At 41.9% G+C, this 128,712-nt stretch overlaps 3 protein-coding genes across 5 annotated transcripts; 1 reads left to right on the top strand and 2 right to left on the bottom strand.

Annotated features, from left to right (window-relative positions):
* Window positions 1-24,050: 24,050 nt before the first annotated feature.
* LOC129323480 (inner centromere protein-like) lies at window positions 24,051-59,252 on the bottom strand. Its single transcript, XM_054970020.1, has 18 exons — window positions 59,213-59,252; window positions 58,331-58,475; window positions 57,769-57,882; window positions 54,089-54,771; window positions 51,771-51,819; window positions 48,860-48,893; window positions 45,922-46,039; window positions 45,276-45,357; window positions 41,990-42,125; window positions 41,772-41,909; window positions 39,934-40,043; window positions 39,571-39,691; window positions 38,626-38,724; window positions 37,669-37,766; window positions 37,350-37,431; window positions 35,629-35,736; window positions 24,953-25,112; window positions 24,051-24,273 (listed from the first exon to the last, which is right to left on the bottom strand). The coding sequence occupies exons 2-18, from the start codon at window positions 58,465-58,467 to the stop codon at window positions 24,059-24,061; spliced, it is 2,484 nt and encodes an 827-aa protein (XP_054825995.1). The 5' UTR covers window positions 58,468-58,475; window positions 59,213-59,252; the 3' UTR covers window positions 24,051-24,058.
* A 97-nt stretch (window positions 59,253-59,349) lies between these two features.
* On the top strand, window positions 59,350-92,331 carry INCENP (inner centromere protein). 3 transcript variants are annotated; one of them, XM_054971815.1, is made up of 18 exons: window positions 59,350-59,511; window positions 63,669-63,809; window positions 65,647-65,754; window positions 66,544-67,280; window positions 68,897-68,945; window positions 69,164-69,197; window positions 71,347-71,428; window positions 82,806-82,857; window positions 83,322-83,436; window positions 83,522-83,659; window positions 86,889-86,998; window positions 87,090-87,201; window positions 87,581-87,679; window positions 88,210-88,358; window positions 88,479-88,590; window positions 88,803-88,883; window positions 91,099-91,249; window positions 92,007-92,331. In XM_054971815.1, exons 2-18 carry the CDS (start codon window positions 63,682-63,684, stop codon window positions 92,222-92,224), a joined length of 2,475 nt encoding a protein of 824 aa, XP_054827790.1. In that variant the 5' UTR covers window positions 59,350-59,511; window positions 63,669-63,681; the 3' UTR covers window positions 92,225-92,331. The 3 variants fall into 3 exon arrangements, with proteins under 3 accessions (XP_054827790.1, XP_054827791.1, XP_054827792.1); XM_054971816.1 differs by lacking the exon at window positions 59,350-59,511 and adding an exon at window positions 60,058-60,172; XM_054971817.1 differs by lacking the exon at window positions 59,350-59,511 and adding an exon at window positions 60,306-60,329.
* Window positions 92,332-94,897: 2,566 nt separating this feature from the next.
* Window positions 94,898-115,671, bottom strand: NLRP6 (NLR family pyrin domain containing 6). The gene is made up of 6 exons (XM_054970019.1): window positions 115,389-115,671; window positions 106,739-108,389; window positions 103,336-103,506; window positions 101,559-101,729; window positions 97,311-97,484; window positions 94,898-95,084 (listed from the first exon to the last, which is right to left on the bottom strand). Exons 1-6 carry the CDS (start codon window positions 115,669-115,671, stop codon window positions 94,898-94,900), a joined length of 2,637 nt encoding a protein of 878 aa, XP_054825994.1.
* Between the last annotated feature and the right edge of the window lie 13,041 nt (window positions 115,672-128,712).

Below are 128,712 nucleotides of genomic sequence, written 5' to 3'. Positions count from 1 at the left end.
ATTTGAGGACAAACTGCTGCCCAGAGAGAGGGTAGGAAAAGTGGCATATGAAGCTGTATTTTCATTTCATCTAGACGAACCAGTGTGTGCTGTTGGTGATGCAGCCTATGCACGCTTACCTGGAAGTAAACCTTATTAATAATAATTGCATATGATTAAACATAGTATTAGGAGATTGAGTTACAAAAGTTCCTGCCATAAATTTACATGGTAGCCTTAGGCAAGCCACTTAGTGCAATCCTATATAGAGTTACTTCAGCTAGGCAGCCCAGTCTTGAGGGCTGCAGTGGTGACTGGCTGCAAGTGTAATAACAGCACCATTGGCTAGTTTCCTCTGGACATTGGGGGGGGGCGTGTACAACACAGGACTTTTTCTGCCAGGTATAGATCTATGGTGAGCATGTGAGAGTCTCAGGCATCCCTAGCAATACCCAGCAATCACGGAATGGCAGCTCTATGGCACAGTGACAGGATCCACACCGGTCACTCCAGCCAGCCCATATTGCACTGGGAATGTCATCCTCCCAGGTCTCCTCCCTGTTGAATCGCAGACACAGATGCCAAACCGAGACATATGCAGTGATAATGGACACTTAGTGGGCATGGCCACTACAGCCATGCCTGTGGGACAGCAGCACAGCCCGCAGTTCCCCCACCAGTAAGGAGGAGAGTCTCCATTTGCTAGGCAACCTCTTCAGGGCACCTATGGCACTGATACTTATGCTTCCTCTGCTTGATGTTGCACTTTGACTGTTTCTGCTCCATCAGCGGGTGCTGCTGCATAGTGCTGCTGTCCTGCAGGGTATCTTCATTAGGTATCCAGGCACCAACTGTGGTCAGTTCTCCATCTAGAGGTAAGTGTCCTGGTGAGGGACTAATATGGGGCTTCCAGCATCCCTGCCAGGCACTCCCCCCATCATCATAGGCAACACCCCCAGGGAGATTTTCCTAGATGTATGCTCCATGGCATTTCATGGAGTGTAAGGTTGGTGGTCTGCCTCAGGTTGCCCCATATGCACCCACCACCAGTCTCAGTAGCAGAAGCCCACTTTGGCAGTGTGGCACAGAGTGGGTGTGAGGGGGAAGGCAATGGTTGGTGCAGACTCCTGGTCCAAGGCTGCTGGATCTAGGCCCCTGCTTACCTGTCATGGGTGCAGTGCTTGGTCCCCACTTGAACATGTGGGCTCAGCAAACAGATGTGTTAGTCAAACAGCAACAGTGTTTGCTCCCCCTCCCCCTAGGTGTTAGTATTTTCTGCTTTTCCTACAAACAAGATGCAACACTGCACCCCTAAATGACATGTCTGGGACCTGAGATACAGACCCCCATGCTTCACACCCTAACATTTAAGCTCTGAGCATCTTGGCTAGGGTTTATGTAGGAGGGGATGTGATTGGGTGCAAGAAGGTGTGCCCAACTGCTGGTGTGCGTGTGATTGGCTGCACTATAGTTGGCATCCTAAGCTATAATAGGACTTGTGGGCAGGACCACACCTGTGATGGCACCTATGGGCTGCACCAGTTTTTCAGATGTTTCTTTAAGCTGCATGGCATTGCCATGCTGGGGTGGTTTAGGGAGCCAGCTTACTCCTGCCACATCCCTGGCCATTCCCCACCAGCACAGCGGGGGTCTATGACATAGTTGAGGCAACATTCAGCCACAGCACAGCAGCTGCAGGGTGTTACACTGGTGTTTATTGGAGATACAGCAGTGTACCTTTGAGCTATGCCAGCATAACCGCTAGCTGTCTCCTTGAGGGCTTGCAGCCTCCTCTGTTTAGGATTGTGCTGACAGCCCGTTTATTTCATAGAAATAAAAGGATTTAGACAGTAGAGTTGCACTATCAGTCTCAGCAAAACTCCAGCCATGCTTGACCCACCTTCCAGGGTTATTTGGTAGCTAGCCTCATGCAGGACTTGAACCAGAGAACTCCAGTCTGTTAAGCCTGTGCTATTCCTCAGCACTATATATTTCCTGTAGTCTGGTAGCTATAGCTGGTTTTGATATCTACCACCAAAGGATTTCAACTGTCACAAAATATGTCTTTTATTCTTTGTGTGCCCATTTGGGAGTGTGCTTAGAATACTCTGCCATGTGAAAGGTGTGTGGTTTCTAGTCCTTCCTCTTCATTTTGTTTTATTGTTCTAAGAATGATGGCCTTAATCCCAGCTTCTCTATAGGTGGGATTTACTGTTTCATGACTGCTTTTCTCCAATGAGCTATGACAGGGGTCCCCAGTGTGCCACCCCCCAAGTGTTTCTAGAAAGTGGGTGAAGCTAGGCAGGACTCTTGCCCAGTAGGGCTTGTGATGGACCATTGGAGAGTTGATTGGTTGTGCAGATTAAAATAAAGTTGTTACAGTGATGGCTGCCACCACAGTGTTGGTTTTATTCTCTCTCAAGAATCAGAATGTTTATTGCATATGGCCATAAGCCAACACAATTAAGCAAATAAAACACAAGTAAACATGAACAATAAATGATAAAACTTTGATATTAAAAACACATACAAATACATTAAAACACATTGTCACCTTCATTATACAGAGGTGAAGTCTCAACCAATAAGCACAGCTTGATCCTGAATTTTTAGCTGCTACTCTATAAGAGATGTATGGATCCAAATGGGAAAATAGGAGGGTTAGTTTTTCCATCACAGGAGGAACATCAATTTTTAAAAAAGATTTCACCAAATTTATTTCTGGGCTCTGTATACAAAAGACAAAACAAAATATAGTGTGGAAAGTCTTCAGGGACTGAAGCTCCACAAATACAAAAACTGGCAACATTTGGTATAACTGTCTAGTCTCTCTCTTGCTCCTCTTTCCTAATGTATTTTTTAATTATCCCTCTTCTTGAGTTATAGTTACCAGGTCATCCTATTATTGTCCTGGTGGGAAGTAGGGGACCCAGGGCTTATCTTATCGGCGTCGTGCATGCCCCTGCATGATGATGTCACTTCCCAGAAGTGACATCATTGAGGGGTACGTACTTCACTGCAGGACAATTTTGGCCTCAATTGGGCCAAAACGGGTCTGTTTGGGGCCAAGATTGGCCTGCGGGGAAGCGCAGGTGCACTCTTGGGGCAGCCTGTTCCCACACCTTTCCTCCCCGCCCCCCCCCCCACTGGCCAAGTGAGTGGTAGGGGATAGAGGGCAAAAGCAGGGGATCCCCTGCCCCCATCGGGGAATGGGATCCCTATCTCCATTGCACTTGGCCTTGCTCTATATGTAAGGCTCCACCTCCTTTGGCAAAATCAAAAAGAGTCTAGTAGCACCTTTAAGATTAACCAACTTTATTGTCCTTTGGCTGCTATTTTGTGGTTGCATTCACCAACTTTATTATCCTTTGGCAGCCAATTTTGTGATTGCATTCACCACCCTGTGTCAGAATTCCAAAGGTATTTTACAGGCTCAAAAAGATTGGGGAACACTAGTGCTCTCTGTGTATGAGAGAGAGAATGAATAACAGGAAGGCCTTTGTGAATCTTCTGTAGTATGTTCTCTTACTGTTGTCCTAGTGGCCGTGTCCCTCTTTGCCTTGCAAAAAGCAGCTTTTCAGGGCATAATAGCCCCCACCCAGGACCTGAGCTCTGCATGATCTGGTTAGAGTAGTCATGCTTTCTTTCCTGTGCGTCCGATTATTAAAAGGTTATGTATTTACAAGAAATTTAACTCCCCCCTCCCCACCTGCTGGGTTCCTAATGGGCATGCCACAGTCTGTCAAATAGGAGAAGTTTCAGTGGCTCCTTTGTTCTTTCCCTATTTTGTTCGTGGGTGAGGACACCCACTGCTAAGAGAACATCTTGCCAGCAGCACACCAGCACTGGCAATGTGCTAGGATCAGAACTGAGTTGTTAGTTAACATTGCAATGTGGTGATGTTTTGTGATAACCTAATTGGTTGCTTAATACATTCTAGACTAATTGATGATAAAATAAGAACAGAAGAAGAACCCTGCCTGATGAGATCAAAGGTCCATTTCAGCATCCGGTTTCCTACCATGGCTGAACAAATACATTTACGAAACTCACAAGCCAGGCCTAGTATTAATTGTCCTCCTTGGAAGGCAACAAAAAGGACCACGGTGTTAAATGTAAGACTAACAACAATTACAACCGTATAGTTGGAAAATTACAAACAATGCATAGGGTAAGTAGTCATCATATAAGTATCTAGTAATAATCCTATGAATGACTCATAAAGGCATATGTAATCCACTATTCACACAATCAATGCAGCTGGTCATATGCAATACAAAATAAATACCATTTACTGACAAAATTCGCATCAAATATAAATTCTTATATCCAATCCAATCCACAAGAACACAATCAGTCTTGGTAATATCCACCTTAAGTTTCTCAATTTCTGAATGGGATTGTTCTACAATAAGAAGCATGAGGTCCATGGAGCATTTGTTTAAAATAGAAATCAATTTCATGTGGATCTTCTTACAATCTAAATACAAGGTAGGTGCCTTTTGTATCCTCAAAACTCCTAGGGATTCTGTTAACCTTAATGTAATCTGTAAGGGAGACTGCATGTAAATGTAGTCTCAATTGTTTTTTATAATTATTGGCTCCACTCTGAATCCTCTTTACCTTCCTCTGTATTGAACATATTTGACATATTGGCCAAAAACGAGTGTTATCAGTTTCTGAATAAGCAAATTGATTGCTCCATTGAGCCATATCCACACTCTAGAGATATCTACAACAAAAAGGATCACAGTGTTTAATGTAAGACTAACAATTATTCCGGAGGGCCTTCCTACACAGATCATCATAACGCTGTGCCAGAAGAAAATGGCTGAGAGACATGTATTGTAGACTATACTACTGTGTACTGTCTGTTGCTGTAAATTGCTCCTTCTGGATATTTCTGCACTGTTTTATGTTTTGCTTCAGCATTGTTTTTGTTTTCTTCAGCTCTGTATTGGATTTCTGCATGTTTTCAATTTTCTATCCTTTCCTTATCGTATTGTTTATTGAATGTCCCCATCAATGTTCATATTGATTTATAATATGTAATTCACACTGAATATCAGTAAGAAAGATGGATTATAAATAACATAAATATATAATATAGTGGCCATTGTGGTGAAACTGGATACCACATTAGATGGACCTTTGATCTGATCCTGCAGGGTTATTCTGGTGTTTATTTATTTAAAACTTTTATTACCCACCTTTCTACCTTACCCCACTTAAAGTGGCTTACAATATAAATAAAACAAGCATAAAATACATTTTAAAACCACTGTTTAATATCATAATTTAGGACTGCCAATAAACAGAAGAAAACTAAATTAGTCAAATGCCATCTGATGGGGTCTCACTGCTTGGCCTCTCCTTTCTCATCTCTAATCTTTAAGGTCTCATTGTTGGCAGAAAGAGAGAAGCAAAAATGCTTTGAAGACTAGGAGATAGTGAACAAGACAGTTCAAAGCAAAAGCCTGAGGTAAGAGGCAGAATTTCATGATTTCAATGAATCGGCCAAATCTTTGGCTGCAGTTCCATAGCATAAGTAAGAGTGTTTTCACTAACAGTGAATGGCTCTGAGCAGAACATTTTGTGACTCTAAGCTCATCATGTGTTTTGGATGGAGAGTGGCTTTTCATATTGTAAATAATTGCTGTTTTTCTCAAGCAGCTTGTTCTAAAGCTGATGTCACTCATGAGCATTAAAAGCTCCAGTGGGGAGTTGCTTCCTTCAAAAATAAGCCTGCAATGAGCAGTGGTTTAATGAAACTGATGTGAGGTACTGTAAAAGTAACACTGGAAACAATGAGGAAATACAAATTGAAAAATGCCACAGTGGGATCCGCCTCTAGAGACTTAGGACAGCATAAGCTGGGATTTGTTATTAAGACAAAGAAATCACAGTCATATGTGTATGTGTTAGGCAGTTAGAGGTCAATTGGAAGCAGAACCCTGTTGTTGGCTACTTTATGTGGTCAGTGATTCAACTTGCATGATGCAGGAGTTTGTGTCGTAAGAATTCGTAACATTTTCCTGTCTCTAGTTTATTGACACATCAGGGTTAGGAAAGGTAAGACTTGCTACAGTCCTCTATGGGGAATGGGGAAGCTGTTGTTGCTGATTAATACTGTTAAAAGGAGAGGTCAAGATACAGATCCGGGCCTTTCAAAGGTGAGAAAGAAACTGTGCCATTTGTTGGACATAGGTCCATAATTTCCAAAACCCCTATTAACTTGATGAAGTGGGCCATTTCTGCTTCTCAGAAGCGGGGATGCTGTTAGGAAGGCTAGCCTTTTATCCAAGTAAGGGACAAATTAGCTGTGGCTGAAAGGTACGTGTTTATTCATATATCTCATATCTATTCTCTTGCAAATTGTCTTCTTTTCAGAAAATGGAACAGGCAGGTAAGAGGAAGTAAATCCTGCCCCCTCTCCCATTGTTTTAAGCCATTAGTTCTTAAACTCACAGATTGGTTGAAGGGACACGTGCCTCAAGCACCCGAGCCAGTCTTCTAACACCACTCTATGTTTTCTTTGGCTCCAATTCTCCAAATACACACTCTGGTGCTATTCCCACATTTCCTGCTTTTCCCAACATAACCTGGATGAAACTATATATCAGTTTTAGTTTTCTGCTTGAGAACCCTTCCTAACACCAGAAAAAATAATAAACATTGAAAGTTGCCACAATGTCTCTGATACAAACTTTGCACAATTCTCATTTCTATTTTACTCTTTTCAGGGTATGTGAACCCTCTCAGATCCTGAACCAAATCTCTAAACGTAACCATTTTGCTGATGCCTTCAACTTGGTGTACCTCAGTCCTTTACACAGTGCATGAAATGGTGATCCAGATCAAGTACTGTAAATGGAGGGGAGCTAACTTTATATAGCAAATGGCTAGAGGAGGGTGAGGCAGGCTATTGAGAAGTTCTTATATCTCCCTAGAATTCAGCAGTTGGGGAGCGTAATGTCTCATCCTTTGTGGGGAGCAGCTCTGGAGTGTCTTCTACGGTTTCTGCTATAAAGGTTTGTTTCAGTCCTAAGTCGTTTACAGGCTAGATTTAGGAATATACTGTTAATTTTGAAGTTGTATGTAAGAACTATCAATAGATATTATCTGTAATTCAGTTGTTTTCTGGATTTCTGTTTTTGTCATCTCATACTGTTCTACGATATTAGTACTTTTTATTTTATATTCTAGATTAAAAACAGAATATTTGAAATTATGTTGCTTAAAGATATTATGCAAGCAAAACTTAAGACTTTCGAAGCGGTTTTGCATTCCTGACTCAAAACACTGTGCCATTATCCTTACTGCCCACGGTAGGTCCACAGGCAAACATGAGATTTCTTTGCCTATGCATTCTTTGGACAGTTAAAGGCAATGCCACAGTCTTTGCTAACCACCCACTAAGCAACATCAGAAACAACCAGCTCCTTTATTCTTTTAAAATCAGCCATTCCATCTGCTTAAAAGATTGTCAGATCTTCTCTCTGAGGCAGTGTCTGACACCTTTTAAGTTCTAAAAGAGGATAGGGAGGGGCCATGGCTCAGCAGTAGAGCATCTGCTTGGTATGCAGACTGTCCCAGGTTCAAGCCCCAGCATTTAAAAAGATCAGGTAATATGAAAGACCTCTGCATGAGACCCTGGAGAGCCACTGCCAGTCTGACTAGACAATACTGTGATGGACCAGTGGTTTGATTTAGGGTAAGGCAGCTTCATATGGTCAACTGTATTATCTCCTGTTCTGTTGGTCCCTTATTCCATCCCCACCTACTCTATGGAGGGCTTTGGCTTGCCATTTAGCAGTGAGAGAAGAAGGTGAGCAAAGAAACAGTACGGCTCCATTGCGGAAGGTGCAGTGACTTCAAGTCAACAGCTATTTTTGTGAATTTGTGGTATAACACAAGCGATCATGATTGCCATGCAGTGTGAAGTGGCAATGTGTGTCACTAAACATTTTTAAGCATGTTGTGGACACAGTCCAGGGATCTGCAATTGGCCATTGCTTTGTGATGTATGTTAACTGCATGTTTACAAACACAAATAATAACTGTACTTATATACCACTGTTCTAGACAGATTAGTGTCCTACACAGAGCAGTGAACTAAGTCAGTGCCGTTATTATCCCCACAATACGGTGGGGAAGCTGGGGCTGAGAGGAGTGACTTACCAAAGGCTACCTACTGAGCTCATGGCAGCAGTGGGATCTGAATAAGATGAGTGCTACAGCAGCTCATCATACTTTACAAACAGCCAACAGTCTAACTTGTTAAAATGGACTTAGCCCTACATGTATCTTAAAATTGGCTCTCAACAGTTTCTCATCATCCCTAATCACATAACCTAGACTTCCTAGCTGTCCTTGAGACCAGTTGTGAGAACACCCCATTTATCTGCATACTCTAATTGAATTCCAATAATTTATTATTTTTTTTTAAAGGTAAAGGTAAAGGTAGTCCCCTGTGCAAGCACTGAGTCATTACTGACCCATGGGGGATGTCGCGACGTTTTTTTGGCAGACTTTTTACAGGGTGGTTTGCCATTGCCTTCCCCAGTCATCTACACTTTACCCCCAGGAAACTGGATACTCATTTTACCGACCTCGGAAGGATGAAGGCTGAGTCAACCTTGAGCCGGCTATCTGAACCCGGCTTCCGCCAGGATCTAACTCAGGTTGTGAGCAGAGCTTGGGCTGCAGTACTGCAGCTTACCACTCTGCGTCGCATGGCTGCTTTATTATTATTTAACAACTCTTTAATGTCAGCAGCATATTATACACAGAGCCCAACAGAACAGAGAAATAATACAGTGGTAGTCCATCTAATCAAAGCAGGGCAGAGATGAAGGGCAATGACTCAGAAGGTGTCACATGGATAGGAGAGGTGAATCCTCTTACGTGTTTTTCAGACTTCCGATACGTTGGTAAACCGTATGTTCCAGAAAGCATAACTTCAGAATGACACATTGAAATACATTGTTCCTTTTAAAAAAAAATAACTGGTCTAAGATTTTCTTCAGCAAATCCATCCAGTTCTTAGAAATATGTTTGAAATTGCCCATCCCTCGAAAAAGTAGTAACCAAACAAAACACAGAATAGTGTTATGAACACACAGTTTTATTGCTGTATTATAATTTGCAAAGCAGTTGTTGAACTGCAGGCAAGCCAACCAACCACCTGAGTACAAAACCCTCATCTATGTGAGATGGATGACACAAGTTGGCTTGGAGGTTCTCCAACCTGGAGGATTCACCCTAGAAAGCAGTTGGTTACTTGATACAGTTTGGGAACGCTATACAAGGGGGCAGAGCTTCTTTTTGCCCTTCCACACCATTTTCTGGAGTGGAAATGTCTGCATGGTTCCATTTGCCCTTATCTTGAGCTCCAGATGTCCTCAATCACATGATCCCAGGACACACTGACCCTGCGATACGGGCAAACAGCCCCTCTCCATGATTTTTTTCATTCTGAAAAATGGCACAGGAGGGAAAGCAGAAGCCTCCATCCTCCTAAGCAGCACTCCTGACCCACATCAAGTGACAGAGTACTTTCTGTGTACTCCAGCGGTAAATGTAACTGAGTCCCCTTACTGACATCACACACCATGTGTAGACTAGCCACAGAGATGTTGAGCTTGGGCACAGCCTATAACTTGAAATGCTATCTTCTGAATGGTCAGCGTCATATAACTTCAGCTAGCTGTATAAAGGAGAGAGCACATTTATTTTAAAATTTCTAGATCACTTTTCCAGTAATTCAAAACAGTTGGCAGTGATAATTAATTATAATCTGCAATTTTTAATTTTTGTGCCATTTCCCCAAGGAACTCAAGGGTGATTTAATCCTTACAGCAACTCTGATAGAGGAGGTTGAAAGCGAGTATCCAACCAACTGTTGGGGATATTGAGGAATCTTGCATGTCAAATTATAGGGCTTGTATATAATTCTGTAAGGGCTAAAACAGACATAATCAGGAGCAGACTGGGATGTTAAAACAGCCCAAGAGCAAGCTGAAACAAATGGCCAGTACTACAGGGTCCACATGGCTTGTCCCCAGGCCATGGTAACAAGGGTCATTCACCCACTTTGCTGCCAGTGGCCTTTCAGAGCAGCAGTCCAATAGAACCTTTTCAGGTAAATAAAAGGTCCAGCACTGGGAATTTCATGTCCTGAGTTCCCAAGCAGTTTTTTTCTTGAAGTAGAAGATTGCAGGACTCTGATTCAGTTTGGCGCTATGGGAAAGTTTAGGCCTCCCTCCAAGCCCACACTATTTTCCAACTTTGCAATGATCCCATGAGCTGCAATGTGCTCAGAAGGGGCAATATTACAGGCACCCACAGAGTGCCTGAGTATAGTTACAGTCAGAGCAAATAGCATCTCTGTAGGACTCAGGTCAGGGAAAAGGCACAAGGGGAAAGGCTTAACCTCTCCCTCCCCCAGTCCTACGGTCCTGTTCCAAACTGGGGTCCCCATGTGCCTGCTTCTTAATAAAAAAGATTGGGCACTCCAGCCACAAAATTCCAGCATCACATCATTGCCTGCATTTAAACAGGCCGAATTGCCTCCAGTAGCAAGGAGCAAGATTGCATGCATATACTGAAAGTTCATATGTAGATTAAGCCCAGAGATGCCCTGACAAGCCCACATTTGTCCTGCCCTATGCCCCCTAAGCCTTGCTAAAGCCAGTTCTGTCATGTCAATTTCACTTCTAAGTTCTTATAGTCAAGCATTTTAATAAGTGCCTGGATTCCTCACTGCATCTTCTGCCAAAGTACAGAGAGACTCTGATTTCTGATTTAAACTGCTACCTTTTGCAAGAATTTTATGCAGCTACATAATTTAATTTAATTTATTACATTTATATTCCGCCCTCCCTGCTTTTGCAGGCTCAGGGTGGATAACAGAAATACAAATATCAAATGCCATTAAAAATTTAAAAAATATTACATCTAACACACTACATCTAATCAATTAAAATGCCGTATTAAGTGTGGACAGAATTAAGCGTGGACAGCAGCATCTATGTTCACATAGGGGCATGGTTTAATTCCCCCCTTCCACGGGGGAGGGCACCACCTGGCGTCAGCCATATGCCCGGCGAAATGCAAGCAAATCTTGCCGGGCCCTAGTCTCATAAGACAGAGCATTCCACCAGGCGGGGGCCAGGACCGAAAAGGCCCTGGCCCTGGTCGATGCCAGGCGGGCCTCCCTAGGGCCAGGGACCCTTAAAGATATGACTTACCTACCTATTGCCTTAGGTCAGTGGCTTTCAACATTGGGGTTCAGAGCACCTTTCACTGCATTGTCAGCCTGTATATGATGGACATTTTTTCTGCTCTTCTTTGGAAGAATTTGCTAGTGCACATGTATGATGCCCCCTGCCTCTCGTCACATCTACACTGAGAGGAGCAGCAAGATGACCAGGCAAGGTCATGACCCAGGGGAGAGGATTGCTTTCTAGCAGGTAAGGGTATGTATATATGGGCTTATTCCCATAAAAAATAAGCATGGGATTGTAGTCCTTTGTCCCAGATACTTACATAGATAACATGGGAGCTGGGGATCAGAAGAGGGAAGTTGCCAAGATGCCAACAGCAGTCTTGTAAGGCTTCTCTAGCTGGCCCCATGGAAGAACTTGAGGAGAGCAGGTTGTTTTTACTTTTGGATCAATGATGCAGTACACACATCTAATACACATAAATGATGACTCACAGCCTAGAAAAAATGTCACTTCTGTGTACTTAGAAGTCTGCTTCTCTCTCATTTCTCCTTAGCCCTATTTTTCACTCTGCCTCACACAAGGTTATTTTATATGGGAGCTCATACCGCTATAACTTTTTTTTTGCTTGTTCACTGGTAAGGTATTCTGGTGTTTATTGGGAGGTAGTGTGTGTATAATTCAATGCTCTGTGCTCAGTGGTCACAACTGACTCTTGGCAACCCCATCCACAGGGTGTCCCAGACAGGAACTGAACAGAAATGGTTTGCTGTTGCTTTTATCTGCATCACCATCCTTTCTTCCTTGGAGGTCTCCCATCCAAGTACTAGCTGTGGCCAATCCTGCTTAGCTTTCAAGCTTTGATGAGCTCTGGCTAAGCTGGGCTATTCTATATCATCCTTTTGCTTTATTCTTCCACTGGTTCCTTCAACTTCCTTTCTCTGTCCCCCTTCTCATGTGGCTCATACAGGCAAAGAAAGATATAGGATTGCAGGAGAAAGTAGCTTGTCTTGGAGCAGTTAAAGAGAGAGGGACCAACCTTGCCATGGACCAAACAATTCTTTACCAGAGAATATTGGCCAGTGTTGAGTCAGAAGCAAAGAAAGAACCACATGCCCCCAGGATACAATGATGAGGCACCACCTAGAAAAAATACCAGAATAATCCAAGAACTCAGCATATTAAGGGGAAAGGTACTTTTGCTTAACCACTATTACAGGGAATTTCCACTCTTTATAGCCAGTGATTCAGATACTATGCAAACACCAAAAGTAAACAGTGAGGATCACATGCTGGAAAACTGGACTTGCTCTTCAGTAGAACACTTGTATCTGGGGCTTCTTTTGGTTTATAGGTTAGTTTATAGGTTTATGTGTATAGGCCAATAGCAGAAAGGAAAAGAAAAACAGCAGAGAGAACCTTCTGGTAAAGCTTATTTTAAATCTGTACATGCCTCTCCTCTACTTGTGTTTACAAAAGATACCCCTCACACCTAGTTTTGCCCCCAGTATTTTTCACAACAACCTAAAAATCTATTCACAGTGTGGGGGCACTGAATATTTCCACTTCCCAGTGCACAGCTCTTGTAATACAAAGAAGGAAAGCCATTCGGTTGACTTTAAGTAACATGGGGATTTTTATGGAGCCACAAGCCACCAAATGGATCAAATAGGTTCACAAAATGCAGGAACACTGCAACAAGGAAGGAAGGAAGGAAGGAAGGAAGGAAGGAAGGAAGGAAGGAAGGAAGGAAGGAAGGAAGGAAGGAAGGAAGGAAGGAAGGAAGGAAGGAAGGAAGAGCTTAGATAAAGCAAGCATTAAGGGGTGCTGCCTTTTTCCTGCACTAATAATCTTGAATTTTTATGAAGTCCAGTGAAAGACACAAGGTAAATACCTCCCCCCGCCCCACCCCTCCAGGCCTCCCAATATGGACCAGGCCTTGCTTGCGTTTTGTAGCATAAATGTTTCACTGGAAAATGTTTCACCTCTCTGAATTCCACAAGCTGCAGACATTAATGCAAAAATAACTGCAATTATTTACATTTATCTGTGTGAGTTTGTGGGTTCAAGACTACTTTGCCAGATATAGGTTTTCCACAGGGCTTTTTTTACTGGGAAAAGAGGTGGTGTGATGATGTGTGATGATGTCCCTTCCAGAAGTGACACTCCCAGAAGTGATGTCACTTCCTGGAAGTGACGCCACTTCCTGGAACCCAGGATCATACGTGTTATATATAGGAAAATAAATTTTGAAGACATTGGTGAGTACGCGGGTAATATTTCTGTTCTTGCGCTGATACTTCCCGGAACCCAGCACAATGCATTATGATGAGATACATGTTAGTAAGCTTGGAAAATTACACTATTATGAGAAAGGGTTTGTTTCCTTTTTGTATCCTCTACAAAAAGTGAAATCTTCCATTCCCTTTCCCAAACATTTCATTTCTTTGGAATCATATTTAAAATATGCAAGAAGTCATATGGCAAAGTAAAAGACCAAGAATAAGATTCAAAGTCCTACAGAACTCTAAAGAGAAAGCAGGCTGCGATTTACCAGACTATACTATAGGCTATACTATAAGGCCTGTACGTTGGTATGGATAAAGGAATGAATCCTACTGCGCAACTCAAGACTCCTAAAGTAGAAGGGCATGATCTTAAGTTGAGATGGCATGCCTTCCTCTGGTACAGAAAAACAGACACACAAATATTTTAAGGATCATATAATAAGAAAATCCCTGATGAATGTTTGGGAGAAAATAAAACCCCAAATATACACAAAAATGCCAAGATGGATATCACCAGTAGAAGCATTTACCCAACCAAACTTACTAAAATGGGAGAATGTGCACACTTATGAACAGCTACAAAGAGAGGATGGAAAGCTAAAGTCAACAGAAGAGCTAAAAAAGCAGAACATAGAGATAGGATGGTGGCTAAGAGCGCAAATGGAATCCAGATTTACCAAAGATAAAACTCAAGGATTCTACATGGAACGATGCCCTTTTGATAAGATGCTGCTAGAAACAAATGAAAAACTAATTAGAAAACCATACGCCTTCATAAAACAATTGAAGATAGAAGAGGAGGCACTAAAGATTATATGGCAAAGTGGGAACAAAACCTAGGGTATGAAATAGATTTGGAGCAATGGATACAGATATGGAGAATAAATATCAAAATAACAAAATCAGCCACCTTCAAAGGAAACCTATATAAAAATGTTTTATAGGTGGTATGCGACACCAGAAAAATTAGCAAAGATGTATCCCAAAGTACCCAATAAATGCTGGAAGTGTGAAGAGAAAACAGGCACCTTTTTCCATATATGGTGGCTATGCAAAAAAGCGAAGAAATGTTGGAAAGGGATACATGAATTGTTGTAAGAGGTGCTAGAAATGAATATACCTTTCAAACCGGAAATGCTCCTACTAAATATAATGCCGGATGAGATAAACAGGGAAAATAGACATTTGATCATTCATATAACAGCAGCAAGAATAGTATATGCCAGATACAGGAAAAATACAGATATACCGACAAAAGAATTGATACAGAAAAATTTAGAGACGGCAGAACTGGACACACTGACAGAATTAATAAAAGAAAAAAATAGACATAATGGGAAACAAAAATGGACCCCGCTCTATAGATGGATTGAATGAAAATATAAAGTAGGGACTTAGCTGCACGTTAGCAGAACACAATTAAATGCATGGAAAAAGAAAAGAAGTATTAGAACTAAAAGAAGGTAGACTTACAGTGATAATAGCTTAGTGAAAGGTAATATAACTATGATGGAATTGTAGAGATGGAATGAAGTGCATGGTATATAACATGTAACGAAAAAAATGTAAGATCTCAATTAATTCTGTTATCAGAGTGAACTGGAACTAAACCCAATAAAATATATATTTTTTTAAAAAATGCAAGGAGGAGGGGACCTCTAAAAATCCAAAACCTCACAAATCTAAATTCCCTCTGCCAGCGTAGAAAAAAAATCCAAAATTCTTTCTCAAAATTCCATAGAGTCTGAAATTCCTAATCTAATGAATATTGAATTTTCAAATTTTCAGGGAGGGTTTTGCTTTACTGGAGCAAATCAAAATTAGATACTCAATTTTAACTGCATTAGATCTATACTTAGTTTAAAATGGCTTTTTTTTGGTTGCCTGCCAACTCTACCTTACCAATGGCTAAGCTGTTGTGACATTGTGAAATGCTCATAAATATTCCAATGTCCCAGACAAACAATATTCATAAAAACTTCCTTTACACTCATATGTCCATTGTAATTTCAGTGATGTTAATCAGCTGAGGGCGGGGAGAGCCATTTGAGTTACAGCTATTAAGACATAAGAACACCTATATGCTGATGAATATATTGATGAAAGCCTTCTGTGACTTGGACACAGCTATCCATTCCTAGCATAAAACTGGAATAACCATAACTGATACTTTAACTAACACAGAACCAATCTGCATTCAAAAGCATAACCATGTCAACTTCAGTCAACAAAAGAATGAAAGCAACACACACACACTCACACGCACAGCCCTAGCCACCCCCTGAAAAGAAAGCAAAATGAACTTAAAACAGCATACACACAGCCCCCCTCACAGCCCCCACAGCTCCATGAAAAGAACGCAGAATGAACTCAAAGCAGCACACATACACACACAGCTACACCCACCCACTCCTCCAGTGAAAATAAAACAGAATGAACTCAAAGCAGCACACACATACACAGAAACCCTTGAATGAAAGCAGAATGAACTCAAAGCAGCTTAGCCCTCCTCTGCAGAGCCCACACCAGCCCCAGCTCTCTCTTTCTCTCTCTCTCTCTCTCTCTCTCACACACACACACACAGAAGAATGAAAAGCAGAATGAACTCAAAGCACTTAACCTCCTCTGCAGAGCCCGCGGGGCCGAAGGAGGAATCACATGGGCAGATTGTCGTGCTGCCAGAACGCCGTTCCAGAGCGTTCCCACTCAAAAAAAGCCCTGGTTTTACACACTAACCATTCACTCTGGATCAGGGATCCCCCCCCCCCCTGCCAGACCAGTTTTGTTTTAACATATAGGATTATCACTAGTGCTTTGGCAATGGGAGAAACAAGGTGAGGGGGAGAGAAGGTATATCATTATTTAGGTATATGTGAACATAAAAAGGCCGAAATCCACTAAATTCAAGTTCTGTTGTTCAGAATGTATAGAAACCATTTACATTTTGCTACTCATTTCAATGCCAGGCAGGGTGAGGACTGCTTGTTATGCAGCACTGATCATGGGCGAGTGGTTTAGTCACCAAAAGCACTCATCAATAACCCTGCCTTCTCCTCCCTCCATTCCCATCCCCCACACCTTTCAAAAAGTTTGTGGGGTTAGGGCTCTCTTATCAGGTTTCTTAAATTGTATTATCATCTAATACCACCTTTGCCACAAATTGATTCACATGAGCCACAAATGGATCTTAGCTCACACTTTGGGGGGGGGGGGATGCTCCACCTACTGTACGGCACCATATAAAACCATTTAAAACTAAAGCAACTATCATCTGCTTCATTGACTTTCAGACTATTCGTACTCAGGAAACTTCCCTCATTTATTTTTCTGCCAAAAGAATCCTGTGAATCTTCCCCTAGAATCTTAGTATGTTGCGGAGGACTTGGAAGTATGTTACAATGTATACAGGCCCCACTGCAAACAAGTTGCCCAACAGGCTTATCAAGGCTCACTACTGCCCCATTCCACTAGGTGCACATGCTATATGCCAGGGGTGGCCAAACTGCGGCCTGGGAGCCACGTGGCTCTTCTAGACATATTGTGCGGCTCCTGGAGGTCTCCGAGTATCACCATGGCCACACATTTTACTTTAGTCTAGTTTCTTTCCCTCCCTTTTTCTTCCTTCTTTCGTTCCATGTCTTTCATATTTTCAATAAAAATGTCGGGGTTGCCAAGTCTGACTCAGAAAATATCTGGGGACTTTGGAGGTGAAGCCTAGCAAGGATGTCACTTTTGTGATGTCACTTCCAAGTCAAAGGTCAGGTGATGGCTCTTCCCAAGCTCCATCCTTTCTGTTGATGTCACTTTCAGGACACCCCCCCCCCCAAACTCACCTCCTCATCTGAAGTCACTTCAATGCATCAGTTCCTGCCATAACCACACCTACCCCTCAAAAATGGGTCGACTACTATTTCAGAACATTTAATGACTCAGGTAGCCCACTAGAGCAAGAAGAAGAACTCACCCTCTTAACCATTCCTGACTGGACTCCTGTAAGCCCTGATGAGATAACTGATTTAATCTCTGAACTGAAGTCTGGTAAGGCACCTGGCTTAGATGGGATTCCAGCTGAACTTTTAAAAAAGCATAAGGACTGGTGGGCTGTTCCATTGGCCAATTTGTTTACCCTAATTGACCATAAGGGGGTTATCCCTGAGTCGTGGTTAAAATCATTGATATGTCCAATATATAAAAAAGGTAACCCAATTCTTCCAGAGAACTACCAGCCTATCAGCTTGCTCTCTATTATATGTAAGCTGTACTCTAAACACCTGGAGCGTTCCCTTCTAAATTGGATAGCCGAAGGGAAAATAATTGGACCAGAACAAATTGGCTCCCTTAAAGGGAGATCCACAATCAATCATTGCACCACCCTTGCCTTTTTGGCAGATAAATGTGAAGCCTAAAGGAGGGAAACTGTATGCAGCTTTTATTGATTTAAAGGGTGCATTTGATTCAATCCCTAGGGACCTGCTGTGGAAGAAACTCAGAACTCTGGGGATGGAACCCCGCTTACTTTATTTAATTAAGAAATTACACGAAGCTACTTCGGGTGTCGTTAAGATATCCCCCGATGGCCAACTTTCATCTAACTTCCCAATTACGAAGGGAGTTAAACAAGGCTGTGTCCTTGCCCCACACCTTTTAAATTTATTTTTGAACGATCTGAAGCAACATATGTCTGTTGTAAATGGCCATCCGCCCTTTCTGGAGCAATTAGCAATACCTATATTGCTGTATGCTGATGACACAGTTATTATTTCCCACACTAGAATTGGCCTTATAAGATATCTAGAAGCCTTCTATCAATATTGTAAATTGAATCGGCTGATAATCAACTATGAAAAATCCAAAATTCTAATTTTTTCTAAGAGCTGGCACCTATTCAGGTGGTGCATCGGCGCTAAGGAAATTGAACAAGTGAAGGCCTTTAAATATCTTGGAATTACTTTCAACAACAACCTTAGCTGGCCAACGCATCAGAACAGAACTATAAACTTAGTGTGATGCTCACTGGCGCAAATCAAAAAGTTCTTCTTTTTAGGAGGCAACCAGTTTGTCCCAGCAGCTCTGAAAATTTATAATGCAAAAATCCTTCCCCAGCTGCTATATGGAATCCCACTGTGGATCAAAGCCTTTAAGCCCTGTGTAGAGGGTGTACAATCAACTTTCTTCCAACAGATTTTGGGTGTCTCTAATTGTGTCCCTTATGTATCTATATGTGCAGAGTTGGGTCTTCACCTCTTGGAAACTAAGGCCTGGATCATGGCTTTCAAGAACTGGATAAAAATTCACTTTAGATCTGAACATGATAGCTTGCTATCTCATTTGATGAGAGATAGGCATAGTACCATATGGTTTTCTATGTTTACTCTCTAACTGCAAAAGCTTGGCATTGCATTGGACTCCCTACTCCTATGTGATGAATTACATATCTTAAGAACAATTAAACTAAGACTTATGGAACATGAACTCCAAGAGATGTTCCCCCTGCATCCCCCTGTATGTTCTGCAGCCAACTTAGGCATATACCAAAGGCAAGGAATGATGCCACACTATCTCTCAGCTCTGGACATCCCATCTCAGCGCTGAATATTTACCTTAGCACATTTAAACGCCTTTCCATCAATGGTGCTCTCTGGCAGGTTCAGGCAAGTCACTTCAATGCATCATGTCTTGTGGCTCTCAGACATCTGACATTTATTCTATGCAGCTCTTACATTAAGCAAGTTTGGCCACCCCTGCTATATGCCAAACGCTTCCTTGTAATTGTGCATTATAGAGAAAATCATTAATGATTTCTTTCAGATATGCTTGCCTGCTACTACAGATTTTCTTATTAAGGAATATAAATTTCATAGGAGTAAGAAGGTGCCTAATAACAGAGTTTGGAACTATCCTATTGCTGTTTGAGATCCAACTACCCTATTTTTAAATGTATCCTAAAGAAGGATTTGTCACACTGGCTTTTGCAGAAGTGATATGATAGGCATTCAGATCAGCATACTAGAGACACATACATTCACCTGAGTAAGCTTTGATTTAACTTTACAGTAGAGGTGCCAGGGTTCACTATATGTGGATCTTCATATGCATCACTTAACATGTCCATATGTTTCATGGACTTCAGTTAGGCATCGAGGCACTTCATACTGATCAGATATATTAGTTATTCTTTGCATTATTGAGCTGGCATATGCAATTACCATTTTGTTCAGTCTCTAATGCTGGTAAGCATTAGTGTTCTGGGGCACCGCCTCAGAAACATGTGCATAGAAGCAATACTAAACCTATGTAATTATCACTAGAAGACTGAATCCTAGCAGACCAGTGCTTTTTAGCAAGCCACCACATCCCATTCTCAGTTGAATTAGGGAAAACAAGCAGCTGCTCCGTAAATGGATCAGTCCCAGCCACCTTCCATACTGTATCCTGTTGTGTCAGATCCCCTTTTGAATACATTGTAGAAATCATTAGAAAGACCTTTGATCATGACAATTATGTTCCAGAGAAAATGCTATAGGACATGGGGCCCCTAATCTTGTTGAGCCCTTGGGCACTTCTGGAATTTTGGGAATGGGTACTTGGCACCACCATTAAATGGCTGCCACAGGGTACTTGGGCCAGTTTTGAAATGCATCTTCCTACAAAGCAAGCAACTAGTTCTGGAAGCATGCTCCCTACAGATACGAAAGCATTGCATCCTGGGCTGATCCAATGAAGTTGAGAAAAAGACTGGCTCTTTCACTTTGGGGAAGAGATGTTTTGTTGTACTCCATTGTCAAAAAGAAACAGCGGGAATCATTGTGGGGACCACTGCTACAGGGGATGCTTTGTCTATCTTCTCACATCAGTTTCAAGAGAGGGAACAAAAACTGTTTTAACGCATTTGTTGCCACAACTGCCTTAGACACAGCCAGCATGGTAGAGTGGATACAATAGTGGATAGACAAATTAAATAGGACCTAGAACAAGTCCTCTGGGCACCAATGGGCCTGATCCTTGAGAAAAAGACACAGATAGGCTAAAGGATATGTACGCAGGGATTTTCATTTTGGGGGAGCTTAGTATTTTTTTAATTCTCAGTTGCGCAGGGGTCTGATTCAGTTTAGGTTTGTGTAGCTTAGGAATGAAGGCAAATTTCATTCATGTTTGGGTAATGTCTGTGGGTGAAACCAGAGGTGCACTGAGAGTTCCAAGAGTTCAGATTGGGATTGCAGCATGCTAGGAAAGAGCACTTAAGCCTTCCCCCTTCCCGATGGCATTTTTCTAACCTGAAGCAGCCCCAGGGAATGGCTGGTACAATTTAGGCTAATGGGAAAAAGCAGCTTCTCAGGGATGTTTCAGGTTGGGAAAATGGGAGGGGGAAGGCTGAAGGCCCCTCTCTCAGCAAGCTACAGTCCCATTTGAACTCTTATCACACATCTAGTGTGATCCACAGAATTATTTAAATATACATGAAACGGCTTTTGCAGACTTGTGAGGCAATTCAGGCATTACATGGCAGTCATAAGCAGGATATGCTTCCCATTCACATGACAAAGTTGACTTATTAAAAAAACTTCCTTCCAGTATGAGTGAATTGATTTTGCCTTCCTTCTTGCTTCATCATTAATCATATTCAAATTTGAGCTGACAGTGTAAAATACTTGACATACTCAAAAAAACAAGTGTTGTGAAAGGAGACAGAAACAGAAACATCTGGGGAGGATGACATTTGACATACATGACGACAAAAGAATGGATTGAGGACACTATATCTGCATGAAGCCTGAGAACTAGGAATCAAGGCTTTCTCTGTGGGAATTTACAGCCCAGTATTAGATCATATCCATTTCTTTGATGCAGTTCTACCTTCCTATTGGATGAAGGGAGGTCCTGTTAGCAGTCTGACCTCTCCTCCTGCTAAGGGGCAGTTAATAGATATGAAATCATAAACACTCCCCCCCTTAAATATTATAAGCACAAGGCACTGCCTGATGCCAGCCGAGCTAAAACCTAGAAAAATATTTCACAAGGGGAGTCAGAGCGGCTGAGTGACTAATGGCCCCCTCCACACCCCGGAGAGACACATAATTTTGGACAACGAGGTCTCCCAAGAAACTCCTGATGAATTTCATCTACACCGTTTCATTTCCTCTCACCCATTTACCCTGATTAAGCACCACCTAACACTATTCACCAAACTTGGTAGCTTTTCCCATTCGGTACTCTCAGGGTCATCAAGCCTCTCTCCACCCATTATCCACCTCCAGAAAACCCATCAAGTTATTGTTTTGGGGGCAAGAACATCAACTCACCTCAAGGAGCATTTTGCCCTAGCCTAGCCACCAGTATGTGTACATGTGTGTTCTTAGATCCATGCACACACCTCCAAATCCATCTGGGCCACCTCATCATCTCTCCTATTTCGCTGCTGTCTGTGCAGACCTCCATCTTTGAAACTGTTAACTATTGCCTTCCCCGAAATTGCTTTCTCCCCCTTTCCTCTTACCTAGCCTCTTGTGTGTGCTCTGTATGTTTGCCGTTTTATTTCTCTTTTAATAAAAACCTTTCCAGTTGAACATCTGGCTAATTTATTCTGAAAGTTCTCTTGAGGGAAAAATCCCTGTAAACATGGGTGAAGAATTCCAGTTACCCTCTGCTGCCTTGTCTCCTTTAAGTTAATTCCCGCCAACTAATTAGGAGACTGTCTATTTGGGTAACAGGCCAGGCTTGTGTGATCCAAATTCCCAGCTTCAGATTGGTTATTAGAAACACGGAGCTGGAAGGGATACCCAGGGTAATCTAGTCCACCCCCTGCCCAATGCAGGAAATTCACAGCAATCCCCACCCCACCCCACCCCCATTTTCCATAATGGCCCCTGCTCTGTGCCCAGAGGAAGGCAAAACACCTCCAATATCCCTGGCCAATCTGACCTGGAGAAAAATTCTTTCCTGACCTCAAAGTGGCAATCGGACTTTGGGAGCACATGAGACAGGTGTCTCTAAAGGGATGCCCTTCCTTTATCTGTGGGTGGGTGGGTGGGTGATAGGTCATCTGCCAGGACTGACAGGTGACTGCTGCCCATTGGAAGTTAATGTCAAGATGCTCTAAATTCCCTTTAGTTAACAACGCTTTTATTTCCTTAGTCTGCATTCTAATCCCTGTTTTACCTATTTCATCTAGAGTTGTTCCTTACAGTAACAAAGTTATCTTTGATTACTAAGCATTGCAATGATTTCTCTTGCATGCTGTGCTGCTGGCCAAGCACTACCTGTTCTCCTTGCAGCAGCTGTATCCCTGTGGCAGCTGCATGGGACAAGGAGATAGTCTGCTGGCATGTGGGACTCAGAGCTGTGGCAAGCCCAACCAAGTGAAGTTCTAGTGCTGACCCTGCAGAGCAGCTGCTGGAGGAAAAGAGCACAGCTCCTTCCAAACACCAGCCCTACAGGAAACTGAACCAGTATCATTCACAGCAGCCAGTGGAGAAACACTACAGAACACAACCAAGCAGTACCCAACCACAAGCACTAGGCATTCCATTGCTTCAGTCTGCTTCTGCAGGGTCATTAGAGGACAATCAAGAGTAGGTCCCCTGAAAATTTGGTGGAATTTGCAGGAAAAACACCACCCCCAGCCTTCCAGATAGCTCCCAGATATTTTTCCCCATAGGGAATAATGGAGAATGGATGAGGACATCTTCTTTAGGGAGCCATAAAATTGGCCCCCGGTGTCCAATCTTCATGAACCTTGGGTGATCTTTAGACAACAGGCAGGAGTAGGTTCCTTCCAAATTTGGTGAAGTTTGGTTGAAAAAGGACCCCTTCAGTCACTGGATAGCAACCAGAGTGATAGAAAACAATGGCTGAAATATTCAGAAATAGCTAAACCAAATTAGAGAATCAAGTAGGAATCAAGCAAAGCAATCAAGTAAAGCAAGAATTAGAGAATCAAGTAGGAATCAAGAAAAGCAACAAACTCTTTATGGATTTAAAATCTGAAATGTGGAGTAGAATATTTTTCTAAACATTTCTAGAACATGGATTTTATTGTCTACAGTAAAATACTTCATTTGAAATGAGTATGAAGTTATGAAGAAAAATCTAGAATTTTAGAAACTTTTGACAGTGCAAAATATGCCTTGTAACACACCAATCTGAAGGAAGCAAGGCAAATTCATAGCATTCATTCTAATTTGTTTACTTGCTCAGTTATGCCACCTATTGACCATTTATATTATCTCCACTGCTTTTTCTTTCTCTGCAAAAGTAAGTAAACTTCCACATGTAGCAAAAATACTCCAGTTAGGCCCATCTGTTCACACCACATGTCAACAAGAGGTGAGATGCATCAAGAAATACTGCAGCTAAAACATTTTTTTCGGGTCACATGAAATATTCCAAGTTCTAGAAGATTCAGTACACACATGACCTCATTCTTTATTTAAAAAAAAACTAACAATTATTTCAGAATTTAAAACTTTATTACACAGTATAGAAAAGATAGAAAATATTAAAATGTTTACAGATGTCTTACCTAGACAAAATACAGTTGACAGTAATATGAAGTCCTTCTCAGACTCAGTATTTTTTCACGCTACTGGATGCACACAAGACTGTTTTGGTACCCGGTAAAGGTGGTGACTGCCAGACAGCAGAACTAGTGCGCTTGAAATATCTTGGTTTGCTCTTGTAGAAGATATTTTCTAGTTTAGGGCTCAAGATTTGTCCAAAAAATGTATCAATGTCTGGAGGGTTGTAGTATTGATATGTGACAGCTTCATTAAGCTGAAGACCTGAGGAAGCAATTGTATTATGCTGAACAACAGCCTTTCACTCAAATTAAAGCATTTATATGGAGGAAAGAATGTGCAATCTCTGCTTACAATACCTGCTCACTGTAGCCCATTTAACAAGTCAAGGTATGCCTTTGCTCATTCTATCCTAGTTATAGTTATCAAACAGCCTCTAGCTGTAACCATCAAATTAAAGAAAGTTTGCCAGATAGCAAGGAAAAAGAAGGAGGATCGCTTGTATGTAGGAAAGAATGTAGTTTAAATAGATTCCTGAAGTTGGAAAGGTTTTATTTCCACATTAACTTAACCTTTACTAAAGTATCCTACTAGCTCTAGTTTTGCTTGATCTTACACTAAAGGACTTCATCTTACACCAAAAGACTATAAAAATATAAGAACCTGAACTCCAAGATGAGCAATTTAATTCACTTTTAACAAGAAGTATGAGACACACATTGATTCTATAGGCCACAGCACAACAACTCACAGTTAGTTCATATGGTACAATGCAATACTAGAGTCACCACAGGAACTACAGTATTATAGGAAGTTGAAGGCATAAGTTCAAGCAAATCCCTCAAAAGCAATGCAACTCAAATGAAAATCTCCAGAAACATGAGTAGAACTCTCTTTAAATTTCAGCGTTATCATTTTGCAACCATGAAAGATTTACACATACCAGTGGCCCATGAAGGGATTGGTCTGCGGGGCTGGCTTTCATCATCAGTGGAGTCATCACTATTCAAATCCATTCCATAGTCATTTGGGTTGACTTTGAGGGACTTGGAATCTTTCAGGCCCTGGGGATTTACATGGTTGCAGGCACTGATAGGAGATTTCTGTATTAAATTAAGAAAAAGCTTAATGTTTCAAATGCAGCACACATTTAATGAGAATTCTTTTAGCAAAGCAGTGTGCATCAAAGCACTGGTCTGATCCTGCAGAGCTGCTCTTACATTCTTAGCTCCAAAATATGAACATTGGTCTTTCTAGTTTTCTATAAAAAGCGCCTCACATCTTTGATGTTATGTACCCCAATAATCACTGGAGCCTATGACAGACACACAAGCAAGTTTGAAGTTCCTTAAAAGTAACATACAACACAACAAAGTGTACACTATGAAAAGTAAGTAAGTAGGGAGAGGAAAAGGTGAGTGTGAGCCACTGATCACAAAAGAATCAGTTGTAGAAGATAAATTGTTGCACTTAACAATGGAGCTGGCAAAATCAGCCCATTTACTTGCGTAACCAGTGCCAGAAGGTACTACAACATAGAGGAAAAAGTGACTACATAATATGGAAGTAGCCAATTACACCCTGTACTTGTTTTGACCAGTTGGCTCTTACCACTAAAAACTGCAGAACTTCAGAGAAGCATGGGAATACTTACAATATTCCTCTTCAAGATGAAACAAATGACTTCTAACCAAGGAGGAGGGCCAGCAACAGTTACTGGAGTTATACCAAACAAAATTTAAAAGTTTTCAACCTCTGGTGGAAGACAACCCAAATCTGTCTGGGGAGGAATTTCCAAAGTTTTGGCACCATGACTGAGAAGGCTCTTTCTTAGGTTGCCAATTGTCTAGCCTCAGGTGATGGGGATGCGCAAAGCAGGGCCAAGATGATTGGAGAGGACGGGCAGGTTCACATGGGAGAAGGCAGTCCTTAAGCTATGCTGGCCCCAATCAGTATAAGGCTTTAAATCACCTTGAATGAAGCCTGGAAGCAAATTGGGAGCCAGTGTAGATGGAACAAGACTGGTCTAATATGGTCCCCATGACCCACTCCACTCAATATTCTAGCTGCAGCATTCTGTACCAACTGCAGCTTCTTGACAGTCTTCAAGGGCAGCCCCACAAACAGCACATTGCAGTAATCTAGGTTTTACTAGGATATGCACTACAGTAGCAAAAAATTTCCCTCACAGGAATGGCCACATCAGGCTTAGCAGCTGAAGCTGGTAAAAGGCATCCCTAGCAACCGCTGCCACCTGTTTATCCACCAGGAGGTCTGAGTCCAGCACCTCCCTCCATCTGCTCTTTAAGGCAAGTGGAGTCCCTTCCAGAATAGGAGATTTCTCATTTCCTGGGTCAAATCTTCCCCCCACTGAAAGTACAACTGTTTTCTCATGATTTTCAATTTGTTAGCCTTCAGTCTTTTCAAAACTACCTCCAGGCACCTGATCACAGTCTCAACATCATCCCTGGGATCTGTTGGAAGTGCAAGAAAGAGCTGAGTGTCATCTGCATATTGGCTGCAACTCAACCCATACCCCTAGATGTCCTCTCCTGGTGACTTTACATAGATGTTGAAAAGCATGAGAGACAAGATAGAACTTTATGGGACACTGTAGGTCAGCAGCCAGTTCCCCAGCACCATACTCTGAAACCTACCTTTAAGATATGACTAAAACCACCTCAGAACAGTACCTCTGAGTTCCAACCTGAAAGGCAGTCCAGGATACCATGATCAATGGTATCAAAAACTGTCAAGAGGTACTGGAGAGTTAACAGGGCCACACACCTCCATCCATCTCCCAGTGCAAGTCACCCCTACTGGGGTGAAAAAGACCATTTCAGACCCACAACCAGGCCTGAAACAAATGCAAACAATCCAGTTAATTCAAGAATTCCCGAAGGTGGCCAGCCAACACTTGTTCAGCCACCATGCTGAGACATCTGAGACTGGATGGTAGATATTCAACTCTCCTGGATCCAGAGCAGATTTATTTCAGAGTGGATGCACCACTATCTGCTTCAAGACACGGTCATTCACTGCATCTCTCAGGGAGGCATTATATGTCTCCTGAACCCAGTCCACCAGTCCTCCCCCAGTAGATTTAAGCAGCCAGGAGGGACAAGGGTCATATAAACAGGTGGCATGTCTCAAACTCAATAATTCTGTCCACATGCTCAGACTGGACAAGCTGAAATGAATCGTATATAACTGGACAAATCACCACCTCAAAACAATCCAATCCTGTTACTGCTAATGTAGAGCAAGTCAGAATAGATGCAAGAGATTTTATCCACAAGTGCTTAGCAAAATGATTGTAGTGGTCCATTGAGCAGTCCACCTTCTCCTGTACGCCACAGCCTAATAGGCCCCTGACCATCCTGAAGAGTTCCACAGGTCTACACTGTGTTAATACAATGGTAGCAGAGAAATATTGTTTCTTTACTGCCATCACTGCATGGGATAGGCTTTAGAAAGAGCTCTAGCCTGTGCCTTTTTATTGCCCACAGGCTGTTGGTAAACCAAAGGGCTATCTGATACCAAAAAACTAAAGATCCCTAAGTTTCAAGATGATTGGACCCCAGGATCCAATTCTATAGGCTCCTGAACAAGCTACCCTCAGCAACTCCCCATTGTTTCCAATAGAGGAAACATTTCCAGACAAAGGGAAACCTTAAGCAAAGGCAACTCCTGGCCCAAAGCCAGTCCCAAACACAAGTCTCACTCCCATGTAAGCTGAACCAACAAAGCTCAAAAGAACCAAAGTGAAAGAGGGGAAACCAATATCCAGAGAACCCCAATATAAAAGTAGAGAAACCTTCCTATTCCGAGCTGAAGCAAGATTGGGCGGGTGTGTGTGTGTGAGGCTCATCAGACCTGCGGTGTTTAAAAGGCGACTGGAAGAAGCTTGAAGGGCTCTTTTGAAGCTTAGGCAGGGGTGGAAGGATGGGATGGGAATTTGCCTGCTGTCCTCCACCAGCTTCATGCCTCTCCTGCTGTGGTGCAAAACTTGCCTCCACTTGGTCCTGCTGCTCTTTTGCTCTCAGCTGAGGCTGAGACTGAGACTGCCTGCAGCTGAATAATCTGGTCCAGGAGATTTTGGTCCCCCAAATCCAATCTGGGATTCTCTTATGTGATCTGGCATAGTTGGATTATACCTGATTGGCATAAATCCAGCTATAAAGCCAGATTACAAATCCCAGATTGTGCACCCCTATCTTAGACCTCCGAGAGATTGCCAGTGGGTGACTGTGTCAATTGCTAGGGTCATTTCCTCATTCCAGAGGTCAACCAGGATACTGACAGCAGCACCAAACATACCAATGGGAAAAACCCCTACTGCCATCTGAAAACCAGTTGGATCCATCAACCTATGGAGGTGGATCACCTTAATCAATTTCCCCACCCCTATGAAATCTTAGTAGCCCTCTAGCAAATAGTGATCTGTCCATGACAAGAGGACTGTCTGTAATCCCCTCATCTCCAGATCGCCGCCTTCCTGCCTGAAGGAGAAGAGTGTTTCTTCCTGCATGGTGTGTGGGCATGTTATTACTTGAGACAGAGACTATTAAATCCTGAGCTGCTCTTAACAAGGTAGCTTCAGCATCAATGAAAACTGCATAAAGTATTTTTGGCCTTTTCACGCTTGCTAAGAGTCAGAAGAAATAAGCTGATGTGGGATGTGCAATGGGATGTACATTTCTGATAAATGTTGCAAACAATTAAAACCTCATTAGTTTCAGTGAACAGTCCATACATTGCCTTACATAGAGCTCATATTCATAGTCGCATCATATCTGCATTTCCATAACATATATTGATGATCAAGTCTAGATAGAAGGTAAGCCTATGCACATATGCACAATCAACCTGAATAGGCCATTCCTGTACCTTCCACCCCCTTCTCTCCTTTGCTGCTGGATTCAGCCTCAAAAGAGAAAGAAAAGTAGAAGAGCATTGTCTTGCCTGGTTAGTGTCAACTGATAAGATCTTGAGCTGACACTAGGGTGCCAGAACTAGTGAAGCACAATTGCTGGATCCAAAGCCACATGGGCAGCTCAATCCTAAGGGGGGGGAGTGCATAGGGAGAGAACTGAGGCTTGCACGGGCATAAATGGCTCTTACGTCGACGTAAACCCCTCTCTGCCAGCGCCCGCCCAAGGCACATTACTGCAGACAGGTTGCTGCCAGCGGGCATGCCGCGCGGCCAGGCAGAGGCACAAGTATGGTACAAGTCCCCACGCTGGCATGGAAGGGGGCAGGGTGGGGGGCAGGGTGTGAGTTAGTCCACTTCCAAAGTCACTCCAGGCCTAGGGACCCCCCCTGCAGCGGGGGAAAGTTACACCATGAAAAAGGAGGCGTGGCCCACAGATGCCCATTGAACGGGGAAAACACACGCCCCTCTCCTGGTGCCCCGCCCCCGCAGCCCGAATGCACATAGGATGGGAACTATCACGGGGGCCAATCCGCGTGCGCTGCCGGGGTGGGCAAGCCCCCCTCCCCGTACCCAATCACCTGCTCACACACCCTACAAAACGTCCGGCTGCGCTGCTCATGACCTCTGGTAGGTGAGCACATGGCCGAAGGCTATGCCCGTCTGCCTTCTGCCGTGGGGACTTTGTGCACAGGGCGGGAGAGTGCACTAGAGGGGACTTAACGGGAAAACTGGGAGAACTTTGCACTCACTCAAGGGAAGAAGGGCAAAGTCCAGAATGTCTGGCTAACTAACAATAACCACTCAAGTCTCCTTGCACTTCCAGCTCAGTAAGGAGTGAGGTAGCACTTACAGGTAAGGAGGAGATGGGGCGGCAGCTAACCCGGCTTGCTGATTTGTGCCGGCTGCCCCATCACCTGAACTCGCCTGACCACTAGCCTCTTCAGGTGAGGCTCAGCGAGGAGGGGACGGTGGCGGCAGCCTCTGCCTGCCCCAGAGGCAGTTGCTCAGAAAACTACTCTTGACCGGGTGTTTGTAACTACCTGCTGACTTTCTCCCTTAAAGGTAAAATCACCCCAAGGCAGAGTGCTTCCTCGCCAGAGGATTATGCATCATCTGGTCACTAGCTGCACCTGTGGGGCTGCTGCTGTTGCTCTCTACTATGTGCATCTTCCCAGATGTTGGGAATGTGGGCTTGGCCTTGGCCATGGACTGGGCTGGGTAACTTGCAGCACACATCTCTTTCCCTCGCAGGCACGTCGTGACTCATCTGGGAGATGACAGAGCATGTCTTCTTCAGCCCCTCACCCTGTAATCCTCCACGAGTGCCATTCAGATTCAGCCCAGGGAGCAGTTTCCCAAGGCAATCCGCATCTCAGCCTCGCCCCTGGGAGCGCAGAACAAGGGCTGCGCAAACTGCCTTGGCTCGCTTTCCAGCCGAGGGACATTGGCACTTTTCCAGTTCAATAAAACGTGTTGAAAAACAACAAACTGCTGTTTGTATGCTTGCCTGACACTGCCAGTAGCCAGCCCCTCAATTCCCTGTCACATATCCCTGCAAATGTTTCAAGTGGCGCCCGTCCATCCTCCCTACCCCCTTCCTCTCCTCAATGTAACTTCAGGCAGTGAGGTGAGAATTGAAGTGTGGCCCATGAATGTCTGCCGGGGCAGGGGCCACTGAGGACTTTCATTCTCTGATAGTCTGAGCTGCTGGCATCTGATAAGCCAGGAAGATGGTCACTGCATGTGGGAAGTTGCTGCCACGGGGTGGTGTGTGTATATTTACTGGGCATCTCCTTTTTGCCGTTTGTGGAAGCAGGGATGGACTTTGGAAATCTAGCATGGGGAGGGGCTGTCAGTCCACGCTGGGGGAGGGCATCACCCCAGGACTGGGGCATGGAGATGCAGTGATGTGTTCAAGTGGCACCGCCGCAAGTTTGTTGCCGCTTTTCATTCCCCTTGCTTCCATTTGGCCTTCTGGACTCCCATGCGGTTTCCAATGGGCATTCCTGTCACTCATTGAAGAACACGCCTTCCCCCCACCTGCTTCTCCAGAACCTGGGGACTAATTATGGTTGCCAATCTCCAGGTGGTAGCTGGAGATCTTGTTACCGGAACTGCTCTTTTGAATGGGGAATTAGCTTAGCAGTCCAGAACTAAATTTAGCGCGGATCTAACCATCTATACCAAGGTCCCTTCTCCAGACGCTCACGTAATAAAGAGGCAGACTACAAATATTCAATCAATAACGTGTATTTACTAATAGTGTGGCGTAAGCCTGAACTTGCTCATACACACAAGATAGCATACACGGACTAGGAAACATAGAGTAGGAAATATAGAGATGGTCGCATGAGCAGGTACCCACGATGATAAGGGATATACTTACAATCCTGAAGCGGAGTAGAGACACAGCAGCGAGGTGGTCCAATGCCAGCACTGGATCCACAGAGAGACAGCAAGGGGTCTGGACAGGGAAGGCGTATGCACCATGTGGCCGGGGCGGCCAGCTTAAATACCCCAAAACGTACCCTGGGGCTGGTGCTGTACCTTGTGGTTCTCATGGGTCGAAACAAAGGTCTTGATGGTTTTCTGAATGTCTTAGATGGGCCACTTTAGTAGTCTGATTGTGTTATAGTGACACCTTAGGAAGAGGGGACAAAGGAGGGAGGGGGAGATCCGGGCGTGTTGAACGGGTGTTCCAGCGGATGGGGCTTGTCCTGATGTCATCAGCTCTGGAATGTGGAGGCTTCTTTGAGATGCATTCTCTAAGTGCTTGGGATGGTCGGCACTCAGCTTCCATTCCGGGCGGCTATTGAGATACACAGAGCAGGGCGAGGTTCTCTCGCTGTGGACGTGATCTGCTCGCTTCTCCAAAATGGCTTCCCAAAGCAAGCTTCTTCTCTAGGTCTTCTGGCTGCCTAAGAACATGGCTGCCGGCTGGGCATGGCTGGGGCTGGCTAGCAGGCTGCCCGGTAGCGAGGGCAAGCTGGGTGACCGGCCTGCGGGAGTCTCCAGATGGGAACTGGCCAGGGAGTGGCTGGTCAGGCTCACTGGAGGTCTTCCCCGGCTGGCACCTGGCTGCTAATAGCGCAGCTGGGGCCCAGGTGAGGCAGGCTTCCATGGAGGCAGGGAACAGCACGTGAAACACAGTCCATAGCAGGGAACAGGCACAGCCCGTGGTGGATGGCAAGGCAGGCACGGAGCACACATGTAATAAAGTCCAAACACACACAGGGAGGTCCAGATATAGGCTTGGGCAAGGCTGCCCAGAAAGAGAGTCCTTAGTGTAGTTGTCCAGACATGGATTCAGGAAACTGACAGAGTCTACTGCAACAGCAAAATAACTAGCGAGCGGCAGGAAACTGACACGTGTATTAAAGTGCACACGTGCAGGGCAGTTTTTGGTGTAGCGGTAAATCAGCAACGCGGGAAACTCCAACACAGTTCATGGCAGGCCTTAAAGCAGGAGAGAGGGCCTACTTGGCAACAATCTCCCAGAATTACAACTGATCTCCAGGCAACAGAGATCAGTTCCCTACTATCTGGCCCTACTTTTCAGGAAAGGGGCACCTGTTTCTTGTGGTGGTGGCAGTGGCGGCAATGAGGGGATTTGCTGGTGTGCCGAGCTGCAGCCACTGGCCAGGCCCTCATCAGAAATGGGGGCTGGATGGGCAAGAGGGTGGGTGTCCAATCCACACCTTCAGTGTTACCTTTGCCCCCTCTCCCCAGCAGGGACGTCTTCTCCCAGATGAGGGGGTGTTGGTGAGCAGTGGGGATCGCACCCACCCCATTGGCTGCTCCTCTGCTTTCCCCTCGCCCACCTGTCACGGGAGCAGTGGAGCCATTGGCTGGTGTGGGCAGGGTTGTCAGGGGAACAGCGGGTGAGTGCTCTTGGCTCAAGCTGTGCCTCACCGAGCTCAGCCACCGGCAGGACTCTCCAGCAAAAGTCCATAGGGAGAAGTGGGCGACACCGCATTTATGTCCATGCACGAGTGATGGCGCTGTCTCATGGCTTAGGATTGAGCTGTTAATTAAGGCCAACCTGTTAAATGAGAGGCACCCTCAGAACCCAGGAAGAAAAGACGTAACTTTTGCATTTGAAAGATGGCCGAGAGAAAGATTCCCATTAAGATAAAAATAGATCCAGAGGAGTTAGCCTTGTTAGTCTGTAGTAGCAAAATCAAGAAGAGTCCAGTAGCACCTTTAAGACTAACCAATTTTATTGTAGCATGCTACAATAAAATTGGTTAGTCTTAAAGGTGCTACTGGACTCTTTTTCATTAAGATAAAAGACATTTGTTTTGAGAACAAACACCTCTGGCCTTGGTGCGAAGAGATCTGCCAGGAAGAGAGTAACACTGTGCAGGGTCAAACCTCTCTATTCACAGATCAGACTAGTGAAATTATTGCTGCAATTGACAGGAGGGGGGCAATTTACAGTCTACTCATGTTATGTTAACTCCTGGACTTAGATAAACAATTTACTCACTGCCCTTGAATAATTGCTGTATATCCACTGGGAAAGAACATTATTGATGCCCAGGTGCCAAGGATAACAAGTGTTTGTTCTTTAAAATTCTAAACATTGGAAATGTGGGAATGGACAACCCCAAAAGTTTTTGACCAATAGAACGTCACTAGGTCATTCTTTGCATCTCCTCTGTTGATCAATAATAAAGACTTCATTATAATGTTTGCTAATTGATCCAAAGGTATAAAATCTTACATAATTACCCTAGAGTTCTGAAGAACTGGTAAGTTCAAGGGGCTTTTCATCCTCGGTAACTGTATCATTCTTCCTTGCTTATAAGCATATAAAGGCCTGTAGTTATCCCCTTCATTGGACTTCGGTTTGTGTGTTCATTATTGATTGGATTGAGAACACATAGGGTGCTGCTTGTGTACATCACTGACTTTTCTGACCTGCTCTTGCATTGCCTTGCCCATGTACCAACTTGGACTGCCTGACCTGTTCTTGGACTACCTTGCTCATGCACTGACTCAGACTGCCTGACTTGCTCTTGGACCGCCTTGAGTAAATACCAACCCAGACTGTGCTACAGACCTACCACATGCCTTGCTTACCAGTCGCCCCAAGCCCCTCAGTAGCACGACTTAGCCCCTGAGCTCAACGAAGTGCTTAATGCAGCATTTTAGGCACAGTACTCACTCAATAGCATATAATACTGATTTTGAAATTGTGTATCAGAGTATGTTAATATACTGTGAAGAGCTGAAAGGTGCCTTGAAAAAAACCTTATGTTGAACACACCCAATATTCAAGACAACAACCCCAAGGAGTATGGAAATAGAATGCAGGATTAACATCCAATGTCAGGTAACAAAGATGGCTATATTGCTCAAATTATCACCCCTGCATCATCCCATCCCAGGATGCCATGAAATGTCTCCCCTATTGCTCTGGCAATCTTAATACTTATGGCCAAGTGGCCCTGATCTGAGGATACTTTAATTCAGAGACTGGAGCCACGAACAGACAAGACAAATCTTCCTATACACCCATTTGCCAAAAAACCTGAAATCTAAAAAAAAGTCCATTGGGGGTTTTAAAGATATCAAAAAATAAAAGGGTCACCTGTAGCTTTAACCAGATGCCCTCAGTGGCTGTTGCTAGGCAACCAGAACAGTTCAGCCAGTATTCCAAGCTTGATTTCTTTCAGTAAACGGCAGGGGGAGGGGGCAGGGCCCTTTCAGGGCTGTTTTGGCCTTTGAGGGGACTCATTGAGGCCAGGCCCAGAAGCAACCACCAAATTATTTGATACCACGACTTGCACGGCCCACCCAGGCCTGGCTGCTTGCTGCTGTTCAACAGCAGCCACCCCTCCATAAAACCCAACGTACTGTAGTGGTTAGAGTTTCAGAGTGGAATGGAGAAGACCCGGGTTAGAATCACCACTCTCCTGCAGAAGCTCACTGATAACTTTGAACCAGTCACACATTCCTAACCGAACTTACCTCTCAGGGTTGTTGTGAGCATAACATGGAAGCAAGGAGACTGATGTAAGCTGCTTTGAGTCCCCTTTGTGGTGAAAGGCACCATATAAATTAAGTAAATTATTAAATATAGATGAAGATGGGGGCAACTAAGTTGTTTAGTGGGTTTGAAGAAGAGAAGGATATAGGGAAAGGTGAGCATATGGAGGCTGCCAGGAGGAGTGAATGAAATAGTGTGGGGAAGGGGATACAAAGACAAGTGAAGTAACCCCTGCAACTCCTTGCAGGTTCCCCACCATACGACTGGGCCCAGCTCAGCCAGCACGATGCAACTGAACAATGGAGAGCGGATGTCGAGGGGGGTAGGGGGAAAAGTGAAGACGGGGGACAGACAAAGGTGAGTGGGAAGGAGGGAAGGAAGTAGGAAAAAGGGTAGAGGCTAAGGGGTAGGGAGGAGAAACAGGACATGGTGGGGGAGGGGAAAATGAGATGCCCCCCACAAGTCCTTGCAGATCCCCACTTGTTGACTAAGAAAACTATCCAAGAACAGAGTGAGTCTCTAATTTTTAATAGAAGAAAAAAAATTGTCACAGGTATCAAATGGTTTGGAAACGTCAGCTCCAAAACTGGAACCACTTTTCTATTCACTGCCTGAACATCTGAATACAAACCTCAATTGTGTGGCTAAGGTTTCACCCCACTGGAGAAGGCGGCAAAACAGCACTCACCTGAGCGGTTATATTCAGCCATTTACTGGCAGCAGGAACTGCTTCAACATGCTTGGCTTTCTTCTCCTGAGGCAGCAGCTCTAGATTGGCAGGACTCTTTTCCTCCTGCTATAGCAACATCAGAATTTTAAATGCTAAGATATTAATTGCCATTCTTGCTAACAGACTTCAGAAGATGATTAGAGCTTTGGTACATGTAGACCAGGTAGGATATCTACAAAGTAGGAAAGGATCTGATAATCTTAGATTAGTTGCTGATCTGACTGCATTAAATAGAAAGAGATCCAATCAAGTTGCTATTCTTTTACTTGATGCTGAAAAAGTGTTTGACAAAATACACTGGAAATTCATTTTATCTACATTAACTAAATTTGGCTTCCCTCATGAATTTTTGAAATGTATTAGAACATTGTATTCATCCTCTAGATCTAGAGTACAGACCCTTTCTTCTTGAAAGAGGTACTAGGCAAGGTGGTCCTCTTTCTCCTCTCACTTTTGATTTATGTTTGGAACCTCTGGCTTGTGCTATTAAACCAATTAAAAATACAGATGGCTTTATACATAAGTCTTTAGAATTATTTTATGTGCAGATGATCTTTTATTTATTTCAGAACCTCAGTCTTCCACTCCTGAATTAATGAGTTTGATTAATAATTTTGATGATCTGTCTGGGTATTCAGTTAATTGGACAAAATCAGAATTGATGCCATTGGGAGACAATATATCACAGAGTATAATTACGGAGGGGCATTTTTAATGATGCCCACATGCTATTACTTATCTTGGAATATTAATACCAAGGAATATTAAGGACACGATTTCACTGAATTTTAATAAACTTTTCTTGGGTATATCCTTTGATTTGGCTAGATGGGCAATACTAAACCTGTCATTATGGGGCAAAGTAAACACGCTCAAAATATTATCATACCTCAAATTATATATGTTGTGTGCAATCCTTTTTTATACCTTGTAGATATATTCATATAATTAATACTGTGTTTAGGAAATGTATGTAGGATTCAACACCACTCAAGATTTCTTTAAAGAGGACGCAACTTTCAATTAATAAAGGAGGATTTGGTCTTTTGGATCTTAGTGCCAACTTTGAGAGGCTGGTATATGTTCAAGGCAGTAGTCCTATGCAGTGATACAAAGGATAGGTCTTACTTCTGAGTAAATTTGCATATGATTACATTGGTCCTACCCTCCACTTTGGCCCTTGGTGCCTGTGAAACAAACCCCAGCAGGGAAAGGTGAGTGCTTTCCCAAATCATCCATCACAATAAAGTTCTAAAACTGCCAGTCACCAGGAGCCAACTTGCAGTCACCACTGTGACCTTGCACTTGGGGTTTGTCGTTTGTCGAAGTCTGCTCTAATTGGTTAATTTTTAAGGCTCAGATCCAGAATGGAGGGGAGATGCCTTTAATCCAGGACATTGTTTAGCAAAGCCACCTCACTAAAAAGTCAGAGACTAATTAAATCTCACTTCCCCTAAATCTTCCTTAGCCTTTCTAAAGCAAAAAAAGCATTCTCTTTCAGAAGTCAGTGTTCTTTGTTGGGGAAATTCTCATAATTTTGATTAGACAGATCCTAAATTGCACTTTCAGCCACTGAGCCTCCTAATTCACTGACATGGTGGGGTGGGGAAGCACAGCACCCCCAAACCCAGAGCCAGGCCAGGTCTACCTGACTTTTTGGCTTCTGTTCCTTACCACACCTTATGATTTTCTTCCTCTTCTGTAACCACTGCCAGTTCCAGCTGTTTTACCCATTTCTCTTTGTCTTGCTGCCCATGCTGCCTAAAAAAGGAAAGTGAAGTCCAAAGAACATGTGTAAGCAACATCAAATATCAAAAAAAGTGTTTTTAAAGAGAACAACTATATAAAGCAATTCTAATCTTATGATTTTGGGGTCCATCTCAATGTGGAGTTTTAGCAGCTGAAAATGAAATGAACTCCCATATTTTAGTCTCCTCTCAGTACACTCAACTGTTTCAGGCTCACCCACCTTTTTAAGATAGGGAGTAATGGCATTACCTTTCTTTTGTCTGTTTTGCATTATTATGCTCTAGCATTTTCTTAATTTCCCCAACTGTCTTCCATTTTTCTGGCTCTTGAAGCTTTTGCTCCTCTTCCTGAAACAGGAAAGGCAGGGGGAGGAATCAGCTTGCTCCATATACGTGATGGAAACTTTTGACTGCAAAGCCCTCAGCATCTTCCTCTGAGGACATGTCTATTCTCCTATACCTGACTGCATATATGAGGAGGAGCCATTCCCAGTTTTCATACATATATACATGTATCTGGTGTTGTAACAACAGTATTTTTGAAGCTACCCTAAATGGCTCATTCCACATTCAAGATGATCATTGCATGCAAGAAATTGCTAGAAATTGCTAGCTGTATTAAGATTTTATGCAATTTTTCTTAAATGTTTAAAGACAATTTGGTTGTAACTATGAACCTTACTGTAAAAGTGCATCAACTCAGAGAAGTTCAACAACTCAGAGAAGAGTTGTTAACTCCATTCTTTTACACCCTTATCAATATGTGCAGTGAGATTAGGATTGGTTCCTGGACACAACACAGAGGAAGTAATACCCATACTAGGAGAGGCCACATTATGCCTGAGAAGATACTACCTATTTGTGAGAAAAACCATAGCACCTTTTGCCACACATATACCAGAAAATAAGGTTTAAGTATATTGAGTGCTTTAAGAGGAATATTTATTACATATCTCAGCCCTTTTCAATATTCTTTGTTGTCTTGTTAATCAGATGAAGGAGAATGAAGTCAAAAGGCATTCCAATGGAACTCCTTATTTATAAGCACTCCTGTTGACTTCCACAGTCTTTTCCAAATGTGATTTTCCAAAAGTGATTTCAGGTTTACCATTCAAATCACTCGGAAGTCTGACACTCCCTTGGTATGTGGAACTCCTGGCAATTCCATTTTATTCCGCATCTATATGAAACTGAATAAAGTGCTTACCATCGGCAGTGTTTTCTGTTTTCGGGCTTCTGTATCCCACATTTTCTTCATAGACACTTTTTTCTTTGTCTTTTCTTCTGCCATTTTTTCTTCTCGCACCTGTGAGAAAAGCCCTTTAGAGTTCCATAGCTTGCCTCTTTCCAGAAAGCCATTCTTCTTCATAACAAACAGCTCGGCAGCAAGATGATCTTACTCCGTGCATACCAATGATTCTTATTTCTCCATTTCAGCACTGAGAGGATTTTGAAGATGTATGTCCCAAGGTACTCAAATGAACAATAACATTTCTGGTAAGAAAGTATTGGACATAGACAGAAGTACCAGCAGAAAATATTTTTAAAAGATTTGACAAACTTGGGTGCTGAATCTGGCCAAGTTCAAGAACTCAAGTCAGTATGGGAAACTGGTTAGACTAAATCTTATTCTTTCTAGACATGCCACTCCCCCACTCCCAGTTTTGATGTCCTTTTGGGAAATATAGAGGAAAAGAGAAATGAGCACACAAGAAAGGAGAAAATGCTCCTCTTGTGACATGTTTTTCTAACACATTTTAATCTTTTCTTGCTCTTCCACTCTTCCTTCCATTTCAGATGGCATGAATGGGGTAGGGGGGTGTAGAGAATGACAGCTAGGTTTACTGGAAAACCACAAAGTGGGAGTGGGAAATGAGAGACTATACTCCTAAAATAGCCTATTGGACTAAAAAGCTGCTGATTAGGGCCTGAGGGGAAGACATTAATAGGGTTTGTGTCTTACAATTACACAAAGAAGCCATATTTTGGGGGGGGGGGGGTAATGTGAAACCTCTGTAGAATCATGGATGTGCCACATGTTCTAGAGTGATCATCTACATTCTATATCCCTAAGAATATAGAGTTACATGTTCTGTCTATTGTCATGAAGAGTTTTGCTGCTGAGCTAAAAAACCATGGGACCATATCCTACTTTCTCACTCCTTTCCTCATGTTGAGAGAATTTCTGTTCCATTCGTTTCCTTTTTTCCTCTTCCATCTGCTCCACTCGTTCTCGAGCTTGCAATGCCTTTCTTAACCGTTCTTCACGCTTTCTGTGGGATGCAGAGAAACCTCAGCTAATATAGATGGAACAATCTTTCACTACTGCTATAACACAAGCTTACACTTGTAAGTCCTGCTGTATCTGCAGAACGCTGTATCTTTATCACTAAGAATGGCTGCTGCAGCATGCAGTGTAGTTGTAGAGGTGTAATAAGCATTAGAGCTAAAAGCTATAAGGCAGGCACATTTTTGTCACAATCCAAATCTGGATAAGGGCAAAACATCTACTTACAATTTCATCTCTTCCAACCTTCGTTTCTTTTCTTCCTCCACTTTCTGTTTTCTCTGTTGCTCGGCTTCTTGTTTTTTCCGCAGACTCTCCAGTCGTTGTCGTTCCCTTTCCTAGAATGTATAAGAAGTTTAAATTAGCTCCAGTTGTTCCAACTATCTACTGACTCAATGGAAATTATGTTCTACTCTTCTGCAAAGTCTTGTAGGAACTAAAAAAAGTTGGGGAAATTTCTTGTGTACATGAGACAGTAGCCTCAGCACTGAAAATACAGGAAAAGGTGAGTTCAGAGTAGTTATGTGTTTCTAAACAATTAACTGTACCCAGTTCCACAGCCCCAGAAATAAGATAATTAGTTACTTACAACAAATTCTCCCTTTTCAGGTTGAGCATGAAAGGAAACAAAATATTCAGTTACTGGATGCTAAGTCTAAATTCTTGTTGATTAACTACTTGCTGAGAAGGATTAAAAACAGCAATTATTGCTAGCTCAGTGAGCCTAAATATGATAGGAGGGTCTAGTTGAGTAATTTCCTCCCTGTCCACATCAGTGGAAATAAATGTGAGACGCAGGTTAAACAAGCCCAGCTGGATGCTTTTATGCTTTTTAAGGAAGGCACAGACATGTAACATTAAGCTTTTCTAACTCTCTCCAGTTTTAACGTCAAGATAATCTTGAACTGCATTTCAGATAAAATAGCAGTATAACTGAACAAAAACCACTTTCTCAGCGGCACACCCAAAAGTAAACTAGAATTACATGGGAGACCTATGAATCTCTTGGCATTAAAATGAACTCAGGGGTAGGGGATGACAGAAATTTAGAATGGGCTACTATGCTGGGGGATAAGGGGGACTGACAGTTGCATCCAATTTCTATTAGCCTTGAGAGGTGGTGGTGAAACAGTATGGGTGTCTACTCCTCCCCACTTCCCAAGATGAACAGCATGTCTAGAAAGCAATTTCTATCTGGGCAATAGCAAGAACCATGCGTGCACACGCCCCCCACCCCCACCCCTAGTGCTGCTATGGCACCAATCCAAATTGGGACATTTTCCCACTTTCTCCCCCTATGAATGTTTTAATGTTGAAGAAAATATTGGGAGATCCAGTCACAGATCTCCAATGCAATGTTAAGTTGATTCCCAAGTCTCTAACTTTGCCTTCTCCAGCAAACAGAACAGTCTATACATGCTAGAGGACGGTCTTTCTTTCATTGGTGTGCTCAGAGTCTCTCTCCACCACTGTTTTGTTAAGCGATATAAAATCAGCAAGCCAAGCCTTGTTTGCCTTGAAAATCTGCCATAAGCCGGCTGAGACTTCACAGTACTTTACATACATTATGCATCTTACTTTGGTTGTAGCTCTCTTTTGCCCTGACCTGGATAGCCTAGGCTAGCCTGATCTTGTCAGATCTCTGAAGTTAAGCAGAGCCATCCCAAGTTAGTACTTAGATGGGAAGACACCAAAAAAGTCCAGGGTTGCTATGCAGAGGTAGGCAATGGCAAACCACCTCTGACAGTCTCTTGCCTTGAAAATCCTACAGGATTGCCATAAACTGACTGCGACTTGTCAGCATTTTCCATCACCAATCCTTGTACTGAGACCTTATTCATTATTGAATTGTTATTCAGGGATCTATAACAGTGCTTTATACTGAGGTATTGGTCCATCAAGAAGGGCTTCCTCTTGCTTACTCTGAGTAGCCGAAACTCTCCTTCTGAGCCCTGCACAACTGGAAACAACAGGGAGAGAACATCTGCCCCACTCTCTTATATCTCTATCAGAATTTCAGAAATTTCACTTTAACAGTGTGCAATAAATGCCAGAATGTACCTTACCTTGGTATCAGGTTTAGTGGCAGAAGTGGTGTGTTTGACAAAACTTTTCATAATGCTGCTGGGCCCTGGAGATCCAGGGGGTTTGAGCAAGTGGCTTTTTTGCATTGTCTGAAAGAAGTTTTTGAAAGGTCGTGCAATCTGTCAAGAGAAAATGGATGTTCTTAGTGTCTGATAGGGACACAAATGAGAAGATGAAGATGCCCTTGATGTTTACATACCCTGGCTGGACCAGAAGGGGGCAGTGCTTTGTTTGCAGGATTAGGGAAGGTTTTAGGACTAGAAGATGAAGGGTCTTCAGCTTTTGTAGGCTGGGCAGAAGGCAGCTCATCCAGTGCTTGTTTGTAACTTTGTCTCCTGGAGAAAGCATACAGTGCACACTAAAATAAAACTCCCACCATCAAAATGATGTGAAAGCCCAAAAACAAAGATGGAAAATCATAGGGCAGGGGATGGGAGACAAGGGAAGCAGATCAAACAAAACAAACAAAAAAATGGATCATTGAGACACTATGAATTTAAGAATATTTTGCCAAATATTTTAAAATATTTATTTTTGTTATTTCTAGTTTGCCTTTCTCACTGAGACTCAAGGCAGCCTCCATATTCTAAGTCAATACAATAAAGAGACATCTAACAATGTAATAGAACTAGGATTGTAGAAATCTGAAACAAGTCATGAGTATTAAACATGACATATTAAACAATGCAAGAAATGGTATTCTATAAGTAGAAATATTTTAAAATTATGCTGAATCAGGAAGGCTAATTTTGTTTAAGACACCTTATATTACATATGCTGACACTAATGCTAGAGTTCATTGTAGTACAATTTAGCTAACTAGCAAAGTCTACTGTTAGCCCATCATCTTATTACATACTAGGCTATAAGAGATATAGCTGGATATTCTTAAAGTAATGAACTCAACTTAAGAGATGTATTCAATACATTTCAATTTAGGAAAAGCTTTAGTGTCTACCTATGGGTAAAAGTGTATTAGGCTTTGGAAATGTCTAATTATGCTTATGAACAAAGATGTGTGCTTGGATATGTCTGGTCCAAATATACCTGAAAAATACCTTATCAGTATTATGGGGGTATATTTGGATATCTCAGTGACATTTAGGATTCTTGGTAATACCAGTATCACTAAAAATGGCTGCTGCAGCATGCAGTGTAGTTGTAGAGGTGTAATAAGCATTAGAGCTAAAATCTATGATGCAGGCACATTTTTGTTGTATCTGAGTTCCAAACATTTTTGGAAATATTTGGGAATATCCAGAGTTGGCATTTTAAGGATCCCAGGCCTGTTTTCTCCCCATTTCCCCTTGAGGCAAATGCTTGAGTAAAATGGCCTCCTTTCTGGACACAGGTGCAGGACGTGCAGACACTGTTTCAGCAATATGTACACTGGTGCAGAGGCTGCAAGAAGGCATCGTGTCCCACCTGGAACCACTCACTCAGCAGAATGTCTACATGCTGGCAACCATGTGTAACCTGTGCCTCAAGGGAAGCCTCGCTGAGCAAGCTGGCCAGCTCTTTTACTAGAGAGACAAGCTCTCTTGGTCAGTAGACCTTTGCAGACCAAGCAGGGCATGCTACGTCCAACAGAGGAGGAGAAGGGGAAAAGCAGGTCTGCTGCTGCTTCCCCCTGCCTCCTGTTCTGGGAAGGGCTCCCCCACAGCCACCCCTGAGATGTCCATAGAGATAGAGGTCATCAAGAAGGCAGCTGCCCCCTCTGTGCACAAGCCAGGCTTCAACAGCTACAATGGGCCTACCTGCCTAAGCCCTACAAGTCGCATTCCACCAATCTGCTGAGCTACTGGGCCAGGAAATAGATTGTCTGGCCTCCTTCATAGGGCTCAGAGGCTCTTCTCATGCCTTCCAATAAGCGTGCAGAGTGAATGTGTTTTTCTCCCAGATGAGCAACATTGTCAGCTCACACCACTTATGTCTGCTGCCCTAGAGTGTTGAGCAATTGATCTTCCCTAATGTCAACTTGCCATTCAATGACCCAGCCCTGGCGTTTGACTCAGTGAAGAGAGCATGTGCTTGTACTTCCATCCTCTCAGTCTGTGTTAGAGAATCGGGGTGCGGGGGAGTGCTCTTCCCAAAACTTAAACCTCTGAAGTAGAAAGAAACAGCAGGGAAGTTATCCAATTTGATTGGCACTATATAAAATCCACATTCCAAATTGTGTTCTTTTAGAACTAACTGAATCCTAGCACCTCCTGGTACAGTTCTGTGCAGAAAATAAATATGGTGCTAAAAAGTTGTTCCTGCCATTCTCCAAATCCCCAAAAACATATTGCTGGAATAAGAGGAGATGTTAGGAAACTAGATGCACAGAACCCACAGAACATGCATAACCCACAGAAGAACCTAAAATGAAGCTGATACACACTGTATTGCTGTTGTGTTTCTTTGCAAAGCTGAGAGAGGACAGGAGTGTCAGTGATGGAGGGCAGTTCCAGCTCTGTCTCTAGGCTCCTATGACCCAGTTACAGAATATAGGCTGTAGAATGCAGAGAGAGGAGAACTTGATGGCCCAACCCACCCTCTTGCTTTCTGAGGTTTTCCTTGGGGAAGGGACATTAGTGTATGTGTCAGTGTCTTACCAGGTCTGACTGACTGCCTTGGTACTGACTTGCCAGACTGGACTCTCCGGTTTGACATTGGTTGTGCTGGGCTTGCTGCCACATTGGCCCTGGGTTTTGCCTAGCTTCTGTGATTTTACACTGGTTCTGTTGGGCTTGCAACAATGTCCCTTGCTTCAGTTGGTTCTGCTTTCTCTGGTTTGATGTTGGTTCTGTTGGGCTTGTAGGTTCTGTTTGCATTGGGAGGCTTTTAGCCAGTGGTTGCTTGCTCTCATGTGTTTGGCTATTGGCATTGCCTTTCTTTCCCCCATAGGAAACAATGGATACAAGTCAGATGGCTAGAGACACCTTGTTCAGGAGCCCATAAAATTAACCCCTTTGTACAATTCACTGGAAATTTGGGGGGGGGGTCTTTAGTGGAAAGGCAGTACTAGGTTCCCTGAAATTTTTGTATAATTTGATTTGAAAATGGCCATTTCAGCCCCACTCCACCCCCAAGGGAACACTGAAACTCAAATAATTCCCAAATCCCAGAGAAAACCTAAATCCTGAAATGGTATAATGGGACCCAAATGCTGTTATTTATGCCCTTCTCAAAATCTGCATCTAAATAATACCTTTGTTCAGGTGCACATCCTTACTTATGAGCCACCTTTCAGATTCTTATAGGCTAGGAGGGCAGGTAGAAATGTTTCAACAAATAAATCAAAATATATCAGTGAGCATCCTACAAGATAAGCGTAGAAATCTCATTGTGCTACAAATTCTTACTACTAAGCAATCATCTAATTTTCGAAGCTTTTGGTAGCTGCATTAGATACAAATATGGATCAAGCCTAACAGAAAAAAGGAAGTCATTCTTGATCACTAAACCATCCATTCTCTTCCCTCAAGGAGTAAGAGACATACCTTATATCCTGTTCACGTGGCTGGCTGCTCTGGATTTCAGACCCACCATCCTGGGATCCAGTCATCTTAACAGCAGAGCTTTCTGGAGAGAAGGCACAGTAAGTTCCACAAAGGGCATTTCCTGTAATGGAGGTATTCTGACAAATGTATGCATTATTTTAACTCAAGTGATGAAAGCTAAGCCTAAGCATGCATGCATGCATGCACGCACATATATATATATATATAGAGAGAGAGAGAGAGAGAGAGAGAGAGAGAGAGAGAGAGAGAGAGAGAGAGAGAGAGAGAGAGAGAGAGAGAGAGAGAGAGAGAGATCTGGGAAATGACAGAGAAATGATAAATATGATTTAGGATTCTTTGGCAAGGTTCTTGCCTTTGGAGTTAAAAGGCACTGAGTTGTAGCATATCTAGTACAAGCAGTTTAACTGTTATGAACCATAACCTAAAAACACCCAACTCTCCTTTATTCAAAATTATTAATGAGACAAAAAATTCAGAACAAAAAAACAGACTTAAGTTTTAACTAAAAAATATTTCTAACAGTACTGAACTGGATTGGTGGGGATTCCCAACTTTTTAAGAACTCATTTTTTTTAATAAAAAAAAATTCTATATTGCACTGCAGTAACTGCACAGATGTGTTTACCTTCACTGCATACTTTCCCCTTCTCCATCTCAGAGTGATCTGAATTTTCTGCAGCACAAATACCAACCAGAACAGGTACATCCAGAGTGCAGGGTGTTTTTTGTAGCATCTTCATTTCCTAAAGAATAAGAAATAATTTAGCATAAATACAATGGCAGGCCTTCCAATAGCTTCTAGGTCAGATGACATGCCTATTAAATTATCTGCTGATGCCTAACGTATCTGCAACGAGAGATGCCAGCTCCTTCCAACAGCTTACTAAGAAACTTCAACAATTAATATATTTCAATATTTCGCTTACTTAGGAGCTTTTAGATAACCACAAGCCTCTAGTTTCAACCGCAATACAAGAAGCAAGCCTCCTCAGTAAATCAGATATAGTTGAAGCATCACCATACCGAAACAGAGGAACAGATACAAAGAGCATAGTGAGGCAACATCACGTTTTTAGCAAGCAACAATGAAGCAGATACATTTCATTTCAAATAGTAGCAATTTTCAAATACCAATCACTTAAATTATCTGCATCATTATATCTGCAGCCTTTGATACAGTAAACCATGCCATCCTGTTCAGGTATTTGGAGGCAGAAGTAGGTATCAGAGGATGTGCCTTTGACTGGTTTAAATTGTTCCTCATGGAAAGGACTCAAAGGGGTTGCTGTTGGTGACCAGCTATCTTCAATGTGGGAATTATCTTGTGGCAAAGGCAAAATCTTATTCTCCATATTATTCAACCTCTATGTAAAGCCTTTAGGGAAAATCGTTCATAGCTACGGAATTGGATGTCATCAATATGCATGTGATACCCAGATCTATATCTCGCTATCCAAATCCCCTAGGGATGCAGTAGAAGTCCTCAGTTGCTGCCTGACAGCAGTGGTCAAATGGCTGAAAGCAAACAAACAAACTGATCCTAGACAAGATGGAAGTGGTGATGGTTGGGAAGATGGAGATATTGAAGGACACTGTACTCCCCACTTTTGATGGGGTTCAGTTGACCCTTGCTAATGCAGTTAATAACCTGAGGGTTATACTAGATCCAGCACTACTGTCAGGGTTGTGGCCTCTGCCATACTCTGGGGTTTATTGTCAGGCTGCGGGCCTGATCTTCTGTGACATACTCTGGAAGTGCTATTAGGGCCCTGTGCTGGAGAAGTGGCTTGAGAAGCTGTGAGATGCTGAGAAGGATCAGCATCTCAGTGTTATCAGTGTTGCCAGGAAGACGTGGCCAGACGGCTTGAGAAGGACTGGTTTCCTAGCCATAACAATGTTACTTGCTTTCATTTTACTTCCTTGCTGCATAGACAGGAACCTAGCTAAAAGGGGAGGGGGGGTAGAGTAGAGTGGGTTGTGCTTGAAGGATTTAATATGCCTAGTAGGGGGTGGGAAAAGTTATTCCTGACAAAAAATGTCTGCAGTGCTGTACTATTAGAATATCAATAAAACTTTAACTCATGTCTCCATGGACTCATGCAGTGAAGTTACTGAGATCTAAATTGGCAGTCCCTGACAACTACTGCTTGCAATTAAGGCCTTCTCCCTGGAAGATGGCCACTGATCTTGAGACGGCCAACCTGGCCACCTGAATTCAAGTCACAGTAACATCAAAGCTGGACTACTGTGATGCACTACACAGGTCTCCCGTCAAAGTCAACTCAGAGACTCCAGATGATATAGAACACCACAGTTCAACTGTTACCAGGAGCTAGGTGGAACATGCATATTACTCCCATTCTGCAGTCACTCCATTGGCTACTCGTCAGTTACCAGGCTCAATTCAGGTTTTGACTATCACTTAAAAAGCCCTCCATAGCCTTGGCTCTTCATATCCGCAGGACCATCCCTCTCCCCATGCTCCACCATGACAGCTTCGTTCATCTGAACAGGACCATCTGAAAATTCCTCCCTGCAACTGGGCAAAATTTGTCGCTGCCTATAAATGTGCATTCTCTGAGGTGGCCCCCACCATATGGAATGGCCTGCCTAAAGAAGTCAGGACAGCTCCCAATTTCCTGGCTTTCTGCTAACTTTGCAAAACTGAGTTATTCAAGAGGCACCTTTCACTCAGATAACAGAGCTATGCTGTGAGAAATGGCTGAGAGAGATCCTTTGGTAAAGGGTCAGGAACTGTAGGCTATACTACTGGATACTGTTTTGCTAATGTAGATATGCTTCTACTGGCTAGTTTCTACAAGTTTAATATGTCGTGTCAAATCACTTTGTTTTCTTTCAGCAATAATTCTTCAATGTATTCAGAATTACATGTTTTCAGATTTCTGCCATCCACAGCCTATTTAATTGTTTATTGAATGCCACAGCCATTGATCATAGTGATTTACACTGTGTAATCCACCTTGAGTCTCAGTGAGAAAAAAGGACTATAAATAACATAAATAAAATTAAATAAGATGAAAATCACCAGTTCTACTGCACAAGGCCTACATATTCAGCTCAAACTTCAATCCTAATGCCCCTGCAATGAATTACTTTTACAAGTTTCATCTGACAAAAAGGTAACCAAAAGATGCAGAGAAGTAGAAACAAATGTTAGAGAAAAAGCAACTTCCCAAGATCACACCTGGAGTTAAGAGACAGAATTAAAATCAACCCCCATGAGGCCCTTATCTAATGTCTCCCTCCCCATCAGACTGATTCCATGCAGAGTTAGATGCATCTAAACGTATTGATTTCAATAGATTTAGGAATGCCCAGGTCTGAACAGGAGCCAAAGAAAACCTTTCCAAATTTAACTTGAGGCATATACATGTCACCAGCAACCTTGAACTACTGAAATAGAAGTAGACCCATCTCCTGACCCAAGTAAAAGAGATTTTTACAAGACTGAGATAGTGCTCTGAATTCAAATAAGTAGCAGGGAAGATAACAGACAATTCACCACCATGTGTAATACACCAGGCACATAACCAAGGCCTTACCTCATCAGACTGAGCATTCTGTAGCAAGGAAGGCCTAAAAGAAGGCATTTTGATAAAGTGTTACTCATGCCAATTAATACCAAAACTATGACTTTATGACCTTTCAAATTAAAGGCTGTAAGGCACTTAAAAAGAGCATGTTATGGTCCACTCAAAAACTGTGATATCTAATGTAATATAGACAATATCCACAATTCATAACCATGTTTAGCCATCTATCCGTTTAAGCTCCTCAGACTGCTACTTTTCCAGCCAGGTACAAAGACTAAGCTGACATTTTGAGCTGATAATCAAAACCAGGCCCTTACCTCGCAGGGCAACTTATTTTAAAGTAGCACAGCTGTTATGTAGAAGAGATTATAAATTAATTTATAGGAAGCCAGGCCTGACCACTGCACTGCCCAGGCCAACAGATGTCAGCCTTCTGAACAGCTATGTCTAAAGTTAAACCTGAAGTATGATACAGAGCTATGCTAATATAAACTGCAATGCACCAATTCCAATACATTTCTGGCGTGCTTTGGAAAGGTTTAAGCTATCATCTGCTGAACCAAGGATGAGGCAATTAGAAAGACATGCAGGAGCATAATTCTGTTGTCCCAAAACCATAGTTAGTATCATAATGCCATCAACTTCCTTTGATGTTGCCAGGTAGATAAATAAGCTATACCAAAGCCTCAAAACTACTACAACAATTCATTTCTTATGACTACAAAGTACTGAAAAATTCCTGTCAGCATTGATATCTGAAAGGCAACTCGATGCATCAACTATTCAGATTCAGGCAGTAGAAATATGAGAGACTGTCCGGTTTCTCCCATGGACATTCCCACCTTGCTGAAGTGTCATATTGCACGTTAAGGATACTTATCCACAAGTGGATACGTAATTATTGCAAGGACAAGATTTTCTCTGTTAACCCAAAAGAAAATCCTAATTCCTACCTCAAGATATGCACCTGACTGAGCAATGGAACTGATATTTCAACACCAAATACTGGAAAAGGACCAGAAATACCCTTCAAAAATTACTATTCTACCTTACTGAAAAAGTACCATTCTGCTCACTCAAAGATGCGTTGTAACGTCTGTTAGATTATAAAGCATGCTGAAGCACAGCATATATTATGCAAAATAAACCAGTATCAATGAGCACCATTTAGACCATACCAAGTGCTACTGTATTCTGCCTTTCATTATGGATCCCTTATTTGCTTAAACTTGGGATGCTTAAATACAGGGACATGAAAAGACACCACTGTCATAGGGAACAGAGATGAATGTGCAGAAATATAGTTCAGAGGGCTCACATATGAATAAGCAGAGGCAAGCGCTCCTTTAAAAAAAACTGTGCTGCTTTTGGAGGAGCCTTCTACCAAAGGATGGATATTTTTTGCTTTACTTAAATTCTGTTTTTCAAAACAAAATGCTACATATCAACTGAGAGATATGGGCACAGTTCTCAGGCTTAGCAACTAAAAAAACACAGCACAGAAGGCAAGGGGAGGAAACTCAATATGACAGTGTCAGAACAAAACTAGAATTCATATCCAATTTGCAGCCAAGCTGCTCTTTCCTTATTGGCATTCTTGCTTGGACTGAGGTGGCACAAGTACTATGAGTCACGCAGCTCTCCATCCAGTGCATGAGTCTAATGTGTTTTCCCAGGTTCCTGGCATCTCAGAGCTAGCAACAGTTAAGGCAAAGCTCTTCTGGAACTCAGAAAGCTTTTGTAAATGGGATCAAAGATACAGATGGCAGGAAGAATCCAGACTGAGGCCTTCCTAACAGAATTAAAGTCCAGCACTCAGCATGCAGGATATGCTATCGGCAACTGCTTCAGATAGTTGTCGGAGATTAGAACTTCTCCCAGTCCCCTTGCCACCCCTGGGCTCACCTGGGCCACCATGAGCAAACACACCACCAGCTCCCATTTTTAGGCTGACTACTGTTCCAATGGCTGCCCAGGTTCCCCATGGGCTGCTACTGACCAACTGGATAAAGCAGGCCCCATAACATTACCAAGCAATCCCTTTAAGGGGCTGTCATTGGCAGCTGTGGTCAGGCCAGGCCATCAAGCAAAACAAAGGTACAAGAGAGTAGAGTGGGCTGTTGGGCTTGCACACAATTAAATATGGCTCATATAAGGGGTCAAATGGCAGGCAGGAGAAGAAGTTCCAGGTTCTCTGCAGAGGAGAGGCTTGAGAAGAGAGGAGGAACACAATGAAGTCAACCCTCTTTCCACTCAGCATGTAAGGCCTTTTGCCAGCCTAAGGGGCCTGGCCTAGACCACAGAGATGGTGATGGAGTACAAAGCAGGTGCTGATCTACTGGATCTCCACAATACTACTCATATCCTTTTATTTGTTTCATTTTACATCATTTAAACTCTGCCTTTCTCCCCAATGGGGACCCAAAGCAGCTTACATCCTTATCTTATCTTCTATTTTATCCTCACATTAACCCTTTGAGGTAGTTTAGGCTGAGAGTGTTTGACTAGCCCATGGTCAAGCTTCTGTAGCAGAATGGAGATTCAAAACTTCATCTCCAGATCTTTGTTCAGCCCTCTAATTACTACACAACACTGGCTCTCGCCTACTTCTTAAAACAGTGGCTTCTGCAATATATGCAGTGTAAGGCTGGACTGAAGTCACTTCTTTGAGGTGCAGAGGCAGCAAGAACAAGTGGGGAGAAATTATTCCACAGAACAGGTCAGAAGTAGCATATCAAATGACAATACGTTTTTTTTTTACTCTGTACCACCCCATCCCTAAGTCTCAGCTTTACTAAATTAGTTTAGCAAAATGACTTCACATTTTAAAAACACTTTGCTTAAATTACAGATTCAAAAATCTTTGGAGAATTTTTTGAAGTAAGATTTTTAAAATTTCTGTCTGGCAAAAGTAACTCACCCATTTTTACTGGTTTCACCATCCATAAACATTTCAATGGAACTACGGCCTGGAGGAGTAAGATAAAACAAACCATCACTTAATCAAATGCTTTAAGTGCATGGCTTCACTTACAAATCACACAGACCTGCTACCAAAGTGGCATCTCCATGTCAAGTTCACCTCATTGCCATCTTTAATGTGTCATTCCATTGTTATATGGCACATTTTACCACTCCATCAGATGATACTAGCAGGAGGGGAAATGGCTCTTCATAACATGAATACTCCAAGATGCTGCATGGAGTAATAACATGATACTCCAAGATGCTGCAAGAGATCAACCACTAAGATGCTGGTTTTAGCACCAGAGCCCATCATGTGAAATGCCACTTTAAGACTCTACAAAGGAAGAGCAGCAATTTCTACAGGGTTGACCCAAGAATTTGGTACTTTTAACAGTTATGAATACAGTGTGCCCATGATTTCCAAGCCAGTTCAAAGGACCATCTTGGCTATCTATTACAGTTTAGCATATTTAAATGTAAACCTGAGTAATGCCACATGTAAGACCAAGGACTTCAAAAGTGTGTGGCTAAGGTCAGAGCTAATGCAATTTAGCTTTCAGGCAGCAGCCCATCAACATTAAGCTGATAATAACTGGACCTCTGTATGAGTTGCATTGCTTGTTCATTGTATGGTAGTATTTTTAGTGGTTGTAATAAAAAAAGATATTGTACTACTCTCATTTTTGGAATTTTTCTATGAACCAACAAGAGAGACTTCTATTTTTGTCTATTTTGAGAAACAGCAAATTTACCAGGGGAGAGGGCCCTCTCCAACAGGAGAAAGATGAACTTCAGTTTTGTTACTTACCCTTCAGTCACTAGGCAATGTTTCCCAATTTGGCTTCTATTGGCACCCTACTAACTTAATGACCTCCTAAAGTAGTCTGTAGGCCAGACCAGATGTCAGTATCAAGTAAGGTGGCAAAACTTCTTTGTTTTTCTGAAAGGTGTGTTTATGTATTATGTTTGATGCGATAGTGTGTTCTGATTGGTAGTTTAAGCTGTTTATGATATTATCAAGATGGTCAAAGCCAATTTTTCTTACTCTTTCTAAGTTCCACCAAAGAGTCACGCAAGATTTATTGTTATGAGCCAACAGAAGTTTCCTTGGACTTAATGTGTCTGTTGCCTTGACTGGACTATGTGCCATCACTGGCTGTGACACTGTGAGAGCTTTTGCAGGTCAAGTTAACACCCTTGAAACTACTGGGACAAGTCAAGAACTTACAGGACACATTCAGTCAACTAGGGAAGATACGAGGTATTGCTACAGAGTCCCAAATACCTGCACTACTTCTGCATCTGAGGAAGAGAACTGTGTTTCTTGAAAGTTTAAGTTACAGTAAAGTTGGTTAGTCTTAAAGGTGCTACTGGACTCTTTACTGTTTTGCTACTACAGACTAACACGGCTAACTCCTCTGGACTTCTGTAAATGAAATACGCTATGAACTTTTTAGTGTCAAGCATGGAGAGGTGGAGTCCAGCCAGCTTTCCTCAAGCAAAGACTGCCTATTCGTATACAAACTTGGGGCCACTTCCAGGAAGGAATTTAAAGATGCAGTTTGCAGCTAGCCAAATGTATCTAGCCCAAAAGATAAGAGGTGGATTACAGACAGAGATGGCAATACTGTCATTGACCACGTGCATGAACCACTCGCACAAATTGCAGTTTTGGAGCTGTTATCATACAAGTGTGTGCATTCTTGTCAACTGCCAAACTGCTCATGTCTGTCCTATAGACTTATTTGCACTGTTATGTATAAACTACAGGCATGTAGCAACCATAAAAACAGGTGTGGACTTTGCAGTTTTATCAGTTTAAAGAGTACAATCCTAAATATACTTACAAGTTTGGCAGAAATAAAGGGCACACTTGCATTTAATACTTATAGGACATGAAATGTATCAGATCTAGTATGGGTTACTTAGAAGCTATTTTGTCCTCAAATGACCTTCTTCATGAATGGTAAAGAGCAACATATGCAATAGGTTAGATATCTGACAACTGGGCAAGTTGGCTGTTATACAAGATCATATAGCATTCTCTTCTGTACAGTTTTTAGACCCTTGAAGGAAGCTAAAGGCACCACATACAGTGGAGATGGCTGTCAGTTCCTAAGATACTATAACTGAACAGTGACACAGTACTTTTCATGCAAACAACATATTAGTGGTACCTATTTCTTCCACAAATGTCACCACCTAAGGCAATGTAATGAGGACTTGAGAAGGACTAGAATCTGCCTCCAAGACTTAAATGCCTTTACTTACAGCTTACTCGACTAGAGGCAGATGAAGAGTTCCGAGCTGCTTTCTTCTTGGCAATTGATTTGCTGATGGATTTTCGAATCATGCTTTTCCTTTTGCTGGTTAGCGAGTATTTCTCTACAAGTGACACCCTCTTTTTCTTGTGGGGTCTATTAGAAGAGCGGTGGCCTGGTTGAGAGCCCCCAGAGGTGCCACTGCTGTCCTTTACATCTTGAGACAAAGCTCCCTCTTGCACCACATTATAATCTACTTGTTGGACTAAGAACCTCTCTTCTCCACCTGCAGGCTTCCTACTTAAAGATAGTTTGGGAGTAGATGTACTCAGTCTGAATGCGTCCCAATCTTTTCCAGTCCTTGTTGGATCAAGGGGATTTGGCAGCACCACTGCAGAGACATCTGATACACCTGCAACTTCAGAAGCTCCAACCCTGTCAAGAAAATGGCCATCTGGGCACACGTTGCTGTTGCTTACTTCTTCATCCATTTCTCCTTCAATATTTTTGTTAGAGTCAACACCAAGTTCTCTTTCTTCCACTGGATGCATAACTGTCTTGTCACACTGTGTGTCTGAAGTTTCTTTTGTAACAAAGTGTGTTTGACAGAATGCTGCTATCTCCAAATCTTCTTTGCTCAGGGAAAGCTCAATAAAGGATGCCGGCTTAACACCACTTCGTCTTTTTGACAGTCTTAAGAAAAAACAAGACATTTGAAAACCATAAGATTATTCAATTTCAAGCCACAAGATGGCAATGAGAACTGCAAATCAAGTCCCATATTTTCCTGCTAGAGGTATACCAGTTTTCATGACTACTTGTCTCCTACAACTGAGTATGAACATACCAAATTCCTACATATTTTCTCTAGATATCACTCATTTGCACACTTACAGATGTAAAAGATTAAACAATTTGGACTTGTTTACTCATTACATATAATTGGTGTAAATGTTTAAACCTGGCTTGGAAAACTGGCAAAAAATTATCTGTGCTTTCCAGAATAGTCTGTATCTGAGGAATTTCTGTACACAGGACTGACACCAGAGCATCTTAACATATATATTTTTCTTAACAAAAATCTGCAGAGCAGATAATATGAGCTAGATAAATGGTGAATTTCTTAATGTTTAAGAAAAATTTTAATAGTTTAAACAACTGCTGTGTTAAATGTGATTTACATCCACATTGCTCAGAATCACAGAGTTGGAAGCGGCCATATAGACCTTCTAGTCCAACCCCCTGCCCAATGCAAGATGAGCCTAAAGCATCCCTGACAAAACAGAATCACAGAGTAGGAAATAGATCCAGAGTTAGCCATGTTAGTCTGTAGTCTGACAAAGAGAACTGTCAAAAAGAGTCCAGTAGCACCTTTAAGACTAACCAATTTTATTATAGCATAAGCTTTCGAGAATCAAGTTCTCTTCATCAGATGCCTGATCAAAACTGGGCAGATACAGAAGAGGAGGGGGAAAGAGAGAGAAAAGGGAGGGGGCATAAATCACAAGAAGGCAGAATGCAATTAGCATAGAGGCAATCAAAACATTCCTTTGCTTGGAAAAGTAAACATTTCCTTTTGGTGTGCAGTCAGTTTGTAGCAGTGAAGGTATCCAATTCCTATGTAGTATAAGCCTTCGGTAACCACAGCTCTCCCTGCCAGTTGCATCTGACAAAGAGAACTGTGGTCCCCGAAAGCCCACACTAGGCGTCACTGGGCTCCCCCAGATCACGCCTCTGTAAAGAGAATCTGTTACCTGTGGTAATGTGATAACCATTCATAGTCTCTATTCAGTCCCCGCTTGACAGAGTCAAATTTGCATATGAATTCCAATTCAGCAGCCTCCCGTTGGATTTTGTTTTTGAAAGGTTTCTGTTGAACCACAGCGACCTTTAAGTCTTTGGTGGAATGTCCTGGTAGATTGAAGTGTTCTCCCACTGGTTTTTGGACGTTTCCATTTCTAATGTCAGATTTGTGTCCATTTATTCTTTTGCGTAGAGGTTGGCTGGTTTGTCCAATGTACAGAGCAGAAGGACATTGTTGGCACATGAGGGCATATATCAGATTGGAGGATGAGCAGCTGTAAGAGCCAGAGACAGTGTAGTTGATGCCATTGGGTCCTGTAATTGTATTCCCTGGGTAGATATAGGGGCAGAGCTGGCATCTGGGTCTGTTGCAGGGCCTGGTCCCTGTGCTGGTGACTCTGCTGGCCGATTCATGATTGTAAGTGAGAAGTCGTTTAAGATTGGGGGGCTGTCTGTAGGCAAGGAAAGGTCTTCCACCCAGGGCTTCTGAGAGAGAGTTCTCCTAAAGAGACAGTTCTCCTAAAGAGAACTGTGGTTCTTTAAAGCTTATGCTACAGTAAAATTGGTTAGTCTTAAAGGTGCTACTGGACACTTTTCTACAGAGTTGGAAGGGGCCATACATCATTATCATGGGATATCAGACCCTGTCAGAGGTACCACATTTGTGTGTACTATGCATTGAGATGACTGGATATGCCCTTTAACATCTGCTAAGAGGCTCATGAATCATAATTTTACACATTTTTATTTGGAAGCAACTCACACTGAACAAACTGGTATTTGTGAATATACATGCAGACGTCTGGGCTGTGTGCTTTTGCCCAAATCTATATGCATTAATAGAATATAACACTATTAAATATAGAGAGTATGTGCTATTTCCTATAAAAAAATAAAAGCAGAATTTTGCCGTTAATAGGAATAAATCCAGCTTAAATTATCTAGAAGGCATGTAGGAAGTCTGCAAAAAAGGGAAACAATTCATAAAACTTGCATTATTTTGGGTTGAGATGAATAGGAGTGGAAGGGATACAAATCATGTACAAACAAAACACAAATCATACACGAATGAAGCACAAATACTGACAAATCTAAGTTTATATATCCGTTGACATTTCTAGCTCCTAAACAGCCAAGATGGCGGCTGAGCCACAGTAAAGTGAAATTAATTGAAACACATAGTACATGCAGGTATCTTACACAGCTTGCTTAGAATAATAAGGGAACCCACAGATATTATCAATTGGTTATCAGTACAGCACACGTGTGCGCACATGCGTGCACACACACCCAAAGTCCAACAATAAAATTGTAATATAAATTAATAATAAATACAGTCAATTAAAAACACAACAGCAAGTAAAACAAACAATAAAATCAGATAAGCACGTTAAAAACTAAATAACCATGAATAAATCTACCTTATCAATTTTAATCATGCCCTTCCCTCAATGAGTTCAGGAGGGCGTACATCCTTCTCCTTTTCACATGTTATCTTTTCTACAACCTTACAAGATAGGCTAGGCTGGGAATGTGCAAGTGGCTCAAGGTCATTCAGCAAGTTTCATGGAAATGTGCATATTTAAACCAGGACTTCTCAAGTCCTAGTCTGACACACTAAGCACAGCACAAAATATATCAAATGCCTGGTAGATATTATTTTACTCAGGGTCAGAGAAATACTTGAAGGAAAGGTAATTCCACAAACAAGGAGCACCCACAGGCAAGGGCCTCTCTCCAGTAACCACCAAACTCATCTTAGAAAGCAGAAGTACATAGACATGATCTAAACTGGCAGATATAATCTAAGCTGACAGGCATATAATGCCCTGTGCCCTCTGGCTGCCATCAAAGTAGTAAACACAAATGTTTCTAACCAAGTTCTACCTTTTTCTAGTCAGTTCTTTATTATCATCCTTAAAAGATGAAGATCGCTTCTTCTTCCGATGCTTCCTCTGTGACGGTGTTTTGGGCATCAGCGCAGGCTCAGCATGAAGGTTGCTGCTCAAAGAAAATTTTTAAAATTATCTGGTCTGGAAGCAAATATCAAAAGCATTGTTATGTCCATCCAGAGTATTAGAAGCACAGTACATGTAATACAAAATACACCGCAACCATACACTGAGGTCAAAGATACACGTGCAACCCTAAATTTCTGATGAAAATACGGAATTTATACTGGGGCAAGCCACAGCAAAGGAAATGCAACTGTGTGTCCAACCTTATTTTTCTTCCTAGGAAAAAACGAAATCAGGCACTTGGTTCCCTGGAAAAAAAGAGTGCCTTTCTATAGGTTGGATACATCATTTTGAACAATAACTTCAACACAGGAGTAAAAAGGGGAGCTGCACAATCATGTACAGTACAGATTAAAAAAAAGATCAATCTCTTTCCATTTTACAAACATCACAGGGAGTCAAGGTCTGCTCTTTCTAAAGCCCAAACCTACCTATCAAACATCTTCATGGCCTCCTCTTCAATTTCCCGCAACCAGATCAAACATTTATGTTCAGCATTGAACATGAATTCTGAAAATTTCTGTCTGCAGACATCAAGAAAGTGAGTGGGTTCTGTTGCTTCTGCCATGACGCCAACTAAAACAAAAGTGGAAAGACATAAACCAATCCCTGCCGTAAGCACTTTATGACATCTCCTGCCCTATCTGAACTTGGCGTGACCAATTTTTTTACCAACTCCATACTTTGAAAGTTTATAACCAAAGCTGGGTGGAAATTTAAAAACAAAGAACAATTGTTAATGTACACGAAATTAAGATGTGCTGCAGCATACAAACTTCTTAATAGTCTTTTTGAAGAAGGAAACACAAGCAAAAGCTACTAGAGCAAGTGCAGGTCACAAGCTTTTATTTTTAGAAAAAGTAGACTAGGTACAGCAGAATTTAAGCCCAGGATAGCTTGCACTCAAAGGAAAAGACAATCTTTCAGCACATCAGCTATCAAAAGATTTACTGTAGGCCACAAATGATTATAAATCTGTTGGCGTCTGCTATTTAGAATACCACAACCCTTTCTTGCTTTTGTTATAACAAACATCTACCTAATATCACAGACAAAATTTCATTGTATTTTTGTTTAAATTACAGCAACGTTATGCCCGTATAAATATCCTGAGTTATATTTGGGAAGGCAGAAGTAAAAGTGGGCCACTCTCTTATTGCTAGCAAGATACGAGAACCAAGAGGTCCAAGGTTCACCCTCCAATTCAGTCTTCTAACAATAATAACAACATGAATAGAAATTAACTAGTGCTTTGCTCTTCCCTCCGTCCACAGCCTTAGGAAAAGCAGGCTCCAGGCCACGCCTTCCCCCACCTGCGCCGAAGGAGCCCTCGCGCCACGGCCACCAGACGCTAAGATCGGCGTTCCAAACACGCACGCGCAGCCCAAGCCAAACCTGATCGGAAAGGCCAGGCCACAGCGCAGGCGCCACAACGTTCAAACCCAACAACCGCTTCCTTCACCTCCCTCACCTATAGCAACGGCGCCTAGCACCTGCAAGAGTAGCGCATGTGTGTAGAGGGCGTTTATTCGCCCCGCTCTTTGTAACCGATGAACTAGAACGTGAGAAAAGCCCCGCCCGCCCCGTTTCAGCAGAAGGGAGCGGGAAAGCGGTAAGACTTTGTTTTGGCATTACACCTTCCCTTTTTTGTGTGCGTTTGAATCTTCAAGCCGTTCCAATTTAGGAAATGTACGGAGTAAACCAGAACGGAGTCCGTGAAATACCTTCAGGACCAACCAAATTGATCCAACACATTGTGTAAGCTTTTGAACTCGCCAGAAGAGGCAGGCCGGGTGTTACCACGTTTAAAAAGGCAGAAGGGAGATTATTCAGAGCGGGATGTGAAAGTGATCTCGCCCGCATTCTGTGCGAGACGCACCTAGGCAGTGAGTTTAATGTATTACAACTAAGCTGCTGCGTTGCAGTGCGGTCGCCGAGTTTCCCAGCCACGTCTCTCCACCCTTTGTTCTCCCTCAGGAACCAAAAGCCCCCTTCTTTAGCAAGAGGAGGCCCGCCTCCACTCTTCCGGTTCCCGGGCTCTTTCCCTCCCCCACCGGCTTTTTCGTCCAAGACGTTAGGTGACTCCTCAGCCAATAGTATGCAGCCGTTTCTCAAAGCTCTGCCTCTGATTGGAGCGCAGGGAGGAGGACGTTCTTCAAAAATTGTAGCGGGCGATTCTGCTGTTAGCGTATTTTCTGTGCCTTTGGGGTGATCGCCGAGTTTGGGGTGTGCGTGAGCGAGCGAGCCGGATGAGCTGAGCCGGCCCTTGCAGGGTGAGTAATTCGCAGAGCGCTGCCCGGTCCCTGGGGACGAGGAGGCACTAGCGTGTATGGCGGCTGCCTGAACGGCTGCTGGTTGTTCCCGGCGGCATATCCCCTCGTCCCCCTCGTTGCGGTGTGCAGGGATATATACCGAAGTAAATTGATTGTGGTAAGTTACTCAAAATTTTCCAGCGCGACCCTGCAGTTTTCAGCGGGACTTGCTCCGTAATATTAAATGCTTAGGATCGCGTGACTGATTTCTGAGTAAGTAGCGATAGGGTTGAGTTACGGGTGGGAGGGGGGGTCTACTGCCTGTTAAGCTGGGAGGAGAGGAAAGCGCTCAGGGGCGTGTGACGGTGCTAAGAGAAACAAAGGGACACACGCCATGATGATGGTTTGGTGCTCTTCTGTGAAGGACTCGGAAAAGTACAGAGTTATTCATTATTGGAAGAAAGCATTTTCAACTAAAACAAGAGTCCCCAATCTTGAGCCTGTGGGCATGTGTGTATGCCATCACAAAATGGCTGCCGAAGGAAGTAGAGGCAACCTTACACACACAAAAAGAGGGTGAGAAATATAAATATACACACATAAGTGGTAGAGTATAATGCACACACATACATATGTACAAAACTCAGAAAGAAAATGATGGGGCAGATAAAATTAACAAAGCTATTGAAGGGGAACAACTAAATGCACCTTTTTTTCTTTGTAGTGATTTTGTGTATATTTTTAAGAAGGAATGTGGCATTTCTGTATTAGAGGCCACATAAGCCTAGTCATTTGAAGGGCTTTTCATCCTTTATGGCTTTGCATACAAATGCTCATTAACATATTGTGTGGTAGATGTCAGTTTTATTTGGAATGCATCTGTCCAGGGTAGACTTGATTTGTTGCTCAACCTTTTTGTGGCTTAGTGGATCTATAGCCTGGTAGGCATGCATCTCTACCTTGTGGAATGGCCTGTCTGAGGAGGTCAAATACAATAACTTGGCCAAATACAATATGATCAGCAGTTGGGACATTCAATAAAAAACAGAATGGTTAGTCTCTTGCAATGAAAACTCCAAGGGTCACCTTAAGTCAGTTATGTCTTGAGGGTGCACTCTAAGACATGGTAGCCATAAATTTGAAAAGTAGCATAAAGCCCATAGAAGAAACCTTGATAAGTTAAAGCATAAATGATTAACATGACATCTTTAGCAACATTTAACTACCCAGTAAGAGTGTATGTACAGCAGCAGATAGTACCCAGTAGCCTAGAATACAGTCCCTATCTCTTGCTAAGGTATTTCTTTGGGCTAATTCTTATGACACAGGATTCTTATAATCTGAGTTGAAAGCCTTCCTGATTTTGCAGAAAACGAAGAGAGTGGGAGCTTCCCTTTCCTCATCAAGTAGACCATCCCGTTAGTTTGGAGCTACCACAGAGAAAGCATATTTGGGCAGCTTTTGATTTTGCCCAACTGCAGGATGGTTTTTGCAGAATGCCCTGTTCAGATAAGTGAAACTGCCACAGCAGAACATGGGGGAGAGGTGGTTGCAAAGGTGTGAGGAGCTAAGGTGTTGAGGTGTGAGAGATTAAAAAGGGATAAGTAAGGTAGCAGAGTTTGATATTAGCGCATTGGAAATAAGTAGACAGACTTCTGTGGTTTAGCTCTATAAAAATTACTACATAACAGGATAAAAAGGGTACATTTGGTAGAAAATAAAGAACACTGACTACATCTTGATGGCTAGACTAGGAGCTTAAGAGAGAGAAATTTAGAGATTTAAGACTGAGCTTAGACTGACTGACTACATCGTCTACAACTTCTCTCCTCAGACACACCGAATAAAGAGCAATAAAACCTTAGTATATGTTGCTAGCTAATTTTCCCCAATAAACTGGCTCATCCAGTAGACATTCCTAGATTCCCTCATTAAAACTAAACACTCCCATTTTCTATGGCAGGAACTTTTACTCAACGCCTAAGTGGTCTTATGCTAACTAGCTATCTGACTAAACAAACAGAATAACAATTTGACTCTTTGATGACTGAACGTAGGACTCTTGCAAAAATCTCAACACAAGGCCATGAAGGGTTTTGAATAGTCATGACCTTGAATTGAGCCCAGGAACTGATAGGAAGCCAATGGAGAGACTGCAAAATGGGAATGATATGCCTGCTGTGTCTAGCTACGGAAAGTAAATGAGGTGCAGTGTTGTACAAAAACTGAGTCTCCGAGTCTACTTTGAGGGGAGACCTATGTAGAGTTCATCACAGTAGTCTAGTCTCAGTTTTAATGTGACATAAACCCATGTGGCCACATTGGCCATGTCAAGGTAGGGGGCTATCTTCCCAGCCTAGTCTGATTTGAGAAAAGGTCTTTTTTGTGCCGACGATTAAGTTGCATATACAACATGCTTTGAATATGTATATTAGGAATATGCAATTGGCCATGGCTTCCTGCATTCTTCATAGCGGTAATGTGCTAATAAAAGGAGATATAGCCCCCTCTTCCCTTACACATAATGGGATAGAATAGGTTTTACCCACCAATGCCCCAGTGTAGTCATGCTTTTATTTTGATGCGTGAAAAAGCCTCTCTGGTCCTGGGTTGCTTTCCCAAGACAAGGTTGCTTTCCCAACAATGTTATCATAAAAAAATCAAAATATCCATAACAATGCTTAATCTGAGTTAAAGGTTCTCCCGAACAGGAAGGTATTTAAACCTGTTGAAAAGGCTCTTAGGGATGTAGCTAGTCAGCTCCTTGGGAAGGGTGTTCCACAGTTTAAGAGGGTGGAGTGGCAGCAGAGAAGGTCTTTCCTCCCCTTGATGCCAAATTGCTCAGTCTCAGACAAGGCTGGCTCCTGAAGAAGGTCCCTGTGCAAATACCAAGACCTAGGACAGAAAATAGAGAGTAGTGTCTTGGGTACTTGGGGTTTCACTTTATTTTGGGCTGGAATAAAATTGGAAGTCAGTGCAGATGACATAATATGAACTTAATGTGACCACTGTTACAGTGAGGACCCTCGTTGCCACATTTTGAGCCTAGTGCATCTTCTGGATTGTTTTCAAGGGCAGCCCCATGTAAAGTGTGTTCCATTAGTTAAGTTTAGGTATTACTGAGGCATATGCAGTCACAAACTGAAGATAAGGTCTGCACTTTGCTGTCCCAGGAATGTTCAGTTTCCCATTTTGCATATAGTCTGTTCATGAAAGACAAAAACCAGGATGTGTATTTTGTTTCATAATTACAGTTGATTTTAGGGCTGTTGCATATGGATGCATTACCAGGTGATTCTTGCCTTTTGGCCCTTGGAGTGGTTCCTTTCGACTTTGATAAGAATTCATGTTGCTAGCTTTTGCATGCCTCTGCATGTCTGGGTTCATGTCTCAACTCCAGCAACGTTATTTCAAGCATTTTATTAAGAAAAAAGTCAAGTGCTTTAACTTACTGCTGCTTTAAATTGATATTTGCAAGGTTTCATTGAGGTAATGATACTTTGTTCTGTGACTTCAGCAAGAACTTGAAGATGTTGGACTTCACATGTCTGGAAGAACAGTGCAATAAAAAAATTTCAGAGTTCCTGCACAATGTGGACAACAGAGACTTTGTATGGCTAGAGGAGATTCTCGAAGAAGCTAACAAGATATTCAAAAGGTAGGCATTAGAAAGTAGGAAATGCTGTAAAATACTGTTCTGTCAATGAAAAAGTAACAGCACAGAAGTTGACTATAACGAAGTCATATCTTGGGTTTAGGATTGTTGTCCAATCTAGGCAGGGGGGAAAAGATTTTAGAGGGACAGCCATATTACGCTGCTGCAGTAAAAATGATAGGTTTGGGTGGTATCCCTCCCAGCATTCTATTGTCTGTATCTCTGACTAGAAAAAGAAACAATCATTTGAGGCCAACCCATGTAACATAAAACATTGTGCGAGCTTTACAGAATCCTTCATAAAACAGATGTTACCAAAAAAAAATGAAGGAAGAAAAAAGCACACTTCGCAGATCTTAAGACCCTGTCATGCCAGCCTTTGATCCCAGTTGCTGGCAGGCCCACAGGTTGATTGCTGTAGGTGTTGGGCTATAGCACTTGCATTCTGTTGAGAACAATGAATGTCTACAGTCTGCAAACTGAAAGTAATACATCATGCATCTGACAAAGTGGGCTCCAGTTAATGAAAGATTATGCCCCAACAAATCCATTGGTTTTTGAGGTGGTACAAGGTTGTTTGTTATTAGAAAAAGATGGATTTTAAATAGTTGGTTTAAAGGAAGTTTTCTATTTTGAAACTCTTAATATTTCCTGAATAAGCATCCCAAGTAATATGTAAAAAAAATTAACCACTAAATGGGGCATTTATTCAATTCAGAAATATAATTCCAAAACCCTTGGTCATGCAGTCTTTAATTACAGGTTTAGATCTGCTTGGAAACAAGAGACAGATCTTTATTCGGCTCTTTCTGGCACTCTGATTCAGGAAGCTAATACCACTTTGTAGATGTCACTTAGCTTTCTATTTCCTTAGGCTGCACCCTTGGCATACCGGGAACAAACAGTAAAATGAGACACACACACACACACACACACACACCCAAATTTTGCTTTCTGGTCCCAGCATGCCAAGGGTGCATTCTGGAACCATACATAGTGTCCTTTTGAAGCTGGAAAAGATATAGCTTGATACCATCAACATGCTGAGCCCTTTAAAGTATGCATACCATACCACTCAGGATACTGACAGAAGCTTTAAGATTACAGCCGTGGAGGTTTTCCCTCCCCAGACCTCATTTTCTTGCTCTTTAAATCCCATCCTGTTGAAGGGTTTTGGAAAACTTCAAAGCTTTGTGCATCTATGTGCTCAACGTGTTGATATGTTTTATTTAATTACTTTAAACATTTCACATATTGTTTTTAATCTTTTTAATGTTTGAATTGTTTGTTAGTGAAGTGGCCCTCTTCTCCGGCATTCTCATTGGTTGTTTACTGCTAAGTAGGGTGGAAAGGCAGCATACAAATTTTTAAATACAATAATAATAAATAGTAAATTGTACTATTTTGGGTGGTTTTTAATAAAGGCTATTAAATAATTTTTTTTTTATTAGGCTACTGTAAGAATCTCATGTCAACCAGGGAAGTTTTGAAGCTACAGGCTAGCCAGTTATACTCAGCCTTTCCCCCAATTGAAAGTTTGGAGCTATGTCTGTAACTGGCCAAGGAATCCTAGAGTTGCCTTAGCAAAGGAAAGATCTTCTGTTGAATTCTATCAATATCCCACCCCTTCAGTGGGAGGTGTTGACAATCCAGCCAGTGATAGCTGGCCTTCACAGGTTGGCACAGAAGTGGATGCCCCCAGTAATTGAAAGTGTACAAATAAGAAATGGCCTTCTGTACTGAAATTAAGCATTTAAAATAAGGAGCAACTTTACTAAGTAATAACATCTGGCACAATAGGAAGTAAACTGTTGCTCTTAACTTTTCCTTTTCAAAACAGCAACTTCAATGGAGAGCCTGAGTTAATGCCAAAAACTCCATCACAGAAAAACCGCAAGAAAAAGAAACGTTTTTCCACAACTAAGAATGATCAGTTTTCTGAAAAGCGGTAAGAATAGCTTGAGTGTATCTTCTCTGGATAGTTTGGGATTTCTACACAAATTTTAGTAAATGTTGGTGCTTGTCATTCCTACTTGATACTTCAGGGAATATTGGGGCTGCACTATTATTTGACTGGTTAGTTTAAAGATCTTTTAATTAAAAGAATAATCCAATTTTGGGGGCAGCAAACTTTTTAAAAACAAATTTTTTAATCCAGTTTACCAATTGTGGGGAAAGTTCTATCTTAGAAAAAGTTCTCCCGCTTCTCTTAATTGAACCCCATCAAAAGTGGGGTTTGCTTTCCCAACCAGTTTCACTTCCATCTTGTCTGGGTTTAGTTTCAGTTTGTTCACTTTCAGCTATTTAACCACAGCAGTCAGGCAGCGGCTCAAGACATCCACTGTGTCACCCAGGAATTTGGATAGTGAAGTATAGAGCTGGGTTTAATCCACATATTGATGACATCCAATTCCAAAGCTATGACTAATTTCTTCTAAAAGCTTTACATAGAGATTCAATTACTTTGGGGGTAAGGTTGCATCCTGTGGAACTCCACAAGATAATTCCCACACTGAAGATAGCTGGTCACCAATAGCAACCCTTTGAGTCTGTTCCCCTTTCCTCATATGATTTATATTAATAAGCTTTATATATTAATAAGATTTATATTAATAAGCCTACACCCAGTACATAAAGGGCTAAACAGAGGTTTGTTCTTTTATCATAGTATCTCTGCCAGTTCTAGCCTGTTACGAACTTGCTTTTATTGCTTTCCTGAGAGTGTCTGTGTTACCAGGTTATTGGAGACAGAAAGTAACCAGTCAAGTCCTGCTCAACGCACTTCCAAAAGACTTCAACAGAAGAATTTAGAGAACACCTCTCCTTGTCATCGGATGACAAGATCTCAGGCTGCCAGGATTTCACATGCTTCCTGTAAAACAGCAACGATTGACTTAGCCAGAGGACGGATACCATTAGTAGAAATTAATAACAATGAGAGGCTTAGTGCAGAGTTACAGATTCAAAAAATAGCAGTTCAGAAAACTGAAAAGGCTGCTTTGGCCAATGAATCAACATTGGATGGCGAGTTCCATAGAGAGAAATTAAAACCTTTGTCTAAAGCTTCTTTGCTTGTGGCACCAGGCACCCCTGAGACTCAAATAACTAAAGAGGGTCGGAGTGCATGCAAGCTGAAAATAGCAAATGCTGCTGTTGTAAAAACTACTGCAATTGAAGAACCCAGCCCGCAAGCAGAAGATTTACTTGCCCAGCAACCACAGAAGAGCCAGGCTTCAGAAACCAAACTTTCACATAAGTTAAATGAGACTGCACGGATATCCACAGCTCTGAAAGCAAACAGTAACTCTGTGCGCCGAAGTCTGATGGGTAGAACTTCCCTGAATAAAAGCTCCCTCGTACAGAGATGTTCACTGGCTAGCAAAAGAGGAAGAGCAGTCCAGAAATCTGCCTACAGGACTATGTCCAAGAAAAGCATTGCTCGTGAGCAGTCATCCGTTTGTGGACGAGTGAGCTGTAAGTTTCTGTTGTGGAAGACTGTAGTATCTTTCTCACCCCAACACCAGTTTATTTTCATCTGATTGTCCATTGAGATTTTCCAATGCGGAAGAATTCCCCCCACCCGCAGTGGAGCTATCTTGATATTGTCAGGGCAAGTACTCTGTGGTGATTTAGGATATTCTCATAGGAAGCCCATTTTAAACTTAGGAAATTTTAAAACATTGGCCAAACTTGGCCAAATACAGTGAATGGCTGAGACAGCTCAGTCCATGTATGTTTAATTGAAACAAGTCCCACTTCCAAGTAACATGCATAGGATTTAAGCATTTCTGGATAAGAATAACTGCACTTATATACCACTTTTCTAGACAGATTAGTGCCCTGCTCAGAACAGTGAACAATGTCAGTGGGGCTGAGAGGAGTGGCTTACCCAAGGCCACCTGCTGAGCTCATGGAAGTAGTGGGATTTGAACCAGCAGAGTGCTGATCCACAATTCAGCCATTTAATACATAGGTGGTTAGGTGGGATAGAAATGCCAGAAAAATGCTTCCCTTGAATGGTAGAAAGTACTTGGAAGGTTATGTGGTGGAAAGAATTAAACCCTCTAAAATTCTTGAATCCCTTTATTTCAGGTGGCTTCATCCTACTAAAATTATTCTCCTCTGATTTGTAACAACTTTGAACACACTATATTCAAGCTCATGCATCAGAATATGCTAAGCTAAATGTGAATTGTGCTTGAAATACCTACTTGCAGGTATTATGTTGGCTAAATATTTTTGTATGGGCTCCCAGTAGGTCTGCCATCTCTGCTTCTAGATAGCAAACCCCTCTCTTGTTCTTAGATTTCAGAGCAAGTGGCAACACTTAATTTTTTTTCGGTGAGTACAGGCTAAAGGGTCCCATGCTTGTTGGTGGTCACTGATTGCCTTAATATTTTCAGTTGCTTTTTGGAAATGGTTGAACATCCAAAGGAAAGGGGTCTGATGAAAGAAGGCAGCCACCATGTCACCTCTCTGTGTGTTCATTATGCTTGCCACTCCAAGGTGTCAGCTTGCGATGACCCATACCCGGTTATAATGCTGACAATGATCTCCTGAGATTGCCACTGGATTTTTTTTAATGAATTACAAGGTCTGTGCAAGTGCAAATATTGTTTCTGTTTATGAAGTTTGGTGTAGTGGTTAAGAGTGGTAGGACTCTAATCTGGAAAACTGGGTTTGATTCTCCACTCCTTTGCTTGAAACCAGCTGGGTGACCTTGGGTCAGTCACAACTCTCTGAGCTCTCTCAGCCCCCACCCACATCACAGGGTGATTGTCATGAGGATAATAACACACTTTGTAAACTGCTCTGCGTGGGCATTAAGTTGTCCTGAAGGGCAATATATAAATTAAATATTGTTATTGTTAACACCACCACCACCCCCTTTTTAACTTTGGATTTTTCTGCAAACCTCAAGATTTCCCCCAAGCTGGTAGAACCCCTCCCCACCATCTGTAGATGGCGCCATTGTTTGGAGTTTTTCATCTGCACTCAGAATTGAATGTCAAGAGATGATGTACAGTATGAGGTTCTCTCTCTGCAGATGTTTAGTTTTGATTACATGCCAATCTGTGTGTCTTCTTCAGGCCGTGTTTCTTTGGAGAAAATAGTGGTTGAAGAAATTATTGAATCTAGGTGAGTTCAAGTTCTTTGATTTAAAAAGCTAGGAAGTTCCTATTTGAAAGCATGGCCACTGTTGAAGTATTGCATGATCTTCTGCACTCTTTAATATGGAACAAATGTAGAGTGATGCTGTTTTCATTGGAGGTGATAAATTTGGTCATCATGTGCCATAGGAGTTTGAAATTGTGCTGTTGCCTCTAAATATTGCATATTTCTTTTTTTCTCCCTAGACCACAGTTGGATCCTGCTGCCCATTCTCAAGAGGCAAGTTCTGTGAAAAGTAATGAGAACCCAGAGAGATGTACTGCAGAAACGTATAGTTTGAACATGTCATTTGTCTAATGCAGGAATGTAGGGCTACTTGTTGGGTGCAGTTTGGAGTATTTCAAAAAAATTCTTAAATTTTGAACAACTCAAGAATTCTTGCAATGCAATTCTAAACACTGACAGTCTCCTAAGTCAGTTGAAATCAATAGGCTTAGAGTGTAATTCTATTTATGATTGCACAGTTAAAGACCTTTATGTTCTACTTTGTTTTAACCTGGGATTTTAAGTTACATTTCCTGTATGTTGCTTTTAATTTGACAAAGTCATCTAACTTTATTAGACAGTGATGTTACTGTAAGTTTCCAGATGTAGAGCACATGCCTGTCTTTGGAAACTTGGTGGACACTTATGAATAATCATTAGGTTTATGGGAAGCTCAGCAGAAAATATCAGAACATTCCTTCTCAAATACAGGTCTAGCTTACCTTATTAAAAACATGTCTGTCTATTATAAGCATCCCATTCTACTGTTGGTCTCTGTCTCTTGCCCGTTACTTATTCTTGCCACAGGTATTAATTTGTTGTATTAAGCTCTTTTAGTTTATCTTCAGCCACTCTAAAACAGGCCTAGAAAATGCTGGGTGCCAGGTCACCATTGCAACCTAAAGTTAGTTCATGATGCCACAGTGGCACGTCATCCTGTTACAGAGTTTAAGAGGACAATGACAGAAAGGGAAGTCGGCCCTTAAAAGGAATGTCCTGAAAAACTTCTAGCACAGAGTGAATTTGGTTCTAGAATAGAAGCTGTGCTGCATACAGTAGTTGCTCATTCTCCTTTATTGGGAACTCCTGCTCTTTCCTGCCATAGCTGGGGGAAAGCTAAAGGTAGGCAGTGGGTGGCTCTGCTTAATGGGCAAAGGTAAGAGATTTTCCCCCAAGGGTGGGAGGGGTGGCATAGAAACTTGCCCTGGAGAGAAACCAACATGTCTTTCAATCTTCAGGCCAACTTTCAGTGATATTGGAATCATTCAGAACACAAATTAATGGATTGTGTGTCGTTTTATATTTGCTAATTAGATATATAGGATAAGCATCTGGATTTACTGAATCACAGAGCCAGATTTGTGTAGTGGTTAGGGTTGGACTAGGCTCTGGTTCAGATCCCAACTTTGCCATGGATGCTAATTATTGTTCACTTGGGACGTGGCTGGGTGTGTGCACATGTGCATGCTAGATTTCATGTTCATCTGGCAGGCAGAAGAAAGTGATCCCATCTGTGTGCACAGGAGCTTCATTATTTGAGCAGAGGGAAATCTTAGTTCAGTGCTCCTTTCCTCTGCCCAGTAGGTAAAGCACCGGAGCTTGGCTTTGTGCCTGCTGTGGGAAAACTATGCAGCTCTAAGTGTGTGATTCTCTAGTATTGTTGAAGGAAATTGATGTTCAGCCTTTTCAGTGATAAGATTTTTGCCTCTGGGTGTTTGCTTATAACAATATCCAGAGTTTGTTTTTCCAACTGGTGAGCCTGGAAGGGGAACAATTTACAGGACAAGGTCAGACCAAATGTAGTTGTCACTGTTGCTCTAATGTGGTTCTTGAGCACACTTAGCCCTCCTTTCCTAAAGCAGCAAGAAACTGGTTGGCTGATGAAGACATTTAATAGACAGTGTAGAGCCCTTCTGGCCTAGAAGAGACACTTTTATACTGTATGTTTGGGGAGACATCTCCATATGCAACTGTATAAATGATCCTTGGCTTACAGCTACCGGTGGTTGGTGCATCAAGGTAACTACTGGTAGTTTCACTAAGTTGGGTTTCACTCAGTTGGGATGAGTGCTAGGTACTATAGAATGGTTTATTCATTAGCAAAGTAAAGATAGCCATGAATGCAATACCAGTATCTACAACTGTAAGGTGGCCCTATTCAGAAATCATCTGACAGTAGTAGTGTAAGGAACATGAATGAACATGGAGGGCTGCCTAGAATACCATAGAGATAACTCCATAGAAAAGGAGATTTTTGCTCCTCACCTGGTGCTATCACTGTGTTTTACTGTCCAGGGCTTATGTTGAGCTATGATCACTTAAAACGTTTGCAGTCATAGTTTGCTCTTATTGCAGGGGCTTAATGTGCTGCTCTTTACTACAGGTTGCAGATCAACTGTGTCCTCATTCTCCCAAAGTCCCCAGGACTGCAGCTGTTGAAGAGCAGCCAGAAGAAGAAAGCAAAGGTAAGTGCACCAGGAATGCCTGGAAGGATGAATTACTGGGAAGACACCCTATGAAACCCATGAAACATTGCAAGGAAGAGTGGACAAGCTGATGTTAAAACAATTTTATGTGCAAGATGCTAGCTTGATGTGCATAAGCAAGGATAAATATCTGTTCTCTGCATTAACATGGCCCTGAGAGCCTGCTCTTGACTGACAAGACTCCAGTTTAAAACTGTTCAAGTCCAGAAGACAGGGCTGCACCTGTGAACAGATCAAGAAAAGAGCCGGGGGGGGGGGGATTGGGGCATTGTGGAAAAATATTTTATGAGACTTAATGAGCTCTATATGTTTCACCTAAGCTTTGTCAGAGGTTTCTCTAAAAATATAGGCAAGTCTGAAAAACAATGAGCATTTGGATCATTAAAAACCACACATTTGAAAGTAAATTCTGGAAAGAGTAATAACTGCTCTTGTGAGCGAAATTGTTAATATATTGATATTCCAGGAACTGGAAACCAGTACATTATTATGTGAACCAATTATATATTTCATCAGTGGTCCATTATAGGAACATACTGTAGAATGAGCATTATTGGAAACAGTTCTTAAATGAGAGATACAGATGTGCATAAGTTAAAGTTGAGTATAGCTAAGCAGTATAGTAACATTGATAGAAAGTTCTCATAGCAGTTAACCTTCAGAGAAAAGAGTACAGATAGAACAGAATTTTTATCTCATAAGTAGAACTCCAGACTTCTATCCATTAGGGGCAATCAAAGTGTGTGCCCCCACCCCCTGGCCAAAATAAATCTAATTGGACTTTGATCTTAATGATGTAGAATCCTAACAAAGTAGGTGTGAGAATTTAAGTTTTAGTTTTCATATCTGCAAGCATGCATTACTCATTGTTCTCAGGGTCCCACCCTTGAGAAAAGCAAGATTTGGGTCCAGTAGCACCTTAAAGCCCTACTAGATTTCTATCATATGAGCTTTTGAGAGTCAAGGCTCCCTTTTGGAGATGCAAGAAGTGGAAAAAGGAAGGAGTCCCTATAATCAGGCAGAAAGTGGGAGGTGTGTTGTAAATTAGAGTGGCAGGAAGCTAGCTACAATGCATGTTGTAGTTAGCTTGATACAGCATGGGTGCAAAGTGCAAACAATTAGCATCTGTAGTGTGATTAAAAATCCTATGTCCATATTCAACCCTGGGGGAGTCATTGTTCCAAATTTGTAAATAAACTCAATTTCTGCGATCTCACTTTGTAATGTTCCTTTTAAGTTTCTCTGCTTGAGAACTCCTACTCTTAAATCACTGATGGAATGCCCTAGGAGATTATTATTTTTTTTAAAAGATTTTTTATTTTTTTTATTAACTACATTGACTAACAATACAGAGGGAAAGAAAGGGGGCAGGGGAAGGAAAGAAAAAAAAACAGCACCATATAACAACACTACACTACACATAATGCTTTCCCTTCATACTGCCATTATTAAAGAATTAAAACTTTGTATGATATTGATGGAGTGGTTGACCTTGCAAAATACAAATTACAATTCAAATTAAGTCTTCCTCCCCCTCCCCTGGGCCTCGGACGCAATTCTCTCTGAGCAACTGCAGCCGCAGTGCTCGTTCCCTCCCCCCCCCCCTTCAGACTTCGCCTTTTCTTCTTGCTTGGTGTCTTGCTGAAATTCTTGATTTTTGTCCTCAAAATCCCTTAGTTGATCTTCTGATGTTATCTTGTAAGCTTGATCTTTATAACTGAACCAGATACCTTCCGGAAATAGCCATTTGTACTTTATTCCACGTTCCCTCAGAAGAGCTGCGGGCTTTTTATACTTAAATCTTCTTTTCCGAACTAAAAATGGGACGTCCTTCAGTATCTTGACTTTATTACCCAGAAAGTCCAGATCCGCATTGTATGAGTTGTATAGGATAGTGTCTCGGATCCTTTTAGATGAAAAATCAATAATGATCTCGTGAGGCAGCTGACGCTTCGCTGCATATTTTGAAGAAGCCCGACGGACTTCCAAAATGGCGCTTTTTACCTCTTCTTTAGTTGCCTTCGCGGGTGTCCCCAATAGTTCCGAGGCCAGACCCCATAAATCCTCATTTTCCTCCTCTTTCACGTTCTGGAGGCGCAAAATTGTCTGTGTTCTTGTCTGTGTTCGTTCCACTTGTAGCCCGATCAGCTGGTTCTCCACCAGCTTTAACTCTTTATTCGTTGCCCTCACGAGTGACGCATTTTCCCGGGCAGACTTCTCTGCCCCCCCCCCCCCCCGCTGCTTCCTTAATGGTTTTCACTTTGCTCTCAATTAAGCCCACCCTTTGATCTGTTTCATTCAGTTTGTCAACAAAGGGCTTTATGGCTTCGATAACCGACCTCTTCACCAAGTCCTCGAGCGACTCTCCTTTCCCCTGCAGGGCAGCCGAAATTGACTTGCCCAAAGCGGGACTCTGCTTTTTCGCTGCCATTTTAGGGGGGGGGGGGCGCCAACCAAATTCTGAAACTCAGCGAGGGGGAAGAACGAGCCTTCTTAGCTTCAGATCCCACCACTCCTTCACGTGCGCTTGTAATAACAGAAGAGATTTGCTTACTTGCAGGCTTCCGCCTAGTTCTGCTCTTTGCCATTTTCCATGGCCCAGCAGCACTCGAGGTGCCGCGCACGTCTGCCGGCCTCCATAGGGACAAACGGGCAATTTACCCCCCGCATTGATTTTCGGGGGGTTCTTCCCGCAGCTTCCCGGACCCTGCCTCCCTCACTGGGAGTCCTGGGGGCTAATCTTCGCAGATCAGCCGCCCGGTCAGGCTGCTCGGGCGGTTCCTCCCGGACCTGCGGAGAGGAGCGTCCGACATGGCTGAGAAAACGAAACCAAATCTCGGAATGCCCTAGGAGATTAAAATGTTCTCCCACTGTGATTTTTGCCCTGGGAGATTAAAATGTTCTCCCACTGTGAAATATTGTAATTTTTGTTATCAGATTTATGTCTATTCTTTTGTAAAGGGGCTGACCTGTTTGTCTGATACAGGGAACTGAAGAGAATTGTTGGAGCTTGATGGCATATATAATGTTGGATAAGGAACAAGTAAAGGAGCCTGAAGTGGCATAGTTGGTGTTGTTATGTCCGGTGATTGTGTTGGAGTGAATATGGGGGCAGAGTTGGCATCCTGGTTTATTGCAGGCTCTGATCCCAGAATTCATGTCCATGTTGGAAAGTGCATTGTTGTGAGTGAGGAATTGTTTAAGGTTGGGGGGCTGTCTGTGGGCAAGAAAAGGTTTGCCTTCCAATGCCTGTGAGAGAGCAGTATCATTGTCCAGGATAGATTGCAGGTTATGATGTATTGAAGTGGTTTGAGCTGGGAACTGTGTGTGACTACCAGTGGTGTTCTGTTGTTCCTTTTGGGCTTATCTTGCAGCAGGTCATCCCTTGGTATTATTCCGCTTCGTTGATCTGTTTTCTTGCCCAACAAAGAATCTTAGAAATTGTATTTTATCTTTTAAATTTAAGATGGATAGAATAAGGGATGATGTGTGATTTTTATTTCTAATTACATTGACATCTCCTGTTTTTTATATCATTGTGATCCTTTTTTAATTATTTCAAGTGTGATTAGACTTTCTGTTCTAAGCTCTTTGGAAGAAGAGTGATATATAAAAATGTAATCTCCAACAAATTAGACCATGCCATAAGTATGCACATTTGGAAAGAGGTAGGAGAAATAAAATAATTTAGTTTGCTTTCTTAAGATACGTAATTGTTTTCAGAATATGAATACATAGCTAAACATTCTGTGTAATCTACTGCATTGTGGTATGTGTTAATAAAGCAATTCTTAATAATGAGTAGAGATGGGCATGGAACAAAAAAACCCGAACCACGTGATTCATGGTTTGTAGCATTCTACACAACATCGAACCACGAACTTCTGACCTTTTCCCACTTCATGGTTCATTGTTCTGTGGCATTTCAATTGCCCTGCACCAGCTGCTGAAGCCGCTGTGCAGCGTTTGAAACAGACAGCCCCTTTCTTCTGCTGCCTGGCAACAGAAGAAAGAAGCTGTCATTTCACAGACCCCGCGCTGGAACCGGCACGGGGTCTGTGAAATGACAGCTTCTCCTGTCATTTCACAGGAGTTCTGTGAAATGTCAGTGTGGGGTCTGTCAGTTTTGCAGACCCCACACTGTTCCAGCGCGGGGCCTGTGAAACTGACAAACTGACAGCCCGGGAAGCAGGAGAAAGAGGCTGTCAGTTTCACAGACCCCCACACCAGTTTCAGCCCATCAGCTGAATCCTGTGCAGGGTCTGTGAAACCAACAGCTCCTTCCTCCTGCGCAGGAGCTGTCACAGACCCTGTGCTGGGTTCAGCCGATGGGCTGAAACTGGCGCAAGATCTGTGAAACTCTGAACCTGGCCACAGAACAGCTGGAAAAATTCATTTGTTCCGTAAACACGTGTTCCCATGGAACGCGTGTTTCAGTGCAAACTAACCTGCCATTCTGTACAGAATTTTGTTCCGTGGTTCGTTTTGGGCCCATCTCTAATAATGAGTAATAACTGTGCTAGGATGGCACTATCTGGAGTTTGCATAAGTGGTAAATGTCTAGGTTAATACCTGTGGCATAAAGCTTCTCTGATAATATAATATGCCAACATGGGTTGGCTTCCTTACTAGCTTTCCATGCTCTTCTCAGGATACTTAAGGGCTAGAAGCTTCCTATTAAAATATTGCAAGGTTTAGGCTATAAATGTGATAGATTCTGTGCATTCTCCTTCAGTGGGTGGGGTGGGGGGGGTCATCCTCTATGTTACTCCTACTTGCTCCAAGGCAGGCCTTATGCTAATTAATCTGATCCTTAAGAGAACCAGTAGGGAAAAGACACACCCCACTTGCCTTTTTGCTCCAGATTTGCTTAGCCAGTTCTTTCTTGCAGGCCAAAAAGAAGAGCAAGTGAAAGATTTATTTCCCTGCTAACTAGGCTAAAGGCAGTTATAAAATCAACTGCCTTGGCTGCCTCTAGCTGTAAAAGTGATGCTAATCTGAAAATGAAATGTTGGACTTACTGTGAATCTCACTTTATTTGTAAGCTGTCTGAGTACACTGCTTTGGTCTGTGCAGTTAAGAACATCTTATTCAGCACTGATTTTTTTTTTAAATTATTCAGCACTGATTTTTTTTTTTTAATAAAATTTTATTGGAATTAGAATCATTTGATTTCACATTACAATCAATTCCCGTTTCCCAATTTCTAACCCCCTCCCTTTCCCCCCTTTTTTGTAGACTTCCAACAGTTTTCCAACCCTTTGTCCCTTTTCCCTTACTCATTTTAAATTCATCTATCTAACAAACATATACTTTCCCTTTAATCTAAGCAATAATTCTTTAACTATTTTTAACACTCTGTACCCTATCTTTAAGTCCCTTCTTCCGTATTAGACAAACAATTTGTCCCTTTTTTCATAATTTCATAATTTCCTGGTTTCAAATATTTCTATAAACCATATACCATATAAACCATATAATCCATGCATTCATATAAGTCAACCAATTTAACTTATATTCTGTATATTACTTTTTCTACATATCTTGTCTTCATTCTACTTTAGTTATATTTAATTATATTATTAATTTCCTCTTTCTTTAATTATACATCTATATAACTATCGTCAAAAGTTATCAATCAATTTGATCCATATATTTCTTCAGGTAGACTTATTCAGTTTAACATATTACACGTTTATACCAGAAACAATATTAATTAGTCGGTCCTTATAGTTAGTTATTTTCTATCCATATTCTATATATTTTTCTATATATAACGATCTAACAAGATAACTGCTTAGACATTTTCATTTCTCTCTCTACCCTCCGGTAAAGTCACCCCCCTCTACATTTTGTCATGTTTCAATAGTTCTCAAACTGCCACAGTTCTCCTCCCACCTCCCATTTCTTCAACACGTATTGCTTCAGCTTCTCCCAGTCTGTGTTGAACTGTCCTGGGTCCAGATTTCTCAATTTTCTTGTCATTTTGTCCATTTCGGCCATATACAGCAATTTGTAAGTCCAGTCCTCAATAGTTGGCACTTCTTGTACTTTCCATTTTTGCGCATACAAAAGTCTGGCCGCCGCTGTCATGTAAAATAGCAATGTTCTATATTGGGCTGGAATATTCTCCATTCCCAAGTTCAGTAGCAGGAGTTCTGGGTTCTTATTGATTTGAAATTGTAGAATCTCACTTATTACTTTTATTATTTCTCCCCAGTACTGCCTAGCTACCTCACACGTCCACCACATATGATACAGAGAGCCCTCATGTTTTTTACATTTCCAGCATTTATTAGAAGTGTTCAGATTCCCTAGCGCAATCTTCTTTGGTGTCTTGTACCAGCGATAGATCATTTTGTAAATGTTCTCTTTAATATTAGTACACGTTGTAGTCTTCATTGTGTTTTTCCACAAGTGTTCCCATGCCTCCATTGTTATTTCTTTGTTAAAATTTATGGCCCACTTCACCATTTGTACTTTAACTATTTCATCTTCAGTATACCATTTCAACAGTACTTGGTATACCTTGGAAATTTCCTTCTTATCCTCTTTTAAAAGTGTCTGCTCTAATTCCGAATTCTCTGTTCTTATGCCTCCCTTTGCACAGTCCGAATTGTAGAGATCTCTGATCTGCCTATACTGAAACCAATCATAGTTGGGTGATAACTCGTCCTGTGTCTTTATTTTAAGTTTGGAAGATTCTATTCGGGTTATCTCCTTATATGTTAAACACTGTTGCTCAGTATCGACAGCTCTCGGATCTATTACTTCATATGGAACCACCCACATGGGGGTTCCTTCTTGTAGAAAGTCTCTGTACTTCTTCCAAGTTGCAAATAGGCTTTTCCGTATGTAATGATGTAAGAACATAGAGTTCACTTTTACTTTATCGTACCATAGGTATGCATGCCATCCGAATATTTTTTTATATCCCTCTAGGGCCAATAATTTCTTATTCTTCAGCGTCATCCAGTCTTTCAGCCACACTAGGCAGATTGCATCATAGTAAAGTCTTAGATTGGGCAGTTGCATTCCGCCTCTTTCCTTTGCATCTTGTAAAACTTTCATTTTCACTCGAGGCTTCTTGCCTGCCCAAACAAAGTCTGATATTTTCCTCTGCCATTTTTCAAACAGCTTAGAGTCTCGGATAATTGGTATTGTCTGTAACAAAAACATTACTCTTGGTAACACGTTCATCTTAACTGCTGCAATCCTTCCCAACCATGACAAATTCAATCTATTCCATTTGATCAAATCTTGCTCAATCTGAGTCCATAATTTTTCGTAGTTATTTTTGAATAGATCTATATTCTTTGCAGTCAGTTCAACTCCCAAATATTTCACCTTAGTTGTTACTTCACAGTCCGTTATTTCCATTAACAGTTGTTGTTTTTGCTTAGTCATATTTTTGCATAGTATCTTTGACTTCTTTTTGTTAATATAAAACCCTGCCAAATCTCCGAACTCCTTGATCTTCTCTATCACTTTTGGCATATTCTCCATTGGGTCTTCCACAATTAACATTATATCGTCCGCAAATGCTCTGACCTTATAAGAAAAGTCTTTTATTTTTATTCCGCGGATTTCTTCATCTTGTCGTATTTGTATCATCAGTATCTCCAATACCAAAATGAATAACAGCGGAGACAACGGGCAACCTTGTCTTGTTCCTTTACTTATAGTCAATTTCTTAGTAGTCTCATCATTCACCACAATTGCTGCATTCTGGTCTCTGTAGATTTCTTTAACTGCTCTTATGAATCTTTCTCCCATTTGTAGCTTTTCCATAGTGGCAAACATAAAGTCCCAGTTCAAATTGTCAAACGCTTTTTCAGCATCAACAAAGAAGAAACCAACCTCTTTGTCACAACGCTTATCATAATACTCAATAGCATTGATCACTGTCCTTAAATTGTCTCTGATTTGTCTACCAGGTAAAAAACCTGCTTGTTCCTCCTCAATAACTTCCGAAAGCCATCCCTTCACTCTCTCTGCCAGTATCTTCGCAAAGATTTTATAGTCATTATTAAGTAAGGATATGGGTCTGTAATTTTTCACATTAGTCAAATCTTGGCCCTCTTTGGGGATCAATGAAATGTTAGCTTCCTTCCAGGTATCTGGAATCCCTTGATCCTTTAATACTCCATTGATCACTTCTTTTAGGAATGGTACCAGTTCGTTGGCCATTGTCTTATAAAATTTGGCTGTAAGTCCGTCTGGCCCTGGCGCCTTTCCCAAATTTGTTGATTGTATTGCCATTTTTATTTCCTCATCCGTTACTTCGTTGTTCAGTCTGTCTCTCCACGCTTCCGAGATTACTGGGAGCTTCATTTTCTCCAAATATGTCGCTATTGATTCTTTATTCACCTCTTTCTTATACAATTTAGCATAAAATTTATAGAAGGCTCTACTAATGGATGTCTGTTCCAAATACGTTTTGTTATCTTCACATATTTTATTTATTGTTTTCTTTTCCTTTCTCTTTTTCAATTGCCATGCCAAATATTTCCCAGGTTTGTTTGCACCTTCAAACCCTTTTTGATTCAGTCTTTTAAGATTCCACTCCAATTCTTTATTATTCATTGCTGTCAGCTGTTCTTGTAATATTTTAATGTCCTGATAAATTTTCTTTTTCCCTGGTCTCTTCTTTAACTGTATTTCTTTGGCTTTTATTTTCTCCATAATCTCCTGTCTCTTCTCCTCTTTCTTTTTTCTGGCTCTTCCATTTAAGTCCATTAGTATGCCCCTAATTACCGCCTTGTAAGTGTCCCAAACCTTGTTGGTTGGTACTTCTTTATTCATGTTGTATTGTATGAAGAACTTTGTCTCTCTTCTCAGCATCTTCATATTCTCTCCCTCTTGAAGTAAGTCCTCATTTATTCTCCATCCTTTCCTTTTGCTCCTTCTCCCCAATTTCCACATAATTGGATTATGATCCGAGCCTACCATCGGCATTATTTCCACTTCCTTAGTCCATAACGCTAAGTCTTTTGAGGCCCAGATCATATCAATTCTCGATAGTGTAAAGTGTCTTGCGGAGTAGAACGTAAATTGTCTGCTTTTCGGGTTTTGTCTTCTCCATACATCTTCTAAGGTTTCCTGTTGTATCAATTCAAAAAACAACGTTGGTAGCAGTCCTCTCTTCTTTTGTGCAGTTGATGATTTTTTGTCTAAATCCAAATTTGTCACTCCATTGAAGTCTCCAGCAAGTATTATCTGGTCATATGAAAGTTCATCTAGTTGCTTCCTTAAATCCTCAAAGAAGCTTTCTTTTGCTCCATTAGGTGCATAAATTCCAACTACCAGCACTCTCTTTGAATTCCATACGCATTCCACTGCTATAAATCTGGCTTCCACATCTTTCATTACAAACTTTGGCTGCAGCTCCTCTTTAATATAAAGCACTACTCCTCTTTTTTTCTTATTAGAGGCCGCTGCAAAATCATTGCCCAATTTTTTTGATTTTAGATACTTTACATCTTGTTTTCGAATATGGGTCTCTTGCAAACATACAATATCACATTTTTGTTTTAATAGCCAGTGAAAAATGCTTTTTCTCTTATTCGGTGAATTAAGTCCATTTACATTCCAAGATAAAACTTTACACTCCATAATCATAATCTTGTTGCTGGTAAGTCCTTTTCATTGTCTCTTATAAATCGCTCCATCTCTCGTTCAGATCTGATGCATTTTTTGGCCCCTCCAAATTCAAAGGACACTCCTTCTGGTAATTCCCATCTGTACCTGATTTTCATGTCCTTCAAAATCTGAATTAGCGCCTTATATTTTTTCCGGTCCAATAACACCGATCTGGGTAATTCCTTCATAATGATAATCGTCTTGCCGTCAATCTCCAATGGATCTTGAAACTGTTTAGTCACAATCTTCTCTTTCATATTTCGGGTCGTGAATTGCACAATCACATCTCTTGGTAATTTCCTCTGGGTTGCAATTCTTGAATTTACACGATATACCACGTCCAGGATAGCCACAACTTCCTCCTCCTCCTTCCCCAGGTATTCAGCTAACACCTCAGTCATCTGTTCTTGCGCTGTCTTTCCTTCCACTTCCGGCAAGCCGCGAAATCTTAGCTGCTTCTCCATGTGTTTACTTTCCGCAACCGCCATTCTCCCCCTCATCAGCCTCATCTCTGTTTGTTGCGTGTCAGCTAAATTCTCCACCGCGCCTTCTACTACTTTAACTCTCTGCTGTGTTCCTTGCAGTTCATTTTGCATTGTTTCCATACCTTTCTTTACTTCTGACAGCTCACTTTTCACTGTCTGTTTAACCTCTTTAATCAGCTCCGGTTTCATGTCCTTAAGTTCTTTAATCACTTCTAAGAGTTTTTTGTCTAGGTTCTCTATTGCCGATTGCCACTCTTTTTTCAACATCGTGGGGCTTGCCTTAGCTCGCTCCCACGAGTCCGCCCTCTTCCTTAACTCCGTGGCGTAAAATTTAGTGTCTTTTTAATTTTTAATTTAAATGTCCCGGTCTTTTTGCAAAGAAAAAACTTTTAGAAAATCCAAAATGTCGGGCGTCTTTTCTCTATGGTTCTTCTATGGTTTTTGTAATCCAAAATGGCTTACTTCCTCTTCCGCTGAAGCCGCGGCTTTTCCCCTTTCAAAGATGGCGATTCCCTTCTTCCTGCCCTCCGGCAGGGGCCGCTTCTCTCCAGCAACTCTATTGTTATTACGTACTTCCTGTCTCCCAACTTCCCGCAGTAGCTCTCGCGATGGTAAAATTTTCTCACAGCTCCATAACCGCAAGTATTCAAAACAATAGTCCAAATTCTTTAATAACTTCTTTAAACTTAGTCTTTTTTCTATTTCGACTCTTGCCGAGTCTTCTCCTCCTTATAGTTAGCCTGTTGCAGTTTTAAAATCTACTTTTAATCTTCTTTACTTTTAACAATCTGTCCCGTATCAGAAAATAGTGATCTTTACCTTCCCATTCACTTTCCGTGGGTTGTAATCACTGTTTCAATCTTCGTTTCTCCTCTACTCCTCTTTCCCCTGTTGAAGCTTGGGTACGTAGGTCTTATGCCAACCGCATTGGCCCCGAAACTGCCGCAGAGATCATAGCCAACCTGTCACAGGGTGGGACCTCAAGGGTCGTGAGGGGGCCCGTCGCGTAGAGCCCCCCCTCGCCCGAGATCAACGCGCCCTGAGGTCTTGAGCGTTCTTTGCCTGCTCTCCGCCTGAGAGCAGTCGGCCGCGGGCTATTTTGCCCCCGCCGGCCGCTTAAAACGGCAGTCCGGTCAGCTCCACAGTTGGAGCTGCGTCAGACCTCCATGAATCCCAAACCGGAAGTCTCAAATTATTCAGCACTGATGATGATTTTTCTTTCTCTACAGAGAACAACTTTGAAAAGAATGCTAAGGTCCAAGAGCAACCTCAGAGTGTCAGGTATGGTTTTCTTTGGATTGTTTGGTGAACGCCATGGCTCATTTTGTTCAGAAGCTATCTTTTTGAATTGTTGTCCAACAGACTTTGGGTACCCATACAGATTCTGCCTATGTACAAAGCAATCACCTTCCTTGTTCATCTTGGCTGGGAATTGGCATGAGGTTTAAGAGCCTAGCTATCTAGTCGAGCTGAAAAGAAAAAGGTGTGGGTTTTAGAGCCAGGTACCACCCTCTTGTGGAGGAAGATACCACAGAAAGCAGATTTCTCCCCCTTTCCCGTGGGTGATTGGCAGAATCATGCACCAGTTGTGGGTGATGAAAGGGGTTTAGTGCTCTAAAGAGAAGTGAAAGAGGGAATGGTAGGAAACAATGTGGGGAGGGTTAGGGTCCTCCCCTACCCTGTGAAATGGGGGTGCTAGACTTCTGTACTTTTCTGAGTAGTGAATACTATATTAACACTTGTAGACGAAAGGCAAGCTATAAGAGAGCAGTGAATGAGTTATACGATGGGCAGCCTACAGAGGATGAGCTCTCCCCTCCAAGGAAAAAGTCACCATCCCCTCAGTGCCCTGCTAGTAAGGTAAGACAAATGCTCTATCCTCACGAGCACGCCATGGTCTCGTTGGTTGCTTTTTAAAGACTGATAACATTCTGTGCTTTTTCAGGTTGTGCGCCCTTTCAAGACTTTCTTACACACTGTACATAAGAACCAAGTTCTCATGATGACACCTGGCTCTGTGAGCCGAAACAGCGCCATAAAATCATTTCTCAAACACAATACTCCTGTCCGAACCAATCCCAAGGTAAGAGGGAGTCGCTGCAAAAAGTAGATCAATTCTGCACTGAAAGTTATTTAAAAAGTAGTAAAGAGACAGTAGAATAACTGACTCGCAAATATCACACAGAAAGGTCAAGTTCCCGAAAAATTGGCTCAGTAGTGATGGTCTATGCCAGATCCCATGGTGACAATGTAAAGCAAATGATAAATTCTCAAGTGGTCAACTCCTGAGTCTTAAGCTTCATAGACATTCTGAAATCCATTTTAAAGTTGGACCTGAAACTTTTGCCTTGCCCTAACTGAGATGACATTTGGGATTTGGAAAAAAAAATGTACTTGGGTCTAGGGCAGTAGAGTCTGAGGGCAGCAGGGAGCCCATACTGGGTGTAGGGGAAGAGAGTAAGAGCTGAAAGATTTGAGACTGGAGAAGAAAAATAATGTGCAAAAAGCTCACAAAGAGGCTCTGGAGGGGTCATCCTGTTATTATAAAAGTAGAGGGTAGTCAAGGGAGCTTCCCTTGGGAGACAGAATCCTGCGCAGAACACAGGATGGGTAGGGCTAGATTTAGTTCTTTAATTGGACCTAAGTAGCCATCTCTTTGGCTGCAGGTGTCTTGCTTTAGGTGCTTTTTTTGCAAACTGCAATTCTATCCTATATACCAAACTTCAACATTTCAGTAGGCCTTTCGCATAAGTTTTTTTGCAGCTCTCCAATTTGGCAAGCCTCTCCTACTTCACAGGGTAACTTGACATTGGGGCAATGCAACAGGTTGCTTTATGTTAGCTGTGGAAGAGAACGGAGGTGAGTCAAAAATCAACAAAGTGATGAGGAATCAGAATAGTATGAACTAAGAGTGTAGTTCCCTCTGCATTAGAGCACTATTTGGTGTTAACTTTCAAAGTTATTAACTACATCTCAATCTTTCCTTCATACAGCTGGGGTTTGTTGTAAGTAATGAGATTGATCCTACACTAGATGTATTTGCACATCGTTAACACATTTGTTGTTGAGTGGTATCCCTAACCTACCTAGTGACCTAGCACTGCTTCCTTCTAAAGGGAAGTCCACCATTTATTTACTAGTTTTTCCAAGGAAAACAGTCTGCTGCTTAATGAAATCACACTATTACAGAATTACTGTATTAAAATTTCAAAAACATGATCATATTTTACATTTTTTCCACTTGAATTGTCTCAGCTTAGGTGTTTTCTCAGTTGACTTTAGATTTAGATTTCAGAGCAGGTCGCAAAGGAGCACAATAAAGAAAAAAAAGGAAGAACATTCTTGACTTTTGCTGGCTCCAGGAAAATCCTGTCAAAACCCATTATCTTTTATGTTTGAGGCACTTCACCCATTACACTCTGAGGTTTAAGTGAGTACTTTAAAAAGAGAAGTGAATACAAGAAATGTAGACCACTGGTAGACTCATCAGGCAGCTGTATTTGGCTGGAGCACCTTGTTGTAGTCTCTGGCTTTCCTTGCCGTCACTTAGGTGAAGTAGCCCTTCATTGCAGCTAAATGCTTTAATAAATTCACCGGTTTGGGTTCTATAGAACTATTCTGCTAACTGTGGTGCTTTCTTCCAGCACAAAGACCTGTGTTAGTGGAAGGCTTGAGCTGGAGAAAATGCCAGAAATGTGGAGAGGTTCTGTATGTCCCAAGCTTCCATCATTTGTCTCAGTTGAGCCTTGCGTTGGAGCATGTAGAAATTCTTCCATCTTGTATTCCTGAAGCTGCTATTTGAAGACTTTCTCCTTCTATCGCACCACATGGGACTAAAACTTGCATTACTGCCATATCCAAGGTGCTTGTGGTGCCTCATAGTGATTAAGATTTGATATACTCTGCTGGGAGGACTTGCAGAAGTTGACTTTGAGCAATGAACTTGTAAATGTTTGCAGGGATAAGTTAGGAAATGGAGGCTAGTAAAGTAGGACAAATTTATTATTGATTTAGATCTCTGTACAGTGTGTCTAATTCAAGCTGTTCACATTTCATTAACAGTTTTGGAAAATAAGTTCACCATCTGGTGTGATAATCTGCCAGGATGATGCAGTTTTTATTTGCATCTTCTACACATAAGCTAGTTATGGCCTTCACAATGTATCCACTGTAACAGCTATTGCTAAGTAAACTGCAATGGGTTTGCTGTGGTCTGTTCCCATTGCTGACCACACTGTGAACCTCTGATCTCCACAGACGGATTTCTCTTTTCTGAGGAGGCAGTGAGAGGTTTAATTTCAATGTATCTTGATCTAACCATTGCCAGAAAGAGTTTCGTCTACAAGAGTACAGATGTGGTGGAGGGGAGGATTATTTTGGGAAAGAGCCAGTTTCTGTAGTGAGAGAACATCCAATCCAGCTACTTATTCTAATGCATTTGTGGTGATAACAGAAGTCTGTCGGTTGGTGGCTGCTTTCAGAGAACTAGTAAATATCAATACACAGCCTGTACAGTGTGATGAAATTCTTATGGACCACCATCAGATCGTTGACACCTGCCTCTCCAACTAAGTAGAGAGCACTAAATACTTTCTAAAATTTATGTGCCATTTTTCTCTTCCTTATGCTCTGTAGCTACTGTTCTATATGGGGAAATGCTGTTGTAGCTTGATAAAAATGTAGAAGATAACTGTTTACAGGTGCAGTTTTTCTGTTTAAGTGTTAAAAGCTGCACTGGCTTGTACATAATTAGGAGCTTAAAAACTGCATGAGGGTGGCCTGAGGTCTTGGCTGGGTTCTGGCTCTTTCTGAAATGTGTAGGCATTGTGTTGGCTGGGGCAGAACAAGGAGACTGCTGGAATTAATGGTTAACATTCTGTTGTATCTGCATGGGCTTTTTAAACCTTGCTGATCTTGAAACAAGCTTGTATTAGAATATTTTTGAAATTAGAGTCTGCTGCTTCCAGAGCAAATTGAAAAATGAACTTGCATTTGGTATCATAGTAAGTGTAGCTTAATTCTAAGAATTAGAATTTTGATTTCTCACACTGCTTGTTATGCTCTCAAAATGCTCCCCTTCCAAATCCCAGTAGCTAAATGGGCATAGCTATGATTCTTTCTCTAGTCTTGGATATTCATCTATCCAAGAATACGCCTGACTTTTAGATGCATTTCCCTAGTACAGAGAAATTTCTTTCCTTGGCTGAAACTGTAATTAGTTGCTTATCTTTCTAACTTGCGTGTACTCCATAATAGTAACTGTATGTACGGGTGCACTTGTAGTGTCCTAATACGTGCTTCCTAATACCTAGGAAAAGGAGAGGCAGCGTTTGGAGAACTTAAAGAAGAAGGAGGAGGCTGAGCAGCAGAGAAAACAGAAAATGGAGGAAGAGAAGAGACGGCGACTGGAAGAGATGAAGCGGTATATGTATACATTCATACTGTCTTCAGGTTGATCTTTTTAAAAGTTGTTTTTGAATTGTTTCTAACTGGATTCTCTCATGTGGCATCAGGAAGCGTGAGGAGCGCCTCCGCAAGGTGCTGCAGGCTCGTGAGCGGGCCGAGCAGAGGGAAGAGGAGAAAAAAAAACTCCTAGAGCAAAAACTAGCTCAGCATAATGAGAAGGTAAATTTAAATGTGGCTAACAGTTTAAGCATTGGTCAGGTGGGTGGTAGCTAGAGTAATGGCAGCAATAGAGCTAAGTTTTGAAATTCTTGTTATATGTTACCTTGGACTGACCCTTGTTGTAGAAACTCTATAAGGAAAAGGGTTTTTAATTAACAAGCTTAGCTTCAGAATTACAGGCTTAAATTTCTTGCAAGCCCAACAAGCCATGCTTCTACAACCATTGTCTCTGAAAACATTAGAATGGTAAATCTGTCAGTCATCTGTGTTCTTATTAATTTATCAAATGTTGAGTTTGGGTACAAAGGTACTTTACACAGCATGTACAAGGGGGAATTTGCCCCGTATAAAAGCAAGATGTAAACATAACCTCTTCTAGGTGCGAGAAGAGAAAATTGCAGAAGAAAAAATGAAAAGGGCTGCAGCTGCGAAGAAGGCTGAAGAACTTGAAGCCCGTAAACAGAGAGCTCTGCATCTGGTAAGGCGGAGGTTGTATAAGCAAGAGAAGAGGACATGGGAGTGACTTGGATATATAAGAGGCCTAGAAGGAACCCAGAGTAACATCTTCCCATTTTCTGAATTCAAAGCCATATGGCTTCAACCAATAAAGATGTTTTTCACTTTTGTGAATCTATCCAGAACTACATAGTTTTATAGTAGTAAGTAAAACAAACCATACACAGCCCTTTTTAGAATCTTGTACTCATCAGAAACGCTGTACCTCTCATGATTAGAAGGATTAGATTAGATTATCAAGGCAGACTGTATAACCTGAAATACTTGAAGACTGTGACATCTTCAGATGTCTGAACGGGAAACCTAATTTGGGATTTAAGATAATGCTAAACATGTTTCAGGAGACCCAGATGTAGGATTCAACTAGTTCTGTGGAGGGTCTTACGAGCCATCTGGTCAGGTTTGCCCTGGCCTATTAGCTCATTACTCTCAAACCAGTTGGCTCAAGTTCTCTGAAACCTGCTCGGCAGCAATATCCTTTTTTGTGTGCAGGAGGAAGAACGCAGACTGCAGGAGCTAATGCAGAAGAAAAAGGAGGAAGAACAAGAGAAAGCTAGGCAGGTTGCAGAGCTGGAAAAAAAGCTGGCTGCTGAGAGAGAGCTGGAGAAAAAGAGAGAACAGGAAAAGCTTCAAGCACAACAGTGAGTACATTTATTCCAAACTTTGACATGAAAAGGATGACTGATAGAGCTGCTCAAGCGATCACTGGTGCACCTGTCTCCATTTTGAGAATCATGCTGCAGCAGTCTGTTTGATTACAGGGAGCACGAGCAGAAAGAGAAAGAGAAGGCTGCTCGTCTGCAAAGAGAATTAATGGCTGCTAAAGAGAAGGAACAGCTTCAGAAAGAGACGGAAGAAAAAGAGAGGAAACTGGTAACAAGTCTGGTCAATTTTCAAAGTTATTTTCTTCCTTTTAGTGCATAGCTTCAGTGCTGATAGCTGTCATTATTTTGTCACAAGCAGCCCCACCAGTTCAGGAGAAACATTAAGAGGGAAATTGATTAGACAAATCATACGTGCTTTTTCCAAGACCTGGAAAGTGGGAGCAATGACCCATTATCAGTATGTGATTTTTTTTTTAATAGCAAGAGGAGCAGCAGAAGCAGAAAACAACTTCTGATGCAACAGTTGGCAGTAAACAACTGAATGTAACAGTAGAGATACAGGTGAGTTTTGAGCCAGATATGAGATTCTAATCCCTGTGAAAAAGCGTTAGGTGATGTGAAAGACCGATACCTGAGGCCCTGGAGAGCGGCTGCCAGTCTGAGTAGACAATACAGACCTGGATGGACCAATGGTCTGGTTCACTGTAAGGCAGCTTCTTCATGTATGTAGGAGCTGAGAGGAGCAATAACTTCTAGATCAGACTTTGTTCTGTTAGGGGAGGGCATGGTACTGTAGCTAGAGCATATTCAAGGAAATGTTGGGGGCAGGTCTCTGCACGCACTGAGCATTTTAGCCTTTATAAAAACCTTTTAAACCTCCTTATATGTTGAGTAAAATGGAGGAGTCAAGGACGGAGGATGGTCACAGGAATGCCCCAAGGAGGTTTAATATACTGTTGAACTGTGGGGTGGATCCAACCTTCCTCCAGCCCCTTCATCTGGAGGAAGGCTTCAAACTTCAGTCAAAAGGAAAGTTGGGCTATAAATATTTTAATAAACTTTGTTGAGTGAAATTGTAATATAGGGGTAGGATCCACCACAGTATTTGTTTCACATTCTCAAATACTTGTAATGAATTTCAGTGGACTTAGTCTTCACAGTGGGAGGGAAAAAACTCCCTTAGCGAGAAACAACCTTTATACCTCTTCAGAAGGTGGAAGTTAAAAACAAATAGAAGGTGATTGGTGAAGGTGGGAAAAGAGAGCAGGTAGACTGATTCTTCTGGGGAAAGGCACTTCTTAAACACACTTTCTGTGAGGTAACATCCCATCATGATCATTGATGAAGGCCCTGTCCAGTCCTTTCCAATTGGAATTGACCCCCCACTCCAGAATATCTTAAAAACTGTACATAATTTTGAATATTGTTGGATTATTAATGTCCATCAAGACATTAATGTTTTGCAGTATTTGTCATTCCCTCCCCTCATCCAGTCCATGAGGTGACTACATGGTCAGTGCTACTTCCAATTAGCTGGAAACTCCCCCACCCCTGATTGCACAATCTGGTGCCCTAAACTTCCTTTCTTGGGAGTTACCTTAGCCAAATATTGGCGTGCTTTGGCTTGGATCCTAAGAGTGAGTTCTGTGTATGAGATGAAGTCCCCATCGCAGTGTGTACCTCTTTCACTAAAACTTTGATTTGTGCAATATCAGCAGTTGTTCAGTGGGCCCTCGCACAAATGGAAGCTTTAACAGAAGAGGTAGCACACTCCACAGCAGAAACTATGGAACTCCTTCATAGGATCCAAGCCAGCATTATTATTAATCTCCATTTAGTTTAATTAACAATCAACTCTAACTTCTTAAGAAGAGATGCAGAATCCAAAGAATGTCAAGACACTTCAAGAGCTGGCCTTAATTCTCATACATGACACACAAATATTGTAGATGCCACGTTTTTGCTATTAGCTAGGTGTGTGAAAAATAAATTGCATTAATGTCACTGAAGTTTGAAGGCAAAAATACTGCATGTGCCAAAAATCTAGTATAAATTCTGCCAGAAAGCGGTAATATTCATCTGTGTGCCCAAACTTGGTCTTTGTATCAGACTTTTCGAGCAATGTCTTCTATGAGCATCTGCTTGGCTTTCTGTATGTTTTAAATTGCATCATTACTTGTCTGCAACATGGTTATTTTAAGATGCCATACTATTTATGTGTACATTCTACGGTTCCTTCCCTCCTACATTCAGTTCTTGATACTAACGGCTATTAAAACCACAGGATGGTCATCCCATACCATTTCCTCTGCCAGTTCTGTAAGTAAGTAGTGAAAGGCAGTCCTTTAGGAGTTGCCAATTATTTGGATGTATCTACTGCAGATGGAGCTTCATTGCTGTTGAGAGAGCAATTTATCATTAAGAAGCATTCCACAAAATGTTTACCATAAAAGAAAGGATTTACCTTGCTGTTTAGCCCTTGGATGAGAACTAATACCTTTTTGAAAGGAAAAAAGTTCTTTAAAGTAGTTTATGCCTAAAAGTTTCTTGGGATTATTTTTATCCTGCTTATTTAAGGAGCTCAGGGTGGTGTATAGGGTCCTCCTGCCCCATTATTCTCAACAACCCTGGGTGGTCTGTTTAGGCTGACAGTGAGTGACTAGTCCAGGGTCATTTGTGGCAGAGTGGTCATAATCTGTTTAGCTGGTCTGCACTGGAGGTTCAGCTTTCTGCTATGGTTTTTGTAGTAGATAAAATTTCTCGCTGTCTCTTCCAGAACTCACCTTCCTGCAACTCATACCCAATGACGCCACAGGGTCCCAAACAGCCAAAGATTGACCTGAATAATTATGGGATGGATCTGAATAGTGACGACTCAACAGATGATGAGAGCCAGCCCCGCAAGCCCATCCCTGCTTGGGCTACTGGTAAGTTGTGAATCCATTTGGCTCTTTTCTCAAAGCTGTGTTGGAACTAGGGGTGTGCGCTTTGGGTTTCCAATTTAGGTTTTTAACCCAAATTGGGCCAATTTGGAAAAATTAGGGATTCCCAAATTGGCCTCAGTATTGCTGAGCAGATTCGGGAATCGCGAAGCAAAGCTTCCCAAAGCAATTCGTATTGCTTTGGGGAGTTTTGGGCAAAGAGCAACACTTTTCTTGATGCTTGCAAGCAACAAGAAAAGTTTTACTTTCAATACCCACTGCTTTTCAGCTGATGTGAGGGGGATCTTCCATCAGTTGAAAAATGGTGCCAGTCTTTGAAAGCAGCAAAAATAGTGTTGCTAAAAGCTGCTATTTTCTAAGGGCAGCTTTTTTTTAGCTGACAGGGGGGGGTTGTTCCTCTCCTATCAGCTGAAAAAAAGGCTGCTTTCAAATGCCAGCTGCTTTTTTCAGCTGAGGGGAGGGGGACCCCCCTCTTCCCCTTCCCCTCAGCTGAAAAAGCTGCAGGAGTTTTAAACCTTTGTGGACATGAAACTGCAGTAACCTTCAGCTGCACTTGTGGGAATCTGTATTGAACTGTTTGAGGGAAAAGAAGCAAATGTACTTTAAACTGAGTTGGGAGGCTAAGGAGTTGCCCATGCTTCCTTATAGTTCCTTAGCATTTGCTTTAAGAGCTTTGAGATTGGCATGTTGAATTTTTGGTAGCAAGGACACCAATCTTTTGTGCATTTTTTCCCCCCTCTAGGAAATCAATTAACTCAGGCCATCATTCACCAGTATTATAATCCTCCTGACACTGATGCATTCTTTGGGGTTATTAAAAGTCCTAAACTGGAAGAAATCTTCTATAAGAGCAAGCCACGTTACTTAAAGCGCACAAGTTCGGCAGTATGGAATTCGCCACCGTTCCCAAATGGCAAATCTATGGCAGGGCCATCATGGCAGGGCTTAAAGAGGTGCTGAAGATTTCTTTAGATTTATGTACTATTTTTGTGGGAGGGAATGCAGTGCTTTTAAACATACTTAATTTTGATGGTAATAAACATTGTACTCTATTGGAGCGCTTTAAAGCACTTTGTCTCTTTATTTTAGAAAACGTACATGCTGTTTCTCCAGAAACCTGTTTTAGATAGCTCTTAACGGGGTGAAGACTTTGTAGTTGAAATCTCTGTGTTGGAGGACTGTGGAGAATGATAGAGAGGGATTGGTCATTTGGGGTTGCCTGGTTTTGCTGCTTTAGGATCTACACAGGGGCTGCGACTCTATTGTTAGATGCAATGACATTTGGTATATTCTGCTGTTAAATATCTTACTGATCTGCTGTATATTAGTGCTTAAACACATGCAGTACAATCTGGTACAGAATTCAGTGCACCTGAACCAGTGGATTTGGTATCTAACTTTGCATAGGATAAGACTGCTAATATAGATTGTTGGTGCTCTGTATCAATTCCTTAAGGGACCATTATCAGCATAGAATCACAAGTTGATTATTTGCCCAGATACGTATGTTGGTTATGTTTTGTATATCATTTAAGACTACTTTGTACAAATGGGGAGGGGGGAGACCTTAATTTTTCCACCAATTTTTACGAGAAAATATTCTGTAGTTTTGTACCTCCAGAAAAACCTCATCACTTCTGTCCTAACTCTATTTTTGTGTTATTTTTAAGTGTGATAAGATTGTGTGTTAACTAGTTCTGAAATAGGTTATATATTCCTATGTGGGTCGTATAAATATGTGTATAGGGTTAACTAGCTGAGGAGTTATGTATTAAATTTCTTCCCTTTTGGTGGGTAAGGCTGCATCTTTTTCACATCTCCCACTGAATCTTCTTCTAGTGGTATAATTTGAATGGGTGCCCTTGGAATACTTCCACAAATAACCAATGTAAATTGACTTTGAAGTACCAAGCAATCATAGAATCATAGGGTTGGAAGGGATCTCCAGGGTCGTCTAGTCCAACCCTCTTCACAATGTAGGAAATTCACAACTACCCTCCACAAATAGACCCAATGAGCCTTGCTCCGTGCCCAGAAGATGACAAAACACTGTCAGGATCCCTATCCAAACTGAAGGGCTACTCTAACGATAAGGAAATTTAGCCTAAAACTTTTTTGATTTAATTTCAACCCGTTTGGTTCTGGCCCAACCTTGTGGAACAAGATGAAAACAATTCTGGACCATCCTTTGACAGCCCTTCAGGAACTTGAAGATGGTTATCATATTACCTCTCAGTCGTCTTCTCTCCAGGTTAAACATACCGAACTCCTTCAACCTTTCTCATTTGCCTTTTTAGCTACCACATCACACTGCTGACTCTTTTTCAGTGTATGGTCTACTAAGACACCTAGATTCTCTTTGTACATACTACTGCCAAATCAAGTCTCCCCTATCCTATAATTATGCATTTGATTTTTCCTACCTAAATGCAGAAGTTTACATTTACCTCTGTTGAAATTCGTTGTTTTAGCCCAGTCTTCTAGTCTGTCGAGATCATCCTCTATCCTGACTATGTCTTCTACCATATTTGCTACCCCTCCTAATTTAGTATCATCTATAAATTTAATAAGCATTCCCTCTATTCCTTCATCCAAATCATTTATAAAAACGTTGAACAGAACAGGTCCCAGTTCTGCCCTCTTCATCGCCTGTTACAATTTCACTTCCTCCAAAATCCTGAGATACATTTTCCTCCTGGTGTTGCCCCCTCAAGAGGGTTTCATACATTCTGCTCATGAACTCTTTGCCTTCCCTTATAAAATGGAGTGTGTACAAGTGTGCCTCAAGTCCCTGTATCTTCTCCTACAGTAGGGCTACCAACTTGCACTTGCTACAAATGTAATTGCTGTTTGTAAGAACACAAACATGCCACAGACTTTGCATGTCACTGCCTCAGCTTTCTCAGCAGTCATGCTGCTGCAATCCATTGCAGAAATGGTTCAGTTTTTATTGTACTTCCTTGATAATCTCCCCTGCCAAACTGCTTCACAAGTCTACTTGTGAAAGGCTTGCAGAAGTTTAAAAAAAACTTAACACCTATAGGATGTAAGAGCTACTCAGCTTCAAACATGGTCCCCAGGCCCAACCCCTAGGCTAAGCGTCCTTGTGTTTGTGCCTCTGGTGAGAAGGAGCCTAATATAATTCATGGTTCACCCAACAGTCAGGCCCAGGCAAAACAGATCCTCTCCAATTAGCAACAATCACCTTCTGCAAGTAACTACAACCCAGGCAGAATATACAAACAGAAACAACACTTACACCAACAGGCACCACCCTCCAGCAGGCTACACACACACAGAAACTGTCCTCCCACACAGTAACCTCAGTTAATTCTTCCCAGCAGTTAAGGAAGGCAACAGAAAAACACCATTCCAGCAGCTCTCTTTCCTGCTCTGGTGTGCCTCTGGTGAGGAGGAGCCAAATACAATTCAATCACTTAATGTTCTGTTCATTATGCTTGTCACATGCTACTAAAGTGGGTCATCACAAAGTATAAACAAGCATCACTAAAGTTTTTTCTTCATAGGATGTTAAATATAGGTGAATGCTCATTCATCTTTCCATCTTGCATCCAAACAAAATTAAAACATATACAAGCACAACATAACAGATACAGACTTCCTCAATCAGATCTATAGGCATATTTGAATTCTGTGGTTCTGCTGCTTCACTTCTTTTATCCTGCTGTATTTTTCAGCTTTCACGTACCTCTTCAGGTCTTCGTTATTGTATAAGTCAAGTTCTCGTAGAGACTGGTTTGTCCTGAGAGCTGCACAAAGATACTCCCAAGATGCTTCAGTTAGTTCACAGGAATCCAGTCTAAGAAAGAAGTTCATAGGAAACAATTACTGTTATCTAATAATAATTCAGCAAAAGGAAAGTCAAGACACTTAGTGATTACAACTGCATCCCCCATCTAAAAAGCAGTCCCTCATTTTTGGTTACAGCACAGTAAAAACCAAAGCATGATTATGACAAACCTATATTTCAATAGCTTTCTCCTGTGACTCGCATAAAAACTCCCTGGACCTATTTTTACATAAGATAACCAGTAGTGGCCCTCCTAAACACGACTGACTGAAGGATAACAGATCTTCATTGGAAGAGAATGCTGATTGAAGACACTCCTGGGTACAGCTACCTGACCATTCAAGTACAGCACTGCTTGCCAAAAGTAGCAGTAGGCTTTTGAAGGGAGTTTAGTCCCCACCCAACAAAACCTCAGGTTAGTCATATGTCCTTGACTGGATTCTTTTCCTTCATTACGTTTATTGTTGGCTTAAACTTTCACCTCTTCCCCAAGATTTCTATAGTTCCCAGAAATTTTATATATAAAGTGAGGCTCTTTTGGTGTGGAGTATTGGGTCTGAATATTGGAACAATCTTGATCTCTCTCAGTTACTTGTTTCATTCAATGGTACCCATCTCTTTCAGAAATGGAAGTCACCAATGGCATACTTGCCTAAGAGTCTGCGAAAACTCAGGTTTGGTGCTTCTGCATTGTAGGCTACAATTATGTGCATATTTACTTGGAAGTAAATACCTATGTAATCAATAGTACTTTTTTGTGTCATTTGAATTATTTTGGTTTTATTTTTCTTTTGTACACTTGTACTTTTTAAATCCTTCAGTAATGAAAATTGATGTTCTCCTAGAGCCTGAAAAAGAATCTTAAAGACTAGCATTGTAAGAAAGCTGTAAATCTATCAACTATGTTCAAAGCAACTGTTATATAATATACACACAAAATATTGTTCTTATTTTATAAATTCAGCTAATTCCCTTAAAGAAAATCTTAGTTATAGAAAAAGGTGAAAAAATAATATCCATAGGACTGGGCTGTATATCTATGAACCTCCTCCCCACCAGGACATTTAATGTAATGATGCCTATAATGAGGCAGCTGTCTTCCGTGATGGGAGGCAGCAGTGGTGTGATTTATATTTTTTATTTATGTTGTTTATACCTTGCGTTTCTCCCCAGTGGGGACCCAACATGGCTTACAGCATTCTTTTCAATTTTTTTTGGCATCCTGAGTAGACATGGGCACGATCCAAAAAAAAAATTCCGATTAAGCCGTTTGTGGATCTGGGCTGCTGCCGAACGCAGGTCACCGATTCTAACCGATCAAGTCTCGTTTCCGGTCCGGAATCGGGGAGGCCAGCACCCAGGGCAACTGTAGTCAGGCTCTTGCGCGTGTGCGCGCTCCTCAGTCGCCCCCACCCATGCAGCAAGCTGGCTGTCCCGGTGCGCTGCGGAGCTGGCGGCAGCGCGAGTGGCTCGGAGGCTGCCCGCGCCGTTCACCTGCCCCACAAGACAAGGGGCGGCCGGCTTGCCCGCGCTCCCCTTGTCCTGGGGAAAGGCGAACGGCGCAGGTGGCCTCCCAGCCTCCCGCGCTGCCTTTTGCCTTTCCCCAGGACAAGGAGCAGCTGGCTTGCCCACACGCCCCTTGTCCTGGGGAAAGGCGAACGGCGTGGGCAGCCTCCCAGCCTCCCACGCTGCCTTTTGCCTTTCCTTTGTGCCCATGGCTTCAGAACACCCCCTTCCCCCTCCCTCCCCTGGGTTGCTGCTCCGTGGTTGGAAGGCAGCCTGCTAATCAAGGAAAGCTGGGCTTCCATGCGTGTTTCGAGGGCGACAGAAGGAGGGCAAACACAGCTCATTCCCCTGACTCCGTTGCCCTGGGAATAAATTACTGGCGCAAGAGTGTCTGCAATTCCGAACAGAGACTGACCCATCCGATCAAGTCCCGAACAAGCAAACTCCCGACTGCTGGATCGGTTGCCGTGGACAGAACCAATTAGCTGAGTCACGATGGCACAAACGCCAAAATCGGGGGGGGGGGGGGTGTTGAAATCGTAATTCAGATCGGGCCCATCTCTAATCCTGAGTCAAAGTAGTGTGTATATAGTAAGTATAGTAAATAGTTTAGCCTAATGTACTTACTTATGAACTGCTGGATCAAAGGATGCTTACATGATAACTCAATTGCATATCCAAAATAAAATCCATATCACAATCTTCAGTACTTCAAAATACAGCAGTTACCTTAAAGTTTCTAGTTTACAATTTGGATGTAGCAGGCTTTCACATAAGAGCTGCACACCAGCCTCTCCCATCCTGTCATTCTGGGCTAAAGACAGCTCTGCCAAGGTTTGGTTGCTACAGAGTACAGAAGCAAGATCTGCACAGCAGACAGCAGTGATACTACAGCTATTCAAGCTGTTAAAAATGGATAAGAAAATATAATTAATTGGCTATGTTTACTGTGAAGTCCTTTACAAAAGAGAATGATGAAACAACAGTCAGATTTGGAAAACGTGTTATTAAATGAGCATTTAAATCTTAATCTGGCAGAAGAGTCACTTGTATGATCATTTCAATTAAGGGAAACACTTAGAAATTCGTTCTGAGATATGTATTTCATGGTGTGTGGTCCAGCATGAGAGTTTGACATGGCTGGTCATCCATAAACTGAACAGCCATATGATAAACTTTTTATGAATCAGACCTCAAACAATTGCTGGACAACTCAGAATCTAAGCATAAAGGTTTACTCACAAAGATATATATTACTCCATACAGAAAAACCAAAACCTTATCAAAGTTATCAACTGAAGTGGCAACATGATTGCAACATCACCCTACCAGAAGACCAGTGGACAACTATGCAACTACAAGCTTATAAAATACTGACAAGGTGGTACCTTACCCCCAAGAAACTAGCAATAATTATTTCTTCACAGTCACCTCTTTGTTGGAAGAATTGTGGGGAGGTAGGTTCCTACGCACACTATTGGTGGAGCTGTACATACATCAAAACATTCTGGAACGAGGTTCTTTCACAAATAAAATCCATCCAATTCCATTGCTTCCTGAGCTTATTTTTCTAAATCCCTGGATATCTGTGTCCAGGGTCTGAGGCCCAGCCCCTGGACTTACCAGGAGGAGGGGACGGGAGACAGCTACCCAGCCGCCCAACTGACACCTCGGTCCAAAACCTGACAGCAACAGAGGGAGGGGGAGAAGCGCCAAAGCCTCAGAGGGTCAGATGGAGCAGGTAGAAGCCAGCTAGCCCCACCATCCAGTGGGAGCCTAGGAGCCCAGACGGGGAATGAGGACAGCCAGGAGGGAACCCCACTGGTGGGAGAGGGCACAAGATGCAGAAACGGCCCGCCAGCAGCAAGCCAGCTAGCAACCTTACCTGTAGTGGAGGAAAGGCAGCACAGGGCCACGTCTCGACCTTCAGGCAGGCTAGGAGCTAACATGAGCCAGATGAGGCTGGGAGCAAAGCAGCCCCAGGTGTGGCTGCCTGAGGCATTCAGCAGAGGAAGCTCGGCCGCCAGCTAAGAAGATACACATGTGGCTGCCCAGAGCAGCCAATGGAGCAACCACGGCCAGAGGGCTGGGGGTGTGGTTGGCAGAGCTGGAAATGGGAGAAGATATAAGTTCTCTTCCAAGGTGGGGTGGTGAGTTAGGAGCAGGAAGAGGGAGAACAGTGTAGATTGTGTAGGAGCGTAATGGAGTTTGGTAAGAGAGAGGAGCTGGAAGGAGGAAGAGTGTGGGAGAGGGAGGAGAGGAGGAAGATGAAGCCCAGGAGGCCGAAGGCTGTGGAAGGCAAGAAGTAAGGGGAGGCAGCTGGGACTCCATCAGGTTGAGCAGGCCTGCGAGTGGACAGAGGGAGTGAGGGTGATGTATACCCCTCCTTCCACAGAGTGAGAACCTGCGTTGTCCCTGACAACCTCCCAGAGCCAAGATCAGGCACACTGGCACCTGGCCTAGCAGCAGCGGGCAAAATCTGACAATCTAATGATTTTAAATGTGTGTGTCGAGAAAAAAGATCCAGTCTGGGGAAAGCAGGCAAGCTGTGTACAGCCTGAGCATGTTTAAGCATTTCTGAGAGAAATATTGAGTCTAGTTATAGCAGGCAAGCTGTGGAAGCCTGAACTGTGTATGTTTGTGAAAGAACATGCAGTCAGGGCAAGCTGTGTTCAGCCTGAGAGTATCTGAATTTCTAAAGGAAATATAACGTGTGGAAATCTGAATTCTGTGTGTCTGAGAGAAAACCATTCTTTCTAAAGCAGGCAAACTGTGCGCCTGAGAGAAAGACTTGCATGTATTTGAAAGAAAAATTGATAGCTGAAGCAGGCAAACTGTGTGCAGCCTGAGAGAAAGTTTATGAAGATCTGAGTGACTATGCCTATGAAAAAAACATTAAGAACAAAACACTTTTTGAAACCATCAGGCTTAAGAAATAATATGAAACCGATGCATTTCTTGTAAAAATAAAAGTTTGTTTTGTTTTTTATCCCTGGGTTATTCCTATATTCCATTCCTTTCCTCAGGGCCACATAGTACCACAAAGGAGCCTGACACTTGGGCATGTTATTAAAGGGGAATAATATATACCAAAAGTTAGTAATCATCAGCCTCTTAGTGGCAGCTAAAACAGCAATTGCTCTAAAATGGAAGTCACAATCTGCTCTGACTATATCCATGTGGTATCTGAAAATATGGGATCATTTTTTTTAAATTATTTTATTATTAACTTGTAACATACAAACAATAACAATATTGATGGTTGTTGTGGGTTTTCCGGGCTGTATTGCCGTGGTCTTGGCATTGTAGTTCCTGACGTTTCGCCAGCAGCTGTGGCTGGCATCTTCAGAGGTGTAGCACCAAAAGACAGAGATCTCTCAGTGTCACAGTGTGGAAAAGATGTGGCAGGTCATTTATATCTACTCAGGAGGGGTGGGGTTGAGCTGAGTCATCCTGTAAGAGTCAGCTCAACCCCACCCCTCCGGAGTAGATACAAATGACCTGCCAACATCTTTTCCACACTGTGACACTGTGAGATCTGTCTTTTGGTGCTACACCTCTGAAGATGCCAGCCACAGCTGCTGGCGAAACGTCAGGAACTACAATGCCAAGACCACGGCAATACAGCCCGGAAAACCCACAACAACCATCGTTCTCCAGCCGTGAAAGCCTTCGACAATACAATAACAATATTAAATACTTAAATCTAAAAAAATATGGGATCATCTGATAATGGAGATTTCCAATGATCTCCAATTTGAAATTTACCCTAAAACAACTGGGTTCATTGAAAAATGGCTCTCATTTCTTGAGTGCATTACCAAAGAGGATGTTCTACCCCAAAACCCAGTCTATCTGAAACTCATATCCATAAAATTTAGCTATCTCAACAGTATAAAATATCTAAGGTTATTCTCTGTTGTGTGCAATGTTCAGCCATAGAGTACATACTGACATCATTAGTAGAATGTTCCTGCTCATATCTCATTTGTGGCTTGAGTTATCTTAAACTTATTATATTTAATTGGCTCTGATAATATGACCTGATATCTGTAATTCATTCTCAGTTTATTGTAACTCATATGAAACGTCAATATAACGTGTTGTAAATCTTAGAATCAAAAAAGAAAATTGGGGGTGGGGGACCATGCATTAAAAGCCTGAGTTTAAGAATGATTAGAAAAATTCATGTTTTCCATTCAACTTATATGGCCTTTAGATGTTTACCAGGAAATACGTTTTGGTTTGCTTTATATCCTGATTCAGGACAAAATTTCATTATAACCTGTTGAATTTTCCTCAGTTCCATCATTCTATAACCAAATAAGCCAATAAACCAAAGACTATCAATACTTAAGAGAGTTCAGAGGCAGGCAAGGCTATGTTTACTTTTTAAAAATCTGCACCTAGGGAAAATGAACACTCTGACTTCCATAAATCATACAAATCTTGGACCTTTGCACAAATTGTTCTGCAATTGTTTCACTATTGTGTATATTTCTGGTTCTGCTAGTCATGGGAAGACTTAAGAAGTTAAGCTTTACCCCTAACTATTGGATCTGTATATTAGCTTCCTTGCTTTCTTCAAGGTCTCCTTGCAAGTGATGTCCATGCACTTTCAAGCATATCTTTGCTGCTAGGAGGGCTAGGAATCTGCTATTCTAAAATGGCCAGAGGAGCTGAAATTATCCAGAAACTTAATCTTGCAACCTGCTACCATGGTCTTCCTCATTTTTGTTTTTGCTTGCACTACTATGGAATCACAGCATGCGGATATCCCTGCTGACGGGAATGGGCAGTATTAGTATTGTCACATACACTTTGGAAAGGGCTGGATTCCTATCGTATCTTTTGCAAAGTGCCTTCTATTTTTTCAGGTTTATATTGTTCCATTTAAAAGTTCTACCTTATGCAGGGAAAAAATCAAACAGGAAGAGGAGGAAATGATGCCAGTTATGTAAACTATTGGTCACTCACCTTAGTACCTGCAGTTTGCATTCTGGATGCACCAGCATTTGGCAGAGTTTTGCTACCCCAGCATCGCCTATATCATTATGGTCCAAATGGAGTTCTCTGAGGCTCTGGTTTAGAGGAACAACAGACGCTATCTTCTCACATGACTTAGATCTGAGGTTACAGCAACGCAACCTGAAATAAGAGAAAGATTTTAAATATATTGTCGAAGGCTTTCATGGACGGAAAATGTTGGTTGTTGTGGATTTTCTGGGCTGTATCGCCGTGGTCTTGGCATTGTAGTTCCTGACGTTTCGCCAGCAGCTGTGGCTGGCATCTTCAGAGGTGTAGCACCAAAAGACAGAGATCTCTCAGTGTCAAACTGTGGAGAAGATGTTAGCAGGTAATTTATATCTACCCAAACCCACCTTCCTGAGTAGATATAAATTACCTGCTAACATCTCCACAGTTTGACACTGAGAGATCTCTGTCTTTCGGTGCTACACCTCTGAAGATGCCAGTCACAACTGCTGGCGAAACGTCAGGAACTACAGTGCCAAGACCACGGCGATACAGCCCAGAAAATCCACAACAACCAAAGATTTTAAATGTCATGAATTCAATCGTGTTGCATAAAGAGTTACTTCTTCCTGTCCTGAGCCTCTTTCCAATTATTTCTTTTGGATGATTTTTGTACAAGTATATACTCCTAGCAGCTGCTTCCCCTTGTTGCTAGAGAGTGTGTGTGAGAGAGGAGAGAGAGTACTGCAATTGATTGGCTGTATGTGTCTTTTCCTCTCAATCACTATCTACTCTTTGAGGAAGTATTAGTCAGAGAGGAACAACGCATGCAATCCACACTATGTAGGAGCAGCTTTCATGCAGCTTTGTTCCTTTGCCTTGTGTGTGTGCATGTGCTGTCAAGTCACAATTGAATTATGACTACCCCAACAAGGGGCTGTCATGGCAAGTGAGAAGCAGAGGTGGTTTACCATTGCCTTCCTCTGCAGAGCCTTCCTTGGTTGTTACCCATCCAAGTACTGACCCTACTTAGCTCTCCAAGATCTGACGAGATCAGGCTATACCATGCTGCCTTCCCTCCAAAAGAGATCCTACAGTATTAGAATTCTGAGACAAAAAGTATCTCCATTACCTCTGTATCATATCCCTGTTAAATTATCTTTTTCTTGATTAAGCCCTTTTTAATTAATAAAAATCTTGTATCTAACTTTTTGTTTAAACACAGGTTCATCATAAGTTAAGTTTAATAACAGACCCAAAATTAGATGGGGCAATCAGAACATAAATGAGGCTGCATCCTAAATATGGCTCATGTTTTGTACAATGGCTGCATCCGACTTGCATAATGGCATAGTTTTAATCCTTTTCCTAAGTATTCCTTTCCACTGATGTAGCACTCATTGGCAGTTTGAAACTCATTATGTGAGTGCAGAACTCTATACAGTGGGTTGGATCCAGCACAAAATTTCCACTTGCGGTAGAACTCTTGCACATATGGAAACAAAATAGTAGCCACTTCTGCTGAGTCAAACTTAAATATCCCCACTTGCATTTCTGCTTATGCAAGGTACTGGGTAACTCATTTCTGGGTATTATAAGAGCGCTGCATGTTGCATAAGATCTCAATGTGTCTCTGGAACCAAGCCACTAAGTATTTTTACAAGTCCCAACCAGGAAAGATTACTTAACATAGTGAAGTTAACTGGGGTGGCATCACCTTGGGCGATGTAATATATGCTCTGGCCTTAATCCTCTGATAAAGTTATCAATGAACGCTCACCGAAGTATCTGCAATTTGCAGTTGGGGTGGATGAGTGCTTGGCAGAGTTTTGTCACTCCCTCTTCTCCTAGGTCACTATACAGTAAGTTGAATTCTCTGAGGTGCTGATTTATAGTGAGGACAGAGGCAAGAATCTCCAAGGATGTATCTCTGAGATTACATCTCTTGAACCTGAAAGAGAGAGACCATGTTTTTATGCTCTCAGTTGTTTAAAATGGCTGTGTTGTTTTATTGCATCGTTTTAGTTGTGAGGCCTCTTACCTAGGTCTCTGGAAAGGTGGCATATAAATTATCAAATAAACAAAATACAGGCAATTTTACCACTCACAAGCTTAGGGGAGGATCTCTGGGATAGCTGTAGAACATCTTTTGCGGACAGAATATCTCAGGTTCAATCCTTGGTACCTCTAGTTAATGACTCAAGCATTAGATGATACAAGACGTTTATTTTATTTATGTTATTTATATTCCGCCTTTCTCACTGAGACTCCAGGCGGATTACATAGTGTGAGATTAGTACAATTAGTGGCAAGGACAAGGGCAGGCATTTCCATAAAGTGTCAAGAATATTTCCATAAACAATATCATGGGGTAAAAGAATATAAGTTTACAAAGATATAGTATTAGCAAGGATCCAGTATGAGGTTGAGGAATTGCTGAAACAGAACATAATTCTAGGACTTACATTGAACAACATAAAGCACAGGTAGGATATAGGAGTTCATATTTAAAGCTACAGATAATATGTAAGACAACATAATGGTGAACTCTATGGTTTCTAACTCATTAGGGAAACATCTGGGATCCCTTTCCTACGCTCTTAGCTTAGAGAAAGGCCTTTTAAAATCAGTTTTGCATTGTTTGCGGAAAGCCAGGAGGGTGGGGGCTCCCCTGGCTTTCCGCAAGGCTCTAGAGACCTTTGAGAGCCACAGCCAGAGTAGACAATACTGACCTTGATAGAGCAATGGTCTGATTCAGTATTATGCAACTTCATTTGTCTCTTTCACTACCAGATTCCTATACAGGTTATATATTCTGAAGTGATGATTGAATGCAGATTTCCATCATTTATTCATTTGCTTCATTTATATCCCACCTTTCTCCCTAATGGGGACCCAAAGTAGCTTACATTGTTCTCCTTATCTCCATCTTATGTTCACAATGACCCTGTGAGATGGGTTAGGCTGAGTTGGTGTGACTGGCCCAAGATCACTCAGCAAGTTTCCATGGCAGTGAGGATTTGAACCTGAGTCTCCCAGATCCTAGTCCAACACTGTAACCACAATGCCATGCTGGCTCATGTTTATACCACATGTACATGTTGTGGTTTACAGGCCAGTTCCTTGCAGGAATTTGGTACCATATGAAGCTTCTAACACATTGATCTGGAGTTGTACCTCTCTAGTTCATTTGTATCCTGCTTTGTTCTTCAAGAAGTTCAAGGCATGCAGCTTTTGTCTTTGAAGGAAGATATAATAGCTTTCCTTCAGTGACTGAGAGAAGCCTAAGAAGATCTAGAGCAGACTATGCCATTCTATTTTACCGTTAGTCCAACTATTCTCTCACAACTATTCTCTCTCATCTAGTGAAAGTTGGTGTTTTAAAGTCTGTTTAAGAAAAGGTAATATGCTGCATAGTTTGACCAAAGCAGTCTCTACCCCAGCCTTCTATTGACAGGCAACCCAAGGAACTTGTCTAAAGACAAGTTTTCTCCTGATTAACCTCTGGAGAAACTAACCCTCTCTGTCAACTTTTTCACTCTTGCGCTTTCATTCTGTCTAACGTCCTCAGCCATCTATGGCCCTGATTGGTTGTTAGCTGCTGTGCGCAACTACACAAATCAAACAGCTGTACAGGGTATTTATGGTGACTGACAGAAAGGGGCAGGATTTGTGCCTACAAGTCACACAAATCCCAACCATGTACTGTGGCCAGCCAGGTACTTGACATCCCTTTTTGGTTTTCTTTCTGAGGGAGGCAGTTTATTGAAACTAGAAAACTGCACAGCTTGTGGACTGCTTTTGTCTGTGGGTCAAGGTATACAGTGTTTTAAACAGCTTAGCAACCTGCACAAAGGGTTAAATTCATAGCTTGAAATAGACTACATTGCACCAAAATAGCAGCAATAAAAGTAGAAGCTTCTGGAGAACTACAGCAATACAAAAACAACCAAGTTTTCACTTGGCAAGGATGACAAAGAAAAAAGCCAGGTATTCCACCAAAGGACAGAATGTTCTACAACTATGGCACCACTTATTCCTAAATCTGGTCATTACCTGTTGCAGGTAAGAGCATCCCAAAAAGAATCTCTACAAAGCAAATTAATGTGGGAGCGGGCTGGCTGCCCCAACTGAACTGAGACAAAGGGCCACAGAGCATAAGATATCAAAAGTGCAATAGAAGAAGCCAAACTACGAATTATTTACCAGAGTTCTTTTATATTACACCTTGGGTCCTTCATTCCTTCAAAGAGTAGAGGTATATTTTCGTCCACATTTCTGTTAAAATATAAGCTAGATCAAACATAAAACAATGGGTTGGAAATATTAGGATACATAGGTTATGTTACATTATACTACATTAGATGACCCTGACCTGGATAGTGCAGGCAAGCCTCGGAAGTTAAGCAGGATCAGCTTTGTTTAGTAATTGGATGGGAGACCTCCACAGAAGACCAGGGACACTAAGCAGAGGAAGGCAATGGCAAGTCACTTCTGTTAGACTTTTGTCTGGAAAGCCCCAGCAGGGGTCACCATATGCCAGCTATAACTTGACAGCACTTTCCACACCTATCAATATTGCATGCTGAGCTATTATAGAGTGTTTTAAAGCAAATCTCCAGCACTAACAGTCACATGGAGATATTCTCCCAGGAGAATAAGACTAAGTTTTAGCCCAAAATTAATTTTGAGGTCTAACACATCGACTTGCCTGGAATCAGTTCAATTTTTTAAAATTAGTATACAGTTTGTCATGACAGCTAAGAACACATGAAAATGTATGGAGTATCTTATGAAGGGTCAGAGAAAAGTATATCACTCTTGTTCTTAGTCACTAACTGCATTTCTCAGTTTTGCTTGCCTTTTACCACCCTACTGCTTTCTAAACTCTAATCCAAATAGTATAATCACAATCAATTACAAAAATCAAACACATTTTTACATGACTATCACTTGTACTTGTACAATTTATTATGAGCATAGACTCAGGGTTTCACTGTGAATAGTTTGGATGGTTTTGAAGCATTACATCCACTTTGGGATTTATAGTGATGAAACAGTCATAATCATTGCTTATAAAATCTGGCAATACCTTAAGAGGGGAGAACATTAGCAGCTCTAAGGTGATATGTCGGTACACTTGTAAATCATGTATAGAAGATATTCATGCAACCGTTACCTACCTGGATAAAAACAACAGATATCCAAGATGGAGTGACTGTTCCCTTCGGCAGTGTCTCAGGCAGAACGAAATAACCAAAGAGTTGAAGGTGTTCACTAGGCAACTGTCATACAGCTTGATCTCTTGGAAGTGATCCATTGCTCTTCCCACAAACTCTTCTTCCTGAATTTCATACAAGCAGCAGAATATCTCCAGGTGCTTCTGAAAGTTCTTTGAAGCAATCTCAGCTTCAACCCACTCTAAAAGCACTTGTTTTGCAGTTGACCCAATTTTGCAGCTTAAAATTTTCTCTATGCTTTTTTTTCTTTCTTCATTTAAGAGACCAAAGAGAAAGCGCACTGTCAGCATTAAATACTCCTTCCCACCCTCTCCAAAATCTTTCAGCAACTTTCTCACATCTTCATGGTGAGACACTGATTCTTGGGTATTTTCCAATCTTTCCTCCAGCACATAGGACAAGGCTGCAAAAAACTCTTGGAAAGTTAAATGGATGAAGCTATAGGCAGACTGGCAATCAATGTCTTGCTGGAAAAGACTCTTGTGAAGGAAAAGTGACTGGATATCAGTCTCAGTTAAGCCATACTTCTGAAGATCATCCTCTTCAAAGAGTATTCTTCTTGCTAAGACACCTTCTCTGGCTAAGAGGCACAATTGATGGAAATTTTTGCCACTTTCTGACACAGTGTTGTGATCTCGGAGTAAACTGGTTAAATAGAACATGTATACTGAAGTGGTTGTTTTTGACATATGTGCAAGATCTTCACCTCTATCCAGCTGTTGCTTCATCACAGTGCAGATGATCCAACATACAATGGGAACAAAGCACATTGTGAAGAGCATTTCATTTGCTTTCACAAACCCAAATGCTTGCACAGCTTGCCACTTACGCCCAAAGAACTTGTGGAAATACTCTTCTCTGTCCTTCTCAGAAAATCCCAAGATCTCTACATAACGGGGATATTTCAGATATTCCTGCAGCTGCTCTAAAGCAATTGGCCTTGTAGTGATTATTAAATAGGATTTAGGAAGAATATTTTTCCTAACTAAACTGTTAAGCAGGACTTCCACAGGTTTCTTTTGACTGGGATCAATGCTTAAATATTCTCCTTTCTGTTCTAAAGAAAATTTGAATTCATCAAGACCATCAATTATGAAGAGAAGCTTCTCTGAGTTTGCAAAAATATCATTAATTGGAGCATTTCTCTCAGGGCAGTTACCAAAGATTAAATCAGCCAGACTCTGCTGCTTGGTAACCAAGTTCATTTCTCTGCAGTTGATGTAGAAAGCATAATCAAATTTGCCTTGGTAGAGTTTTCCAACTGCCCAGTCTAACATAATCTTTCTTGCTGTCATTGTTTTCCCAATCCCAGCAGGTCCCTGGAGCACTACAGTTCTTGGGTTTTCTCTGCTATCATCAGGATCAAATAAGTTCCCAATCCAACATGGGCTGGCTTGCTTAGCCATTATGTTGGCATGTTTCTTTCCTGTGGACATAATTTCATGCTCTTTCTCTGCTAATAAACGATGTTTCTGAATAATCAAAAGTTGGGTGTATCTTCTGCTAAGGTTCACCCACTCGCCGAGGCGTGCATTTTTGTCTTGTATTACTTGATATTCTTCCCATACGTATTCTCTGTACTTCATCCTGTAATCTAATATAGGGAAAGATGGGGTTGGGAAAAGATACAGCAAATAGTACAAGAGAGATGTTTCATTAATTAGTTCATAGGAACAATCTTTGGATCCTTGTTGGGCCTTACTGAAAGCCAGCTAGGACTTTATTGGCCATATTCTCCCACAACAAGCATCTTTAACAGGGAGAAGCAACTGGTTTCCCAAAAGGCTTTTAATTACAGACACCAATCCACACTCCCTAAGCACATCAGCAACTTTCTCACAGTCCTCTGCCTGTGTCTTGGAATGAGCAATCAAGATGCATAAAAACTAAGATGAGGGCTCTGCCAAAGCCTCTGTTCATATAGAGGAAGAAGGAGTTAAGAGTCCTTTCCTTGTATCTTAACAGGCATTAATTGGCTGCCCTAGGAACAGCTAAAATACTCAAGGGGTATGAACATGCTGCTCTAGATTGTTCCTTTCTCTTCCCTTGTAGTCAGTAACTTTAACTTTAATTGAATTTTTGTACCGCCCATCTCCCGAAGGACTCAGGGCGGTGTACAGCAAAAATAAAACATACAAATATAAAACAACAAGAATATAAAATATAAACATATTGAATAATTTAACTCAGAACAGGACAACTCAATTAAAACACATTTAGGCCAGCCCCGCTTGTTGGAATAATAACGTCTTAAGGGCACGGCAAAAGGTGTGTAGGTCAGGGACCATACGTATCTCCGGGGGCAATTCATTCCAGAGGGCAGGTGCACTGACAGAGAAGGCTCTCCCCTTGGGGGTCACCAGCCGACATTGTTTGACTGACGGCACCCTGAGGAGGCCCTCTCTGTGGGAGCGTACCGGCTAAGTAAGAGTGACTTGGTAGTCTCAGACTGAGGTTGAGTCAGCATTGTGGGCAGTCATCCTGGGAACCAGTCACTGAGAGCCAAGCTATAAGTGATGCCTGACGCAGGTTGGACACTTGCCAGCTTCCCTCAAGTTTTGATGGGAAATGTAGGCATCCTGGTCTTGCAGCTGTAATGGAGAGCCAAGCTGTAAAACCAGGACGCCTACATTTCCCATCAAAACTTGAGGGAAGCTGACAAGTGTCCAACCTGTGTAAGGTGTCACTTGTAGCTTGGCTCTGAGTGAATGTTTTCCCTGGAGCTAAGCACTTGGGTTGGAGTGGGAGCTTGAAGTGGAGCTGAGAGAACATTTGGAAAGAACATTTGGGAAGCTGGGAAAAGTTTTGTTCTATTAGCCAGGAAAGAACAGAAGGCTAGGCTGTTCATACTTATCCCACGTCTGGCTGATCCCAAAGCCTCATTCTTCCATAGTAGTTGATATTGCATGTTCCTTCTGTGCCTGCAGAAGGGTCTGCAAATGGATCACTTAAAATCCTGGGTAATTTACTAGACCGGGTCCAGCCTCAAACCAAATGGTTCTTGCCCTGGAGACCCTGATACCTTGCTCTGTCCGGACTCCCTATGGTGGGACTATTTAGGCCAGATGAAGCTTGAGGGCATGAATATCCCAGAGGTCTGACTGTAGGAAGAACAGGTTTCCTGCAGATTTACATCCTGAGGTTTTGAACAGAGATTCTAATGGGGGGAGGAGGGAGTCAAGTTTGAAATTGATACAAGAAGCAAAGAGGGGTAAGAGTGTGCCTGTTTGCTTGAGGTTGTGTGATTCCTGAGCTATTTGGGTTGTGCCTATCTGAAGAATCTCCTAGCTTTTGGTGAGCGCTCTAGAAGCACATGGTTCTGCTGAACGAGGAAAGACAGCTGCCTGTTACTGTCTAACTCCTGGGGGCAGAGAAACAATTCACAGCTGTATAGCAGAGTTTATTAGAGGTCTGGGTCTATAAGAAGGCACATAGGAGTTTGCATCCTGCGCTTTCGAACAGGGCCTCTAATAAGGGGAATTGAGCCTGGGAGTTCAGCAAGGCAGCTCTGGAGAACAGTCTGAATTTCCTGAAAAAGGACATACAAGCTCCACATCAGCTAGGAGGGCCATGAACCACAGTATCCTTCCTGCTGTGGAAATATGCATGGATTCTGAAACACCTGTCAACAACCAAACCAGATCTGAAGGTAGAAAGCCAGCAGGGAGTGGGGGCTAGCCAGTGTTTGAAGGGAGTGCTACATGTATCTGCCAGTCGGACAGCAGCTGTGGGTGTTTGCTCAATACATGGAACTCTTGGCTCTCAGGGAACACATTTATTCCCTTGAGGCTAGGGTTGCTAACCTGGAGAAACTAAGGGAGAGAGAGGGGTTTGTGGATGAGACCTTCAAAGGCTGCTGTTGTGGAGATTGAGAGTCTTAAGCTTGAAGGGTGTGAGGCTGAATAGGGAGAACATGATCCCTTAGATGGGAACCCTTCCTTAGATGATGAACCAATATGCTCTTGTACTGAGGATACCACTTTGGAGTTGGAGGAGGGAAGCCTTTGTAGTGGGTGATCTGAGTGTTAGTGGGGCTGTGACAGGCATTTTGACTGCATGGTAATTTGCTTGCCTGGTGTGAAGGTTGCAGAAATCATGCACTCTCTAAATAGGTGGATAGATAATGCTGGGGAGGAGTCAGTGGTTATAATGCATGTTGGCACCAATAACATTGGGAAACGTATTACTGGAGGGAAAATGTAGGTTACTAGGCAGAAAGTTAAAGACCAAGATTTCAAAGGTGACTGTAATGATTCCAAGTCAATGTGTGCCTGTGTCTTTAAATGCTTGGTTTGAGCTAGGTGAAGAGTGGGTGTGAGAGAGGGAAGAGTGAGTGATGTAACTAGTTGATGACTGAGAGTGTGGGAGGAGTGAATGCAGTTTAGACTGACAGTGCAGGGAGAAAGGTTTCAGTCAGAAGAAAGCAGGCTAGCTGTGTGCTGCCTGAATATGTTGAAGTGTTTTATGACAGAAATATAACCTGTGTGGAACCTGAACTGAGCATGTTTGTGAAAGGACACTCAGTCAGGGAAAGAGAGGCCAGCTGTGTGCTGCCTGAGCAGGTTTCATATTTCTGTGAATAAGAGAAAGAGAGGCTAGCTGTGTGCTGCCTGAGGAGTTTTATGTGAGAGAAATATAGAGCCTAGAGAAAGAGGCTAACTGTGTGAAGCCTTACAAGAGATCTGTGTGAATGAGTTTAAATGAAGTAACATTAAGAACTAAGAACTACTTTTATGAAACCAATACGCTTCTTGAAAAATAAGCATTTATTTTGTTTTGTTATATCCCAGAGTAGCTGTCAGTGTTATATCCCATTCCTATCCTCAGGGCCACATAGAACCACGAAGAAGCCTGACGCTTAGGAACGTTACCAAAGGGAAAACTTAATTAAAACATATTGGAATATAATATTCCTGGTGGCAGCAAACTACCCAGAGGGTGTAAGGGGAAGATTAAAAGAAAAATCTACCCCGAAGAAAGTACAGGTCATAACAGTGACATTCTCAGAATTGCTACTGCTTCCATGCGCAAGGCCAGCTACACATGCTGTCAATGTGTAGATGAGAAAGTGGTACCAGAAGGACATTTGTTAGGCACTGGGAAACTTTCTGGGACATGTAGATCTGGTCACTATCTCAAAAAGTACATTGCAGAGCTAGAAAAGTGCAGAAAGGGGCAACCAAGAAGATAAAGGGATTGGAGTACCTGTCCTCCGAGGAAAGTCTGAAAAGTCTGGGAATTTTCAGTTTAGAAAAGAGATGACTAAGTGAGAACATGATAGAGATTTATAAAATTATTCATGGGAGACATAGTGGACAAAGAGAACTTACCCCTCTCCCAAAATACTAGAACTCAAGGGCATCCAATGAAGTTGATGGGCAATAGGTTCAGGACAGACGAAAGGAAATATTTATACAATGAATGATTAAAATGTGGAATTTGCAGCCAGAGGATATAGTGATGGCCACAGGCACAGAGAGCTTTAAAAGGGGAATAAATAGATTCATGGAGGATAGGTCTGTCAGTGGCTGCTTGCTGTGGAGAGTAAAGGGAACCTCCATATCCAGAGGCAGTGAACCTCTGGATACCAGTGCTAGGAAGTAACTTCAAGCGAAGACTTCTGCCTCTATGCCCTATTGTTGGGCCTCCATATTAACCAGTTGACCACTATGTGAGATAGGATGCTGGAGTAGATGGACCACTGGTCTGATCCAGCAAGGATTTTCTTATATTCTAAAGTTCAGTGTGCCTGGCCTTTTACATATACGCAAACTCCAGGAGGCTGAATGTGGTTGTTGATAATGTTACACACTTTTGGAAATGTAATGCTAGACTGGACAGAAATCTGCTCAAATAATAATAAAAAAGAGTGCTGCCCTATATGTGATCTTTCACTTCTAAGTAGTCACAAACATCCAGATGCTAAACACACACATACACAAAATGTGAATTTAGCAGTTCTCTGTAAAAATTTTAAACAAGATTTGTTAAGGTGTTAAATACAACCTTTCTCTACTAGTCCGATAAACCACAATGACATAATGTAGATTTTCCATACCGTTTGATGGTATTTTCTGACTGGACTCCAACTCTGAAAGGAGAATTGAAATATCATTAGAATTCCAATGTAGTCTCCTTCAGAAAAAATGTATATTCTGAACAGAGAACAATTTGGTGGCTGAAAGATGCATTAGCACTTTAAATTAAACTGAGGCAGTATCTAGAGAGGGGACCGTTGTCACTGCTGCTGCCACCACTAGAGTCACACAATGGCTAGAGTGCCTGTAGAAAGCTTACCAAGTGATTACCATTCAATTATGTGCTCAGTCCAGAGAAATCAATACAATTTTAGGACTTAATTTTGCACTGAAGTCCCTCAGTTATGTATAGGTTCTAGATGCTCTCTAATTTTCCATGACTTGCATTTCTTCTCTTTAACTTGTAACAAAGTTATATTTGCTTCCTGTTAGGGTTACCACCAGCAATGGGTTGGAAAATTCCTGGAGATTTCAAAAATAGAGCCTGGGGAGGGTGGGGCTTGGGGAGGGGAGGAACATCAGATGCATATAATGTCATAGACTCTACCTTCTAAGGCAGCCATTTTCTCCACGGGAACTGGTTTCTGTTGCCTGGAATCTGTTCTAATTCTGAGAGATCTCCAGCCACCAACTAGAGGCTGTGAACCCTACTTCCTGTCCTCTGTATGAATATTTCTGAGGAGTGTTAGCCTCTCAACAGTCTGTTAAGGTAGACTCATAGACTGAGATAAAATAACTTTCACAAGACCATCCCGCAGACTTCATAGTTTATTTGAACTTGGTTTCTCACATCTCGCACTCATTATAACGTGAAGAAGACAGTTCCCACACCTAACCTTTAAAACATGGGGTTCTGTAGCCAAGAGTTTGCCAAGTTCTACTGGATTGTATAAGCTCATTCCAAGGATTGTATAAGATCATTCAATATACTGGCAACAATTGAGCTGGCCAGATAATCTATCCTAATCACTTAACTGCTTATTTATTGCTGTTTATGCATTTCAGTGGAACCTAACCAGAGTTATACCTTCTCAGTTCACTGAAGTCAAAAGGTTTGTTTAGCATTGTATTGGTAGCCTGTCCCCTTTTATTCCAGGGGGCGATACATGGAGGGAAAGATGCACACTACCAAGGACTCCCATCCTAGAAGTGTGCTGTCTGACACCACTCCACCTTGGATAGATTCACCTTGGCAGCTATTTTAGGAGCCAGCAAGGTTTCTCTTTGGAGAAGGTGAAGTCAAGGGCAGGCTCCCATTAGGGCTTTTATTCATACTCGACTTATTCCTGATTTTCTTAGCAGTCAATCCACAAGCATTTCAATTTGGGTATGGTTCTTCCCATGTCTGCCCTCTCTTTGCACTTTTACAGTTGTAGAGACATTTTATTTTCTTCCTCGTGTTATCAGGATTTTCAAACAAGGGAGCTGTTGTGGCATCACAGCACCTCCTTCCCCTTATTTTGCTTATATTGCTATATGGATATAAGGGCTGCATTTTTTAAAAAAATGAACACACTGCCAGTCTACACACAGGGAAGCCTAAAAGGGGAACAGCTCTGTCACCCATAGCTTGCCCCACAATCCAAAATGGAGTTCCCTGCCTGAGCTGATCTGAAGCCAGGAGCCAGAGACCAGCACTGATGGAGCAAACCAAACTCTATGTTTGGCTGGAACCCAGAGCAGCAGTGGCTATGCACTATTTCTGGCACCAGCAGTGGCCACACACCCTCCCTTGTGCCCCCAGGGCTTTTGCAATTTTTAAAATCATCAATTGAATATCAATATATTGTCCTACCATTGTAATAACAGGTGCAGCAGGTTCTCTGAATCCCCAGATTTCATTTTTAAAAAGTAATTTCTAGTCCCTTCCGTTGCAGAGATATAAGGAAAAAGGCTATCTCCACAATGGAACGGAAGAGGCTAGAGACTTACTTTTTAAAAAAAAAAAAAAAAAGCTGGGAATTCAGAGAATCTGCTGCACCTATTATTACAACAGTAAGTTGATATATCAATATGAAATAAATATTTTTTAAAAGATCAAAAACAAAATCAGGAGGGAGCAAAGGAAAGCAAGGGAAGGAGTGGTTCAACAATGACGAGCATCTAATCATCAAAAAGTGGGTTGGAGTGGAAACAGGCAAGACAAACAAAACTGAAAGAAACATTATGCATGAGGGGGGCGGAAATCAACTTAAAATTGGCTTCTAGAAAAAGATCAAGTAACAGTGGTCTCAAAAGACCCCTCCCCCCCAAAAAACACCCAAAGTGAAAACTAAAGGCAAAAAAAGTGTGTAGAAATGTGTGTTCCAAAAAGAAGGGATGAGTGTTGTGGCACCTTAAAGGCTAATAGATTTTTTTTAAGTACAAGGCTCTGTGGCAAAGGGGGGGAAATTGTGAAATGCAGATCGTGACATTTCCATGTAAAATTTAAAATATAAAAGATCAACAGAGTGATCATTCACATTGGCTATAATTGGGTGTAACCAGCCAAGCTAGGTGTGTTAAGCGCTTTAACACCTGCAGTAGCTGAGGAAAGATATTCCAGGGTTCTTTACCTTTTTCTCTTTCCTCTCTGAGTTTAGCAGCAGATCCTTTTTGATTAATTTCTGTGAGGATTTGTATGGTTGTATCTATTGCATCATCCCCACCACAACACTTGATCAGAAAATTCTTAGTATCCACTCTGTCTGCGTTCTCTAGTTGACTTTTGGGAACAAAGCCCTTTCCATTAAAGTCAGAATAGGAGAGTTTGTCTTTAAACCTTTTGAAGTCTTCCTGAGAAAGGTGATCAAGGGCACGTAAGATCAAGTCACTGATTCGGCTGTTTTTGTTCCCCATTGTTATTCATCAAGGAATTAAACTGAAATACAAAAAAAACCCTGTTATTCACTTAATTAAACAACTGATGTTTAAGAAGAGACAACATTCTCAGAAAAACTTTTCTGTGGCTGTAGCTTCCATCATTACCACCATGGAATCTTTATCTTTAGTGTGTAAGTAAAGACTTCAGTGGATATTGCTTGGCAAAATTAGAAAATGAAAGTTCACTTCCCTGCCTATGGTGGGAGCATTATCTCTGCCAAGTACAAACACGGTATCTAACATTCATCCCTTAATGACAATAGCAGTAAGCATTCTGCTAAGATATTGATTCAGCTGAGCAAATTAGGAACAATAGCATAGGTTCAAAAGGAAGTTAAGGAATCAGCGCAAAAGCAAACTTTTAAAAGCTTGCTACAGGAATAGAAGTAATTGGAAAAAACAGCAGGAGAATCATGAGACATTAGGGACACATTTGTCAGAGTCAGTGAGAGATCTCTCTCATACCACACACTTAAGTTAATCTGGAAGCACTGGAGAATTATTCTTGTCAACTCAGACTGAAGGTAGCAGGAGCGCTTGTTTTTAAAAACAAGAGTGCCTTAATGTTTCCTGGCATAAGCTTCAGCTGGACTGTACCACAATAGAAAGGGCTTATAAATGTTTAACAAAACTACCTGGGAAGCTGCACATCTAAAAAAATAAAGACAGCCAGAACAGGCACACCTGACCAGACAATTATGTACAATAGAATTTCATTGGGGGGGGGGGAGATAAAAAACCTCTCTAATAAGTTCAAATACCTCTCAGTTGTGGAGAAAAGCTTGAGTTAAGCAATGCTCTAGATACATACACATGAGACAAACCTGCTTTGAAAAAAGGAATAAACATAGCAAAATGCTTGCTAATGTTCTGTCTGAAAAACAACTGTAAAAAAAGTTTTATCTTTTAAAAGAAGAAATAATTGTTACTTCTAAGGAAATTACATCAATATTGTCTATGGGTTTTTTATCCAAGTGCAGATAAGTAAGAGCTATACTGTGGTTGCCTCCTCTTGATATTTGCATATCTATTTATTATGTAAATTGAAATTTTAAAAAGCGTTATAGTTTTTATGAATTTTAGACTGTTGCTATTATTGTTGTGACTGTGGTTTTAACTGATGTAATCCGCCCTGAGCCCATTTGTAGGGATGGCGGAATAGAAATATAATAAAATAAATAAATAAATAAATAAATAAATAAATGAGTCACCGGTTTGCAAAATACTGATGCCAACCTGGAATTTCTTGAATGAGACTTAGTTTATAGTTTTGCCTACACTTGACTAGACATGGGCACGAACCAGAAAAAAACTGAACCATGGGGTTCATGGTTCGTGGGGTTTCCACATACCATGAACCACGAACTGGCATGGAACTGGCCCAGTTACAAACCAATTTGTGGTTCATGGGGTTTAAATGCCCCTTTCCGGCATAATCATTTAAAGGGCCCTTTCCTGCTGCTTGCAAGGGGCAGAACCCTTTAAACTATCAGCTGGCAGGCAGCAGCTGGGGGTTGAGCCATTTAAAGGGCCCTGCTGCTTGCAAGTGGCAGATCCCTTTAAACTATCAGCTGGCAGTCGGCGAGGGAGGGATCCCCCCCTGCCACCTGCCAGCTGATAGTTTAAAGGGACCTGCTACTTGCAAGTGGCAGGAAAAATTTAAATGGCCATTTCCCCCAGGGAAATGGCCATTTAAACTGGCCCTTTAATATGAATCAAACAAACCAGTAGAATCCTAACCATCCGTATCCTACAGGCGGGAACTTGCTCTATAACTAACCCCTCCAAACCTTTACATGTTACTTCTGCCAATACCCTTGTCTGTGTTTGCTGATACTGATGGATCTCTAATAAAGTAACTTTAACTCATATACTGGAGTGTGTGCAGTGGAGTACTATGGGGATCTAACTACCAGGACCTGACACCAAATATATTTCCAAGGTATGAGCTTTTGAGAGTCAGGGCTCCCTTCATCGAAAGCTCATACCCTGGAAATCTAATTGGTCTTAAAGGTGCTACTAAACCAGAAGCTTTCTCTTCTACCACAGATCAACACAGCTACCAATTCGATAAGCGGGCGGGGGGGGGGGGTTCTATGCCAAAGAAACATCTGCCTCAGGTCAAAATGTTTTTCAAGCTCTGAATGTTTTATTACTGTGAAACAATGATATCTGCTGCCACAAGCAAACAATTTTATGGGACATTTTCTATGCCACGGTACATTGGGATTTGGCATGGAGTAGAAATATGCTCCAAATGTGTGGAAGCTTTTTTTCTTCTTTTATGGCTGTTGGTAGGCAGGGGTCATTTCGTAGAAAAAGAGCTGGAGGAACTCATTTGCATAACTTATTATCATAACTCATTAGCATATGCCATGCCCCTTGCCATCACCAGAAGTGTGTCATTAGCATGACTGATTTGCATGTGCCACACACCCTGACATCACCTATTCTGGCTGTTTTGGACCCAATCCTGGCCATTCAGGACTGAAATTGGGCCCAAAATGACAAAAAGGGGCTGAAAATGGCCAAAAAGGGGCCCAAAATGGTCAGGATCGGGCCGCTGCTGAGTGGGAGAGTGATCCACCACCCGTCAGAGGCCCAATCCAGGCCATTTCAGCCCCAATCCAGGCTGAAACAGGCCCAAACTGGCTGAGTCAGGTGGGCGGGGCCACCTGACTTGTGACCTCTTTGGGGAACTACCGGAACTGCGTTCCTGCGCATTCCCCCTCGAAATGAGCCCTGTTGGTAGGGCTATTAATCAGGATAAGCATTTCATGGCTGTCTGCTGATACAAACAGAAAAGAGAGAGAAATTTCTCGTGGGAAACAAACCAAGAATTAATATACTTTTTATATGTCTGCTGATACAATCATCAAAATAGTAGGTCAGTATACTGACAGGGATGAAATGCTTTATGTTTCAACTTGAAGGCACATGGCAAATAATATATGGAACACAATGAAGGAGGGAAAAACTGATAAGATATTAACAAATAGCCAAGAAAAGTGTTGCAGTCTTCTAATTTAGAGAATATTCTGTACTCTGTACACTGTTTTATTCTGAATGCTACTGTTATGCTTTGCTAAATCAAAAAAAATTAAGCCAAGTTAAAACAAACACACAAGCCTCTACACTGATGGGCTTCATAAGTATACGCAAAACAAAACAGTGTCAGGCGACAGGGTGGGACTCAAACTGAGGCTCCTATCAGATCAGATCTCAAAAGTATCACTTGTATCACAGAGGCAGCTGCTGTAGCCTGCATATATAAAAACAGCACTTTCTGGGCTACTGTTCGCTTTCTGGTCTGGGATCACCCAGCAGGATCCGAGCCTTTTCCTGACCCATGGATGTTTAACCCTATTTTTTATCCTGATTCTGCCTCTCATCCTGCGCCTTGAACTTCATTCAGATTCTTGGTTAATGCATCATTATCCTAGCACTGACTCACACTCACTGAACTTGCGTGCTCTTTCCTTAGAGCTAGTTCTGCTTGTTCAATTCTCATTTCCTTCATTTGTTTACTAAAACTCTGTTCTTCCTGATAGCCAACTTAACTTCTCTGATTGAGTTTTTTTCAAAGAAAAAAAGCTAATGAAAGAAGTATGTACGGGAAAGGATATTTGTAAAGTGATGATGCAAGAACGTGGGATATAAATCAGACAGGCAAGCCATATCTGAACAAAAATGAAATACTGTTAATGAAAGATGTAAAAAAAAAAGATTAAAAAATTAAGCAATAATGAAACAGTAAGTAAATTAAAAATAATGAGAAGTTAGTAGGCTTTGAACTCAATTGGGAAAGTGAGGATTCAGCTATACACTATGGCTTCCATGTTTACTTTAGTTTTTTTCTGCTGCTGCTAATGCAGCCTCTGGGAATGCTTTTTATTAAAGAAGGTAATGGCATGGGGGATTTTAATCCTTTCTTCCTTTGCCATTTTCTTACTGGGAAAAAACCCACCCATGAGCTGCTTTTACTGTACTGGGGGGTGGGGTGAGATATGGCTCCCCAACAGGACTAAAAACAGCTTGAGAGCAGCTTTTCTCCAGTGAGAAAATGGCAAGTGAAGAAAAACATTAAAGTTTCCCTCCCTCCCCAGCCATGATAAAGCAACCCAGAAGGCTGCATTTGCAGAAGAGTTCTAAGTAAATACAGAAGAAAATGTATTAGGTAATTGAGTCCTGAACTAAATAACACAAAGATGCAAGATGAGCTCAGAGCCTACTTTGTAGGGTTTCCAGCCTCCAGGTGAGGCCTGAAGATCTCCCATAATTAGATTCCAGACTGCAGTAATAATTTCCCCTGACGAAAAATGGTTGCTTTGGAGGGTGGCCTCTATGGCACTATACCCCCCTGAGGTCCCTCCCCTCCCCAAACCCCGTCCTCCCCATGTTCCACCCCCAGATCTCCAGGAATGTCCCAACCTGGAGTTGACAATCCTGTTTTGGCCTTCTCTACACCACAGCCCGGATGCACTCCTACATTCCTGGGTTAAAGAGACAGAAATTTGTGATCAGAAAGCCTGCAGTTTTGTTTTGTTTTTGTATACTAATTAGCAGCTGGTTTGAATATCTGGGGAGTGTTTAACTCTTACTTGTTATGGCACTTCCTTGATCTATCATTGCCTAGTCACTTGCAATTAATGGAGAGAGGAGGACAGGTATATCACTAGCAAAGCAAACATGATTGAGATGCTAGCTAAATGCCTAGTGAGACTCAGAAAGTTAATGGAAGAAAATAATTGCTTAGATTAGTAATTCCATTCTTAACCTCAATTTTTCTAAGATGTCAAAGTTTTAATATTTTAAAAATATTTAGTTTCATAGTACCTTAAAGATCATCTATTGGACCAGGATCTTGCTCTAAAATATTTAGGATCTTATAAGCTTCAACATAGGTTCCATATCCAGTCACAACATTCAAAATACTATCCCAAACTTCTTATTTTACATTTTTTCTTCACACTGACAACCTCCCATACGGAAGCCCTACTGCAACAAATGTGTTCTTAGCTATAGGATCAATCCATGTAATTCCTATGTGACTTATGCAGATGTTTCTAGAAGACTATCCAATGAACGGGATCTTTCTGTATAGTTACCAGTTCCTGTTGCGAGTTAAACTTATGCAATATAATCAGCCTAGACAGAAACTGAGTAATTCTGGAAGCAAATGTTGAAAATGATGTACTCACAGTCAGTCACGGTAATGCTGTAAACAAGAAATCTGACCATGCCTTTGATTGATTTCTGTATCTTCTCTAGAGTGTTTAGCAGTGAACTACCACCTACCTACCAGCAGCCTCCAAAAAACAAAGCCAAAAAAGTAGAAGAGGAAGCGGGAACTATTTGCACAATTGTTGATTGCTGCAATACAAACCAAAGCTTTTTCAGTTTTCTGAATTGTTCTAAGTACTGACTATAACAACATGAGTACATTAAATTTTCCCTGTTTTTTAAAAAAACTTTACTCCATTTATACCCACCTTTCTCCCAATGGGAACCCAAAGCAGCTTACATCGTTCTTCTGTCCTCCCTTTTTGTCAACACAACAAACCCCTGAGAGGTAGGTTAAGCTGAGAGTGTGTGACAGGTCCAAGGTCACTCAGTGAGCATCCATAGCAGAGCAGGGAATCGAACCTGGGTTGCCCAGATCCTACTCTAACACTCTAGCTACACCACAACCTAGTGCTTGTTTTGTGACTACACGTTTTAAATAAAAAGAAAACTCTATTCTGTGAATTTTAACTTTTGGGATTCAGTAATTTGCATATACTTGTTGCCATGAAAGTGCAGTATCTTAAAACTGAATTACTGTTTATTATTTTACTCCTGATTATTTTGTATTGATATGATATCTCCCTCTCAAAAGGCACATAGAACAAAATAATGATTTAGACCCTAGACAATTTGGGGTTCATTCATACATTTACTCAACCCTTTGATCCTTGCTTCACAGTGGAGAAATAGGATAGGTAAAGGTGTGAACTGGACCATGGAATATTTTCTTTTTCTTGATCTTAGGCCCAATACTGTTGCAAAACAAAAATGGGTTTAACAATTGTCCATGGGGATTATTGTTTCAATATTTGCTGAATAAGAAAGGTAAATGTTGTATAAAACCTCTTGAACCCAAGCTATTTACCCTTTGAAAGGAAGCCCAAGTACATATTAAAAAGACAAAGCCTGTGATGCCAACACTTCTGCTAACTGCAACACTTGGGGAACAAACACAGGATGACTGCCAATAAATGATTTACATTATGTATTTCTAATCCACTGGCCAAGTTCTGATTGTGTTACATTAGTGCAATGGCGTGCATCATTTCAGAATAAGCCTTATTCCTATTCTTCCTATAGTGGTTTGATGTGACTTGGCCATAGATAAAGTCATAGAAAAGAATAAATCTTTTAGAAGTGCTTTCTGCAAGTGATATTGCCTGCTTTACAGTGCAATCCTAAGGACATTTTCTAGGAGTAAGCCCCACTTGGTAGAGTTGAGTAGCATTCACAGTAGTCCTGTTTAGGATTGCTGTTTTAGCCTAGGACATTATTCAAGGAGAACTGAAATTTCCATCCTTATATTACTTGAGGACAGTTACAGTTACGGCACTGTGAAACTTGGAACCAAACATGTGTAAGATTGTTATGGACTCAGGCAAATAAAGGCAAGTATTCAAGGCAATGCCTGATTTTACTGGGGGAAAGATCAGTTAGTTGTCTAATCACAGATGTCTAACAATTCCATCTCCTGAAGAGAGAGAGCGAAATAATAAATCATAAGTAAAATCTGGGCTGGAACATTCCTGGCACATTAGACTGACTAGAAACAATGGAGTTGATGTTTTCCTAATTCCTGATCAGCATCCTCTAATGCTAATGGTTTTGATGTGTTTTATATTTTATTGTCATTATTGGTGCAGCGTTTATTGTTCTACACTATTTTACTAATGCTTTTTATTTTAATTGCTTTTATGTTTCATGTTAACTCTTTGTTAAGTCATCATTCCGAGTACCATTTTTTAAGTAGAACTTAGGCTAAAGTAAAATAAACACTGCAGTATTTAGTACAGAAAAAGAGCATTTGCTTATATGTATATACAACATATGCTATCAGAACAGAAGTTGCTTGATGAATCTCTTTACCAAATGTAAGCACAACTGCATCAAACACAACAGTCTACACAGCACAGATTCTTAATTCACAATGAAAGAGGCATCACTTAGAACCTTATTTTACAAGATGGACAGAACAGAGTTGCTTCGCAAAGAAATCCTCATAAGGTTGGTATCAACCATTCTGAACAAGCCATTGACTGCTGCTGCCTCTGTACTTTGAATGAGGTGGTCAGGTGGCTGAGAGAGAACAAACTGAAGCAGAAGCTAGATAAGAAGGAGGTGATACTGAGTGGACAGGCCACTGCTTTAAATTGGATCATTCTTCCTGTCATTGATGGTGTGAATCTTTTGATGAGAGACTCTATGAAGAGCTTGGAAGCCTTGCAGAATCCTGGTCTCCTGTTGGAGAAACAATAGTCTATGACAGCAAAATAAAATAAAAATTAAAAAAGCACCTCCCCGCCCCCACACCCCGTTACTTCTAGTTAGGAAGCTGACTGCCTGTTTGCATATGTCAAATTCGGCTACACTGATCCATTCTTCAGTAATCATGAGGCTGAGTTACTGGGATGCACTGTATAAGGGTAGTTTTAACAACCCTTGAATATGATACAGAAACCAGCTGGTGCAAAACTGGCAGCTTATTTGTTATCTGGGGCTAGCCAGAGGAACCATGACACGTCTATCCTGGGGTTAATTCATTGCTGATTAGTTTGTGGGCCCAATCCAAGGCACACTGTTGCTTACCTTTAAAGCCTTTCATGAGCTGGGACCTCTCCATGTTTCTGTGTGGCAGTTCTTTCCAGTAGGGTTTCTTTTCAATACCCCCTGCCCCCCCCCCTCTTGATTAAAGCATGTTCATCAAAAGTCCTGGATCAAGCCTTTTCAGTGGCCACCCATGCCTCTGGAACATCTTCAGTTGGGCAGCTGGCTCTCTGATAAGGCTGAAAAACAGAGCTGTTCCATAGTGCTTTGGGAGCGGCCTGAGTCTGGGCAAAAGGGGGATACTCTGTGGTTGGAGGGCATGGGAAATATTTTAGATTGGTTTTAATTTGGCTTTTTTATCTGTTATTTTAATATTTGTTTTATAAACATGTACTTACTCTGTTACCCGTCCTGAGATTCTCAGGGGAAAGGTGGTTTATAAACATTTAAAATAAAATAAATACATAAATATACAGGGTTTTTTGTTAATTAAAAACTTGCATATTCATCTAACTACAGAAATTTGTCTATTAAAAATCACTTTGTTCTGTTTCTTTGATGATAACAGTTATACTAGTTTGCATCATCTAAGATGATTTGACCTGGCTGCTTATCAAGAACTCCTTCCTAGTACTTTATAGTTTTAACTACTGTAATAAACTTATGTGACTATAAGAAACTACTTGGGCCTTCAAGGATCAATAGCTATAGTTTTTCCTGCCAGCATCTTGCCACTCCTCTTGAGTGGAATAACTTTCATAATACTTGGATGTCTAGCATGAGTGGCTCTGTGGAGAAATACCATCACCCTATAATTCACACTGATATTCCAAAAGTTGAGGCTGCAATCTGTCTATGAACTGGAGCCTGGCTGCAGCAAATTCATAGCAGTCAAAAAGGACAGGTGCAGGGGAATGAGTCTAACCCCAAATACAGAGCAGTAGAACAAACATCTTGCCAGAATGTCACACCCAGCACTTCTTTTGTGATAGTACTCACTGGTCCCGAGTACTGGGCTCTATTGAATCCTAAGGGGCGGGGAGGGGAATTGGTGTAAATCAGTACAACCTTATATATGAGTACTGGCATCCTTTGATGTGTGTGGGGGGCAATAAAGCACTGGTCACACCTAAAGAACAGTAACTTGGAAAGCCAAAAGGCAAGATTGTATTTTATTCCTCATCAGGAAGATCAGGACTTCCCCCAGATTGGACAGAGTCCCAAGAGGAGATTAAAGAATCTCAGGACACAATGGACAAACTCTCTTGCTCTTACTCTTACATTACTCTTGGTTCTAGCCATGAACTAAGTCTTTACCTAGATCTTGTCCACATGGTAAGGAACAATGGAAAAAATCTTAACTCTGGGAACCAAATTAATGATGGGCTTTTAAATGCTGTAACTTCAAGAATTACTAGCCTATCCCAGCAACAACATTGTTAGGATAAGTATAGAGTTCAGGGTTTAGAAGAATGCATGCTTTCATCATTTCTTTTTATCCTTGCTCATCCTGATGTTTTTACAGACCATGTGTACTCTTTTTATTTGTTTAATAAACTTTCTTATATTGCATTCTCTAAGGCTGATTTCTGTAAACACCTGGTGCTTATTTGGTCTTGCTTTGGGAGCAACAGTATGAGCTCACCTAAAGTGTGATACATTGTTCCCATGCTAGCTAGTCCAAGCAAAGCAGGAGACTCAGCAATTAAGCAGGGCTTTTAAATGGCAATGCAAATACAGAATGCAAGATGTACAAATCCATCTAGCATGAGATACTCTTTCAGATTTGTTGGTGGCAGTGGTTACTACTTGGAGAGAAATTCATACCCTTCCGTGAGTAAAGCAAAGGGGTGACAATGCTGGCCGGAGACCTGAGATGGATGCAGGGCTTTTCTGAACTTGCAGACCAAAGAGGCAATGTCACTTGTGAGACTGTTTCCTAAGAGGCTCTTTAATGGATTTACAATACTGCATATTAATACTGAATACTTCATATCATTGACTGCTTGGTTCTCCAACACAAGTATTTCTATAACTAATTGTATAATTCTTTTTATAGACTTTTTTTTCTTGATTCCACTTTACTTTGGTCTTAGTATTCTTCCCAAACTTGAGGTGGTACTCCCACACTGTAATCTAGAGCTTAATATAGATGTTTTATGCTCTGGGTTTTTAAGCACTTTTATGCTCTGGGTCATAGAATCATAGGGTTGGAAGGGATCTCTAGGGTAATTTAGTCCAACCCCCTGCATGCTGCAGGAAATTTACAACTACCTCCCCTCCCTACATCCCCAGTAACCCCTGCTCCATGCCCAGAAGATGGCAAAACACCATCAGGATCCCTAGCCAACCTGGCCTGGGGAAATTGCTACCTGACTCCAAGGTGGCAATCAGGCTTACCCTGGACTGTAAGAAGGGGCCACAAAAACTAAGCACTGATGTAACCCTGCCTGAAGGGTCTTAATTGGGTGGGTTTTAAATGGTTTGATTTTATTTTTTATCTTGTTTTATTTTGTGAGCTGCTTTGACCAGCTATCTGAGCAGGTGACATATAAATGCTTTAAACAAATGAAATAAGCACTATAGAATTTAAGCCAGAAGCTTCATGGGTTTGGGATGAGAATCAATGGGAGGAAGGTTGTACTAAGGCTGTTTTAGTGTAGATTTGGCATCTAAATGGGAGAGTGGGCTATAAACACATGTGTAGGTACAAGTGTGTTTGGACCATCCATGGAACACCAGTGCATGGAGACTTCCACTTATTAAAGAGCCTTTTGCATCAGCAGAAAGCTCCTTGTGCCAGATGAATATACTGCTGTTAGCTGAGCAGAGAAGAGTAGGATAAAACCCATAGCTTCTTAAGCCAAGACAATGTAATTTCCCTGAAACAGCCATGTTTGCTATGGAAAAGATCCTAACCAATAACTAACAATGGCACATTTATTGGTCCAAAATTCAAACCCTTGGAAAGTCTTATCATTGCTCTGACCATGAAGGTCAAGTTTCTGGCTAATCCTTTTTAAACTTAGCTCACGCAATCCAGAAAAAGGCTTAGACTTCTGCTCATGTGGATTGCCACTTCAATATTTGCGAATTAACAAAGGTAAATACAGTGTTCTATGAATCAGAAATGTTTATAAATTGAAAGGAAGCCAAAACCAAATATCAAAAGGGCAAGTCTTGTGCTGCCAACTCCATTCCCCCCTTCTTGCAAAACACATAGGGCCAAAGCACTGAACTTCCATGATTAGAACTGTTAAACATGTATTTTGCCCCAAGAAGTAATTTCCAGGGGATGGGGTGGGATGTGCAGGCTGTATATCAGGGCTGTGAAGTTGCAGAATCTCTTCCACCCAGCTGAATTTCTCCAATTAAAATTGCTCCTACACTGTTTTTAATCCTGTTTGGGTGGGCGGAGACATGTATCTAGTGTGCTATGATGGACCCCCACTCCTCCATTGTGAGGCAGATTTTCCCACCAAAATTCAATTCCCCTGCATTGACAGAGCAGTCCCAAGTAACATGCTATTATCTACGAAGCTGAAGTTGGTTCCCAGTTCCCAGTTCCTTATTCGCAGTTCCTTATTCCTTATTCGTTACTGGCAAAGCGGCAAAGCCAAAGAAAAATATTGTGGGAAACTGAAAAGCTACAACTCCAAAATGAAGGTTGCAGGGGCACATATTATACACCTCCATATTAATAAGACTCAGCACTCTAAGGGGACCTATACTGGGTCGTCCTAAAAAACCCAGATCTTGAGTAAACAGCTTCAAAATAGGATGTCCCCAGAACAATTCAATAAGAAGAAAGGGGCGGCAGCTGCAGCAGAAAAAAACTTTTGATCACCCCAAATCACACAGATCTGAACTCCAGAGACTGTCCCCTACAAGAGGACATGTGCTGGTGCTGATCCAGTCTCTGGTTCTGGACCTAAGCCCTACTATGTGGCCTGTCTCCAAGCACCCTGTATTAGACATGGCTTTGAATAAGGAAGTGGTGAAAATATGAGCCCTCTGAAACGCAAAACAATCTTTGGATCACCCCAAATCACACACTCCCGAACTCCAGAGACTGTCCCCTACAAGAGGACATGTGCTGGTGCTGATCCAGTCTCTGGTTCTGGACCTAAGTCCTCGAATGTGGCCTCTCTCCAAGCACCCTGTATTAGACATGGCTTTGAATACAGAAGTGGTGAAAATATAAGCCCTCTGAAACCCAAAATAATATTTGGATCACCCCAAATCACACACCCCTGAACTCCAGAGACTGTCCCCTACAAGAGGACATGTGCTGGTGCTGATCCAGTCTCTGGTTCTGGACCTAAGTCCTCGAATGTGGCCTCTCTCCAAGCACCCTGTAGTAGACATGGCTTTGAATAAGGAAGTGGTGAAAATATAAGCTTTCTGAAACCCAAAATGGTCTTTGGATGACTCCAAATCACGCACCCCTGAACTACAGAGACTGTCCCCTACAAGAGGACATGTGCTGGTGCTGATCCAGTCTCTGGTTCTGGACCTAAGTCCTCTAATGTGGCCTCCCTCCAAGCACCCTGTATTAGACATGGCTTTGAATAAGGAAGTGGTGAAAATATAAGCCTTCTGAAACCCAAAACAATCTTTGGATCACCCCGAATCACACACCCCTGAACTCCAGAGACTGTCCCCTACAAGAGGACATGTGCTGGTGGTGATCCAGTCTCTGGTTCTGGACCTAAGGCCGTGAATGTGGCCTCTCTCCAAGCACCCAGTATTAGACATGGCTTTGAATAAGGAAGCGGTGAAAATATAAGCCCTCTGAAACCCAAAACAATTTTTGGATCACACGAAATCACACACCCCTGAACTCCAGAGACTGTCCCCTACAAGACGACATGTGCTGGTGCTGATCCAGTCTCTGGTTCTGGACCTAAGTCCTCGAATGTGGCCACCCTCCAAGCACCCTGTATTAGACATGGCTTTGAATAAGGAAGTGGTGAAAATATAAGCCCTCTGAAACCCAAAACAATCTTTGGATCACCCCAAATCACATACCCCTGAACTCCAGAGACTGTCCCCTACAAGAGGACATGTGCTGGTGCTGATCCAGTCTCTGGTTCTGGACCTAAGGCCTCAAATGTGGCCTCTTTCCAAGCACCCTATATTAGACATGGCTTTGAATATGGAAGTGGGGAAAATATAAGCCCTCTG

This window comes from Eublepharis macularius, chromosome 2 (assembly GCF_028583425.1).
Source record: "Eublepharis macularius isolate TG4126 chromosome 2, MPM_Emac_v1.0, whole genome shotgun sequence".
NCBI classification, from domain to species: domain Eukaryota; kingdom Metazoa; phylum Chordata; class Lepidosauria; order Squamata; family Eublepharidae; genus Eublepharis; species Eublepharis macularius.
Note: the sequence above shows the minus strand (reverse complement) of the source record. Positions and strands in the feature narration are given on the sequence as shown.

Bases quoted from the DNA above. Each gene is read 5' to 3' on its own strand.
- NLRP6 (XM_054970019.1), bottom strand. From the start codon at position 115,671: ATGGGGAACAAAAACAGCCGAATCAGTGACTTGATCTTACGTGCCCTT. The intron at 97,485-101,558 runs GTGAGTGACCAA...CATTTTTAACAG, and splicing joins TGCAAACTGCAGGTACTAAG to CTTGAATAGCTGTAGTATCA. The intron at 95,085-97,310 runs GTAACTGCTGTA...CTTCTTTCTTAG, and splicing joins TGTAAACTAGAAACTTTAAG to ACTGGATTCCTGTGAACTAA.
- LOC129323480 (XM_054970020.1), bottom strand. From the start codon at position 58,467: ATGGCAGAAGCAACAGAACCCACTCACTTTCTTGATGTCTGCAGACAG. The intron at 42,126-45,275 runs GTATGTCTCTTA...TGCTTTCTCCAG, and splicing joins CCACGTGAACAGGATATAAG to GAGACAAAGTTACAAACAAG. The intron at 24,274-24,952 runs GTATGTGTAAAT...TTGCTTCCTCAG, and splicing joins AATCCCTTCATGGGCCACTG to GTCTTCAGCTTAATGAAGCT.
- INCENP (XM_054971815.1), top strand. From the start codon at position 63,682: ATGTTGGACTTCACATGTCTGGAAGAACAGTGCAATAAAAAAATTTCA. The intron at 69,198-71,346 runs GCAAGTTCTGTG...TCTTTACTACAG, and splicing joins CTGCTGCCCATTCTCAAGAG to GTTGCAGATCAACTGTGTCC. The intron at 88,884-91,098 runs GTGAGTTTTGAG...TGTCTCTTCCAG, and splicing joins ATGTAACAGTAGAGATACAG to AACTCACCTTCCTGCAACTC.